Genomic DNA, 124,949 nt, shown 5'->3' on the forward strand with positions numbered 1-124,949 from the left:
AAGGAGGAATACAGTATTTTAATTGGGCCTCCAAATTCCCCAGATCCCATCCGATAGAGCAAATGTGGGACGTTCTGGAACAAGTCCGATGCCTTGACGGGTCAGAGCTGTTTGAGCTGCACATGGGGAACCTGCACAATATTAAGAAGTTGGTTTTAATGTTGTGGCTGATCAGTGTGTAGTGATCCTAGTTTTGATCATTGATTGACTTTGAAGACTTTTTATTATCTTTAAACCAAAATGAAAATTACTTTGAGGGGATTTCATAAGACAAAAACCTCTGAAATTAGGGGTTTGTGGTCTAATGTGTATCTACAGTGCCTATAGAAAGTATTCAAAGTATTGTTTTCCCTTTTATTGCTTTTATAAATGGAATCATGGTCAATATATTTTGGTTTTCTTGACAAACAATTAGCAAGAAATCTTTAATGTCAAAGTGAAAAAACATTTCTATAAAGTAATATCAATTAATTAAAAATATAGAATATAAAATAGGTGATTGCGTAAGTATTCACCCCCTTTAAAGTGACTGACCTAATTCAACAGAGGGCCAGCCAGTTGAGTGCAGTGAATGTGTCTCAAGTGGTTGTAGTATAAAGACACCTGTGTCTGAAGGTCCAGTCGCTGGTTAATCAGAATTCCAGGCTACAATTACACCATGAAAACAAAATAACACTCCAAGCAACTCTGTGAAAAGGTTATTGAAAAGTATAAGTCAGGGGATGGATACAAAAACATTTCCAAGTCACTGAACATCCCCAGGAGTTCAGTTAAATCCATCATTAAGAAATGGAAGGAATATGGCACGTGTAAATATGCCTAGAGCAGGCCGTCCTCACTAACTGAGTGACCGTGTAAGAAGGAGACTGGTGAGGGAAGCCACCAAGACACCTATGACTACTCTGAAGGAGTAAAAAGCTTCAGCAGCTGAGATCCTGCATACAACAACTGCTGCCCGGGTTCTTCACCAGTCAAAGCTTTATGGGAGAGTGGCAAAGAGAAAGCCACTGTTGAAGAAAGTTCATTAAATCTCAACTAGAGTTCAACCAAAGGCATGTGGGAGAATCCAAGGTCAACTGGAAGAAGGTTCTTCGGTCTGATGAGACCAAATTGGAGGTTTTTGGCCATCAGACTAGACACTATGTTAGGCCGACACCAAACACTGCACATCACAACAAACACACCATCCCCACCGTGAAGCATGGTGGTGGCAGCATCATGCTGTGGGGGTGCTTCAAGGCAGCAGGCACTGGAAGGCTTGTAAAGGTAGAAGGTAAAATTAATGCATCAAGATATATGGAAAATCCTTGAGAACAACCAGATTCAGTCTGCAAGAGAGCTACAGCTTGGGAGAAGATTTATTTTCCAGCAAGACAATGACCCGAAGCACGTAGTGAAAGCGACAGAAATGGTTTAAAGACACCAAGGTGAATGTTCTGGAGTGGCAGTGTCAAAGCCCAGGCATCAATCCAATACAGAATTTGTGGCTGGACTTGAAAAGGGCTGTTCACGCCCAATCCCCATGCAATCTGACAGAGCTTGAGCAGTTTTGCAAAGAAAAATTGTAAAGTAAAGTAAAATTGCAGTGTCCTGATGTGCAAGCCAGATTGAGACCTATCCACACAGACTCAGAGTTGTAATTGTGGTCAAAGGTGCATCTACTAAAATAATAAAGAAGAGAGCAAACCGAAGTCATTGCCGTCTGCTGTTGTGTTGGATATACAGTGAGTACACACCCATCACAAATGATCCGCTCGTTTAACACACGATTTAATCACTGCTGACAAAAATCTGACTCAAAGTTCCCAGATGAGGTGATGTTTTAAAGTTTTATTTGTTCTAAGTTTAGTCTTGTTCGCTGACTTCCCTATCCCGGAGGCAGCGACAGGTGACCAAATGAAACACGCTGTTTCCTTGAGACTTGAGAATTTCTCTTGGTTTGAACACTGTTGGAAACATTTGAGATAATGTAAGTACAAGTCAACAAATATATGAAAAATATATAATGCAGAATTTCTACAGTTTATATCTTTTAAGGAGTGTAGAAAGGCCAAAATGCCTCGCTTTCCCAAAAATCTCCCCTCAGACTCTAAACTCAAACAGGTCTCCACAGAGATTGAATTACAAGCGCACACACATACACATTCTGACATATTGTATTTCTCCTGTTTCTGGCCAAGTACATCGATGTAAAATGGACAGTAAAACGTCCTCTCAAGCGTTCATGTGTCGCAGTAAAACATCTGCTCCAGACAGTCAGCCACTCAGCGGCCCGATCGGCACCTAAAAACAGAAATCCTTCTTTGGGGTTGCTTTATGTCTCTCTGGGTTTTCCATGTCTGCGTCGGAGCTCCTTTGTAGCTGTATGAGCTAGGTGCCAAAATCAAAGCCAGGTCCCCCTTCCTACAGGCACCAAGATCTGTCTGTCTGCCTCTCTGTTTTACTGTCTCTCCCCGACTCTAAATCTTCTTTTATCTCTGTTCTTTTCTCAGTGTGTGTGTTGACAAAATAAATCTAATTGTCTGTTAAAATAACTCTTTGAACACAAGCCATGACTTCACCTGCAGTTATGAATACAGATTGGGATTTTTCAGAGATGGAAGATTGACGGGGAAAAATACCAACTTTAAGAGTTAAATGCCCAGCGTCGTCTGCAGCTGTGTTTTGTGTTGACGGGTGGAGGTAGGCTGGAGCTTGGCATCGTTCAGGGTAATGTGCCTCTGAAAAAAAAGAAAAACTATCTCTTCTCCTTGCTTTTCTATCGCTCATGCATGCCGCCATTTGCATGTATATTGCAGACATAGAAATGCATATGGTTGAGAGATTTCTAAACTCCCAAACCACCGCCTATCTTCTTTCTTTTTCTTTCTCTCTCCTTCACTCTGCTCCACATCACCTCATCCGAACCATCTCAGAATCTTTGCAAAATCTCTCAAACGCCATTCGGTCTGATATCTTTTTTCCCCTTTTGTCTGAAATATATTAACAAACTCCTCGTCTCCTCCTCTTCTTTCTTTCCTTTTCTTAATTTCTCTCTCTTTTTCTCTGCAAGTGCAGCTTTTATTGTGAGCCCTGTTCTTGTTTTATTAGCAGTCTAGAAAGCGTGACATTTATATGAACTGCTCTTAGAGTTTCTCTTCCCTATTGTCTATCGATGGAGCTGCAGACCCCTCAGCGCCATGGCTCCACACGGGGTCAGCTCTTGCCCTCTGTCGCCATTCATAATTCTCATATCAGCCAGCAATGAAACTTCATATCTTCATATCAGCGATCCCTGCCTTTTAATAACACGGGAAATTGCTGGTCTAGGTAGCTGCATAAAATGAATATTCTGGATCTACATCAGCTGGATTCATTAAATCAGAGCGAATAAAAGGAGTGGAAAATATCTCGTTAACTATTGTTTTATGAAAATATTAAATCTGTCATTTACAAGTGACAGTCATGTTCCTTTTCTCCGGATACGTTTTGTCTACAGCAAAAATACCTTCATCTGATTTCCTTTGCTATTTCTCATACGCACACAAACACACACTCTCACATGTGATGATGAGCGTACTGGAGCCTCTAATGACCACCGAACATTTCCCCTCCCACTGCTAAGTCTTCTCATGAGAGCAACCTGGAAACTGAATCTCTATGTGTGTGTGTGTGTGTGTGTGTGTGTGTGTGTGTGTGTGTGTGTGTGTGTGTGTGTGTGTGTGTGTGCTGGGCACATGCGCACATGCTGGCATTAACAGACGCAGCTCCGGACTGATCTGTTTAAAGACACACCAGCCTCTCTGATTACCGTCTCCATAGCCAGCCATAAATAATAAGATTTAGCTCAATTAGGATCCTCTTGAGGTGTAAAACAAGTGGAGAGGCTGCAGTTAGCCTCCAGTAATCCACACAGCTCCTGCTCGGCCTGTTAGTGGATTACAACCCCGGGGTCAATGTTTATCCTTTACGTAAACTAGCCGCTGTGTTCAGCAGAATTGAGCGGGGCAGAGCAGACACTTCCTGGCCCGATAGCATCTGATCTCTCAGCTACTTGACGAACAACAGGACACTCCGGCTTCCACCTTCCCCCAACAGCAGTACCATCACCGCCAATGCTCCATCCATCTTCTGGCTCTTATGCTGGATCTCTATCTCTGCTGCTCAGACATGGGGACTGGAAGGGCAATTCAATCTCAGTCATATCTGCTGAGAAATGGTGATGATGCTGCCTCAGCGATATACGATGGGTGGTGGGCCACGGGACACAAGCGTGTAACACCACACAGGAAGTCCCAGGAGGATCATTTAAACACTGATTTTTGGCAGATTATATGCATTCATAAGTAGACTGTTTTAGACTACTTAAGGTGAGCACCCCTTTTTGTCTGAAAAAGCAACCCAATCGTTTCTGCAAAATCACAGATAAGTTAAAGCTTTACGTTGCTTTATGTTGCAGCTTTATGTTTCTTTAGGTCCAATTTTCTATTTCTCTCATGTCGCGATGCTGTTGTTACGGTCTGGTTAGGTTAGGCAGAAAAACCACTTGGTTAGGGGTTAGAAAAACTTCATGGTTTAGATTAAAATACCTGTCCTGAGGTCTCCTTAAAAACACCTGGTTTTGTTACCACAAACACAGTTGGAGATGGCCTGACTTCCCATGAAAAATATTTGGCTATGGTCGCCACAAACATGGCTGGAAATTGTCCCATATTCCAGTAAATCCACACTTGCAAATTCCTTTTACAAACGCGATATGGTACATTGCCTATGACACGTGTAAACCTGGACGTATCTGTGGTTTGCAGAAATGTTTACTGTGAACGTTATACTCTGGCGACTGGGCTGGAAAATGACATTTGGATTATAGTAACGATCCCAGTCTCATCTTTGGAGTTTATAATCAAAAATTCAGAATTAGTAATGCCGAACGAAATTTACAGTGGTGCGAAGATGTTTTAACAGACTGCACGTCCAAATAATATTATTTGAGTGACGGTTCATCTGGATGCCATGCTAAAAATGGCAACAAACTGCAGCTAGCCTGCATTTGAGCTGCAGTTTGTTGTAGTTGTGATCGCTCCAACTGTTACAAGGCTCAGTTGGGAGGTGCAGAGTGGTGTAGACTCCTAATGAAGTTCAAAGTTAATCTGTAAGTTAATAATCAGTAGAGATGCACCAACCCACTGTTGCTCAGTTCTTACTCAATTCCAATACCTTAAAGCAACAAAATGTAACTTCCTTGAGAAAGATGGTTGATAATTGAGCTTTAATCCCAGATCATCAAATACTGACACTTTGGACTGGCAGCTCAGGTCAGACTTTACGTTAATAGAAACATCACTATGGAATCTGGATTGGAGACCTCAGTGCGATGAGCGAATCAATCCAATGAGTGAATTACGTCAGTACTGGCCCCAGATACCGATATTGGATCGGGTGATCACTAACTCTAAAAATCAGCCTATATGTATTGACGTTATTTTCACAGTCCAATGCACCTTGATTGTCCAGCAATGCTCAAAGTCAAATCATCGATGTTTGGTGCCAAGTTGAAATCAGCGTTGCTCCGTTCACTGGCAGAAAATGAGCACATTTCACAAGTCAACTCGACGCACCAGGATATGCAACGGTACTCTGTGCAGTACAGAAAATCCATGTATTCAGACAAAGAAGGAAGGTAATGCAATGAACAAAAGTATCAGATGACTTCTGAGGATGCCACAAGGATGACGTAACTGCAGAGACAGTGTTTTTTAAATGACGAGCACTGAATTTTCATGCACTTACACAAATGGCTTTCCAATCACACTGGTGTGCATCTTTTCAAAATGACTGACAGCTTCAAACCTTTGCAGGTAAAAAGGGTAGAAAACTTCACCTTAGAGGTTTGAACGCACCTCAACCAATATGTGACAAAAACTGTACTTTTGCAGGGGGGTAATGGAATGTCTCCCAGAGAGGTGTGGTCTGTCTGTTGGTCTTTCGGGCTTCCATTTTATGGCGTGTTGGTGAGGCCGACACAGATATGGTTTCACTTGCCTTGGCAGAGCCAGGCCCCGCTGCTGACAGCAGGTTTTATTTGATGTGGACGTCCAGTGTTGGGTTTCAGAGCTGGCTTCAACATATGATCTCCATTATGAGCAGAGGAGGAACGCATGCATGCTGGTGGATGACTGGTGACTCTGGGCAGACAGGAGTAGGGGTGGGGAGGGTGGGGTGGTGGGGGCTGGAAGAAGAGATGGAGGACGGCCAACAGATGGAGAGTGTTGTGGAGGGAGAGGGACATGTAGAAGTAGAGAGACAAATGGATCAGGTGGACGAGGTAAGAGGAGAAGATGAAATGGAAGAATGGATAAGATAAATGAATGGAATTAAAAACAGGATGATGTGGAGGAATTAGTGAGAACAGTGAATGGGGTTTGGTGTAAATACAAACCGGTTTAATAGCCCTGACTCCTTCACAATTAAGCCTGTGTCACACAATACACAAGACTTTATTACATGATTAATTAAAGATAAACAAAGAAAATTAGTTGATTTTTCAACAGATACTTGCTTATTTTTAATTGTTTTTTTTTTTATCATGCAGTGGTTTAGTTTGATTTCAGGGTCTCATATCCGCCACACAACAGACGATGATGACACTAATGAAATGTATATTTTCTTAAAGATATGCAGATTACAGGTTTACATCTGCCCACATGGACATCATATACCATCTGGTCATATATTACATAAAAGGCATGGCTATGACTGCTGTTGGTGTTATTGTTATGTTCTGTATGTTGTACATGTTTTTTGAAAAATATGTAAGCCTATGCATCATACTTCAAGTTGATTTACTCAATTACTGTTTATCACAATTTAATAAAGTCACTTAGTCCATTAATTTGAAGATGTAAACATAGCTTTCATCACAGTAATAGTTACATATGAGAGCAGTTTTGCTTAATGAAAGTAAATTTGTGTTTTTAGCAGAAATAATTCAACCGAGATTAAAAATGAGTCATGTTTTTCATTTTCAACACTCCACTAAACGGCTCCACTGATGCAGGATTCGGCAGTCTTTACAGCATAGGTCTTCACATTTTATAAAAACATAATCTATGACACACACCAGGCCTATACTTAATTTAAATCTCAACATTATCTCACAGAAAACTTTATGAACCACTCACAGTATTAGGAAAAACGAGGAGGCTGCAACACATTCCCTCGCACACAGAAATGAAATGAAAACCATCTCAGGATACAAATTGCTAATCTCATACAGCGTGCATTAGGCTTCATGAAACTTAATTATATGTTGGCACAATCTGCAAACTCATAGCCACTAAGTGCAGCCCTTCAAAAATCTGGAATCATTCAACTAATAGATTCAAGGTGTTAGGTGGTATTTGTTTAAAGCGAGAAGGAATTAATTACACAGAAAGTCTTACATGGCACCTGCTGTGAAAGGTCAAAAAGATAAGTGACTTAACTACCGTTTTGTACAACAAATGTATTAATTCTGTGTGAGGATGTCTAACAAGCCACAGTGCAGAGAAATTATTTAAGAAATGTACAAACACCAGGGGGGGCTGTGTGGTTGCAATAGGGATCGGACGATAAATGATTTTAATGAGGGTCGCGATAAAGAACACAATAAACCCATCGTGTTTCATTTTCATTATCGGGATAATCGTGAATATTCTCACATGAATGACTTAAAAAAGCTGTCTAGCCTGCTGACGTATAGTCCCATATTGGTTTCCTGATTTATTTTGAATTGAGGATCATAATTGAGCTAAGTTAAATCAGATGTGTGTAAATACTACAGATTCCAGACTTCATTTGTACTGGCCGACATTATGACTTATGATTGCTTATTTAAGATATGATTGATTATTTTTCACCAAAAGAAAAGAAGATGTGTGTCCTATCAGTGATGCAATAAAACTCTTTGTTTCCCAGCAAAATCACTTTAATCTTAAAGTGATATCGGCAGCGCAAATTTAGTTTTTATATGAAAGTTTTATGAATATTTTGACATGTGACATGACATTTTTACATTATGCTGTGCCTAGTTCATACAGGAAAGAAGGTCCTGGGTTCAAATCCCAGCTGGGGCCTCTTGCGTGGAGTTTGCATGTTCTCCCCGAGGTCTGCGTGGGATACAAAAACATCCCACAGTACAAAGAAATGCAGGTTTATTGGGGACTCACAGATTATTGAAAAAATAATAAAACCTAAATAAATAGAAATATACAAACACTGCCATGTCATGCATCAAATTACTGTCAAACTCCAGCCAAGTGAAGCGATAACTGACACAAATGGAGATGTGATGACAAAACAGTATCATGATCAGTAACTCTGGCAATCACTTTTGACAATTAGGAATTAAACCTCACACAGCATGACCTTCAGGGTGCTACAATTTCATTGAAACGGCTGGGGGAAAAAAAATTAATTTTACCTCATTATGTGGGCATTGCACTCTAAAACCAGCCTGTTATTATCACAACCTTGCAAATGTAATTCCTCTTTAATGGGAATAAATTGCTTAAATGCTATACAGCCATCTTCCCTTGTGTTGATAATAACTTGGCCTAACTTTAGCACCAGTGTGTTTAATAATTTGACGGAGGAGGGGTGGAAAAAAAATCATATTTATTGGATTTAACTGTTTTGGGGGCTCTCTCTCCGTCAAATTGAGCCTGCACACCATTCTATAATTCCTTCTTATCGGCCAGAGGCTTTAGTTATTTACTTTAAAATGGACTAATTTCTTATTCCAGCGGAGGGGGGACCGGCCGCTGACTTGAACAGCTGCTTCATGACCCAAAAAACTGTCAGTCTTTCCCTGGAATAAATTGTGGACAGTTCCATTCAGCGGCGCGGGGGTGGCCGAATCCGGGAGATACCACGAACCCCGCGTGAAACGTGTCCTCTTTCCGACGCGGCGAAATGAACGCAATCGCGGTAACATTTCAACACTTTCGGGTCTAATTGTGTGACATTCAGTGGCGTTTTGAGCCGGACTGGACGCGCTGTTTTCCATCGCCCACCCCCGCCTCTGAGAGCAGAGATTCGTGTAGGCTCATAGTAGAATCAATTCACAGAGAGGGCAGCTTGAAACCGGCCGCTCATGCCTGTGCGCCTAGTTTGGAGAGAGTGGCGTGTCGGGCAGCTTGGAGTTTAATAGTCCGGGTAGCATCCGTGCTGTATGTACATGTCTGTCTCCCCATGTGTACGTGCATGGCTGTAAAAGACACAGAAAGGGGGAGAAAATGTGCTCGGACTCTTGATTTGACACGTTAAAGCTCCGATTGAATGTTTGTTTGCAGCTTTTATGACGGATGTCGTGTTGAAATAAAGTTAGTGCTCCAACCGTGTCCGCTCTGGTGGATGTTTCCCTCTTTCTCTCTGTGTGTCTGTACGTGTGGAACAAAGCGACTGACAGAAAGAGATGGAGACCAACCCACCAAACTTTCCACCATGTCAAAGCAGATCTGACACAGAATCACATTCATTTTGACACTTGTCACACACAGTTGGCGTGAGTCAGATGGCTGCAAAGTTGACAGGTTTCATGCCTGGCTACCTCTGTGATTTGTCCATGTGCACAAAGAAAAAAAAAAAAAAAACATCAGATCAGGTGTGGCATTTTTTTTTTTAAGGGGCAATATGTCAAATTAATACAAATCAACCGTAACGACAACAGTCATGCCTGTAGGGGTAGGAAACTCATGTTGATTAGCATTGTGGAGTGAAATCGGCAAACTCGTTTATTTCTGTTGTCGATATATAATTGAACATGTTTAACACGATCTATGGGACATGTCTGGTGTGTTTACTTCATGTATATTGCTATGCTAGCGTCTTTGCTATCTTAGACTAGCTGCCAGTTTTGGGTAAACTCATTTCTTTAACGATCAAATCAGGTCTCCAAAACTAACGTTTGTCAAAGTTTTCTTATTAACGAGATATGAAAGCATCAAACGTGTGTTTTCGATAATCCGATGTACACACTTTGGAATAACGCAAATAAAAAATTAAGCTGTTTGTGAGCTAATGTGTGATGGGGTTATTGTAAACAAACATTGTGATTCAGTCTATAGGAGGCAGCATATTACCTAACTGCTGCTAACTGTAGCCGCTGTTAGCTCGTTAGCTCGTTAGCTCAGTTAGCCGTGCAGCTAGCAATACAGAATGGGAGTTCGGAGCACCGGGGGAGTGTTGGTGTTTTTACGCCGCTACCACGGGAGCTTTGGAGCAGGACGAGCTAAGGCTAGCTGGTTAGCATGCTGACTTATATTGCATCCTTATGACAAAACTGTTGGTCCCTCACATGCTGTTGATGATTAAATGTTGTTTTCTTTATGTTTTAACTTAATATTCCTCCTTTAAAGAAAGCATGATGACAATAGACGTCACTGTATCTACTTAAACTATCATTTAACTGTGGCACCTTTAATATTTAATGAACATTTTTTGAAAGGCTAATTTACACAGATCCATGAAGACCATTTCTCTTTCTTCTTTATTAAACTTCTCCTCTCCGGGTCACTTTCTTGCACAGCATACACAGCGCACGGATACATTGCATTTTCATCATTTTCTCTGTGCCTCTTCTCTGAGATGAATTGTTCACAAATATACACTATAATAGACTGTCCAATCAATCCCCCTGATGAACTCTCCATCTTTTTCCCTTAACTGTCTCTGACTGTCGCTCCTCTCTCATTATTCTGTTCATTTCCACAGTCTTACACACACACACACACACACACACACACATATATACACATGCTTCTCTGTGTGTATTCGCCTGTTTGTGTGTGTGTGTGTGTGTGTCAGTGGTGGTGGCTTGTTTAATGCACTGCAGGTTGGCTCCTGCAGCAGGTCTGGCTAGATAAGAGTAGCACACAGCTTTCTGCTGGGAGGGAGGGGGAGAGAGAGAGAGAGAGAGAGAGAGAGAGAGAGAGAGAGGAACATTGCCTCTTCACACACATAAACCATTAAATTGTAATAATGGGGCCACCAACTCTCAAACCTGGATCCATAGCGCCCCCTGTGGGTGATTGAGTGAGTGACAGCCAAAGTGACGGGGGTCCTTGTTTTGCTGGTTGTGCTGTGTTTGTGTGCACCCCACCGCTGAACGAGGCGCTCGTGGCAATTATTTGGGGTCGATTAGCCAGAGGATGCGAAAAGATGACGATCAGCAGGGAGAGAAAAAAGAGAGAGGATGAGGAGAGAGGGAGGAAAAATGTTGTGAAGTTGGTGATTTTGCATGATTTTGCTTCAACATGTTTAAAAATGATCGTTTCTCTAGTGCAATTATATTCCTGAAAGTGTTGAAAGAGCATTTAAATCGTCATACAGAGAAATAAACATCTTTTGATGGCTGGTCCAAACATTCGTTGAGTGGGCTTGTGTTGGAATCATTTTCTGGACTTGTTTGACAGTATTGATATGTGAGATAATGGTTGGAGCCCTGTTTAGAGATAGTTTGGACTGATCCGATCCAATAGGCAAGTCAAGTCAAGTCAAGTCCTTGGTTAAGGCAGGCCTAACAGGGTTTGACCTGTTCATTACACATTTTGTTTTATAATTATTGATATTAAGTGAAATAAATGCTTTCACCCATGTCTGTTTGTCTGTTTGTTGGTTGGTTGGTTGGTTGGTTTGTAGGCAGGATTACACAAAAAATACTTAACTGATTTCCATGAAACTTGGATAGAGAATGGGTCTCAGCCCAGAATAGACCCCATTAACTTTTCGTGTGGATCTGGATTTAGTGACTGATCCAGGACTTTTCTGTAACTTTCTTTAACATAGGGCATTGTGCGACATTTTCGTTATTTTTTAAGGGAATAATGCATGGATATCGATGAATAAAATCAGGCATACTTCTGTTGTTAGTGTCTATGAGTGAGTACAAAAAGGGGACTGTAGGGCCGTGGCAGAGGTGCTCTACTGAGAGCCATTCTGGTTTATTTCTTAGTTTCTTCTTAATCAAAAAAATATTCCCCACACATCACTTTTGAACAGTGAAATACTGCCAGCCAGCCAAAAAAAATAAAGTAAACTGAAAACATAAAATGAACACAGTCAAGTCATTTGAGTCATCACGTCTGAAGTCAAGAGTCTCAAGTGTAGTCAGGGCTCAAGTCGTTTATTTTCTGTCAAGTCAAGTTGCAAGTCATCAAGACAGTGACTCAGGTTGACTCAAGTGCACATCTGTCTGCCTACATTTGTTCAAGTTGTTCAAGACATTAAAGGGGTTGTCATAGCAATTCGCTCTCATATGCCTGTTTGTATGTGAGACTTAGTTAACCCAAGTTCAAATAATTTGCATTTACATTTATACGATTTCCATATATATTTGCACTTTCAGTAAGACGTGTTGTGCAGTTTACACCAGCCTCATGTAACCTCAACCATTATAACAACAAGGACAGTAATAATAATAACAATGATTATAATTACAATCAGTGTTGGAAAAGTATCCGAAAGTCATACTTGAGTAAAAGTAAAGATACCGTGTTAAAATTTTATTTTGGTAAAAGTAAAAGTCACTCGTATGAATAGTATTTACGTAAAAGTTTTAAAGTATGTGATGTTAAATTTACTTAAATATCAAAAGTACATGTAAAAATAAATGAATTCTTTTCTCTTGTTTTTATTTGCCTAAATTTGGCATTGAGGTAATCCAAAAGTGACGGAAAGAAATCAAGTTACATCACTTTAACACTGTGATACTGTGATTACATTACTAACTACATTTTTTAAGAGGTAATTTGTAGCTTTATTGGAGTACATTTTTAAAACGACCCTCCCAACTCTGTTTACATGCATGTACAGGATATAATGTGCACTGTAGGTCTGCCAATTACTGGAACTGGAGCATGTTCCTGATTTTTCAGAATCATCTGATCGTCAAATACTCATGCTTTGGGATTGTAGGACGGGCTGGCGGCCATCCCAGTGCGTCAGTTTTGGATGAGATTCTTATAAATAGGACCTTTAAACCAAGACTTTCTTGATGGTTATCCACACACTGCATTTAAAGCACAGACAGAGCTCGCATCAGCTCATATACATCAGCTCATGTGACTTGCGTGTGTTGTCCTGGCCATAAAATCTCCGTTTTGTCTTGCGTCAACAGAGAGAATCTGATAGTGGGAAGAGTGAGACAACAGGGCTCATTTGCATTCAATGAGTCAACGTGTCAGTACAATCCGTTCCTACTCTTTTTCATTTTTAGCTCTTCCTCCTCCTCCTCCACCACCACCACCACCTCGACGGATCAGTTAGAGAGAGACACACACAGAGGAGACCCTCCCTACCTTCCTCACACACATATCAATGGGAGCCCAGCTGCTGCCGGACTCATTCACATGCAGGCAGAGCGAGAGAAGGCCGGCCCGGTCAAGTCAGTGAAGTGGTACTACAGTGGGCAATTTTTCTCTCTTTACCTAAAGTGTCTGAATGTATGGGAGGAAAAATCAACGCTCCCGCCTGTAGAACTTCCTGTGTTGGTGGGTGAAACGGAAAGAGGCAGATTTAGGCCCACACAGCTCTTGAGGAACTGACGCATGAGAGAAAACAAAAAGTGTGTTTGAACTCAGAGCTGGTCGTCCTTAACTTCCTCATGTGTCGTCACCTGTCCGCACACACACTCTAGGGTTAATGGAGAGTATCATACCCGACCAGCAGCCACACACACACACACACACACACACACACACACACACACACACACACACTCCACACTGCACTTTAAAATTTCCTCCTGCCAAAACATCACAGTGTAACGTAATGTAACACCCGCTTGTAGAGAATCTTCCTCTCTTTGATTATGTGTCAGAGCTGACAACAAGGAGGCATGTTTTGATATTTCCTTCTGTCTGTCTTGTCATTCACACAGCCAGCCAGCATGTTATGCTAATTGGACACATGCACTGGAAGCTCTGGTGTGTTGCCCCCGTCGTGTGCTGTTTGATTATGTATTCATTGTATCTGGTCTGTTTTTGATGCAATGACAGAGAAACCGAAGCAGTTTTTCTGATTTCCTTTCTCGTTTTCTCTTCTCTTTTCTCGAGCGAATCTTGTTTGAGAAGGAGCCTCTTTAAATGAACCTAAATGACCTAATTAAATGTGTGTCAGGTAAGTGCAGATGGAACAATGTCTGGGCACGATAGTGGTGTGCTTTGCAGTAAATCTACTCTTCTGACAAACAACTGAGCCCTGAGCAACCTCAACAACTCACCGTCTAGAGAAAATGGTACAAATAATAGGAGATAATATGCAAATTGTGTGTGTAGTTGATGAGGGTGTTTTCAGCCAAAATGCGTGTGCCAACTTGTAGATTTCCCTAAGTTTTCTCTGAGGCGGGAGGCTGCTTCATTTATTCTCTCAGCAGTCGTCCCAGCAGCAGAAACTCACCTTCACTCGATGCTGCAGCTCTCATCTGTCTGTGTTATTTGTGACCATTTTTCATCCCTTCAGAAACAAACTTTCAGCTAAATGTGTTTTGTGAGTAAATGTCACCCATTATTTTTCTCGGCATTTAGGCCCACCTCAGCTCTTTCTGTAAGCGCGGAGTAGACGACACATGATTTATTTTTCGAATAAACCGAATTAACAGCAGACACTCGGGAGCTGCTGTCGTTTATAGCCACAAAACCTGCTCTTTCTGACGTAAATTGGGGTAAAATAAAATAAAGTCACTCCTCAATGATGCACAAACTTGTATAATTATTAAAGTTATCACTTGAGGTCAGGGGAACTCTAAATAAGGCACATCAGACTTGAGAATTATATAAATGTCACAGGCAGTAAAGCCTGCAAAAAAGTTTCTATCATAGTAGTTTAACAAATACTGAAGCTATGCTGCCACCAAGTGGACAGAAACTTGTATTACACATTTAAGATTAGTTGTTGGGACTTAGTCGTTTGACAATGATAGACAAAAAAAGAAACTGAATGACCTATATTATATGGCCAAAAGTACGTGGACGTGCCTTTGGTTTGGGGCTGTGTGTGAGGCATACCCTCAAAGGTGCACTGTGTAGTTTTGGAAAGGAAATTCAAACACAGAAAGGAAACGTTTGCAAAATGTGCCCCCAAAACTACATAGTGCACCTTTAAAATCCAAAGCATTAATATTATTAATGCTTATTGCACCCAGTGATGTTTTAGACAACAATCTGCTTTCAACTTTGTGGAAGAAGTTCAAGAAAGATCCATTCCTGTTTCAACACGACAATGTCCCTGTGCATAAAGCGAAGTCCATAAAGAAATGCTTTGTCTCAGTTTGATGTGGAGGAACTTGAACTGGCCTGCGCAGAGCCCTGACCTCAACCCCCACCAACACCTTTGGGGCCAATGAGACTGCTGACTGTGAGCCTCAGAGCTTTCTAATCCCAGCAGCCAGTGAACAAACTCTTGTGGAAAGCCATCCCAGAAAAGTGGAAGTTAGTATAGAAGCGCATTAAAGCCCACAGTCACATAAAAGTGTATCTATCAATCAAAAACCTCATGTGTCCCCCGCAGCAGCGAGATGCATACGTTTATTTAGGATGAATACATTTGAAGCATTATGCAAATAACTTCCTTTTCCTCCTCGAGTTTAGAAAGAAGATGGCGGAGGGTGTAAAGGAGTGTTTGAATCTGTGGCTTTTAGATAGTGGGAGTCTGAGGACGGTACCAGATGGCAGAAACTGTTGATGTAAAGGACGGGAACAATCAGACAGGATGGGTTCTGCTTTCTTATTTCACTGTATGTTGTAATGATCCTGCAGAGTTTCCTTCGCAGCGCTGCAGACATTAACTACCTCATTGAGTACATTTATGTGTTTGACCTTGAGAGATAAAAAGAGGAAGTGAGCTCAGACTGAATAAAGGATTGATAACACATTGTCATCAGGGTCCTGTCAATCTGGAACTGAGAGTTTCCTAAGACAAAAGAGATGCTGCTGGGTTTTTTCTTGTACATCATGTTACTATTAAATGTCGGGTATTTTGAATTCTTCAGTGTTCACTTTGATATCCATCCTGCTCTTATTCTGGCAACAATTCCTTCCTTTGTCTTCTTTAGTTTTCACAGCAAACAAGCAAGTTTCACACTAAACACACGCCCATGCAACACACACACACAAATGCACACTCTGACTACCATGTATAATGTGAAATATCTATTTGGCGGGATCCTTTTTTATTATTTTTTCTTCCTTTTAGTTAAAATTAAAAGGGAAAAAAAGGTAACATTTTAATATAACCATCAATGATAAATGGTAAATTGTGGTGGAAAGATTACTGAAGATCTGTACTCAAGTAGGAGCACAGTTACTGAAATATTGTGCAATTACAAGCAAACAATGGGAAGGCCTATTAAAAAAATTAAGTGAAAGTACAATGTATTCTTCTGAAACACTACTCAAGAGTATTAGTTACTTTTTAACCATTGATGTTTGATGCATTATCAATAGCGGCATTCAATCAAAGGGGTTTCTGTTCCTGCAAATCTTCAATCTAAATTACTCCTACTCACTTACTTACTTACTTTTCATTGGCCCGTTTGTGATCAGATAGTAGTTTTGGTTACAAAAATGTAGATGAAAGGTTTGGATATTAAGTCAAATTGTACTCAGTACTCAATTATGATTTTGAAAGTAACTAAGTAGATTACATGGTGTAAAGCATACTATAGTACGAGTAAAATTACAGACTTGAAAAAGTACAAGTACCCCAAAAAATGACTTAATTTCAGTAATTTGAGTAGTTGTAATCTGTTACTTCCTCCCCACTTAAACTTCAGTAAATACTTATTTTACTGTCAACTTAAGTTTAATTAAGAATAAATATCCTGTTTATTAATGATGGTTATTATAAAGTGATATAAAGAAACACATGACTCTGTGATTTATTTACAATGAAAACACTTTATTTCATCATGTTGTAAGTTTCATTTCATTGAAAATAAACAGACCAGTAAAAAGGAAACAATACGGTTTGAAAGTCATATCATATTCCTTATGATACACCGTCAGCTTGAACCAGCACAGATATTGATTGAATGGCTTTTTAATTGACAGTCCTTCGTGTAAATCATGAGGACGTTTGTCATTCATCGTTACACATTCTATTCAAGGTTTACAGTAAATAGTTAACACAAAAAATCACAAGTCTACAGCAGAGGCTTGCCATCGCTGGCATGGCGGGCGGTTAAGGTAAACTATCGAAGCGTCACTTGCATGCACGGTTTATTGTCTACATAGCCTGGATGAAAAGAGAGCGTTACGGCACATCGAAAGCACTGAGAGGAAAACGGAAAAATCTTCTCTAAGACTGTGCAACTCTGCTCGATAACAAAGGTCTATGTTAAAAGCTTTGCATTACACATTGTTACAGAGGTTATCCTTCAGTGTGTGCTCCTAGGACATACAAAATAGTCAGCTATTAGAAAGCACATGGCACATATAACAGCTAAGAACTCTTGAAGGGATATAAGAGCAATAATATGATAATTATAATAATAATAATAATAATAATAATACAGTAATAGGTGCAGTCTTCTCTGTGTGTCTCTTTCAGATCTGTGTTAAGATGTATTTTACATTTGTATGATGAATAAACTGTGCATGGCACTTCAATAACACTATTTAACTCATGTCGATGATGCTGAATAAATAGAGCAGAAAATAAATAATGGTTTCATTACAGCTTTCAATCCAGTTCCAGTTTTGAATCTGTCAGTTTGTTCCCTATAAATGCATGTGTGCTGTTGTTTCACACACACACACACACATATCCAAACATACACAAACACACAGAGGAATAAGGTGACAAAAGACACTATATCAGATTTTTGAGTAAGTAGTACGTCTTTGATTGTTTTCCACCGTGAGGGGAAAACATGATTTTGAATCTCTGGACCGTTTTATGACACAGCTTTTACTAAACAGCTCATAATGCTGATTGTGTAAACAGATCATAAACTGTGAGCTGCAGTATCTGTTTCCTGCAGCGCTCACAGGCCACCTTCCATTCATCTTCCCCTCCTCTCTCTCTCGGTCTTTTTACGCCTTTTTTCTCGCTCTCAGCAACCCATCAATTAATCCAAACTCCCTGCGAGAACGAGGCAAAATTAAATCTAAAATGAATCTCAGTGTTTGTCTTCTCTCGTCCACGCCTGACATGAAATACGACGCGAGAGCTCTCAGCTGTCATCCATCCTCCCTCTCTCCGGCGTGGCTCGGAGACAAGAGCACTGACTTATTATCAATGACAAATGAGCAGGCTGATCATTAAGGAAAAATATTGAGGATGGACTTGAAGAAATGTGGACTGTACAAGTAAATGACGTGCCATCAGACCAACAAGACCAAGCTGGATGTTTCAGTATGGTAATTTGAAATAACAGGAGGGTGCCATGCTCTTAAAAATATGTTTTAAAAAATTCTGGTGACTGATTGAGTCCCTGTGATGTGTTTGTTTCACCCCTTTCACCGCCGGGCCAAGGATTTCAACATGGTTACCCTGGGAAACAAGACAGCAGCTCTCCCCGTGGTCCTCTCTAAACACAGGTTTTGTTGAGGTCAACTTTCACCGGCAGCGGCCCGGCCTCCTGACTCTCCTCTGATTGTTTCACGGTGACAGCGATCACAGGACTCAGGTGGTACGGGTTGACTTTCTGGGCATTATCCAGGAACTCTTTATCTCCGTTGATACTCAGCTGGAAAGACACAAAAAGAAGAAAGACATGAGAAAATACCAGGTTCACTCACAATACTTCACCCCATCTTGTCCTGACTTCTACACTCAGATGAGTGCCCCCCTGGAGCACCCATGTTCGAAAAACATTGTGAAGGTGCCCTCTTGGATGCCCCCTATGGCAGATAAAACATAACAAAGTGCCCTCTAGGTTGCCCTTCCACTGGACAAATTGTGGTGAGGTGCCCTCTCTCCTCTATAAATACGCATATCACGATTTTCGACGTGCTGTTGCCCCCCAGCGTGCATGTGGTGCCCTTTTTATTTTTTCACCCCTGCCCCTCAAACATCCCGAGTCCACCACTCCTTGTGTTACATAAGCTCTTCAATTATCTGCACAATGGGCGGAAAGGAAAAAAATCATTACACGTGCCTTTTCATGCGCGCTCAACAGGAAACTTTTGACCTCTCCATAAAAATTCAACACTACACCCGTGGAGAGGCTCTCCAGCCTGGTCAGTCTTGTGCTGACTCCAAGGAGGAGCAGACAATTTGAGAGACTCCTCCTCATGAGGTATAACCACTACTTTAGTGATAAACAGGTCAGATAAGCTGGACTACTCGACTATGAAACCACAGTTTTGTGAGCGAGCGACCCAACTGAGTCCTCCAAGTGTACGTCGTTCTTATGATAGGGCTGATACACGGGCATAATTAAGGCTACATGTTATATTCTTAACTACCAATTACGTGACGGTGCATCTCAGACGATGTTGTGGAGTAACACAAAAGTAATGGAAAGAGTAGAGTGGCAAACGTCTTTCTGCAGGGAGTAAACAACTAAAATGATGCAATAATTTTCGAGGTAATGATTGATGATATAATTTGTAATGATTTTGTTTCGGAGTAACGACTCCAACACTGGTACTGACAGCTACAGTAATCACACGGCAGTATGTTAGCTGTCGTCTTTATTCTGACTCCCTGGAATCAGTTTAATAGACTTCAAACACGATCAAAGCACATGGATAAAGAATTTTTGTCATTGTTGGTCAGTTCTATTGGTGCACCTTAATCAATTCAAAGATCATAAGCAAACATCATAAAACATGCGTGCTCAGGTCAACAGAACACATCCGTGGACATCAGTGGGCAGACGTCAGCCTCAGTTGCAACTGGATTTCCAGCAAAACAGCCCCTCAAGTGTGCTGCATCACCCCTTGAATTTGTGAGTGAAACTTACTAACTAATTTTTTCCCCTCACATGTGTAGTGTTTACTTCTCCGTGTGTTTACCTGCGTCTTGATGTGCTGCTCTGGTGCGGTGACAAGGCTGGCACAGCTGAGCCACAACATGACCATGATTGACAGGAAGAGACAGGCCGCTAAGATCCACCGCGGAAGGCCTGAACGTCTGGAGAACGAAAGAGTCGAACACAAAAGGAAGGAGATAAGAGTTTGGGGATGAGACTAGAGAGGGGTAGAAATATATAGAGACATTTTACAGGGGAAAAGTTCCCTTCTTTAACTCTTTAATTCACAGCAGGGTAACTCAAGCTCCAGCTCACCTCGACATGCAGCCGAGGAAGTCGTGCTCAGCTGTGGGGTCGTCCGCGTGCTGGACCGGGTGCTTCCCTTTGCCGCCTGCTTTGGATGCTCCCCTCTCGCCATGCCCCCTCACACCTGCAAAACGAGGCAATATTGCAGCAACACACACTGATAAATGTGTGCTTGTGCAGTAGGTGTGTGTCGTGTAAATGTTTCACCATGGGGTCTCTGGGTGTGAGAGTGGACCTGAGGCCAGGGTTTGTCCGCCACGTTGGATCGAGGAGCCTGCAGCTCGGGCAGGGAGTACTCCATATCTGGCTGGCTCTGAGGAGAGACAAACGACAACAAAGTGCGCAATGGTCTTTAGACTTACTGGAAGTTATATTTTGATACCTTTTGTCATATTTAAACAAAGCATGGCTAGCTGTTTCCCCCTTTATTCTAGAGTTTATGCTAAGCTAGGTTAATCACTTCTAGCTTCATACTGAGCCTACAGACATGTGTGAGTGTTTGTAATGTTCTCATCTACCTCTCAGCATGTAAAAGTGTAAAAATCTTATTTCCAGAAACGGCAAACTATTACTTTAACACCACATTCATTTTGAAGGAAAATCAGAATAAAACCTTGTTGATTTTTTACATGTTTGATTAAAAGAAATTGCAGTTCTCATATATAGCAGATATAAATGTAACACCCAGCTGATAGTAACCCAATGTTACATTAAGATCAATGTTAATAATGGACGAGCTGACCTATCTTAAGCACTGACACTTGGTGCTTAAACTCTGGACGCCTCAAATAAGGTTAAACGAAAAATTTCTCTCAAAAACTCTTGTTGTTTGCTCTGCTCCACTGAAAGGTCAGAGGTCAGGATCGGCTAGCGTCTATAGCCTTGGAGCTGGAACGCAGTTAGACTTTCAATCATCCTGTAGCATAACAGGCTTTCATGTTGAAATCAATAAACGTCAGCTCTATATAAAAGCTGCTATAAAAGTTAGAATGCTGCAAAATCGTAAATTTACTCTTTTGTCCAGCGAAAAGAAATGCCTCCTGAATCATAATCTAGCACACTAATGGAAATGATTGTTATATCTCATTTTGATCATTCAGCTTGTTGTATAACTTAATCAAACTTCCTTGAAGCTAACGGTTTCCATCCTTTGTTCTTTCCTGCTCAATGTTCATGCCAATATTTCTCTCTCAGAATCTTTCTCACCCACTCAAATCAGTTTAGTTAAACCTTTTGAACTGGGACTGAACTGAGCTGAAAAATGGCTTTTAAAACAACTGCTCTACACACACACACACACACACACACACACACACACACACACACAGCTTGCTGTCAGTATTTGCACTGTTGTGTGTTTCATTATGTGCGCAGTGTTTCTGGTTCCCCTGGAGAACTCATTAAAAGAGGATTTTGGTTCCCCGCTGCTGACCCAACCCTCCACTACACCAGCAGTTGTAGTCGGTTGTTACAATACTACTGCTGGCCTCAGCAATCACACACACACATACACACATTTTGAGAGGAGTACGGTGCCAGTATTTATCAACTCTGACATTAATGGCTCTATGAACTTTGAAACTTCTTGCTGTGAATTACACTATATCAAAAAATCCTAAATTACTTCTGGTTTCATTCATTCTCATTACTTTACTCAGGAAATGATTGATCCCTTTTCTACTAGATGACAAGCTGACTGTGGAGACATAGCTGGTTAGTTTGCTTCCCAAAACACACTCAATCCTTTGAACATCTTTTGTTAGACAAGATTTTTTTCTCACAAACGGGTTTGCTACCACCAGCGAGCAATGTTTTCTGACAGAGTGCATTAAAACCAGATGCAGCACCGGTGTTAAGGGTTCAGGGAGACGAGGGGAGAGATGTGAGGGGGTTGGCTGTCATTGGCTGCTGACTGAAGGGATCTAACCATCAATGAGTGGAGCCTGATCTGCATCTGTCATGCATTATGAGAGGGAGTGCAAATGGTGCTCTGACTTACAGAGAAAGAAAGAAAGAAAGAAAGAAAGAAAGAAAGAAAGAAAGAAAGAAAGAAAGAAAGACATTTCTCTTATTTGGTTGATTTTGTTGTTTTGTAAAAGAACTTCGACTGACTCAATATTACAAACACTACTTTGGGTCTACAAGGCCTCTTACATATTAGTGTCTACAAACCCTGAGGTGGTTACAAAGTGAATCTGTTCTGCTTTAACTCTAATTAATAATCAAACAAAAAGGCCAGTATGGTCCATCTGGCAAATATTGAGTGTAAACTGGACTAATGGCGTTGAATTCATGAATTAAATCTGAACTTTAATTACAGCACCCCCATGTGGTCAAATAAGGCCACTTTTTATATTTGCATCAGGGCTGAAAAGTCATAGGAAACAGAAAGTGTACAGAAATCAGTGTGAATGTGTGAGGAGGGCCAAAACTGAAACATTATGGTGGGTCCTGGGCGCAAAGCAAGCACCTACCATAATGCACTGTTAAGATGCAAACTATAGCACGATGCAAAGTTCCTTTAGTTGACTGACTTCCTGAGCAGGAAGTGTCACTTGATTATGCTCAGGTAATGAAAAATAATAATCAGAGATCCTACATATTCAAAAACCATTTATAGCTCACAAAAAATAAACAAATTGAACCTTATGGCGGGCCATCTTCGGCTTAAAGGACAAATCTGGTGATATTCTGTATTTATCTTAATGTCAACAAATCTAATAAAAAGAATAAAAACGACAATAGTTTGCTGTTATTTTGTATATCCTTACAGACTAGTTTAATTTTTTATTTCCCCTCATTTTACTGTTTTTACTGCTGTATATCATTCTGCCATGTGCACCGAATGTGCATTAATCCACTGCTGAAAATAGTCCCCAACAAATGCACTATTTACTCCTGTTTGACTAACACTAGCTATAAACTACAGTGCCCAGCTGCTTTAGGAAACCACTGGGCCTTATTTCAAAGTAAAATATATTTTTATAAAAGAAATATATTTGTGACCCTTTGTGTCTTCAGGAGGGACTTGCTGAGAGCAATAGACAAGAAGAAATTGGAGAGAAATTTGTTACCAGCCTTATCATACATGCATACTGTCTGTAATAATCATGTGTAGGTCAGTTAATGTCTCTTGTGCCTGGGTGAGTAAACTAAGCTGAGAAAATACACTGACTGCTTTTTCAGTGCAGCATCATAACTCAAAGTCACGCTTCCTTGTACACTGTTATTCCTCCGGTCCCCTCTGTTCTCTTCTGGGTTTTTGTTTCTTTGAAATTGGTTCGGGCAGAATGACTAATGCAATTGTCAAGAAGAAATCGGGTAGCGACTCCTTTCTCTGTATTCAGCCTTACACCAAGTTCAATTTGTTCCACGGGCCGGCTCGCTAACACAACCACAGCTCAGTCGGAGGAAGTCTTTAATCGACTCACTTGTCCCGAACGCTCTCACACTGTCGCACTATCATGGGCCGATTGGTCAAAATAACAAGGGGGTGGTGAGAAGGGAATGATTGAGGTAAAGGGCTGTGTTTTACCGATATTTCCTCATGATTACAAGTGTTCTTTATTCCTTCCTTCCTGGAGAGTGACTTTAATCTAGCCTTATAATCAAACCTATAACTGCTCCCACTGACTGGCTACTGGCAGCTTTCTGATTGTTTTTGTGACACTTGAGGCATACAACTAGTCATTCTCCCAACTTGACATCACACATGAGGACACAGATGGATGTAGTGTATAGACAGCTCATTACGGCATCCACATAATTTATATTGCAGGCAGGGTCGGTTTGTTTTCCCCCCTCTGCAGTCCCTCAACTTCACTGGACTTTTTCTGTTGTTTCAACATTCAGAGAGTCAATCTGTCAAGTCGGTGGCGGTTTGCCAGCTGCCCACTAAACACAGGCCTGATAGTCTTCTCACAGCCCCGTGGAGCCTGGCTTTCCCTTGCCGCTTCAGCCCGCATGTCACCGCCATAAAGAGCAAACATCCATCACCGAGTCCGAAAGAAAACGCTGGTAATTTCATGTCTTGTGGCTGCTGCAGCTCTATATGAGGTCAGTGTGCACACAGCTTCGTGAATTTCAGCATATAAAAGACTCCTGTGTTAAACAGAAGCCCTTCTGTATGGGTTAGGGTGCGTAAATACTATCATTTCCCATTGAGCCCTTTAATTATGGAGCTAAAAATGTCATCAAAGTCACATTATACAAACGGGAAAACCCCTGACGAGGATGCAGGTTTCTGACCAGATTTTTAAATTCAGAGGATATGGTTGGCTAGTCCGGTGGTTAAACAATCCAGATCTTATTATAGCTTTAATGTATAGGTGGTTTGGCATTAGCAATATGTTCAGAAAGCCCCTTTAAGACCGCACACTTCTGCAAAGGCTGCACATAACTCTAAATTTGCCATTTCAGTGACGGAAAATGTGAAGAAATGTTTAATCTGGATCCAGATCAGCATGGAAATATACACTGAGGGACAGATAAACACTGGAGACTGAAGTAATGGATCATTAGTAGTGAAAATCTTCAACAAACAGACAAACCAACAGGACTTAAATATAACCTCTGTGGTGGCACCAACAATAAGTCTGTCAGCTCCACTCAGTTCAGTCATTTAAAACGCCATAAATAACTCCTGAATATTTATTTGTCGCAGACAGATCTTTATTCTTCAGCGCAGTCCACCACTCTCTTTTAAATCTTGCAGTGTGTTTTCTGTCCTGAGGCAGGTTTACCCTGCCGCTTATCAAAAATGCATGGTGCTGAGGCCGTGTGACATAATTTAAAAGGACATTTATAAACAATTAAAGTCCACACCACCACCACCTCGTCCACACCCTGCTGCGTGCCCTTGCTCACTCAACCTTCACAGATGCACTGGCTCTAAAATGGGCTGTGAGTTGTTTTGGCAGCCAACCAAGCTCTACAGCACCGTATAGCGGAGGATATATTTCACTATGTGAACAGGAAGCAGAGGATGGCTCCACCAATAATCTATAAAGGTCTACGGGGCTGCTTTTAACCTCCAGTTCAAAACATACCAAATGAAAAAGCTTTGTAGATATTACTGTTATCATTTTCCACCGTCATGACTCAGTGGGCCATTACGATATAATGTATGAGGGGAGTTCATTTATGGAGATTTCAGGGTTCATTTATCTGCTGCGAGGCACTTAAAGATCCCACTCTGTTGTCAGTGCAAACATTCAGAATGATGAGGTGAAATTTAGCAGCTAAAATAAAAGAGGCTGATTCATACATCATAGACCAAAAGCATAAGAAATACACGTTTATGTATTCTTGTTTCTCTTTGCATCTGCTCACTGATCAGATTTAGTATGAAGTGTGTTGGATGGAATTAACTTTCAACACAAACAGAACGAGGACTCATTTTGAAACTGAACAAGCTGACTTTGCTGCTGGGTTTTCTGTCCTGTCAGCCTGTTTTCTTGAGTTGTTGGTAATTGAATTTGGGGACAACCCAGATAAGTCCATCTATATCAATTCAGCCACTTGGAACCCCGACTACATAGCTTTTCTTCTATTATACAGACTGCTGCTGCCAGAAACACAAAAACAAATTTGAGAAGTTTTAGGAACAGTGTTCATGTTTAAACACAATCATGCAAACTGTCAATATAGCTCTGAAACTTTTAGGAACAATTAACCATTCATGCAGAAACATACATAATATGTCATCTCTCAGTAAAACTGCTCAGAGTCAGACCTTCTGGGGGAATAAACACCCCGGAAGAAGCTCAGACATTACTTTTCAACTTTTGGGATTAAAAAGTTGATTCATCTTCACTCCTGTTTATCGACCTGACTGCAGCAGCGAAACGTGGAAGTGACCTCCATTGTCTGGTGTTTATGTTCTGTAATGGTGACTATCGACTGCAGCTGGAGGGGAAATGTACTTTACTACACCAACAACATTACAGAGAGAAGAGGGGGAAAGAAAAGAGAGAACCTGAGTCTCTGGTGAGTGCTGAATTTAGTGAGAGTTGAGAAATGTTATCTTACGGCTAAGCAGTAAAGTTATCTGGTAGTTTGGGGTGAGTAGCACAAATAGACACATAAACACATGCCTCACGAGTGGTGAACAACCATCACTGCTGATAAAAATCTATCTGAATTGACTCACAAATGTTCACAGATGAGGTCATGTTTTAGTTTTATTCACGTTAAGTTTAGCCTCGTTTGCTGACTTCTCTTAACCAGAAGTAGCGACCAAAAGAAACACACCGTTACCTTGAGTAAACTTATGGATTTCTCAGGTTTGAAAATTGTTGGTCAGATCGTAGATAAATGCTCTTTGTAATGCAACATCTGCCTGTTCTCTACAAACACTTGGTTAGGTCTTACCTGAAAAACGACAACCTTGCCATCATCAGCCTGCAGGTAGAAGGTCCAGGTGGAGGAGATGAAGCTCTGAGCAGAGCTGACGATGTCATTGCACCAACTGGACACGGCCTCCATCACAGAGGGGGGTTTAGGGCGGAGAGTCATGGCCCTGAGCTGAGGAAGAGAGACAAGACAAGGTATTGACTTTGCGTCAGTATACTTGTGCTCTTCGTAGCAACATTAATATTCAGACATTCTCCTGAGAGAGTTTGGCCCTCATATCTGCTTTTGCAGTGTTTGCGTGTGCAGCCATTGACTGCAGAGCTTTCTCACCTTCCTCCTCTTGATCTCAGGTTCAGAGGGTTGGCTGGCACAGCCGGTGCAGCAGGCCTCCTGCTCCAGCAGCTTGATGTATGCCTCCTGGCAGGCTGGAGAGAGAGAGAGAGAGAGAGAGAGAGAGAGGGAGGGAGAGGGAGAGAGAGGCACAGTTGTGAAGCATGAAAGAAGAAGTGTGATGGTAAGAGAAGAAGAAAAGGTTGAGAGTGCAAATGGAGGAGTGAAGAGAGAAGAAGAACAAAAGCCAGTGGGCACGCAGCACTTCAGTCAGCTGGGTGGGAGACAAGAAGAAATAAATCAGGTGCAGGCTATTTATGTGGGAAGAAAGATAAAGATGCAAGAGAGGTGTATCTGTCGGCCCCTGCGGAGATGATTCACTCCACGTTGCAGTTATTGAAACTGGGGGCGATGGGGCATCTGCTGTCTGGATGGCAAATCACATCATTGATTTCCAATACAGCAGTTCAAACAGGGCGAACAGCCTTAAACACCCAGAAAAATACCCACTGAGCCTGCCAGCTTTTAGGAAACTGCAATATTTAGCAGAGCTGTGTCCAACATCTTAATGTTTAAGAGATGTCGGTCTAGACCACCTCTGAAAACACTAAAACTGTGCACTGACTCTTACACAGTATCGATTGGCTATAAACAACCTTGACTAATGCATGAGTCTACTTTTTGTATGTACACTTTGTTCTATTTCGCTGTTCGTTCATGCACATTTAAAAGTGTATATACTGTATATATAGTAGTTTTCATTTAAAGGTGCAACATGTAAGAATTTTTGTCTAAAACATAACAAAATTAACAGCATGTAAAGAATTTTGAATTTTGGTAGTTCACAGTGAATCTGAGCTAACAACAATGATTATCTTCATTATTGATTGATTCATTGTTTAGTTTATAAAATGTCCATGCTCATCACACCAAACTGACGTCCTCACATTGTTTCATTTTTCCAATCAACAGTCCAAAAACCGTAAGACTCTTCATTTACTGTCATAGAAGACAAATAAAAACAGAAATTTCTTACATTTAAGAAGCTGCAACTAGCGAATGCTTGATATTTTTATTGCTTGAGAAAATACTGAAATTATTAATTGATTATCAAAATAGTTGGCTAATACTTTCTTTTTTGATTGACTGATTGATTTATCGACTTATTGCTGCAGCTGTACAGTGAGTGTATTACAAAGCATTTATGTTGTTGAAGAAAAAGGAAAGTAAAACAAATATTCCGTCCAAGACCTCAGTATATTTACCTTTATGACATTTATGTTCCTGTCTTGTCAAAACGAGACAAATCAAGTAGAAATGACTGAAATAAGAAGTTTCACCTTCACACTAAGAGGATTCACTCCGCTGCCATTCATTTTTACTCAAGACTGAAGCCTCAGTAGCCTAAACAGCAAAACTGTAAGAGGAGCAAACTCACTCTTGCAGTCCTGCAGACAGATTGACACACTGACTCACCTCCCTGACACTCCTCCCTGCTGGTGTTGAAGCCGGCGTTGCCATTGACGAACTGGCAGATGGAGTAGAGGCGACAGCCACGGTGACAGGCGTTCATTATGGAGTCCTAGCAGCCAGACAGACGGACAGACAGACAGAGGGAAGAGAAAAGAGGAGGCAAAATTAGAGACGTCTCCTGCACTCTTGGATAAACTCACCAGATCCTTGTTAGAAAATATGACAGAGATGGTTTAGGGCATCTCTTAATGACACGCTGCAGCTGTTTGTATTACAACCTGTCATAAACAGATGATAAGAAGCTTTCAGAAAACTGGTGATAATAAGACAGGAGCTTAAAACTTGGGCTGGAAGATGAGCTGGTGGGACATGAAGATGCACATTACTGAACTTCCTCTTGTCATAATGCCTCAATTCTTGGGTTTGAAGTGAGGGAACAGCGCCCTCTGATGACCTCTCAGGGAACAGGAGAGACAAAGAGATCCTCTGACCGCGACCATGAACGCTTTATTACATCTTTGTCATCATCCTCACTGCGTTTCCCTGTTTATCCACAGCAGGCACAGATGGCTGTTTATCCCGCACCACGGACCTGTGCCTTGTAGTTGAAAGGCGACTGCTTATTCAACATCTCCAGACAGCCATAAACTCGGTGTTTATGCACAAGTAGCCTCGTTTTCGAGCCCAATGTTCAAAACAGGTGACTGTGACCCGCTCTGCAGCTCTGCTCCTGCTGCCCTGCAGGACGCCCGAACCACACCTGAAGGCGGCAGAGGAGGAGGAGGAAGATGAGGAGGAGGAGGTGGGAGGAAAAACATCCGACAGTGGAGATCTAAAGCACAGAAAACTCCTGGTGTGATTCACAGCCATCATGGATCCAGTCTGGCCTTGTGTCAGCAGAGAGCTGCTGTGTAAACTGTCAACAGAGGGCAGATAATTGCTTCATGGTTCACAATAGTCCCTCACTGGTCCTCCATAGGCTGCGTGCGCTATATGTCTGACCTGGCCGATCTTAATTGCATGATTAAGATTAAGAAATGATCAATTACTGGCGCAGTTTATCGCAAGTACGCCTGGATGCTGCTCACTCCTTGGACGAGTCTTCGGGGCTCAGAAGAAAATGAGCTGCATCCATTTTTCGGCCTAATTATGCGCCGGAGCATCCAAGAAAAGGATGCAGCGGAAAAATCGGAGCGAGCGTCATTACGCACAGACCTAAACACGTCCCCTCTGTCGTTTCTCATGTGAAGACAGATTCCTTTTTGAAGCTGAATATGTTGTGCAAGTCTGAGCATCGTTTCAGGCGCTGAAATGTCGGACAGCAGCGGGATGTAGCTGTCATAATACGCTCTCTGCAGAGGCAGCCTACGCTACAGCGCGCACGCACACGCGCACACACAGAGAGACACACACACACAGGGATAACTTACTTTAGCAGGGCTTTTGTTTTTGATGGTGAGCTGGCATTGCTTTTTGCAGTAATTGATGTCGCCCAGTTGGTTGTCAAACAGATCCGAGGACGCAGCTGCGAGCCCGGCAAGAAGCACCGAGAGCAGGGCCGACCAGCCGCACATCCTGCCGCCGAGCCGGAGCATCTCAAACACAGGAGGAGAGGAGAGGAGAGGAGAGACGAGCTTCGAGCAGCACTGAGCTCCTTTTGTGGCGGCGCTGCTGCTGCTGCTGCTGGAGGAGGTGGTGGTGAAGGTGGTGTGGGTGCTGCTGCTGCTGCTGCCTCAGCCCGGATCCTGTCTGCTCCGCTGCTGCTGCCGCTGCTGCTGCTGCTGCCCGTGGCGTCACACGCATCATCATCATCATCATCACGCACAGCCTGCCTCCCCCCAAACACACACACACACACACAACCTGCAGAGCAGCCTTCACTGCAGTGCACACTGTGGCAGTGATGATGACATTCATAAAAATGTGTTAGAGAGTTGATCAGGGCCGAGCTGCGGGAGGCAGATGTCCCGCACCGAGCGGACAGATGGACCGATTGTTCAAGTATCGACACTTCACAAAACAATCGATGTCACAGCTGATCAGCTTAAGTTAAATATCCTGAGGGCCACAACATGTATCAGCTGAGGGGAGGCAACAAAACAGCTAAAAAAAAAAGAATGATTGTTTGTTTGGTGGTTTATGTGTTATGAATTCAGTAACTTTGCTTATTTAAGTGTTGAAATGATGATAATAATTGAGGAATATTATTCAGTTTGTACGTTTTAATTGTTGAGCTTAAAGGGGCTTAAAGTAGTTTATGGAGAATTCAAACTCAGAATTTTAATATTTACATTATTAATGAGGTAATGACACAAACTCATACATAGTTATCTTTTCCACAACTGAATAAACAAGCTGTTCTCTGAGGAAAATAAAGTCCCCAGAACACTGTTTGAAGCTAGAAATGTGGCAGGGTCCGCCACATATAAACAAAATAAAACAGTATGAAACAGTATTATTTCTGACTAAACTTATTATTGGACTATTTTTTTATATATTTATTTACATGTAAATATATATATATATATATATATATATATATATATATATATATATATATATACACACACACATTTTTTGCAATGATTTCCCGATTGTGGTTATGTTATCTTGTGACAAAAATACTGTATGTAACAGCAGAAGGATATTTTTCAGTTTAACAATAATCATGTCTAAAAAGACATCAGTGCTCTGAAACATTCAACTTCACTAGGAATTTTAATAATTTTAAATTACCCAAATATATTTTTCTGCAATTCTAATCTCTAAAGAAAAAGTTTTCATATTGGACAACATATACACTGACACCGATACATCTGTGATTGGCCAATAGCGTCTGATAATATCGGTCAGGCTCTAATAATTAGAGAAGAGCCAAATAATCAAATAAGAAAAGGATATTAACTTATAAACTGTTGGATGGTTTTAAATATTGTGCGTGAAATTGTATGGAAACTGAGTAAAAGTTTGTAATATATTAGCAAAAAGTAGAAATACTCAAGTGCAAGTACCTAAAGATTGCTACAGACTTAGTTTAGATTCAACCACTTTATCTTATTATAATCTAGAAAGTTATAGTATTTCTATATACTGTATACACTACTGTGTCCTACTTGAGTGAAAGTAAGTAGACAGTGAGTAAAAATATTACTTCAGTAAAGGGGAAAGTTATCCATATGAATAGTACTTGATTAAAAGTCTTAAAGTATCTGATATGAAATGTAACTTAAGTATCAAAAGTAATTTTCTGGCAATAAATGTACTTTAGTGTCAAAATTGAGAGTAAATTATACATAGCCTAAATTTAAATACATGTGTATACTATGGATCTGTTATTCAGTATCTTTTTGATTATTGAAATCAGTGTTTTTTTTGTTTGTTCTTTAAGTCCAATAGTTGAAAAATGAATTGGTTTGGCTCTGATGCAGCGTGTCATCTGTAAAGAAACTAGTAACTAAAGTTATCAAAATGTAGAGGAGTGGATGTATGAAGTGGCAGGAAATGGAAATACACAAGTATACGTAACACAAAATGCATTTAAAGGTGCACTATGTAGTTTTGGAAATTCAAACTCAGAAAGTTAATATTTACAATAGTATAAGGTTATAATACAAACTGAAATATAGTTATTTGATATCTCTACACATAAACAAGCCGTCCTCGAGGCAAATAAAGTCCCCGGATCACAGTTTGAAACTAGAAAGGTGGCAACTTAGTAGGGTCCTGCAAACGTACAAAAGAATGAAAGTGTGTTTTCCTCATTTATTTAGTTCACTCAGTCATGAAAATGGATCAGTGAAGATTAATTAATAACTTCCCTCTTTCTCTTTGTCTCTTCTCTTGAAATGTTTTCTCTCTCTCTCTGTGTGTGTGTGTGTGTGTGTGTGTGTGTGTGTGTTTGTGTGTGTGTGTGTGTGTGTGTGTGACGGGGAGGGGACGTGTTGAGGAGCACTAATGGCTCGTGGCTGTGTGGGAAAACAAAGGAGGAGCAAACAGCGTGAACCTGAGAACAGCAGCAGCAGCAGCAGCAGAGTCAGTCTGGAGTTTAAAAGGAAGCAAACCTCCAGTTTCACTCAGTGTGTTTCACTGAGGAGCCGCTGGAGAGTGAAGCTGCTCCAACAAGGACAAAGACAGAGAGGGAGGACATAAAGCTGACAGAACCATGTTCTCCTTCACGTTTCTCTTCCTCCTTGTTCCACATGTGTTGCTGTCCTCGAGACGTGAGTACCAAACTTTAGTCGACAGACAGATATCCTGCTGTAGGTCTCCACGTTTCTAAAGATCGTGTCAGTGTTTTAGACTGAGCTGCTGTATGGAGGCTGCAAACAAACAAAAACAAATTCACCATATCAAACAGTAGTTTAACTTAATTAAAATCAGCACGAAGGGTGACTCTTCTTCACCTGCCCAGGTGTCATTATCACCCCACCTATAATAATTATACCAGGTAACCACAGCAGGTAGATTTTCAAGTTTAAGCTCCGGTGCTTTTATATACACAGCTAATTTATACAGGGAATCAACAGAGAAAGTGTATTTGGATATAATAACTGAATGGGAATATCTTTTTTGTGTATAATGTAATCAGTTAATAACCTGTCATAGCAAGAAACTGCAAGGTAAATTTATTATCTTTTTTTAAAAACACAAGAGTTTAAAAACAAAACTAGGGTTGAGTCCTTCGTGAAAAAACAGAACAATCTGACATCAACGCAAAAAATTATAAAAACACAAGAGGAGCGAGCAGATTTTTAAGACCGATATCATCATGACATGTTTAAGAAAATCATATCTACAGATCAGCCAATATATATATATATATATATTAAGTATTAACATTTGCAAAAATGAGTGTGTATGTTGTGCTATGTGTAGTGTGTGTACTGTTATGTACTTTTGTTGTACTTTGGGAGAAGCAAAAGGAAAATTTCCCCTGAGGTGGGCAATAAAGTTAATCTAATCTAATCCAATCTAATATAATATAATCTAATATAATATAATATAATATAATATAATATTAGCAAGAAAAAAAAATTAGCTTGTGTATCAGCCAGACTAATTTAGCAGTCTATCTCTAATAACAATGAAGTATTGCTCAAAAGGAACCACTATGTCGAGAAACATAAAGAGGCATAGCTTTCATAGAAGTATGGAAAAATCTCTGATGGATGACAAATATATAAATGAAGCGTAGCGCAAATTCATGCAGGACACGGAGTCATAAGCCCCAGCTGTAGTCAGCTACAGCTACATTGCGCTCCCTGGAGTGACTTAGCATGCTGCTCGTTAATGGTTTTAATCAATGAGGAGAATGTTCCTGAATTAAATATATATGATGGTATGTGTCATTATATCTCTCAACCATAATGCTTATATATGCAGGAAACCTTTGATTAGATTGCACTGTAACCAACTCATGAAATAATATCAATAAAAAACACAAATCATAATTGTAGCATTTTCCACTAAAGTAAATCTAGATGCCGTGACACCACGTTAATGTGAGAGGAATCATTAGATGTGATTGTGTACCTAATGGGGGATTACGCTGAGAACAAGCCTATTAGACATGGTGGTGATGCAGCTGATGAGACAAATTGAAATAAACCGTGTTCATCGGCGCTGTCGCATGAAAGAACTCCAAGACTGAGGAAATGATGTGCGAGGAGCTTTTTGTCATGTGTGATGAAAACAGACACATGTAACGCTGCTCTGGCATGTCGATACAGTTTTCATCACCATCTCTCTGCATCTGTCTTCATGTCAGATGAATCCAGTGAGGCTGGAGACAGCGCAGTAGCACATATGTTGGAAAGCTTGTCCAACCGCCCACCTGGAGCAGGCACGCCTAATAAACCTCCACACATTAACCCTCATATCTGGGTGAAGAAGGAGCCCAGTGGTAACATTCAAACACACTGCAGAGGGTTTCTCAGGGGCATCAATCATAAAGGCAAACCTAAAGTCTAAGAGAGGTCGAGGTATGGAAAAGCATTCAAGGATTTTACCGACAAACCAGGGTGACCTTTCTGACTGATCCCACCGAGGCTCCATAAATCCACTTCATTACCGGGTCATAAATATGTGCAGAGCTCCGGCTCTGTTGTGCTGCAGTGCTGCTGCTGCTGCTGCTGCTGTACTCCTCCTCCTCCTTCTCCTCCTCCTCCTCCTCACACAAACACAAAGTTTTCTTACAGTTGGCAAGAAATGTGGACACACTGCAACGTTTCTTGTTGGAAACAGTGTGTTTAAACGCGTAGAGAGCTTTTGCACACAGCGAGAAAAAATGTATTGAAGAAGCAATGTTTTGGCCAATGACCTTCATCGTGCATGAAAGTAGGGATGCAACAGGAAAAAATCACAGTTTGGCGCTGCATGGTATTACACGGATATTCAAATTCATATTATCAGTCACAATGACCCTTAATGGAATGAAAACAAACAGGTTTTTTGCTCGAACAAACGCTTTAATTTAATTTCACAGAATATTTTCCAGAGGATGCTGCATCAGAGCCAAATTCTTTGCATTTTTATATTAATAAATTGGCAATGGGACACAAAAAACACCAATACCAACAATCAGAAAAATGCAGTGTATTGGCCCTGATAATCAGCCTGGCCAATAATCAGTGTATCCCTATCAGGTATCCTGTGATGAAGAATTTTCACTTACAGAATTCAATGAAGGTGTGACATGAAGAAAAGTAAAGGCACATTGAAATTTTTTTGTGTGTGTCCACCCCCCCAGACGTCGCAGTGATCTCCCCTCAGGATCCCGTCCTGCGTATCGGCTCCAGTCTGACAGCCACCTGCACTCTGAGCCCCGAGCTCGGCCTCGACTCCAGCACGTTGTACTGGACCCTGAACGGGATGCGTCTGTCCAGCAGCACCTACAGCGTGCTGAGCCCCGACACCCTGAGCGTCACCCTTCACAACCTGGACGGCTCCCAGCAGCAGTCTGGCGACAACCTGGTGTGTCATGGAGCTGATGGACACGTCCTGGCCGGTTCGTGTCTCTACGTGGGCAGTAAGTGGAAGCTTCTCTGTCTCCTCAACAGAATTATTATTGTTTCATTATCATTTTTCTCTTCATAAATGTGTGCGTGCTCTCCAGTGCCTCCAGAAAAGCCAGTTAATTTAACATGTTGGTCCCGCAACACGAAGGACTTGAGCTGCAGGTGGAGCCCGGGGGGCCGTGGTGAGACCCACATCCGAACCACTTACACCCTCAAGTACAAATTGAGGTGAGCGCCCCAGACCTGCTGCAGCTCACAGGTGATCACCTCGTCCAACACCGCTCAGGTAGACTAGCAGTAAATGCTTAAGTGCATTAGTTTATCATCTGAGACACATCAGAGGCTGCAGTGTGCCTTATGTAGAAACAGTTAAAGATAATCATTCGGTGTCTCAGAGACAAACGTCAGAGTTTATTTTGGTCGCTGTGTTTCTGTCCAGGTGGTACGGGACAGAGAGAGAGTGTGAAGACGACGTCACAGGGAAGCAGCGGTACTCCTGCCACATCCCCCGCAACCTGGCCCTCTTCACCCCGTATGAGATCTGGGTGGAGGCAGCCAATCAGCTGGGCTCCGCCACCTCTGACATCACCACCCTCGACATCCTCGATGTAGGTGGGTGAATCAAACACAAGTATTACCTTCTCTCTTCTGTCCTGTCCACTCATTTCTTGTCATTTCCTTGTCTTTTTCTTTTTCTTTTCTTCCCTTCATTTATTGTTTCCTTTCCTCACCTGTCCTTTCCTTCCCTTTCCTCTAATTCCTTTCCTTTCCTTTCCTTTCCTTTCCTCTCCTTTCTTAATTTCCTTTCATGTCCCATCCTGCCTTTCCTCTCCTGTCTTTTTCTTTCCTTTCCTTTAGTTTTCCTCTCCTCTCCTCTCCTCTCCTCTCCTCTCCTCTCCTCTCCTCTCCTCTCCTCTCCTCTCCTCTCCTCTCCTCTCCTCTGTTTGACTATTGTTTGTCTGTAGATCTCCTACATATGGCTAACACACGTCTCTGGAGGAGAGGGGATTTATTTTTATGGTTTGTTCCCTTCAACCCGCTGCTGTAACAACATTATAGGTTCAGGCTGAAACTCTCAAAGATAAACTGTTTTGCTGTAAAAGTTAACCGCACTTCAGATGCCTCTCAGGTTAACGAGACCTATAGCAGGTATTCCTTACAATTTCCCCAGTGCTAACCTAATATTGTAGTGTTGTGGCCACATTTTGAAAGCGGTGTTTGTCGTCCGTCCCTGAGCTTCCTCTCCCTCCGTCAATCATTGTATGATGCATTGCACTGCCTCAATAACAGAAACTACAAGCTCACAGAGTATTTTTCCTCTTTGTCTCTTGAGCTGAATGCGACAGCACAAATGAAGTACGTCGGCATCACACAGCAGCCGCAGATGATGTCTGAAGGTTACCAGCAGGAAACTCTTTACAAGACATTTAATAAGCTCCTTTCTTTGCCTCTCGTGCTGTCGTCTCCTTTATCTTTCCCTCCGTCTTCCTCTCCTTCAAAGCACTTGATTTGTTTGCATCCTTTATTGCCGCAGGTAAAATGTTTTGTTTAATACTTACTGATGAAGTACAGACTGAACTTAAACAAAGCCAGTCTGCACAGGAGGAGAACTTTATCTGTCAGCTGAGTTTTTATATATTCAAATGAAAAAAATATATTAAACTGTAAAAAAGAATTTCTGGGAACAACTTTTAGGGGTCCAGACATTTCATGGTAAGTAGGTGGTTATTAACATATTTGAAATTAATCTCACCTAACTCACCTAAAAATTATTGAAAATTACCCCAATATTATTTAATATTAATATTCTGCCATTTTCCAGGCCCTCGGCAGGCCACTTACATGAAGTGAGCCGTGCAGCTTCACTTACAACTAGTTTCTGCATAACTGTAAATAGTAAATTCAAGTAATTCACTCACACACACAGAGTTATTATATGCAGATACTGAAATGATTAGAAATATTAACTTTTTTCCCCTGCATTTCATTTATTTGCTAATATATGCATCTCAAAATGTAAAATAAGTGACAATTTATGGTCGTTTACGGAAGCCCTAAAGGGCCATGCATTCATACATTTTATTTCCTCCGTTTTCCCGTGATAACGAGTTAATTTCATTTGTTTTCTCGAGATCTCGAGTTATTATCTCGAAATAACAGCTGCCGTTTTCCCGAGATAACGGGATAATTTTCTTGAGATCTCGAGATAACGAAACTTTGCTTTCCCGAGTTAACGATCTTGAGAAAACAAAACGATAGTGTAGTATATTAAATCATTGCAGGAAACATCATTCAGTGTATCAATGTCAGATGAGCAGGAGCATATCGATCACCACGTCACATATCTTTTCAATCAAGGCCTGACACAGGCTGAAACAGCATTATGCCTTGCTATTACAGATAATATACACATTAGTGTGCGTAATCTAAAAAGACGGTTAGCAAGGCTTCAGCTATATCGGCAGCGCAATCTAAGTGAGCCTGATGTCGTCGTTAACTACATAGCTGACCAGCTACGAGGTCCCGGGCGTCTCCATGGATACCGGATGATGACTGAGAGACTAACTGACATGCCATGCCACTTGTGTGTGATGGAAATCTCAGGCCTATCATATCACAGTCATTATCTCGAGACCTCGAATTAATTATATCGTTATCTCGGATAAACAAAGTTTCGTTATCTCGAGATCTCGAGAAAATTATCCCGTTATCTCGGGAAAACAAAGTTTCATTATCTCGAGATCTCGAGAAAATTATCCCGTTATCTCGGGAAAACAAAGTTTCATTATCTCGAGATCTCAAGAAAATTATCCCGTTATCTCGAGATCTCAAGAAAATTATCCCGTTATCTCGGGAAAACGACAGTTGTTATTTCGAGATAATAACTTGAGATCTCGAGAAAATTATCCTGTTATCTCGAGATCTCGAGAAAATTATCCCGTTATCTCGGGAAAACAAAGTTTTATTATCTCGAGATCTCGAGAAAATTATCCTGTTATCTCGGGAAAACAAAGTTTCATTATCTCGAGATCTCAAGAAAATTATCCCGTTATCTCGGGAAAACGACAGTTGTTATTTCGAGATAATAACTCGAGATCTCGAGAAAACAAATGAAATTAACTTTGAAAATTATGAAATTATCCCGTGATAATTTGGTTAATTAAAATGGAGGAAATAAAATGCATGAATGCATGGCCCTTTAGGGCTTCCGTAGTCGTTAACTGTAAGTGAATTGAGATTTAGAAGAACTGTTCCACAGTCGGACTGATCTGACCTGCAGAAGTTGAACAGAAACCAGCTGGAAGTTTCCTGGAAATGTCTGTTTTTCAGTATCTGTTTTCATGATGGATTTTACTGACTGGCCTTTTTTTTGTTTTTATTCATTGCATTCAGGAAATTGATGTCCTTTGAGAGAGACTCGCTTGCTTTCCTTCAAATGAGGAACTGAAATTAAGGAATCTTGCACAAAAAACAGAAATAAATAAATAAATAAATAAAGACTAATTTAAACTTGTATGGCAACAGATGGCATCCTCACTGTAAAGAATGATGTTATTTGATGTTTGTCTTCCCTCAGTGTTACAGTGTTCACTGTTGGTTTCATATCTCTCTTAAGCTCAAACCTCTTCGCATTCTGTGTCATTGCCACACAAACTTTACATCTGCTGTACACAACTTTTTAAACACTTGTCCTTGTCCGTGCAGTGACTACAGACCCTCCTGCCAACGTGCAGGTGAGTCGTGTCGGCCACCTCGAGGACCAGCTGACGGTCCGCTGGGCCAGCCCCCCCGAGCTCAAGGACGTCCTGTTCCAGGCCAAATATCAGATACGCTACAGACTGGAGGACAGCACTGAATGGAAGGTGGTCCACACACACACAAACCCGCAGACTAACACGCTTTCTCTGCAGCTATGACACCTCTGAGACAGCTGTGGAAGTATTTGAGGTGCAGCGCTGAAGTTGCTCCTGCTGCAGCTGTCGCCTCTTGCATATAAAGCAAATAACACTTGTGTAAAAGCCTCGACTGGTGCTTTTGAGTCTTTGCTGGCAGATTTTTGAAAGCTGGCTTTGATCCAAATGTGCAGTAGTGGAGCAGTTCAGAGACATCACTCCTTCAAACTGCTTCTTTGAGGTTTTCTGCCCACAGCGTCTTGCTATGTGTTCTCTGCTGTGCAGGTACACACCACATGTCTTTTGATTTCTGGATTCAATATTGAATGAGAGGATTGAGTAAATAATGTGGCTAAGGCCACATTCAATATTAAAGCAAAACAAAGTTTAAAATATTAACAGTAAAGAAAAGATGCTGCAAATATTTCTGTTTAGTTGAAGTAAACAAGAACTGACCCTCTTACTAGTGTTAATTTTGGCAGCCATTTTAGATTTAGTCATAGACTTTTAATTGGTCAAAATGTTTTCTCTTTAAAGGAGCAATGTGTAAGATAAGGTCAACATTTAAGTTTAAACCATTCGCAAAATGAACTAACATCATCGACAGCGTGTGAAGAAACAACAGTGTTAATGTTAAGTCAAAGATGTCTATGTATTGTGTTGTAGAGATGAAGTTAGCATGCTAACCAGCTAGCCCTGGCCTGTTCCTGTCTTGTAATACCACTTTGACAAACTCTAGGGCCGCTAGCACCACAGCTAACTGAGACATTAGCTAATGGTAGCTAACTACAGCTAATGATAGGCTAACGTAGCTTGTTAGCAAATTAGCCACAAGTTGACGTAGCCGACTGCCCAGTAACACTGACTTAACGTTAGCAAATATATATGCTTATTTAATATTAGGACTTAAAGTTGGCTAACTTGTGGTATTAAGAGCAGGGTGGTACGACTTCAAGTCTCCCTTTACTGCATTTCATGGGGTTTCCTTTCCACCGAATTATAAATTAAATGTGTCCATAAATCTCTTTTTTGTGTCGAAGCAATCATGTAGTTGTCATTAACTTTCTATCAGTTTGGGACAGCATCACCTTGGATTCTGGGAATCTGCACACATCAATCGATGACATTGTTGCATTGTTAATATTCTGACAGACGGGCCAGAAAGTTGGGGAATTTTTTAAACATACCAAAATATCAAATGTGTATTTTCCAGTTCATCAACTTCCTGTCTTTGTCATGGAAAAAGTTGACGAACATTTTTCATCCTAGTTTTCGTTAACAGACTTAACACTGCCTCTCACAGGTGGTGGACGACGTAGGCAACCAGACGTCATGTAGGCTGGCAGGCCTCCAGCCCGGGACTGTCTATTTTGTCCAGGTGAGGTGCAATCCAGTGGGCATCTACGGCTCCAGAAAGGCCGGCATCTGGAGTGACTGGAGCCACCCGGCCGCCGCCTCCACACCAAGCAGTGGTGAGTCCTTTGCCATGAGATAGTTTATAGAAGACTGTATGAACAAAGCAGTGCCTGTCTCTTCTGGTCATTCAATACAAAAACCACCACATGTTTAAAAGCAGAACTGTCTGTTCTTTCAATGGCTTTTAAAATGCTTCCCAACTGTCTGTGATGCCCACAAATCTTTCTAATAATCAACCTTTCATCGCCAATTAAAGCCAGAAAAACAACGTCGTTATCCTCGTTTCAACATCCTGAACAAGAAGATCCAAACCGCATGTGACCCAGGAGGAACCAAACATCAATAGGCTACATACCTTGATAGAGATCTCTCAGCAGAGGATTAGAAGGAACTGCAGAGAGCCAGGGGGACATTTGATAGATTTTGGATGTCGGCTTCAAAGATTGATCAAGTTAAAAAGCTGGTTGTCTGTCCGCGGCACACACAGGGCCTATAAAGTTTGAGTGGAAGCAGGTTTGGGAGCAGGAGGAGCAGATAAGGAGTTACATTGGTCGTGTGGTATTTACTCTACAGAGGGGGGAAGTCGTTATCGGGCTCTGTTGTTCGCCATGAAGAAATGATTGTCGCAGAATTTCAGTAGCCTGTCTTCTTCAGAAAGACAAGTGTGGTACATCACCTCCACATTAAAATGAGAAACGTTTCTCTTTGAATCAAAGATGGCTGACCAACCGCCATCCTAACAATACAATTTATATGGACCCTAAGATAACAACACTTGCTTCGGATGTAACTTAGAAGGAGTTGCCCCAAAGGATTACACTGCAGCGGTGACCTGCCAGCTGAGGCGATCTGCTCGACCAATTCCAATGGGACTCATTGACACATCAAAACATGTGAATACCAGAACTCCCCTTTAATCAATTTCGTAATATTAATCCACTCATGATCAGTACTGCTTTCCAGAGAGATTTGGATACTAATAAAAAATAAACAACAATATGATTATTAAAACATGTCAAACGATAAAAACAGCCAAATAGATACATTAGTTAAAAGCAGCTCTATATTTTTTTAAAGTAGTATGAGGGTATCTGTTTTATTAGATTTTTCTCCTTTTTATGGGATTGGAGTTGATTTTCCTTCCTCTGGGAAAACGCTGACTGCACGAATAAGTGCCGAAAACATGTCAATCATATTGATGCTGACACATCACATGGTGAGCATCTACACACCACCTTGTACCAACACTTGTCCCGACTATAACCTTGATGCTGTTCTCTCATCCTCCCTCCCCTCTCCCCTTACCTCTTCCTTTCCTCCCCCACACTCTCTCTTTTGTCTCTCCTCTCCTCCTCACCCCCCCGTCTCCCTCCCTTCCCAGAGCGGCTGCAGAGCGGCTCCTGTGATCCCAAGCCCGGCGAGCAGAACTCCACCCTGCGGCGGGAACTCAAGCAGTTCTTCGGCTGGGTCCGCAAGCACGCGTACGGCTGCAGCGGCATGTCGATCAAACTGTACGACCAGTGGAGGGTGTGGCTGCAGAAAACGCACAGAACGCGCAACCAGGTAGGTAAGCAGAATCTCTCTCTGTCTCTGTCTCTGTCTCTCTTTTCATAATCTCTGCCGAGCCACTCTCACAAACACAAACAGCCACTGCTGCATTGAAGTCCTGAGTTGAATTTCTGACCCTGCCTTTGTTATGCCATGTGGTCAGCATTTTTTTTTTGTTTTTTTCACAAACACAAAGAGGACTGATCTCTCTTGAACTGGCTCTGGGAAGTTTCAGTCCAGACTTTATGATCAGGTAAAATGTGCGGTTTTGCCTTTACTGGCCCAGAAGTGAAGGCATAAAAGTAGATATGCACTCGGATTTTATTACATATTTTAACGATGGAGACGATGACCACATCAAAGAGAGGCGAACATGTAAATGTAATCAACAGCCCGCTGTAAATGTGCTCCTTTTGTGTTTTGTTTTTCTCATGGCGTGAGGAGCCCCCTTCACAAAAATAACTCAGGCCAAATGGCACGCAGAGCCCCGGCATCGTCTGAGCGAGAGCAGCCACATCCTCCTCTGCTTCAGTCCTCGAACTCACAGAAACCTTCACTCCACCTGACTCAATTAGTTCAGCAGTCTCCAGGTTTTTGTGTTTCATAGGGCACACGCTGTCTCCTGAATAATGTCTTTGTTCACAAACTGTGACAGGCTCCCATTGATTACCCTGAGAGGTAAGGAAGCAGGGGGGCAGGAGAGCAATACCTCGAGAATAAGAAAGGGATGATGCAAAGAAAGAGAAGATGGGACGAGATTAATGTGACAGCCAGATGGAGAAATTATCCTGATGATTGTAAATGACATGGTATCTCCTGCTTGAATTATCCCAGTATGAACCATCTGCTTTTGTCTTTTCAGATTCTGCAAGACGATAATTCATAGCAGCGCCGCCCGGCACCACTGTGGTGTTTTAATTCAAGAACAGCATCAAGAAACACTGACAGTTAACTGGCCCCGAGGGTCCCGGCTGTGCGAGAGGTCCAACGCCCTCAGCCTGACTGCAGTGCTTGGTCACAGTCTTGAGTTTAAAGGGCCCGGGTGGAAGATAAGTGAGACAATGCAGCCCTTTTTCTGCCTTTTCCGCTGACTGTTAGATCTGTTTGCACAAATACATAGGCCCTCAGTAACTGCACTTTTATTGTGGGGAAGAAAAGTTATTGTAACAGAATGTACAAAACAACCCCGACCCGCCTGTTCCAGGTTAAGACGTGTTTTGTTGTAAAACTGTGGACTCTGAATGAGATTACAGGGTTATGATTGTTATGTATCTCGACATCCATTACTGTTGGAAATAGTGCTGTGCAGGGCTGCAACTAATGACTGTTTTCTTATATTAGATTACAACGGACACAATTTGTCTTAAAAAAAGAATAAATACGACTCCAAATCCCTCAAAACACACCTCTTTAAAACTGCCTGCAACTTTTAACCCCCTCTTTTGATGTGTCCTTTTACGTGTTTTCTTTTTGTTGGTTTCTTTGTGAAGCGTCTTTTAAGTATTTTGAAGAGCGCTATACAAGTTAAATTTATTATTATAATTAACCCATTCCACATGGTGAGGGTGTCAAGTGTCGCTTTCAGAGGTCCTACAGCAACATCTTTAAACCATCTTGTTAACCTGTTATTTTAAATGTAGACCAACCGAGTACATGTAAGTTTAACAGTAAACAGTAAAGATTGATGAAGGTACATCCAGGTACTAAACTTACTCAACTGTTATTACAGGGTGGAAACAATTGTTTCATCAATAAAATGTCTGAAAAATAGTGAAAAACACAAGTAATCATTTCCTGAATGCTGAGTTGACACCTTCGAATCTTTTGTTTAGTCCGACCAAAATCCAAAAATATTCAATTTATGATGGCATAAATCCAAAGAAGCAAAATAAACTACAACCAATTAATGTTTGGCATTTGGTAACAACAAAGAAATGAAACACTTATCAAACAAAATTGGCAAACGGCAGATCATTTTTCTTTCGATCGGTTAATCTATTGTTTCAGCTTTTGTTCAGTGAAACCGAATAAGCTGTCTGAATGCAGTAATCTCGCACCATACATGCAGTAAAATCAGATAGTCCTGAACTCCAGCAGCGTTGGTTGTGTAGCAGTGATTGAATATCTATAAAACATGGCTCACTACGTGTAACTTGTATATGACCGTCCTGAGTCTGTGTTTGAAGACGCTTTCATACCATTTATATTTTTATAACTGCATATTTAAAGAATGTTTTTTTAATCTAAGTTATATTCTTTTACTGTACCAATAATTCCTCTCACAAATACTGTGTATAATGTATAAAACAGTCAAACTTGTTTCTGAAAGTCTCTTTTATTAAAATATACAGTTCATCGAATAAACAAAGATTGCTGGATGAGCCTCCAAGAATTATTTACACAAGTCTTCACAGCATAAAAAACAAAAGGAAATAAAGATGGTTTCTTGTTTTTTTTTTTTGCTGATGCATACATTAACTCAAACGCATGCCTGCAGATAGAAACACATGAAGCCACAATGCGAAAAGCCCCCTGGGTGGAAGAAGACTGCAGCAGCGAGCAGGGTGGGGCCGCAGGGGGATCAATAAGTGCAGCCCGAGGAGTCCAAGATGGAAGTTGCAGCAGAGTGGAGTTGATCTGTCAGCTCGGCTGTCTGGTGATGTGAGAGGGCGGCTGCAGGTCTCCTGGGAGCCACCTGTCAATCAGACTCCTCAGAGTCATACTTAAAGTCCTGCATGATCTCACTCAGAGCCTCTTTGTTCTTGATGATTCTAGACAAGGATTGAGCCCAGAAAACACAACAAATTAGTGATGACATGACAGTTTTAACAAACAAAGGAAAGTCTGTTAAATTAGGAGGAGGCAGGAAGTTCTGCAGCAGACAGCAGGCTGATAGTGAGTGAGTGGATCGGTCAGCAGGGAGCTCACGCAGTAAACTGAGGGGAGGTAATAGCTGCTCTTACTCGTGCTTGATCTCCTGAATCTTTTCTTGACAGTCTTCGTCCTCCGGGTGATCCTGGGCCCGCTGCCTGGCCAGCTGCAGCTTGGCTGTCTGTTGAGAAGGCACATCAGATAAGAGTTATGCAAACCATTCATCAGTGGAGGATGGAGACGAGACAGACGATGAACTCGAAGATAATAGGAGCTTTATGACGTTACTGGCAGAAAGGAAGTTAAGTAAATGTTATAAAAAGGGAGTGTATTTATATGAAAATTGCTGCATATCACCTCTGAACACCAGATGTGACTTTTCAAGAATGTGGGAAGCACTGAAGCATCAACATTTTAACACCAGGCTCACTCAAAACATGATGAACATCACAGACAGACTGCAGCTTTCATGAAAGCAGGACCATTTGAAAGAATGCATCGTCACTGAATGATTTTAATTTAACTGAAATCAGTGTTTGTTGTGCAGTCGGCACAGAAAAGCCCTGAATAATCTTATCAGCAGCAATGTGGACTTTTTACCTTCATAAATGTTGTTTAAAACATTTATGCTGCCAGAATAAAAAGTCCCTTAGTCCCCAACATAACAGCAGTAAAAACAAACTGTACTTGCACAAAAACTCTGCCTCCCTGTGGTGAAACAGAGGAGCTGCATCAAATGAAATGATATTCATGGTAATTAATATGGGAATAAGTTCAAAACATCAATAGTAAACAAAAGGGATTCTTGTAAAAGGTTATAAACCAATACTGATATTTAGTATTACAGTAAAATAAAACAAAGAAAAAATATTAATTTAACTAATTTGTTTTAATTAATTACTTTTAATTTAATTCTCCAATACACTGGTCATATAAACCGTACATATAACAAAAGAAATTAATCGGAAATTAGGAATATTATTCTCCTTTTAAGGACGATTTGAGTAATTGTGATTTGGACTCGAGTCAACTCAACTCACTGTTGCAACTTGACACAACGTGTCGACTTGAGACACGATGACTCAAATGACTTGTCTAGTTTCATGTTTTCATTAAGTTTTTTGTCGTCTGGCCGTCAGTATTTCACTCTTTAAAAGTGATGGGGAGGAAATATTTGTGATGGAGAATAAATAAAGGTTTATAGATTAATAAAAATGTAAAGTCTTATACATTTTTTTCTTTCCAGTTTCCAGTTTAAGATGTTTGAGTGTGTGTGTATTTATCATTAGTCTGTATCTAAAAATCGGCTGATTATATAAGATATAAGATAAAAATGTATTAATCCCAAAGAAATTTCTTGGCCTACAGATTGCTCAAAATTTCAGCAACATTATAATAAAAAAGCAAAAACACAATAGAGAAATAATTTACAAAGTGTAAAAAGGAGTAAATGCTGACATCAGACAACAAAAAATAAGATAAATTTAGGAAAATAAGTAAATTACAATAAAACAAAAATAGAAAAGGTAGAATATGTAATAATATTGAGAAGTAATAAAAGGTAATAAAGTGTATATCAGGAATACTGCACCTGACAATGTAAAAGTAGTATTTTATTTAATACTGACAAGAGCAAAGTATAACTGCGTATGATATTCAATTTCATATTGCACATTATATTGTAAATACAGTATTATATCACCTTCACCTTCTACTTGTAGGTGAACCAGTGTACGCCCAATTTACTGTTAAATTTATTGTTATAAAAATGTTCCTTATCTTGTAAACTGCAATCTTGTGGCCTCCATCTAAAATTGGTACAGAGAGCGTTTACCTACCAGGTCAAGTTTCTGCTTCTCTTTGCTCTGCAGCTTTTCTATGTGCTCAGAAAGGTCTGGCCTGTCGAAGTCGTGGTGCAGCTTCCCCTTGATCTGCAGCACTTCATTGGAGATGCCAACGAAGGCCTGAGTTATCTCATGGACCAGCTGCCTGTAGTGGTCGAAGTCATAGTGGGGCCCCGTCCTCAAGTAGGCCTCGTGCCCTCTGGAGGCAGCAAAAACATCACCAAGAAATACACGAGCAGAAATGAACGAGGCGTATAATAACATGTCTCTGTGTCTGAAATCAAGAAAATTGATCCCTGAATGAAATAACAGTGACAGTGTAGTAGATTATATCCAAACTTACTCTTCAAAGAGATTATAGGTCTCCACCCGCTCAGACTGAAGGTGATAAAACCTCTGGATCAGGGCTTTAAAGTCTGTAGGGACCTACAAGGAGGAAATCACATTAGACACATTTAATACATAACATCTAGTGAGGGATGATGTATGAGAGATTTAACAGAATATGAATCCTCCCTAGAGGGATTACTACTATTATCATTGCTGTGGTTCAAATCAAACGTGTGAAAAAAATATATTCAGGCTGAATATTATGAAATCTTTGCAAATATAGTGACTTTATTGTGTTTTTGCCTTTGAACGCTTTTTTCCTGTTAGAGCTCTCATAACCTGTGAAGTTGATGTACTGACTTGTCAAGTTGTTATTAGTGTTAATCAAGGGGAAGTAATACAAAGGCTTATTACACGAATAATCTGATTTAACTACAGTAAAGTCTCGGGTACCAGGCAGCTGACTGACTCTGGTTAAAACACCACAACTTCAGCTTTGGTAGCCAAGTTACCATTAGCTTAGCTTAGCTTAGCACGTGTAGAAGTGGCAGTTTTAAGGCTCTCAGACATTAAACTGTTGTATAAAATGTCAGATACTCACCATGATAACCTGCCGGGGAATTGTGTCGCTGAGTTTCAGTAGTTTATATCACAGACATGTCAATATTTTGTGAACACAGGACGTTGTCTCTCGTCAGTGTGTGAATCGGCAGCCTGCACTGCCCTGCTACCCGGAAGTGACGATGCTGCGCTGTGTGCACCGTTGGATTTCAAAATAAAGGTTCTCATGTACCGTAACAACAGACCTCCACTGTTCCTTCTGTAGCCTCCATTGACAAGAGACAGGCTGTCTTGTTTAATGAATGCAGTTCAAACACAACTCTTTGTTTTAACTAAATGTTTGTGACCAGCCTTAGTGCTACATGTGTAATAACACTTCCTGTGTGTGACAGTTTACCAAGATTAACCCAGAGCACCTTGAGTGTTAAAGGAGACATATAATGCTTATTTTCAGGGTCATAATTTCATGTTGGGTTACTACTACAATAAGTTTTCATGCTTTAATGCTCAAAAAAAGCATTATTTTCTCAAACTATTAAGTGCTGCAACACTGTATTTCCCCTCTGTCTGAAACGCTCTGTTTTAGCTCCTGTCTCTTTAAGGCTCCTCCTCCTGAATACCCAGTCGGATCTGATTGGTCAGATCACACACGCCTGACCCAGCACTGCTGACACTAAAAGAGTTGCTGTGCTAAAATCAATTATTACGAGCCAAACTAGGCATAAATTGTGTAACTGTGTGACATGATGACATGACAAGACACAGAATTAAAGTGAGACCACTGACTTTGACCTTTTTAACTTTCAAGATCTTCTAAGAACATGTATAAAACACTGAAGGAAAATAAAAAACAAAAAAGCATAATAGGTCTCCCTATAAAATATAATACAGGTGATTACAGAAACTGTATTCACAATGTAGATAAAGAGTATTGGTCAAAATAAAGCAAATATGAACAAAACTTCTCTTTGTACACAGATCCAAAATCAATATTTTACACATTTGCATGCTTGTAGCTCCTTCAAATGTTTGTTGTTTGTTTGCTGTAGTCATCTACAAATTATAAGGAGCAGAGTAAGGTTTAAATAAGTTCATATAATTGTTCCATAAGGTAAAATGAATGAAGAAGTGAATACTAGGAGTAGACAAATTATCAGCCCTGGCTGATGCAATTTAAGTTCAAGTAAAAAAAAATTTATATATATATATATATATATATATATATATATATATATATATATATATATTCCAACCACAAAAGTCTACATGAAAAAAGAAATGGACAATATATCTGATGGAACATAAAACCATCAGAAAAAAGCATAAAATATTAAAAATAATCAGTGAAATTTCACCAGAAACCTAAGTGCAGTAAAATACCTGAGTATCCAATAAAATGCTGATATATCAGAATAAAAACATATTGTGTAAGAATGAGTAAAAATATGTAAGGTGTGTGTGTTTGCATTAACTAAGGTGTCTGTTAGGTGCTGGCTAGCTGTAAAGCAGTCTGACAACAGGGGGTGGGAGGGTGTTGGTAGTGCTGAGTGCAGTAAACATATGAGTGAAGTCATTTTATTTTTCTTGTTACAACTCGTGTTACTGATGAGGATCACAAACTGGACCTTGCTGCTGATTTATCTTCTGCTTTGGTGACGGTTTTATTTTGAAAAGTGACATAAAGCCTCCAGCAGCTGACTGCCACTGACCAATCAAATGTCTCTCTTACACAATTAGAAACAACACTGATGTGGTAATAAAAATGTACAGACAACAATTTTTGAGAGTGATGTTTTATAAGCACGACATCTTGACGCAAACGCCTCCACAATAACACCTGAGATGTACACAGATTACCTGTTGCTGCCTCTCATTAACTAACACCCCCATCAGCCCCTCCACCGGAGCCTGATCTGTCTGCTTTGTGTTTATGCGATTAGGAAGCATTATTCCAACATGGAGGAAGGGGGTCGTGGAGCTACTACTGTGCAGACGCGGGCACTCCTACGCCTTCAGTCTCCCTCCGCCGCTCATTGGTCCATTCAGCATCTTCAGCACCACGCAGGCTGAACAGCGACACACGGCCGTGCAGCTCTCACCAGATGAGGATGCCGAGCGGCGGACGCTGCCCTCCACGGTGACAGTCACACTTGTTTTCTTTTCTTTTTCTTTCTTTTTTTTTTTTTTTAAAGCCCTGATGCGATCGTTTCACCAGGCTTTACCAGATGTTGACAGTCGGTTTATCTGTCTCTTTCCCTTTTGATCGGAAATCGCCTCCCTGTGTCGTCTAACTCTGCAAGAGGAAGCTGTTTTTTTTCCCTTCTTCTTTTTTTTTTTTTTTATCTCTCTCTCCCATCACAGATGCTCCGACTCCCAGGTTGTGTTGGTTTCACCGGGTTTCCCTCTCGTCGAGTCGACAGGCATGACGGACAGTAACGCCGCCGCTCGGGTTACAGGCAGCGGCAGCATCTCATGTCCAGTGCCGCATCAACAAGCCTCGCCGCCCGACCACCGGGTCCCCCTGCCGGCGCCCCGGTGTCCGCCGGTCCCCCGACGCCTCTTGTGACATGACAGCTCGGGGAAGGAAGAAGAGGATCAAGGGTTACAGGCAAGGGTTCCTGCAGGGATCCTTGAGGAGAGGGCGCACGGAAACGGACAGTGAGGATACAATCATATCAGAAATTCATGTGATACTTTATTAATCCCTGCTGGGTGTTTGTCTTGTGGCTTGGAGCCTCCAGAGGGGTCGGAGCCCGGGACATGAGCAGGGCGGCCGCCTGCTGACACAGAGGGACTGAACCTGGACCCTGGACCCCCCCACCACCCTCCTCACTCAAGCCTTATTGTGATTGTGATCGGGGCCTACAGAGTGGTAGCACCCACCTTTGCCTTACAGCTTCATCTGATGCACGGCCTCATAGTGTTGGTACTGGTCGAGTCCCGGTCAGCAGCGCTGCTCCCCAGGCCTGTCGGGCTCTCTTGGCTGCTCCTGACCATCACCTTCACCTGCACAGCCATGGGCTGCATCCAGAGCATAGCCTGTAACAAGTCGCGCATCAAGCGGGAGAACATCGTGGTGTACGACCTGTCCGCCACCATAGACCACTGCCCGACTGTCATTGAGGAGAACTCGCCCATAGTGCTTCGATACAAGACGCCCTATTTCAAAGCCTCGGCGCGGATTGTGATGCCCCCCATCCCGCGCAATGAGACATGGGTGGTGGGCTGGATCCAGGCGTGCACCCAGATGGAATTTTACAACACCTACGGAGACGTCGGCATGTGAGTTCACACCTCTGTCACCCGCGTCCCCATCCAACCCTTGTGACGTGCTTTCAGATGCAACATTTAAAAAATAAATAAATAAATAAATAAATACAGCGTGCGTGACAGTGCGTGAGGGTTTGGATGCATGCGCGCACACTCTGTACAATAACATGTTCCGCGCTTGTGCATCACGCAGAGGAGCATTTGTGCACGCAGCAGGTTAACTGTGCTTCATTCAGACGCCCACCGACAGATTCTGTTCCTGTGACTTTGGCACCCAAATATAAAAGCTGCTATTAAAAGGAGCTAAACAACAGTTGATGCTCTCACACTCTGAGACATGTCCTCCCCCACCACACACACACACACACACACACATACACGTATGTTATCTGGAGGGCATATGTGAGGGGGTGTTTAATCCTGGAGTGGGTGGGCGTAGGGGTGAGAGGATATGGGGGGCTTAGGGTGGCTTGTCATCAGATTTGGTCATGTAAGCACAACAAATAGATGGAAGAGGGCCACCAGATGACAAAAACTGTTGGGGGCACACAAAGAGATGATGTTAATCCACTGACACACTGAACCACTAGATATCACATGCAGCCGGCTGTTGCAGTCTGACTTCAAGCTCATGTCTGGATGCGATTGTTGAAGCCTTTGTGAGATGATCTTGTTGCTTCTGTTGTTTTCCTGGTAAACAAAAAACACAACTTTTTATGCTTCAGACTTAAAGGAGCATGCCGACAGTCCCTTATCATTTTATCATCCAAGATTGAAAAAAGTGGAAAAGTTGGCACATTTCATCTCCCTGATTTGGCAAAACGACAGCCACAAACAGTAAAATGCAGAGAGAAGCAGCATTTCTACACATTTGGAGTTAAAACTTAGTAGGATAGCTGATAATTAATTGACAAAACAGAGGTATCATTTTCTGTTTATCCACTAATCAATGCACTGTGTGCACTGAGTGAAAGGGATCTCTTTTGATGTCAGGACTAATTATTTTCAATTAACAGCTGACAGACCCAGAAAGTGATTATTGCTCATCCAAGCAGTGCGATCCAACACTTGAGTAATGTGTGAGAATGTACCTGCAGTTTATGTTGGTACAAACTGACTGATTGAGGCTTTAAAAAGCAAACTTAACAGTAGTTGAACACTTTTTTATTATTATTATTATTTCCTCCAAGCAGTGGAAGGATCACCCATAATTGTTCCCCTCGTGGATCTCGTGGATATTGTGCGTTTAAGGGAACACAGTTACCCAGAATTCTCCATTGTTTCCAGTCTCACACTGTCTGTCTCCTCTCAGGTCGAGCTGGGAGCTGCCTCAGCTTCGAGAAGGTCTGGTGAGGGCCATCAGCGACTCAGACGGCGTGAGCTACCCCTGGTACGGAAACACCACAGAAACTGTCACCATAGTGGGCCCCACCGCCAAGCCATCCCGCTTCATCGTCAGCATGAACGACAATTTTTACCCCAGCGTCACCTGGGCTGTGCCGGTCAGTGAATCCAACACGCCCCTACTGACTAACATCAAAAGGGACCAGAGCTTCACAACCTGGCTGGTGGCGCTCAACACCACGTCCAGGGAAAAGATCCTGCTCCACACCATCAAGTGGAGGATGAGGGTCGACATCGCCGTGGATCCGTCCCTGCCTCTGGGCTCCAGGGCCAGGCTGGTGGGCCGGGTGCATCAGGACCAGCCGCGGGTGTTGACCCGCATGGAGCCCATCCCTCCGAACGCCATGGGGAGGCCCAACGCCAACGACGCCCAGGTACTGATGTGGAGGCCGAGGAGAGGACCTCCGCTCGTCGTCATACCGCCCAAGTAGAGTGTTGAGAGCATCGGATTGGCCGTTTGTTACATCACATCAGAGTGCAGCGAAACGGCTGAGGAGACAATCAGACGAAAAAACAAAAAAAGAAGATCTATAATCAGGCCGAGGCTTGAACTGTCATTGGCACAAAACGGAGTCTTTTAGCGTGTAAAATCTTGAGGGGACAACTGCCTTAATTCCCCACCGCTGCCTTTGACGATCCAGAAAGTATGTTGGTCTCTCCTTCAGGTGCTGTTGAGCTGTCCTGGCCTTCACTCCAGCCCAGCACAAATGAGCAAAGCTAACTCTGGTGCTGGGATTTAACTCAAACCTGTACTGTAGCTACTCAGGCCCAGAAAGAAACGATCAAGCCTAAACACAGACCCTGTTTAAAAAGGTTCTTCAGCCTTAATGATGACGTAATACTGGCCTGCTCTGTACTGTGCAGTGAAGTGCTGATGTGTAAGAGTGTAACCAAGGAAAGGTGTTCGTGTTTATGTGTCATGCAGGTCGGACAAGTTTATTCATGACGGACAGAGATAAGTATAATATCAGCTGAGGTGTTGGAGATGGTGTGAGTGTGGGTGTGCAGGCATGTGTGTATGTGTTTGTGTGTTTTCTATAATGGAGCCCCAGGGTTGGGTCCGGGCTTGCTGCTTTGTCACACCAGACTGCCTCACACACAGACACTGACACACACACCAGGGCCCTCATTTGTGACAACAGACAGATTGTCAACATACACGCATCCTCAGAGCTACTTTTCTTTTTTTAACATATCACATAAAAACGTTGAAATCACAGCTTGGATTTGGTGTTGATGCACACGATTTGTGCAGCGAGAAGAATTTTAAATGAAGCCCTGCAGCAGGATTTTTTTTTTTATTTCAAACACAAATGGCCAGTTCATCCAAGCTGCAGAGCTTCTCGCTCCCTGCCTTTTGAAAGCCAGCGATGCCTGTGTTGATGACAGCCTTCTGCAGTAAAAACATGATTTTGTCTTTCCCAAGTCCAATCTGATCGGCTTTGTGAGGCGGAGACGCAAGGTTAATTTATTTTACAAGTTATAAAAGGAGTCTGTCTTCGGTTTGTCCTCTGCAAGTGAAACAATACATATTTATCCAGTCAGTAAATGTTGTTTAAGGACACAGATTGTCGTGAAAGATGATTACATTTACGTAAGAAGATTTAAAGGGTACCTACACCAATTTTACACATTAAAGTGTGTTTAAAGGTCTTGGGGAGTACTGCTACATATGTGAAAAAAGTAGTATAAAGCCTTTTGTGGCTCCAGAGGAAGCAGCTTGTCTACAGTGATGTCACTCAGTCGCATTGTGGGTAATGAAGGAAGCAGAATGCGTGGAATACAAAAGGTGATCTCTCTCATCCTACTGTATCGATTTTGATCCTTTAAACTTTCCACAATGAGTCCAACTTCTTTAAAAGGAGTGCAGTACAGACCAGTGGACGCGTTTTCAAAACCTGGTGCCTACATTACCCACAATGCAACTTTGCCGCTGAGTGACATCACTAGAGGCAATTTTTCAGATTACATGCAGCATCCTCTGGAGCCGCAAAAGGTCTCATGTTCATGTATGCAGCAGTACTCCCCATGACCTGTAAACACACTTTAATATGTAAAATTGTGAAGTTACCCTTTAAAAAAATCAGTTTACCTGCATTACAAAAAAACATAGCTTCTCACTTACTTCTAGCAGGATTAAGTATCTACCAGTGAGATGTCTGGCTCCAAGTTGGAGGTGAAGGAAATATCTTCAGTGATCACAGCTTTGACAAACTGCTTTTAAACACGACAACAGCTCTGTGAGGCTAACTATTGCTTACTAGCAGTATGTACAGCTGAGGCTGATGGGAATATCTTTTTGCAGGTATTTGGTCATAAACCAAAATTTAGACTAGAAGAAAAGTCAGTTAATAGCCAAAGTAACTACGATTCATCCTCTGAGCACCATGGATATCTGAGCCAGATCTCATGACCGCCCATCCAGTAGTCGTTGAGATATTTAACTAAAAAGCGAGAATGTAAACCTCATGGTGGCGTTCGAGGAATTAACGAAATAACTGGCATATACACTAAAACTTCTATGAACAATGAATGTCTGTTCCAGGGATGTTGATGATTATTTTATATTACTGATGATTAACAAATAATCGATTGCTAAAGGCAGCTGACTATCAATTAAAGAAATTCCTTCATAGCTGCACTTTGTCGTTTTGGGGAAGAAATTTTAATCAGAAGAGAAAAATCTTCATTAACTGTTTTTTTTATGCCTAGACAAACTAAATAAACAAACTGACCTTTAAGGACAACAATGTTTCATACTGTTTTACTTTGTTTATATTTGGCGGACCCTGCCACCTTTCTAGCTTCAAACAGTGTTCTGGGGACCTTATTTTCCTCTGAGAACAGCTTGTTTATTCAGTTATTTAAAAAAAAAAAAAATCTGAGTTTGTATAATTACTTCATTAATATTGTAAATATTAAAATTCATAGTTTGAATTTCTTCTCCGAAACTAAATAGTGCCCCTTTAATTGGATTCAAATGGTTTATTGTGACATATTTTAACTTTGTAAAAAGAAACTACAGCTCCTGTAATATTGGATATTGCACTTGGCCATATTGCAATTACAATAATATTTCGATTAATTGTTCAACCCAACCAGGAAGCATCTAGGACACGCTGAAATACATTTCAAAGCATTGACGCATTCAGCTGAAATGACATTTCCTTCACCTACATCACACTGAATGGTTAATCAAAGGGACAGACATCTAAAAACCTGAACTGAAACATCTGCGTGCCTCGATTCTGGTAGAAGCAAAAAAAAAAAAGTGCTTTGTTTGTAATTTGGTGAACTGAACCTTCAAAGATTGGTGCAGTATTTGGTTTACACAGACATACAGACTCTCCTGTGCCATTTTGATCTTTTATAAAATGTGTTTTTATGAAGATTCACGACTGATGAAGGTGAAACACCAGAGTGCAGCTTACAGAACATTTCACAGTCACGTTGAATCTGAAAATGTTGCTTACCCTTTTCCAGGCCGGTCTATAGTACGCTGTGTTTCTGTCGGTGCACACTCAGCGAGCCGGTGAAATAGATCATGCTGAAGTGCTGAGCTGGTCTAGAGGAGACAGAGATGAAGAGAGGCGGAGGATGTAACCACCTTATCTTACCCATGCTGCTCATTACTCCTGGTGCAAACCGAACGAGCCTTCACACGCAAACACACCCACACCTCACTTAGAACGACACTAAAGCCGCGATCATCTGAAGGAGTGTCCTGCCTCATCATATACTGTAGAGGGCGTGGACATTAAATATTTTAACCACATGCTGATTGTAGCCATGACACAGGAGCAGTTAGTGAGGTGAACAACATCTGAGAGCTCACGTTGACAATCAAGGGAAACATCTAGAGCAGCACTTTAAACTGGAGAATCAAAGTAGGTGATCTTTAGGATTGAGGCTTTTATAGGGTGAAACAAAGCGGAAACTTTTTCACATGTTGCCCCGATTAAAATAAAGTGTTAAGAAAAAAAAATACATTCATACTTGACAATGAGGTCACACAGCGTTCAGTCTGTGTGCATCAGGGCCTCAAGTGTCTTTTACAGTAACAGATGTGCCTGAGGACTCGAGGGTGGAGCGCTACACGGCCCTTCATGAGGAGCGTGACTCGTGAATTGTCCTGCTGATTGACTGGAGTCTGATGCAGTTATTTGTTTAACATGACTGGGTAAAAAAAAAAGAAAAAAAAAAAGGTGTTTTACAGTGTTATATTATGAAGGACATGAAACTCTGGCGTGTTACAGTCCTTTCTCTCAGACTGTCTGGCTTTTGCATGCAGTGTTTTTAAACTCATTAAAACAAATGCCAAAAATATCAACGTGTGAATTTATTCATGTAGCTCGCAGTTCTCAGGCGACATGCCAAGTATTAAATTAGACAAGGTCGACGTGTGAATGTGCAAAGATTTATATAGGATCAGACATCAGGGGAGAAGACTGAGATGCCTTTTGACTTCATTTTATCAGTTCTAGGCCTGTAACGACAACGACGTCATCGACTTATACATTACTTTATCAACTTATCGATGTACGTATATGACCTCAATCATTTTTGCTGACCTCGTTGTGTTTACATAAGATTGTCACCAACATTGTAGCCAAGATGATGCAAGAACAACTAACAGGGATTTCTCTACCATTATAAGTATTTCTTCACATTTTATTTATTGTGGTTGTTTTTGTTGTTGTTGTTGTGAGGACTGATTTAATTTATTCAGTATATTCTTTTTTATATTTTTTCACATTCCAATTCCAGTGTCTGAATATTATTTATTGCTCTTTGAAATGGTGTACGTACACTATTATGCTATTAATTATCATGTATCAGTGGCATGAAATGGTTTTCAACTGGCAATAATATAATTTTCCGGAATTATTAGTTCGTCCAACAAAGAGAAAGTTATTGTGACAGGTCGAAAGCAGTCAAAGTTATAAATGTGTGTGTGTTTTAGTGCAGAAAAAATCTGGGAGGAAACACATTGTGAATAAAACACAATAAACACATTCAGAAAATTTCAAGGAAACATGTTTCTTTTTATAAAAGATTCACATATTGGTAATTCAAATAATAAAGTTATTAATTATACCCGCTTTATCCCAAGAAAAAGAAAAATAGTAGTTCCAGGAGAAAAACACCAGTCAAATCATACAATCCATGGTTACTTTGTGTGTAAGTAATGCCTCACAGATGTCTGATGTAATGAGTATATAATAGGGATGCACGATAATATCGGCAGGTCATCGGTATCGACCGATAAAGGCTTTATAGGTGCACTATGCACCTTTTTTACGTGCCTATAAACAAACAGAAACACACCTCTTGATTCAAAGAATAGCAGTTTGCATAGCTAAGGCCGGGCTAGGACTACAGGAGTTTAAGGCCTATTAAATCCTAATTCTCACCTTGGTGCCAGTGTTTGGTGCAGATTATCTGGTAATGTGAGGTTTTAAACCTCAAGATGTACCTGTAAGTCAGATGTTTACATTTTTATGTGTAATCATCAGAGAAAAACGGGTGTGTATTTCTTTTATTTTTGGTGTTGTTCGATCAGAAAGAGCCAATTGGCCGTCTGGAGGTCCAACAGTTCAAGAATATAGTTGAAGTGGCCCTTTAAATCGATATAGCAGCATTAGTTGGAATGAACACACACTGTGACAACGTAGTTTTACAGTTTACGTTTAGAAAAGCATCGTATGTCTGCATCTGAATGTGAATCCCATTTACAGAGAGACTTGATATTCTCTGCAATTAGGTGTAAAAAAAAATACGTACTTATATCGGTATCAGCAACGGCGATCGGCCAAAATGAGTTGGAAAATATCGGCTTAAATTCAAATATCGTGCATCCCTAGTATCAACTATTCAGTCAGTTCAGACTTAGCTGGGCCGCATTCAGTGATTTTTGATAACTTCACCACAAAATTGACAGAATATATCGTTACACGAGCACAGGACATGGATGTTGGTAATCAGTGGCTTTGAAAAGTCATGTAAACTTCCTAATTAATGAATGAATAAGTTAAACAGACAATTCATTGAGAGTTACAGATTACAATTTAAATGGTGCTATCATTTACACCCAAGGTTAACATAATTTCAAGTTGTACAAAATCATCTTCAGCACATAATCAAACCGTCCTGATGATTAACTCTTGTTACAGCCCAGAACAGTATTTCTACACCCAGATTACTGTCAAACATTAACGAACATTAAACTCCACCAGACGCAGACAGACCAGAGTGGTACAGTAAAACAGTTCTGTCACTGAGATGCGCTGTATATGTTATCAAAGACACCCCGGTGACTATATGCTGCCTGGCAACAGAGACCGTTTCCAAAAATAGCTGAATGAAACCCAACATGAGAGCCGTAATTAAGGAGACAATATGAGTTATGGTCACTTCATCTACCACAGTCTGAAGGCTCTAAGTGCATCGAATTGTTCGTTTTTTTGTCCCGATTTCTGCCTCCCAGGCAGCCAGGCCTCTTAAGCTGTGTACAAATCCGCCTCTGCAGCAGACTCTAACCCCAACTGGGGCCTCAAACTAACCTTGATTATTTGCCCGTTATGGCTTGTGGTATTGTACACAGCTTTAGAGTAAACAACTGCTCGGAGGCCTCGTTTCAGGGAGAAAAAAATGGCCTAAAATGTGCTTTCAGAGCTTTATGTGGGACAAGAAGGAGCCTCGATACTGCAGCTCTGACTACATATAACCAATTTTGAAGAACTCCTGCCTGTCTGCGCCTTTAATCCTTTCGTGTATAGGTGTGATTGATGTGGCAGTAACAGTGACTGGCAGTCAAACAGGTTCTTAATCAACACAATCAGTCGGTCCTGTCGAGAATCTCTCTCCACATATGGAGGTGTGGCAGCCAGGATTATCTCTACAGCGGTAGTTATAAACAGTTTCTCTTCTCACTGCTTCTCTTGTCAGCTGAGGCACTTTTGGTGTGTGAGACCCATCGCAGCGTTGTGCTTGCTTTTTGTTTTAACCCTCGGTCCCCGTCTTCTTTTCCCAACCTGCTTACCTCCTCTCTTCCTCTTCCACTGCTCTGTCTCTTCCTTTCTGTGATCACAATATATGATAAAGACCTTTCCCCTTCTTTTCCTCCAGCCCTCTGTCCTCCTTTCCCCCTCCATGTCTTGACGCTTCAACAGGACCTCCTGCTGCTGCTGTAGTGTCAGCCGTGAGAGTCCTATGCCCTGCTGGGGTTGGGGGCCGGCTTCCCTTCGTAGCCGTACAGGAAAGTGGCCGCGATGACCAAAAGGGCCCCCAGGAAGAAAACGCTGTGGATGACAGCAGACAACACCGTCAGCTTGAGAAAATGTGATTATGAGAAAGAAAAACAAAGATTTAGACGGAAGGAGAGGTAGTGACTGATTTCTCTACCCGGTGGGGTCGAAGTCCTGCAGCCAGAAGTAGGATATTAGAGTTGACAGGATGATGGAGAGCGATGTAGCAAAGCCCTTGAGGATGTTGTCTGCATACTTGATGACCGCTGCTATGACCAGACCACCCAGCGCCTGGAGAAACAAACACAGGGACACAGATGTACGAAGGCATGACCTGTACGGGCCGACAGAGAGTCTGATCCACGAAATAAAGAGTCTGTTACCCCAGAGGCTTCATAATATATTTGACAGAAACACATATTAAATCACTGGCAGTGGAGTGAGCGTTACCTGCAGCGCCACGACAGTCCAGGTGATCGTGTTGTATCCCTGGAACATACCCGACTCCTTCACCCTCTCTCCATCGTAGGCCAGCATCCCAAAGAGGCCAAACACCAGGCCGAACATCCCTGAAACACACACAGCTTAATGCTGCTAGACTGTGGATTTCTTTGTGAAAGATTTCCAGCGACAGTCCAAAGGATGTGACTTTATTCACGTTCGAGTGCCTCTTCTCAGTGCCTCTCTCTGCTCCGCTAACAGTGAGTGTCAGTGACTAAACCAGTACAATACAGAAGGTCCACAGAGTCCTTTTAAAATTGAGGTTAAGTGTACGTCTATAACTTCAGTGAACATATCTGAAATAGTCAAATAACACAAAACCACAGACGTTTTGAACAGATAAAACAACAAGCTTAAACGTGTTATTCTGCGAGTTTTAAAGGTGCTTTAAGTCAGATTTTGTTGCCTACATGCTAGCTCTTTCTCCACAGTTCTAATCTTAATGCTAAAGTAAGATAAACTAGCGTTAACGGTCTTCTGGGTTTAGCTTTCTATTTAGTTTACAAACTCAATCTTCTCATCTAACTCTTGGCATAAACCAAAATAGTGAAGTATTCCTTTAATACCTTGCCACAGCATGTAAGCATTCAACTACGGTGTTTTTCTTCCCTACTTTCCTAAAAACGCTGTCACCCACAATTTCATTTCCAACCTACAGCATGTCAATTGTGTTTCCTTTTATTTTAATTGTTGTGCAAACTGCCTATTAAATCTTTCAAGGTGACATCTTTACATTTGTAGTTTTATCAAATCAACATTTCAAAGCACAAACAAATTTGCATCACAATCATATAAAATAGAGACATTTTGCTCATCAAATGGCTTAAAAGACTAGATTATACAAAATTCTTGGTTATTTTTGCTTCATTGCACATTTTCTTCTTTCACTTTCACAACTACGAACAACAAAAACAACAAAATGAACGCGCTGCATTTTCTTCCCTGCTCTTGCTGCAGATCTAGGCTCCAACATTTAATGCAGGTGAAAAAGCTCCAAGCTCACACCAGGAATCACAAGAGACTTAACACATGCCTCACACGCTCCGCGGTAAAAATAAACTAGACAGGAACATTCATCTTAACAGAAACATATCGGAGGTAAAAAGCCCAGCTGGCTCTCTGAGCAGGGAAGAAAGGAAAATGCGCACACACACACACACACACACACACACACACACACAAGCTCGCCTCAGGAACAACGATGCAGGGCCTTTTTCAATCTGTTTTCAACAACTCCTCTCAACATTATTCCTCTGTGGATGGAGGAGTATCGATCGAATGAGACTTCAACATTTCTTTTTCGGTGTATTGAATCATATTTTATATGTAAGAAGAGCTGTTATTGTTTAAGACTGACTGGTTTGAATTGCTGATCCTTGAAAACTGACCTAGCTGGATGTTGCGGACCCAGACGCTCTGTTTGCTCTCCTTTAAGATCTTCTCAAAGTAGACGCCAGCGAACCCACTTGAGCAGCACGCCACCAGAACCGCTGTCACGCCGACAAACTGGGAGCCTGTAGAGAGGGCCTCCTTCTCCGAGGCCGCTGGGGACTCAGAGGGCCACTGCAAACACAAGAGAAACACTTGAATTACGATGAACCGACAAATTGCTTTTGCACATTTATACAGATTAAACAAACAAGATGTAACGTGTTGATTAGTGAGCATTAGAAGTGCTGATAGGTACATTTTGTTATCTTTGGACAGAACCAGGCTAGCTGTTCTCCTCTGTTTCCAGTCTTTATACTAAGCTTACCCTCTGCTAGCTGTAGCCTAATATCTAAAGGTCTCATATTGTAGAAAAGTAAGATTTCCATCTCTTTTTTGATTGATAAGCAGGTCCAGGTGCTGTTGGCTATAATACATGCAATTTCCAGTATAGAAAACATCTAAATATCACAGTTTAAAGCACAAGTTCTCAGTACAAACGTAGGAGGGCAGGCTATCTTAGCAAACTCGCTTATGTTTTGCTTGAGAGATAACATCTCTAATCTGATCTTCAGCGCTCAGCTGAGAGGTGCTTGGTTTGTTTACATGACATAACGGAATGCACAGTTAACGGTTTCAGCGTTGACAGCGAGCGTCTGACATTGTGTCCCATCAGACGCTCGCACGGGGCATTTAAGCCACACTGTCAAAGAGACAGTGACTAAAATGTTCAGAAAGAGGGTGAACAGAGGTGCTGCAGCAATGGGCAGATTGAGAAAAAAATAAAAGTATGGTCCTGAAAATGAAACCTTCAAAAGTACAGATGTGAGAGTGATATCAATTTGCAATAGGAAACAGAATACACAACCAGTGTGTCAATATGAAACAGCTCCTGTGAAAAAACGTTTTGTTTAATGCTCGATGATGCAGGGCACCTGAAATTCGAACAAAGGCATCTTCACAACTTTGCCAAGCTGTGAGAACGCTGCAGAGTTTGAGTTTCTCTGCGTTTTGTGCTGCAGTAAGCAGGAAAATAGATGATGATCTCTGGTTGTACAAAGTGAAAAAAAATATTGTAGCTACTGCAGTTTTTTATGCTTTGGTAAAGATTTGAAAAAGTTAACAACCCTTTGAACAAGATGTTGTTTGCCTTCCACCTCTGATACCTACGCCAAAACAAACCCTGCTGAGTGAGAACTAACAGCACGAACCTTGAAGACGAACAGTGAAAATGAGAAGTTGCATCAATGCAAAACAGGCCAATTATTTCTCAACGGATTCACGCTGGCTTTTTAGCACATTTATATGTTTTTTTGGTGGGTGTCTGCAAACAGAATAGCTGCTATGGGTGTGTCCTCACATGGTTTCATGGATAAACTAATGTCACATTCCTGCACACAAGCTGGTTACACAGCATGGAGTCAATATTTCTATCTGTCTGATCGTTTACAAGGTGTATCCTCTCATCCTCCTCCTCCTCTTCCATTGTGCTTCTGTCTGAGTGCTCAGCCAATATAAAGATCACATCCGGTGTAATACCAACTGACAGGCATTTTCTTTGTTTTGCCAAGAAGGAGGAGGAGGTGATATCAAAACAGTCAACACTTCATCATTCATCAGCACAACCCTCGTAACCACTGGTAGCCAATATTTATTCAATGCTCCAGTTCAGGCCTCATTATGTTGTTTTATTTATTCAACCTTCTCAGAACTCCCACTGAGGTGTCTTTTCTTTATCCGGCCACGGGAGGAAATTAAAGATCACACAATAACCAAAACTAAGAATTTACAATACAAAGCTGAGGAAATGCTTAATCAGACAATTAGACGCCTACAGAATTGGGCACAATCTCTTTCTTCTTACATTTACGAGGCAGTAAAAGATGGATTTTTGGTATGAACCACAGAGAGGATGTTCTGTAGCCTGTTTCTAGAGAAGGTGAACAATGCGTGATTTTGCATTTCTCCAAGCAGTAAACGTGAAGCTGTACTGGACCTGCACGAGAGCCACTCCAGCCATCAGGATCAGCAACGAGAGCCACTGGTAGACGCCCAGCCTGCGACCCAGCATCGACACTGAGAACAGAGCCGTGGTCAGGATCTTCAGCTGGTACGTAACCTAATGGAGACGAAGTGGGAAAACTTTAAATAATCCATGAACGAGCGAGGAGGATGTGCTAATCGAGAAATGTCTCAGAAAGACACATCAGCTCTAGTATGAGTCACACTGTGAGTCAAGCAGATTCACACAGCCTCACACAGCCTCCCAACCCAACCCGCCCTCTGCTGTACCTGGTAGGTGGCTGCATCCAGGTTGGACAAGGCGACGTACAGCAGGTTGTTCTGCAGCGTGTAGATCCCCGAGGGGATCGCCAGCTTCAGCGTTTCTATGGGTTTGTTGGCAATTTCCTGACGCAGGACACTGTTCAGAGCTCGCATGCTGTAACCTGAGGAGTAGAAACAAAACTATTCAGACCACAGTCAGCAGGGCTGCCGCTTAGTCAGATAACAGGTTCCAGGTTTTACAGGTGAAACAGTAAACCTGATTTTAGCATCAGGCATTCGGACAGGTGTGACCTAAAAAAGGGAACACCCTGAAGTAATGTTCTCCATTTCTTTTGTGCTTCAGTTGGACAACATCACCTCGACAAACCTGTTTTCTCAGTGAGGGGAACTTCTCCAACTACTGTATAAGGGCTATTTTTAGTCAGGCAGATATTCATTATTGAACCGCAAGAATTTTTTTTAAACCATAAATGTGTCCGTAGCACTTCCAGTACCAAATGCGGACAATCTTTTTACTTATTCTTTGCTTGGACTGTTTTGGATTTAAATCAGAATTGTACAGATTATGGTCTGTATTTTATTTAAGTTCTTGAGTGGCTGCTTATGTTTGGACAACATTGAACGTGTGAGAGAACTTAATCAAAAAAATGGTTGATATTTCTCAAAGAGCAGAACTGCAATAGCATCAATACCGAAACTCAGATGTTGTATCACCCCCGTTGTAAAAAAAAGCCTTTGCTTTTAGTTTTTCACCACCATTAACCTTGTTATATTTTATTTTATTTCATGCAATATTGGTGCGGCACACATATTTTACTTTTTGTTCGAGAGGATTAAACAATACAATTCTTAACTATTGTAGTCATTGTTGTTTTAAATGGTTTATGAGTATTAGCAGATGTAGCCTATAATCTTTTGGCAACAGAAGCTGCTCAACATCCTCCCAGATCTATATTTGACAAGTAGGAGGTTCAGAATAAGTTGACCATCATCATGGGCATTGATCAGACTGCAGGTACAGCAAAGAAACTTCAGCACTTTTGTCTTCAAACAAAAGGTTTATTTCTACAATATCAAATAATTCATGAAATATAAACTGGAGCACAGAAAAACACACATGTTGTGTGTCTGTTGCATCAATGTAAAGGTGAGAATAGTGAATGAGTGGGTGTGCGGTCGTTAAATAGGGAGTGCTCAGCTGAACTTAAAGTAAACAAGGTGTGACCAAGAGTGAAGAAGAGTTGATGAGCGATCAGGAAGTGAGGTAGGTGTGAAAAAACAAGAGACCATAGGAACCTTTATATATCTTTACAATCCATTCATATTTTGTCATCCTGAGTGTCTGTACTGTAATTTTACCCTGAACATCTGTTGCATGTCTGTCCATCCTGATAGTCTCCTTGAGGTTTCTTTCATTGTGGTTATTTGTGTGTGATTTGCGATATCTGAATGATCATTTCTGCTGCTTTAAAGCTGACTCCAGCTTCTCAAATGTGAAGTTTTGCTGCTTTTCTCTGTTTCATATTGATGTTAATGTTTCATTTTTGTGTTAATATTTTACAGTTTTGGACTGTTGGTTCAACAAAAGCAATCACAAGGCAGTATGAATTTGTGATGGCCATTTATCCTAATTACTGGACACTTTACAGACCTCACACATTTAAATCAATAACAACATGACAGTAAATGGTTGAAGTATCATGAAAATAATGTGTTGGTGATCATCAGGTGTGTTCAGGTGCACTCACTGTGCTCCTTGAAGACGAGCAGCACACAGGTGAGGATCTTCATCACCTCAGCCACCACCACAGCTGAGGAGGCCAGGTACCGCGGGCCCTCGGCCTGCAGGGTGCGGGAGTACCGCATGGTGAGCACCAGGGAGGTGGTCTGGAACACCAGCACGCCCAGAGAGAGGTACTTCAGCCGGGACGAGGCCATGGCCAGTGGTCGGTGGGAGGCTGGACACAGAGAAGGGAGTAAGAGGTCGATGTAGATATACAGTGGAGGCAGTCAGAAGTGTTGTTAGGAGGTTAACACAGACAAAGAAAGAGCTGTTGAGGAGGACTTGCAAAGCAGTTTTTTTACTCACAACACACACACAGGTGAGAGGAGAGGTCGCTGACAGTCGCTCACCTTTCTGCCTTTTCTTCAACAGCAACTTCTCTCACGTAGATATTCGTCTGTACATAAAACAAACCCCTCTTTAGTGTTTAAACCTCGAAGTCTGGTCTGCTCCCAGCTGCTCTCTGTCAGGCAGACAGACCAGGTAGTGGAGGCTCAACCCAGCTGTCAAAACAGCCGCACTTCAAGTCCTGGCGTCCATTGACCCGCACCGGATATCACCCGTCCGCTGAGAGCTGCACATTATCTTATCCGGGTCTTCACAGCGACTGTCCCTTCATTTAGAGCCATCACGGTTTAACTCACCGTCAGAGGAAAGAGTCATTTATACCGAGAAAGTCTACAGGACGAAACAAATCTCATACATGCAGAGTCCGGGATGACTTCCGTGTACAGGCTTCTTCCTCGTGGTGCGTCACGGCTTCCTGCGCGAACCAGCGCCCCCTGCGGGACTGGCAACAAACTGCACCACTCACACTTACTTCAGACTAGTGGAATATAATTACATAATTACACAGATATTTTCACATTTATGGCTAAAGTGACACCTAATGATTATTTTCAATGAAAACAGTTCATTGAACACCCAGTAGGCACAAGCGAAACAAAGCATCTGTTTCAAATAATTCAATGAAAACACTGAAAGATTTAAAGGTTGCAAGACGTAAGCATTTCAATTAAAAACATGTGAAACTTTAAAGTGCAATATGTAATAAATGGCCAGCTGTTGACGTTATATTAAAAAAGGGGGGTGAGCATCTAGTGGTCCACAATGGGAGCTTAGAACAAATTAAATCAAGTGAAATCAGTTTTATTTATATAGTCCAAAAACACAATCACATTGCCTCAGCGGGCTTCACAATCTGTACAGTGAGCGACATCCTCTGTCCTTAGACCCTCGATTCGATTGAGACAAACTTTGCCATATTGGAAAAAAAATCTTTTAATGGGGGAAAAAAGATGGAAGAAACCTCAGGAAGAGCCATAGAGGAGCTCCTTCTCTCAGGACGTACAGACATGCAATAGATGTTGCGTTTACAGAACAGAACGACAAAATCACAGTTTAAAAATGTCAAAGACAGAATGTCTGATACAAGTTAATTATATACAATATATGTGAAGAGTGTGGATCCAGGAGGACGACTGAGCAGGCTGAGGCATTCACTTCACATTCCACTCCAGCGTGGTGACCTGGAAGTGGACAGGCCACAAGATAATTAGCAAAAAAACCCAATTGGTGGCCAATTTTTACATATTGCACCTTTTAATATATTTAACAGCACAAAAAGCCCCAAAGTGTGTTTCTTTCTGGAGTGTTTCTATACATTACTGTAGCAATGTATACATTCTCACGTGTTATTAGTTATTATTATCAATATCCTAACATTGTGCAACCCCGATTCCAAAAAAAGTTGGGTTCTTCTCACTTTGCGTCTTGCAGGCATCAAATTCATGACTATATTCACAGGATTTAAAGGATTTGCACATCACTGCACTCTGTTTACATTTGACCCAGTGTCCCAACATTTTTGGAGTCAGACATTAACAACAGAACCCCGTCTGTGATGTTAACAGTGTTGAATGGGCACGTTTGAACCACTGACCCACACACATTGCTTTAATTTATCACTTCTGGAGGATACAAAATTAAAGGATAGATACTATTGACTTTGGTGATTTGTTATTAACAATAAGATAGTTGATTACTGGTGTCATTTTTCAGTAAACTATACTTATGTTCAGTACTGATTACCACCAGCATTGTGTCTGAACCTGTTGACAAAACACAGTATATTTATTAAAAAAAAAGACACAAGTGCAAAAATCTATGAAGATCTGGGCTTTATTTCAGTAAGCACATTTGGCTGATCATTTGGTTTTCTGCAACAGACAACTTATTTTATCATCAGTTTTAGTTCTACCTTATACAAACATTGTGAACACTACTTCATATGGCATGTATATTATCATAGGCTATTTGGTTAACAGAGAAAAGTACAATAAAAAAAAAACATTTTATATTCACAACATGGAGAAATTGCCTTGCTAATGAACGGGAACTGACGTGCTCAAATTCTTAATAAAAAATGTTGACTGACATCTCGATGTACAGTACTTGTGTTTTGTGAAGAACAGAGAAAACGTAAAGGGAATATGGCTGAAATATGAAATATCTGCAGTAGTAATTCAAACCAAAACAACATTTCTTGGTATCTGATGTGTGTGCTGTCAAAAGTCTTTAATACAACACAAGACTTACTGAAAAGAGGGTAACAACTGACCAAAAGAGTGGACATAATGTACATTTTTGGCAGGAGAAAAAATGAATTTGGTCTTAGAGGCAGTGATGTTCTGTTTTGAAGTGTCAAAAATAATCCAGCGAATGATTGTCTGTGTTTACAGAACAGTAACACAAAGCTATGATCAACATCATCTTTAGGAAAGAAGACAAAAAAAATACTTTATCAAACCTCACTCGCCTCCTGACTTGGTTTATGAATCATGACAATTAAAAAAAAAAGGTGCACAGATACACTGATTGTAGTCAAGCAAAAAGGCAAAACTGGTTAAATGATTTTGGAAAAGAAAATAAAGAGGCGGCTTAGAAAGGTAAAAACATGCACCTCTGTAACATTCAGAATCATTGAAGAAGTGCGAACAGAATTCATATAAAAAAAACATTAAAATGTCAACACATCTTTGCCAAATCGAGCTCAGTAATAACAAGCAGAATGTGCTGTAAGTCTATGTACATTTCATCATACAACATATTAAACTAATGTATGTATTTGCATAAAGTTTGTCAAGCTTCTGAATGAATCCCTCAACAACACATGAATAATAGTGGTGAGACATAACTGCATCTGATTTGGTTTAAATCGACTCTTCTGTGTTTCTGTAACAGTACCTACCTAAAACATGAGTAATACGCTGTGTTCTCATTGCACCAATAGCGTGCAAGTAAAAACTGCATTTATTGAACGTTCTGTGTGTGTTTAAACACTTATAACTCAGGTGTAATCAATGCAGTAAATACATTTAACCCTTAGTAACAAGATGCATCTGTGTGCCTTACTAAATAATCTGTAATTTTCTTGGCGTTTGTCTTTCTAGTCATGCAACAGCATTTTATAAAATTCCCCCTTTAGCACATTAAAAATGCATGAGTAAAAAAACAAAAATGCAACTAGGTAGTTTTGAATTAAAGCATCAACTGAATATGACCCATCATATTAAAAAAAGTAGAGTGAATGGTTTCGACGAGGAGTTAGTATTGACAGGCTTATCACATTAAACAATAAAAATAAGGATAGCATAAAGCAGAGCTAAACAACGTCCTCCAAAATCAGACAATATCAATGCGGAGCGTCCTCTCAGTGTCCATCTCAGCAGTCTGTTTTCTGATGCAATACCAGCTGGCTGCCATCTGCTTGGCACTTCCTTGATGATCCCTCAATAAACAGTTTGTGTCCGGGCGCCAGAGGACGAAAAGAAAAATCTGGACTTGGCCGACAGAGAGCAGAGGAGGCTCAGCTGGGATTGAAGGCACAACATGGAAAACTGATTGTAGCTTGTGACAGATGACTAATTCCACGCTTTTTGGTATTGAGAACTTTTGCTTTCTAGTTGATAATACTCAACAACGTTTTCGAAACTATACACAGTTTTCTTAAGTGCAAAGAGGAGGAGAGAACATAAAAGGGGAGGTGACCGATTACTATGATGAAGAACAATAACAACAAAGACAGTTAACAAGAGAAGTGAGAAACGCATTGTGAGAGTTACTTTGTGTTATTTAACTACGCAGAACCCCAAAGTCAGATTGTTCATGCTTTCCTCGGGCCGGCCTACGCAAACACCTGCATGTTTCCGAGCTGAGGCTGTTGAGAGGCCTGCTGCATCTGCTGCGACTGCTGCTGCAGCTGCACCTGCTCTGGAATGTGTGTGTGGTGTGAAGATGGCAGTGCATGGTGGGGGTTCCCCAGAGGGGTAGGGCTGGTGGTGACGTCAGACCAGTCCGAGTTGGAGTGTGGCGAAGAGGACGACCAAGGGTCTGGGGACTCAGGCGAAGGAGTGAGATACGGGTGCTCGCTGGGTGGGTGGGCAGAGTTGCCGGGGGTGGTGCCCTCTGAGCCGGCGGTGGTGTAACTGTGCTGGGAAGGCGGTGTGGGGTATTTATCCACGGGGCTCTGCATAGGTGGATAGGAGGGCAGCTGCCGAGACTGGCCCTCGATCCCGCTGTGGCCTCCGTGGCTGACGGTGTGGGCGTGCTGCAGGGTGTGGGGGAGCCCGTGCGCCATGCTCATCTGCTCAGGCATCGGGTACATCATACTCTGGGAGCAGTGGAGGTGGCCTGGGCCCTGCTGGGAGTGAGCCTGATTCTGCCCCTGGGACTGTGTGACCTGGACCTGCCCCGGCTGAGGCTGCTTCAGCATGGCCTGGCCTCCTCCGGGTGCCATCATCTGGAATGTGACGATGGGCGGGAGCTGCTCTCTGCTCATTGTGACATTCATGGGGGTCAGCATCGGGCCCTGGCCATGGTGTTGGCCCATGCCAGGGTGAGAACCTCCCATCTGGTGCGGTACGAGGCCGAACATGTGGCTGCTGTAGCCGTGCTTGGTCATGCCCACCCAGCCCTGCTGCTGCCCCAGCATGTGGCTGACGGGGGGCAGCATAGGTCTGGAGGTGGGGCTGCTCAGGAGGGGAGGGGAGTTTGCTGTTGTGGAGACAGCGCCGGACACGTCGCCTGTGTACGAGTGTGGCGATTCCAGGGAGTCGACAGGTGACATGGTGACAGAGCTCTCTGGAAGTCCTCCTGCTGCCTTCACGCCATTCGCGTTCCCTCCTCCTGCACCTCCTCCATTTCCTCCTCCCACTCCAGCACCCACGCTCGGTGCCTCTCCTCCAGCGGGCTTCTTTCTTCTCTTCGCTTTCATGTCTTTAAGCTCTTTAGCTCCCCCACCAACACCTCCCACCTTTGCTCCACCTCCGCCACGCCTGCTCTTCTTCCCCTGCGGCCCGGGGCGCATGCCGATGAAGCCGGCTCCGTTGGCCCCGCACATAACAGAGTTTCCTCCTCCACCCATGTGGTTAGGCCCGTTGTGTGGACTGTGAACCAAGTTGTATTGGTCCAGCAGGCGCACTATGTCATGATGCATACGCTCTTGAGCCGTGTCGCGGGGCAGTCGATCCAGGTGATCGGTGATGTCACGGTTGGAGTAGTGGTCGAGGAGAACTTGAGCTGCCTCGAAGCTGCCTTCTCTAGCTGCGAGGAACAGTGGCGTCTCCTCCTGAAGGAAACACAGAAAATGATTCATATGTGTAATAAAAGGTACTTTTATTTGTACTTTATTTGTATAACTGGAATACCACTGCAAATTCATGATAAGCCAAAAAAAGGAACAGTTTGAAATAGCATAAGCGAAAACACAAGAACCAACCTTATTGTCTTGCATGTCACGGTTAGCTCCATTCTTCAAAAGCACAAGAGTTGCCTCGACATTATTAACTGCAGCTGCCCAGTGCAGAGCAGATTTGCCTAAAACGGTAAGACGGTGAGAAGAGACAAAGAAACACAACCATAAGAACCAGAACAAAAAATTATTAGCTTGTCCTGCTTAATTATTAGCATGATTCCTCATGATTCCTCAATTATTAGCATGATTCCTCATGATTCCTGCCGTTTTAATATACTGTAATTAGAATAACTGTGTACATAACATACTGAAATTAATACACCAGACTTCCATTAAAAGAATAAGACAATAAACAGGTTTGCTGACCATGGTCGTCTACAGCGTTGATGTCAGCGTGGCAGTGGATCAGCTCCTCCACCATCCCCTCCACAGCGAGCCTGGCTGCCAGGATCAGTGGTGTGGTGCCGTCATTCATGCGGGAGTCCAGTTCTGTTGCACGATTCCGGATCAAAATCTGAGAGAAGAACACAGAGACAGATGAGATGTGATGAATACATGACAGACCTTGTTTACAACTACAGTTAAATTAGTGGCTAATAAAAACACTGTTTTGGCCGATCTGTTGTCTCACCTGGAAGACTCCCTGGGCATCAGCCGCCACGGCAGCATGCAGCGGAGTTCTCCCCATGTTGTCGTGCGCGTTGGGATCAGCTCCGGCGTCCAGCAGTCTCTTGGCAGCATCAGCCCTGGCGTAGCGGGCAGCCAAGTGAAGCGCCGTTTCTCCCGTACGGTCAGTCTGAGCCATCAGGGAGGCACCTTGAGAGATCAGGTCTGAAATGACACTCGGTCCTGGTTCGTCTCCTCCGCTCTCCTCCTCCTCTTCTCCGTGCAGGCTGCAGTCGGGGCCTCCACCATTACGCAGCGACGCCAACATCAGTGGGGTGAAGCCATCTGAGGGAGAACTTCATTATTAAACAAATAAATGATAATCAGCCAGCTCTGTACATTAAGAAGTGCATTCTTCTCACCAGGTCCCTTGACGTTAACATCCAAACAGTCAGCGTCCAGGTCGGCCTGTGGGGGAGTGAGGGTGATGTCAGCGGCCTTTCGATGCTGCAGCGTCCACTCCCTTCGGTCAACACCTCCATCCATAGCGATGGGCAGCAAGGGTTTGTCTTCGGTCTATAAAAAGTAGCAGAACTTGAGCAACAACCAAAAACCTTTCCTCATGTTCCACACATTCCCTGCCCAATATAATTTAAACAACTCCCGTCCTTCAGCTTTATTGGGAGCGTTCTTTTTTTTCTTCTTTCTCAGTTCACTTACTCTTGGTTTCTTGGATGGGACCTCGTCGTCCAGCCATCTTTGACTCTGTCCTCCATCAATCATGGCTCCATCCTGGCTCTTGAAATTCCTGATAGGAGAAAAACATGTTTAGACAAGAATGACATTTTGTTCTGCTTATATTTATCCAGGACACAGGATGCATGCTATGTTCCAACTCTGCTTCACATTCAATCAAACACCAGTATTGATCGCTGGGAACTAGCCAGTACAACCACAGCCTTCTACTGATGCAATTGAGCTGTGCCAGGTTTTTAACAAAGATTTCCTTACAGTAGCAGTGATACTTTTTTCACTTTCACTGCCCACATCATCTGACAAACCTTACATTTCAGTCTGATTTTGATTTGTGCACAGTACTTATTATCATGTATGTTTTCCATCCACTCACTTCATGTCAAAGTCATCCTGTCCAACAGGCTCTCTCCTTTTGTCGTTTTTATTGGCCAGGAAGCCATCAGGAAGCCACAGAACACCATGTTTATGCTTCCTCTTGGCTGCTAGCATCCCCAGCACCAGGATAAGGAGAATAATAACCACTGCCAATCCGACCAGGTACGGTAAAACCACTTTAGGCGGAGGATCGCGCGTGTATTCTGGAGGACACAAAGATAAGTCTAAGTACCAGTGGTTTTTTTCTTTGTTTGATTTCAGTTTTTACCTAAAAAAAAAAATCTAGTTAAATTCCACTAACCGATGGGCAACTTACTACTGTTGACAGATACTAGAGGGTACGGCAGTTCAGCCTTAATGTGTGCTGCAGCAATGAAGGACGCAGCCTCGTGAGTGTTGGAGAAACACTGGTCATCAGAGCTCTGGGAACATTCACGGTTATCGATTTCCAGGTGCACCACAGATCTGTGCAGACCAACATATAAAAATAGAAAACAGTTAATGTTACGCAGTTGATTGGTGATTCATTTAAAGCTACCAATTATTTTCTGAGAGCTTGTGAGTATGCCATCATGAACTATCCTTACCCAATAACCTCCCTCTCCCTCTCCAGCTCCCGCTTGTTTCTGCCCCTTTGTCCATGGCGTCCAAAATCCTCCTCCGCCCCATAGTAAGGGAACACCATTGGCTCCTTGTTTTCATCCAGCTTAACCTGCAGGTTAGTGTGCAACAGGGCTCCCAGGGAGCGCAAGAAACCCCTTATGTCTCCAAGCAGCTCCTTAGGCTGCAGCCTGACCACTATAACCAGTGTGCCATTGATCTTATCGGGTGGAGTGTCACCAGAACAGTCCAAGCCGTCCCAGCCACATTCCTCCGTATAGCAGCTCCGGTCACAGATGCCGTTACCGTAGTGGTCTGCGCAGTACCTGTCATACCTGAAAATACACAGTACAAGTGTTTAGTGATTTGCCTTCAAAGCATGTTTGGACTTTGTAGGTAACTGCAAGTGCAATGACAAAATGAAGACAAGGGTCACGTACTTGCAGGGATTTAAGTTCTGACATTCAAAGCCATCAAAGAGGCAACCAGGGTTGTCACACTCCTTATCACAGCGTCCGTTCTTAAAGAGATCCCAGCAGGGGATACTGGCGGTGCAGTTCTCCCATGGCTTCTGCCAGTTGAGTGAGCAGTCTCCTCCGTCCCACTGACATTCATGGTTGTTACACTGATCGTCACACACTCTATCCCCTGAATGCTGCTCACACTGCAGATAGGGGCAGCTTGGAGGGGCTGGTGGGAGTTTGTTCTCACAGTAACGTCCAGTGAAGAGTGGGGGACAGCGGCAGCTGTACGGCTTGGATGGGTCGCAGGTACCTCCATTTTGGCAGGGCCAAGGACATCTCGGTAGATTCTCACAGTGTGCCCCACTGAAGCCTGACTGGCACTGGCAGTACAGGTGGCCGGTTGTGGACACCACGCAGCGCCCACCATTTTGGCATCGTAGCTTTTCACAACTGTAGCCTTCTATGTCGCCACAGTTTAACCCAGTAAAGCCCTATAAAAACACGAAATGTTGCTGAAGTGTGGTAACAATATATTCATTTTTAAAGTAACGCTGGAGTACACATGTGTAGCCAATAAAACTGCAGCTGAAATAAAATTAGACAAACTACTTTAATTAATGTACGTTTAGGATCTCCTACAAATCTGCTGCTAGTCTACTATACCTGAGCCATGGTGTGGCCTTCTGAAGCAAGCATGAGAGTAAAAGAGGGAGCAAGAGGTTAGTAGAGAGACAAACAAGTATTTAGTGAGAAAAGACTGATGTTGTACCATAAGAGCGAAGGAAAGGAAAACTCTGCCACCGGTCATCTTTCATCATCTTCTGAAGTCACTCAGTTTACTTATATACAATTAATTTTCTCACTGTGATCATACAGATCAATGAGATTGATCCATTATTCACTAAGTCTAAAGTGATAATGAAGCATCAGAAACACACTACAGATGAAGTCTGTTGAGGATATTTTTGCACTTTAAGGATCAATGTTTTTATGTAATTCATTTTCTTTTTTTAAAAACATTTAACATAGTTCGTAGTAAATCTGTGTTCATCATTTTCCAAGTTAAAATTCACTGTTTCAAAGTCGAGTCCAGAGGAATGTGTGTTAGTCAATGGATTAATGAGAATATAACTGGAAAAGGGCAGAATACAGAATGATGACAATATATAAAGAAAATGGAGGAACATAACTGATATTGTTTTGTTGTGTGGAAAAATTAAAGCAACAATATGTAACTTTTTCACGTGTACATGGCATGCCAATATGAAAGACTGAAGAGCACAGGACTGTTAATAAAGACCTTGATGTAAATCAATTCAAGTATAACATTACACAGCTTATGAGCAAGTTATGAGTGCATTGAAAAAAAAAAAGCATGTTTGCCTTGAGAAATTATAAGAAAACATTTTTTCCAAAGTGAGCATAAATTCATGAGAAATGAAACCATGTTATCTTATCAAATAAACTTACAGATACACAGGAGCAGGTGTAGCCATGAACTGAGCTCATGTTCATAGAGCAGATGCCACCGTTGTGACACGGCTTCGACAGACACAGATCCACCATGGACTCGCAGTGACGACCTGGAGAAACAAGAAAGTTATACAAAAAGAGGAAAGAATAATGAGCCTCGCTGCTATTCAAACACACAAAATGGCTAAATATTGTGCGGCTGTGTCCATTTGAACAACTATAAACGTACCTGTGTATCCAAGGCGACAGCGACACTGGTAATCGTTGACCAGCTGCACACAGTCGAGGCTGCCGGGAGCATAGCAGGGCGCTGACAGGCACTCGTTGAGATCCCCCTCACAGTGTTCTCCGACGAATCCTGGGGGGCAGGAGCATGTATAGCGGCCCACACCGTCCATGCACTGTCCTCCGTTCAGACAGCGAGGTTCCCAGGAGCCTTGCTTGGGTGCGCAGTCGTCATCGTTCACTTCGCACTGGACTCCTACAGAGCAGAGAACAGACGGATATCATTGAATGTGTCCAGTAAAGTCGTACAATGTTTTCAGGATAGCATTTTTATCAGCTCTGAGACACAATTTCTAGAGGCACCCCAGAGGTAATCATATGAGTATATAAGAATTATATCCAACATTTCTTCCCCACTACGAGATCCACTGGGGGCCGTTTGCTCCAACCAATCATCCACTGTTTCACTTGTTATCTCTTAATCAGTGGAAGAGGTTTAAAGCTGCTTTACAAATGTTTACAGGTAATGTTTTTACCTTCTTCCTCCTGTGTTTGGCAGACTTACCATGTGTTCCAGGTGGGCAGGCGCAAGTGAAGCGGTTGATGAGGTTGATACAGGTTCCTCCATGGAGGCAGGGCTTAGAGTGACATTCATCAACATCGTACTCACAGTTCACCCCCTGATAGCCTGGTTTGCACTGGAGCAATGAGAAGAGAAATACAGGTTAGCTCATCATGTGAAACACGACAGATTTACAACTTACAGACTATGCATGCCTACACCAACACATTCACACACAAACAGCTGAGGATTTACTTACTTTACACTCGTATGTGCCCTGATAGCCCTTGCATGTAGCTCCATTGCGGCAAGGGTTTGACTTGCACTCGTCGACCATCTCATCACAGTAGCTGCCCGTGTATCCTGGCTGGCACTCGCACTTGTGGGAATTACCCACATTGACACACCGCCCGGCGTTCTTACACACACTTTCCATATCCAGACCTACAGTAAAGGAGGCAGGTATAAGAGTTTGAACATATACAGTTACTGCTTATTTAAAGATTCTGTATGATCTTTTCCCCTTATCTGTCCTTCTTCTAATTACAATCAATGTGTTGTCCTTCTTCTAATTACAATCAATGTGTTGTTGCTCGTTGAGATAGCTCACCTGCCCTGGCAGCAAAGTCCTGGCAGGACATGTTGGGTACATCACAGTAAAGTCCCGTCCATCCCATTGTACAGTGGCAGGTCCAGGAGGTGGCTGCTGTCTGAGAGCAGGAGCCGCCATTGTGACAGCGCACCTGGCTGCACAGGTTCACATAGTTCTGCATACAAAGAAGGAAAGGAGAGAGAGTAAGTATTGGCTGCAAATGCTACACAGACACCAGAACGATACCAAATCTAGCCACTTTAATGAGTTCGATACATCAACTTTCTTACTGAGATCGGCAAATTGTCAAGCTTTCTTCAGTGTGTGAACATTCAGCTTTGCATGTGCAGACCATTTCTTCTACTTAAACCAATTTGTAATTATTCTAAATATTTAATTCCATATATCTGAAAATCTGTACAGCATACAACAACCTCTATTCTATATTCTACTCCAGATACTTTAGTTGTTTTAAAAGTTAGTTTACCTGGCAGTTCTGTCCATTGTATCCTACAGGGCAGGTGCAGCGGTAGGTGCCCAGGCCATCAGTGCAGGTGCCTTCGTTCCTACAGGGCTGAGAGTCGCACTCATTCTGCTCGTACTCACAGAACGTCCCATAAAAACCAGGACGGCAACGGCAAGAGAAGGTGTTGATGTCGTCAATGCAAGTCCCATTATTCAGACAAGAGCTGTAGGGAAGTAGATGAAGAGAGAAGTGAATAATTTGCATCTCTGTCTAGAGCAAGAGACATATTTCCATTGTACAGAACAAAACAGTCTTGAAGTTCAACTTATTTTACCCAAATCAGACATTTGTTTCAGAAATAGTCACAGTAATCATCATTCATCAGGTCATTCCAGGAGATACAGGACAAATAATCCAGGAAGGATTCATTGCAGAAGAGCAGAACATTTAAGCATGATAATAAAATGCTGGTTTTAAGGCTCACCTCTCGGTACATTCGAGGATGTTGTGTTCACACAGGATTCCATCAAAGCCCGGTCGGCACTCACACACAAAGCTGTTGACATAGTCCCGGCAGATGGCACCGTTCCTGCAGGGTTGGCTGGCGCACTCGTCTACCTCAGTCTCACAGCGCTCTCCTTCGAAACCTGGGCGGCAGTCGCAGGAGAAGCTCCCAACGTCATCCACACAGGAGCCTCCATTTAGACATGGGTCTACAGAAGGGGAAAGAGAGAGGGAGGAGAGGCTGTCCGTGAACAAACATTTTATGTAAATAGCAGTCAGCGTTATCAGTGAGTAATCCACTAGCAGTCTGGCTTAAACAGATATAGATATTGTGGAAGCACCAAGTTTTTCTTATCATGTACAGGCTTATACCCATGTGTAACTCAACATCTCAGGAGGTTTCAATGCTGCTTTCTACTAGGATATCGCCAGATAAAAATATTACATAGGAGTCGTTATACAGAGATGCAGGAATCACTGGGTGCATATAGCCTTTAATAAAGTGACTGAATTGGTTGAGGTTGAGGTGAAACTCACTGGGTGAGCAGTCGTCGATGTCTGTCTGACAGTTGTGTCCGCTGTATCCCTGCTGACATTTACACGTGTAGCTGCCCTGGCTGTTAATGCAGCGACCGCTATTTTTGCAAGGGTTCTTTTTGCATTCATTCACATCATCACTGCAGCGTGGACCTGCACAATTGTGAACAAACATATTAGTAAAGCATCAAACTAGCAGTGATACATAATAACAGCTATGACTTCGTTCTCAGGCACTCTGTCTCATATCTCACATTAAAACTGCAGCAATTGAATTAACAACTATTAAATTAATCAGAAACTTTTTGATTGATCAGTTTGAGTAACTTTTTAAGAAAATAAAGTTGAAATTCTCAGATTCCAGCTCCTTAAATATGAATATTTTCTGGTTACTTTATTTCTCTATGACAGTAGACTGAACAGATTTGGGTTGTTGTCGCAGCCCTTTATCACATTCTCATAAACTCAGACACACACACATACCTTGCCAACCAGCAGGACACCGACAGGTGTAAGAGGTGTAGTCTGCAGTCGGGCGACACACTCCTCCCCTCTCACATGGATGAGAGGCACAGGGAACCTGTTCCACCTCACAGTGTTTACCTGTTTTGACATGACACACACAGTGAATAATGATGAATGATGAAAACAACAAGTGAATCAAAATCTTTACCAAAATGATATCCAGCTGGCCGCTACAATGACTGCTACAAGTGGATGTTGATGTAATGGAAAAGTGATATCACTAACCTGTGAATGGTGGACTACACTGGCAGCTGTAACTGTTGACCAAGTCTGTACAGATGCCCTGGTTCAGACAGGGTCCGGACGCGCACTCGTCTATGTTCTTCTCACAGCTTACACCTGATCAGAGAGGAGGGGATATTCAAATATTTATTTTAAAATTCAATGCTAGTTAATCTATTGATTGCCATGTAATGCAATGCTGAGTTAATAATAATGACCTCTGAATCCAGGTGGGCACGAACAGGTGTAGCCATTATAGCGGTCCAAACAGCTGCCACCATTTTGGCACGGATTGGACTGGCACTCATTCTTTTCCTGCTCACAGTGTTGTCCCACCCAGCCGGCCTCACACTCACAGCGATACCTTTACACAAGAGAAACACACACACAGGTTTAAATGTGAAATTAGCTGCATGGTAATAATAACAGCAGGTCGTTTCCAGCATCCATTCCACCGGCTGTAGCTTGGATTATTAAAATATATACACGCAGTTCTGCTGATGCTGCAGGTTTCAATGTTTTGCATCTGGAAGAAATTTCCCTACTGCAGGAGGCCTTCACATGAAAAGAGAGTAACATGGGAAAATGATTTGGCTGTCTTCCCAACTGTTACTTCAACTTTTGGATCTTTTAAATTCCCACTAATGCTATATACCTGGTATATGTTAACCCATCTTTAAGCACTGGATCAGATAAGGACAGATGGACCATGGAACATGAGTGGCAATAAAAGGTAACATACCCGTGTTGCTGTTCAATACATTCTCCATGCACACAAGGCTGAGGAGCACAGTGGTCGGTCCCGGAGAGGCACAGAGGGCCATGGGTGGTGGGCGGGCACAAACAGCTGAACCCATTGATCTTGTTCACGCAGGTTCCCCCGCTCATACACGGGTTTGAGTTACACTCGTCGATCTCCACGTCACATTTAACTCCTTTCAGGGAGTAATTCAGATTGGATTAATTGTAACACTTGAGTAATGTCTTGAGTTCAGTTACAGAATCAAAATCTTGGGGTGTATTGCTTTAAATATTTATTCATTTGATCCTGCCTCATTTCTGAAACATTTTACAATGTTATAATGTTGACTTTAATGGGTATCTAGCTAAACATACCTGTATATCCTGGGGTGCACACACATTTGTACTCGTTAATGCCATCCTGGCACTCTCCGTACTCACAGGGGTTGCTGGCACAGTCATCTTCATTGATCTCACAGTTAACCCCTGTGTGGAAGTGGAAAAAACACAATGACAAACTCATATTGAAGAGCAATAGTCAAGTCATGTAGTTTCTCATTTTATCTGGCTGTATAATTTTTCTGAGATTTAAAGATAACAAACCTGGTCACACCCCTTTAGGTTGAAGTGAGTGAGGAGTTGCATCAAATAACTGTTACAAAACGTGGCAGTTAACTAATCCTCCACCAGAGGGAGTAAGACTCCACAAAAAAAGAGACTAAGACTCAAGTATGATATAAAGTCAGAGAACTAACAAGAAAAACATTAGTGGCACAAATGTCAAAGTGGGAGAAAAGCGAGAGGGAGTAAACTTGAAAACTAGACAGAGAGAACGAGGTACATCAGAGGAGGGGAAGTCAGGCCATGAAACCAGACAGTGAGACCTGACAGGGTGACCTGACGCCACTTTTGGTTGAGTGAGGACAGTACAGACTTCAGTACCAGGCCTCAGGGTGGTACAACGTACTGAACTGAGCATGCTAATCCAAAGAGCAACGTGGGGTAGCACCGCTCAACCCAGACTTGTGACTTCTACTCACACAAACATGCGCACACACACGCAGTGTGCCTTATAGTACAGCGAAAGTTATACAGGAAGCTCTACATGTGGGGGATGGAGGACTTTACATTCATTTCAAGCAGTTACCTCCACTCTTAAACTTTTGAAGCTGCCACAAGAATCAATCATGAAAAAAACTATCAGGAATGCGTTAATGTGATCGAGCTGATTATCTAGAATGGCTCAGATTTAGATTCTTTTAAAATAAAATTATACTTCAGTGAAAAAGTATTGGAGGAATGAGAACTCGTAAATGTTTTCTGTTTATAGTTCAGTCTGTATGGTTACTATAGCAACCAGATGTCAAGCAGAGCAGAGCAGAGCTTTGTTTAAAACACTGTAAAACAAGTGGCAGCAACATTTATTTGGAAGAGGAAGTGGCTGAACACCCCTTCTAAGAGGCCACTGAAGAAACCATGGGTGGGAGAGTACTGGCTTGTCAGACAGGTGAGAGACGTCTTACTATACAGGAAATGAATGTTGTACCAACCTGTGGTTCCCGGTGAGCAGTTGCACTGGTAGGCATTGACCAGGTCAATGCAGCGCCCTCGGTTCTGACAGGGGTTGCTGTGGCACTCCTGGACCTGGATATTACAGATGGAGCCTGTGTATCCAGCTTGGCACTCACAGGAGAAGGTGGCGATGCCATCTTTACACAAACCATGGTGGCATGGCTCTGGTACGCAGTCATTGATGTTTTCTTCACAGAGCGGACCAGTGAAGCCTGAGGAACGACATTTCTTCTTAGAAAAATAACAAAGGCTATTGCATCCGATTATTTTCTGGGTCAAATGGGGATAAATGTGAAGCAGTCGACATTTCCCTTGTTTGAATTGTGAAATCGCAGTCCAGCCACTACAAATTAGATTAAGGAAAATGTTGCTTTTAACATATAGTAATTCCCTTTTACCTTCAGCACATTCACAATCATATCCGTTGGGTCGGTCGATACATTTGGCACCATTTAAACAGGGTGTGCTGGAACACTCATCTATGTCTATCTGGCACATTTCACCACTGAAGCCTGAAAACAGAAAACAGAACAACACGATGAACAAACACATTTGTTAAAAGACCATTTTAAAACAGGTAGGTCTTCCTAAGACAACTCCTGTTCACTTGGAGAGAGAATCAATCAGAAAAATATTTAAATGACAAAAAATGGATACCTACCTGCTGGACACTCGCAGACAAAGCGGCTGACCTGGTCCAGACATTTACCCTGGTTTAAACAGGGCGAGCTGCTACACTCGTTCATCTCTATCTCACAATGAGTCCCCGCAAATCCTGCATGCATGACAAGAAACAAGTTTTTTTAATAATTTCTTCTTTTCTCAAAAATTACAAAGAGTTCAATCCCATTTCATTGCCGTTTCTAATAAGTTTCGTTTTAAAACATTAGAAGTATCAGTTGCCTAAGTAGGCTGTCATCAACTCCACCAAAGGAAGTTGTGTTTTTAGTCCTGTTTGCAGAATATATAGAGATAACAAAACAGTGACAGATTTTAATGGTTATAATGAGGCAATGGGCCAAAGAACAAGCGCCATTTTGTGTACATTTGGATCTAGGAAATTTAAAGAGATTTTTTTGAAATTTGTAAATTTGCATATCTTTCCAACATTTTTTATATATTCTCTCGTGAACTACTTCTTCAAATAAAAATAATGGCATATGTATGTGTGAGTGCAAACATTTTTTTCTATTTCTAATAAAACTATTGAGATGAGTGTGTTGCCTTGGTAATTATCCAAACTGTTATCAACTTGACCTTTTCCTGACTGCAGAAGACAACATTTCAAATGCTGCACTATTTTGAAGAGTAACTTCATGAGAAACTGTCTGATTTTTTTTTTTTAAATGTAAGATAATTTCTAAGTCCTCGAGAAATGTATACCGGGCATGCAGATGCAGGTGTAGTCCCCGATGCGATCTAGACATGTGCCATCGTTCTGGCAGGGGCTGGAAGCACACTCGTTGACATCTTGCTCACAGCGTGGCCCAGAGTAACCTCTGACACAGTTACAGGTGAAGGAGCCATCAGTGTTCACACACTGACCACCGTGCTCGCAGGGGTTGGTACCTGATGACGAAGCGGAAAGAGGTGTGGGTAAAAGCAGAACAGATCAGACGCCTGGCACATATACATGTTATGTGTGTGTTCCGCTTTCTCACCAATGCTGCATTCGTCTCTGTCAATGTTGCAGGTGTTGCCTACGTATCCAGGTGGACAGTTGCAGTTGAACATCCCGCTGATGGGGTTGGTGTCACACTGAGAGCCCTCTCGACAGGGGTTACTGATACAGGCGTCGTCTCTATGGCAGAGAAGACCTGAAAAGAAAACCATGTTGACAAGGAATGAGTAAAATGTTTTGAATAAAAAGATCCAAAAACCAAAATGTCCCCCACAGGGTTCTGCTGAGGTCAGAGAAAAGCAAACTGGATGCATATTTGCTGCTGGGGAGAGGTTAATTAAGTTGAGGCTTAATCCAAATCCAAAAATGTGCCAGTAATCAGCAGGAAATTCAAATCTACTGAGGTATAATTAGTGTTTCTGACTGTTTGACATGGATCACATTAAGTGCCTTTTCCTCAACTGTTTTCATTTTTTGCTTTCAGATATTGACAATTTCACAATATCTAACATTATATCTTGTAATGCAGTTATCAACTTTATGCAGTTTAAGCGTTTTGTGTAAAAATATCTGCATGTGGTTTGTCACTACTGGCCTACCCGTCTTTCCGTGGGGGCAAAGACAGACGAATGACGCGACGCGGTCAATGCAGGTGGAGCCGGGGCTGCACGCTGCAGTAGCGCAGTCGTCAATGTTCTCAGAGCAGTCGGCCCCGCTCCAGCCATTGACACACACACACTGATAGCTGCCGATCAGGTTGCTGCAGGTGCCTCCATTCTGGCAAGTGTTTGGCTGTAGGCGACACTCGTTCACGTCTTCTGTGCAGTGCTGGCCTGTGGAGAGGAATGGAGGTGGCCAGGAAGAGGAGGGAAACAATGAAGCAAATTACGTTAATAGTCTATGCAGCATGTTATGCATGCAAATTAAATTAAGCTGTTACCTTGTGGGTTTGGGTAAAAAAAAAACATAAATAAAGACCTACATTTGAGATTTTTTTTAGATGCTTTTAAAACCGTGTTCCAGCTTCACAATGTCCTGATTGGATTAGTGCTATATAAACTCAGACAGGCTCTAGGAAACTGATGTATGACTGTTTGCTTTGTAAACAGAAAGCTTGGGGATGCCAAGTGTGTTAGCACAGACACACCTTGTGTGGCGTATAGGCCTTCATATGGGGAAACAGTACAGAGGAATAATAGGAAGTGTGATATCAAAGCAGACAACATGCAAGTTTTTATCAGTGATCACAGCACAAACATGTACACCTCACTGCTCAAATGGCACACTCAACTGCTCAACTGAAAAACTTAAAAATAGTAAAGCTATTTTACAGTGATATGGCTAGATTGTCAAGAAAGTGAGAAGGTAAAGACACAAACCATCTGCTGTAGATTTCATTGAAAATGTGAAAATGGAATATTCAACAAAAAATACTTCAAACACTGCTTTGTTTTAGACACAGCAGGTTTACAAACTACTTTTAAAAACTGCTTCCAGCAAAATGCATACAAAATATTCCAAAGGCCAAGTTCAGACTGACTTTAGCACTCTCATTTCTTCCAATGAGGCCAGTCCACAGTCGTGGTGGGTGGTCATCCAGCAAAAACTTTAACATGGCTCAACTTCTAACTTCAAACAGCTTGAGGCCGTCCAACAAAACACTCCGGTGCCCAATCAAATAATCAAAAATGTATTTCCTGGTAGATTACTTTGAAATGTGAACAGCTTATTTCTATTTCTTTTTACCTTGCGATCGTTGTCATCGCCCGCTATGAGAACATGTCTACAACTCACAATACTGCTTTTCTAAAGCTTTGTTTCAACATGTTTGTGCCTCATGGCTTTAAGGCCCTGAGGCACACACTGTACATGGCAAACACTGTGCAAGTGCAATAGTGGTCACAGGAACACTTAAACACAATCTTATACACAAATCCCTTACCGGTCCACTCTGGAGGGCACTGGCAGTTGTAGGTGTTTACTCCGTCCATACAGGTTCCTCCATTGGCACACTGATGACCGGGGCAGTCATCTATGTTGTTCTCACAGTTGGTCCCGTTGAAACCTGAAACAAATGAAAGAGAGAGACATTCACTTTATTATTATGTGGCCAGTGGAGAGGACATGCACCCAAATACAACAGCTGTGGTATGATATTCTCTGGTGTAAGTAATATGACATGTCCTGGTAGTGTATAAACAGCAGCTGTATGTGTGTGCGTGTTTGTTGTGTCTACTCTTTAAGTGTAGCAGACTGACAGTGCACTGTGAGTAATACAAAACAGCCAACAGGATCAGACTGTTTGCACCTCAAACAACTTAATGTAACAATACAGAAGCTCAAAGCTACATTGATTTATAGATGAATACTAGTGAGACTGTAACTATTTTTCTCTTCCTACATTCACTCTCCTTCTCTTACATTTCCATTTCAGTCTCTCACCTAGAACCAAACACGGTCCATATCTGTGTTAGTGTAGTATTAGTTTAGTGTTTTTCTGGCTCATTTTCAGCTTTTAAGAAAGAGTAACACAAGTTTAGGCTTTTTAGAATTTGAATCCTCCTACCTGGAAGGCAGTGGCACGAGTAGCTGCTTTCAGAGGTCTGGTGGCAGGTGCCCCCATTCAGGCATGGTGAAGGTGAGCAAGGGATATAAGAGCTTTCACAGTGTCTGCCAGTAAACCCAGGGGCACAGTTACACCTGTAGCAATGACAGAGTCCATTTCATGTAATTCAGTCTTGACATTAAACAACTGTCCAAATAATGACATATTTCACATTTGCTTTTTAAAATCTTGATTCTCACTTGTAAGAGCCAGGGGTGTTGACGCATACTCCTTCATTCTGGCATATAGAGGGTGTGGCAGCACATTCATTTGTGTCATTAAGGCACCGAGGACCTGTGTAGCCAGGTGGACAGGAACATGTGTAGCTACCGCCAGACAGAGAGCTGCACGTTCCACCGTTGGCGCAGGGACTGGATAGACAGCTGTCTTCCTGCTCACACCGCAGCCCTGGAAGTGAAGAGAAAGAAGAGGAGCTGAGCGTTACAGTGCTTTGGCTATCACATATCAATGTGAGCATCTATGTAGAATTATGGTTTAGATACTTGAGGCAAATACATTTGCGGTTATTTAAAACACTTCTTATCACATGTTGTGTTTTATCCTGTGATATTTTTGGGACAAATTGGAGTTGGTTAATGGTTAGCCGTCTCTAAAAAATGTATTTGCATTAATCGCTTGTCTGCGGTCAGTGTATCAAAGTTACACAGACGTCTAAATCTGATATTTTAATAAAAATTTTTTTTCAATTTTTCTAAATGATCCCAACTTTCCATACCTGAGGACTTCATCTCATCAGCATCAGTGAGCCAAATAACCAAGATCTAACAGTGTTGGTGACTGGCTTTCTTGAGGCATGCAGGAAAAACACTAGGTTACACCCATATTTTAGAGTTTCATAAATTTAGTATCAAAAAATTATTGTTCAGGAACCAATACCGAAGTCAGTATCGGTATCAGTACTGTCATCAATCTTTTATTTTCAGTACCCAGCCCTAGATATGCTCCTATCAGTCTAAAAAGCAGGACCAAAAATTAACCTTGGTGGAGATAATAACAGGCTTCTCAAATGGCTTAAAATTACCTGCTTAGAGACAGTGTTGTAAAAACGAATTTTTACAAACAACCAGGAAAAGAGTTACGCTACAACAGACTTTGAATTTGCATGCAGGATGTTTAAAAATAATTTAGTGCTCCGACGATAAACAAAGTCAGCTATCATTTCCCTTTTGGCGAACTCCTGCGAGGTGATAAAACAGTATCTCACCTGTCCATCCTCTGGTACACTCGCACTTGTACTTGTCGAGCGACAGCAGGGTGCAGACACCGTTGTTGGCACAGGGGTTGTTGGGGTAACACGTGGAGTTCTGGGGAGTTTGGCAGTGCTGGCCGGTGTAGCCGAGAGGGCAAGTGCAGGTGGCGCTGCCGGGTACAGGTACTCCAGCTAACATGGACACAGAGCAGTTTCCTCCATTCTGGCAAAAGCCAGGATGACAAGGGTCCTTATGGTGGCAGTACTCTCCCAGGAAGCCGGGTGCACACCTGGATACACACAACAAAACACAGAAATCAGTGATGGAGCATTCAAAGCACACACAAGGACTTAAATCTAATCATCGCTCAATGCAGACAATAAACTGAAAGATGAATTAAGCAAAAAGACAAATAGGTATGTGTGTGTATGTGCTTGACAGAGATGCAAACAAACAAAACAATAGAATGAGTTTCAGTCAGGTGCACGTAATGCACCACATCAAACAACAGCATTGATAGCAGAGAGTACGGCATCTGCACACTTATGGATGGAGGTGTTTGATGTGTGTACGTGTGCCATCATAAACACGCACACATCAAAGAAACAATTGAAACAGCACAGGTAAACATGACTGTCTAATACACATCCTTTCCATTGCTGTACAATGATCAGCACACAATCATATGTGGGAGACTACATCCCTGCATGGGAGTATTAGCAAAACAAGTGGTTGTGAATAGAGAAATTAGTTGTAATTACTCAAACTATTAAACCATATGGTAAATGATTACTGGAAAGTGTTAATTTAGCGCCTTAACCAAAGAGCGATAGGGGCTCTATGTACAGCCTCATTAATGACACACACGCATTTTGACATGCTGTTAAAACCAGACCAGAACCAAACAACGAATCTTAAGATAACAATTACAAACTGTACTGAGCTCTTAGCTGTTAAACACTGTAAGAGAAAAGGGGGAAGTTAGGCTTTGTGGGAGGGTTAAACTGGGGTCAGTGATGGCAAAGAAGAAGCTAAAAAGTGGAAGGATATGAGATGGAGTCATCTGGAAGTTGTTGACTGAAGACTGGCAGAAACTAAAAAACAAGTGGAAAGCACCAGCAATTATTTGTCCTAAGTAACAGATGAAAAATACTCCTGCCAACAGATAAATAATGATTCAGCCGATATAAATTTGTCCACAGTTTAAGAAAGCAACCTTTTTCGAGAACTGTTCTCAAAATCCTGTTACGTGTCTGACTAAAAGACTTATCTATCGTGTTTTGACCACATTTGGGCTACAAACTATTTCTGCGTATGTGTGCCTTTTTTTCCCTCTGCTTATTCATCACCTCTTCCTTTCGATCTCTGCTTGTCTGATGTCAGTAAAGTGATTCAGCTGTATGCCGAGCAGTGGGAAGGAAATTACAATATTACACAATATGTTCACCAGGGATCCTATCAGAGACGTCGATGCCTTCGTCGCTTTCTATTCCTCTGTATTCTTGCAGTCCCTCCCACTTTCACTCACCACTTCTCTGTGTGACAGGGTTTGGTCAGAGGTGTTATTCTGTTACTGAGCAAAAATGGTACTTGACAGGTAATTTCATGTCTATGCTATTTTGATCAGCTGTCTGTTGCACTGCATGTGTGTGTGTATGTGTGTGGCACACGGCAGACACACTGTCTGGGGACTGTGGGCGACAGAGCGACCTGCTGCCTCTTACACAGGCCTCTAAACCGGCCTCCCTGGAGGGGCTCAGGTAACATAATAGGAGAGTAGAGATACAACACACAGTAACTAACGCACATATTCACAGACAGACTACCCTCTTTCATAACCATACAAATGGAAAAAAAAGAAAAAAAAAGATTCTTATTTCACTAATAAGCAGGCCTCTAGGATGTAAAAACATACAAGGGAAGAATCAGAGATCGGAGACATGAGCCATATAAAACTGAGATGAAACAGAGAGGTGAGAATTATCTGAAATCCAGTCTCACACTTACTAAAACGTATTTATTATTGGCCACCCCACCCCAGAGCAGCTTGAAGATATTAGGTTGTGAGCGCATGGGAAAGTAAGAGAGTCATGAATCATGCCAGGCAGAAGTCTCACAGATCAATCACATCTGTGAGACGTGTGACTCATCCAATGTCTTTTCAAATATGACAAACAACATCTGGGACAGACTCCCACTCTGACGAACATATTTGTTTCTCAAATATTAAGTGTATCAAATGCATTGGCATGTGCACAAATCAACAAAAAACAATTAATCAACACCATAAAAATAAGAAAATGTGACTCTTATAGATGTCCATTTGTTTAGACGTGGTGTGACAGAAAGCTTTTTACTAAAGTCAAGTTTAAAGGATAGGTCTGAAAATATATTATCTTATTGACAACAATCCCACTAACAATAGTATGTGAAGCCAAACCCTTGATATCTTATTCCATAAACAACAACAACAGATGCACCATTCACTCTAGTAGACTCAAATCTGCTTAGCTTTTTCCAACATTCAAGTATATATTTGTTGACCAATCTATCAATTCATTATGTGTAGTATTTCATAATATATCTATATTTTTTATGCATATATATTATTTTGAATGCATGTTTTATATTTTATCATGTATCTTTCATTATTAGACCTGCAACAATTAATCAAATAATCAATGTCAACTATTGATAATCGATTCATCGGTTTGAGTAATTTTTAAACAAAAGAGTTTAATTCTCTGATTCCAGGTTATAAATGTGAATATTTTCTGGTTTCTTTAATCCCTATGCCAGTAAATAACATATAATTAGCAGATTAATTGACAATGACAATGAACTTTTACTGCTGTCTGTATAGTCTCTAAATCCTTCTTTTCCTCACAAACATGTTTTGTCAATTGCTTGCACTTTGAATTGCAAGTAATGTGTGTCAGAGGTGCTATATAAAGTGAGTTTGATTATGCCACAAAAAGACCAAAACCACACAGTAACAAAAACATAGAATATTGTGAGCCTTATCTTGTCAATATATATTTTGACTCACTGAAATATTCTCTAAAAATCCTTGTACTCATGGTGTTGGTAAACAGATTAACCAGATGGCAGATTACTGATGTACAATCTTCAAAGAAGAGACAGACTTCTTTCAGATTAGACATGGCCACCCTCCCTCTTCTCCGTCTCCGTCTCTGTATCAGCATGTCTGCAGTGCACACCCCCAAAACACATGCCTATACACAAACACACACACACACACACACACAAAAATACACAAACACAAAGACGTCCCTCCCCACTCTAAACACAAACACAGCTTGGCCATGATATCACAACAAGACGGCCGGCTGTCCTGGGAATTAGGACTGCTCTTTTTTCTCCTGGATGACCTCTACGCCCCCTCTCATGGAGTAATGACATGGCCCTCTGCCCTGTGACATACATCACATTAGCAGGCTGTCTCACAAAGAACACCGTGTCCAGGTTAATGCCAGGTTTACGTTTCACTGGGAACATTTCACACATTTTCACTGTTAAAACTATGTGGAATACGAGACGCGTTTTCAAAGTCAAGTATAGCCACTTCAGTGAGAGAGAGGAAATTTGAAACTTGTGCTTTGTTGTGATGTTCAGCCTGATTACAAGTGCTTTTGAGCTCATCTAAAACAACTTCCTGTTTAGCCTCAATGTGCACGAGAAAGATGTAAAAGGTATCATAGTAATGAGTTGTTACGCAACCCTCCATCGCCATTGAAGAATTATTTCCTATTTTGAAATTTTTGTTAAAACCCCAAAGTGCTGACAGGAAAGATGCATAGTAATCTCTTTTAAATTCAATTGCTGCTATCTAACCCGTGTTGACAGAACCACATGCCATGGCATCAGGAAACGATACCACCCTGTCCTTCAGGTTTCTCTGGCAGATAGAGAGCTCATTATTAGCCTCCGGCTGTACACTCGAGCCCGAGGCAAACAGACAAGGCTGTGCATGATTCGCATTAATGTAAGGGAGTGGTGTCTCGCTGAGGAAGAGATAATCTAACACACAAGTCTGTTGCTGAATACAACACAGCAACACATAAGCAATGCAAATCTTTTGACACGATAGAACTTTTGCACATGAACACCTTTACACAGACAAAGTCAGATGTACTTTCATGAACAACTCAGAAGAGAGAGCTTTCTGCAGCCAAATTCATCTATGGGATTCTTTGTTTTGCTCCACGAGGACTTTTTTTCCTCCTCTTTTCTCCATCCCTCTCTTACTCCGTGCAATTTCCTGCAGCCCTTCTTTCCCTCTCTTTCTCACTCCTCCACCTCTCATTTCTAACCCACTCTCGAGGTGTCAGGTTTCTACAGCTGGTTCACATTAGCGCCCCCATCTCACGCACACCCCTCCCTCTCGTTTTCTCTCTCTCTCTGCACCCCTTCTCTCCTTCGTTCTCTCCCTCCGCCTCCTCCTCTACCTCATGCTGACCTCTGCCTGTCCTGGCTGGCCGTGGGGGCTTCAGAGAGCAGAGAGGGGTGGGTTGATTCTCACTCAGTCATGTAATGTCTCCAACCTCCTTCATTCCTAATTCCTATGTCCCAAGCTCCCCTTCTCTCGCATTCTCCTCCCATCCCCGAACGCTAATTCCCCTTTTCTTTTGTGCTAATTCTCTCCTCCTACCTTTCCACCTTCCTCTCCTAAACCACAACCCCACCACCTCCTCCTCCTGCAGTCACTATTCCAGTCTCAGCGACGCTTAATAACTCCATCATGCTCTCTCCCTGCGGCCATCACAGAGAAACGGTGTGAGAGAGAAAGAAGGGGAGCATAAACCAGCTCACATTTCAATCCCCGGATCATTCCCTGGCTTGGCTAGAGCATAGGTGGCCTATTCAGTGTACTGTAGTCTCGTGTGTGTGCGTACACAGATGTCACAAGTCAGTGCAGAACATGGTACCAGCTTTGCTTTTAGTTTGGTTGCAGAGATAAATCAGGAACTAAGGAATCCACAGCTTACATAGAAATTGTAGCTGCAAGAAGTGAGATGGTAGGGCAGCAAGATTTGCAAAATGTTTTTTGATTATTCGCCTGGAAACAGCAAATGTTGAGATTTTTGCTAGAAAAACGAAAAAACAATTAATCATCTAATTATTGCAGCTCTATTAGATGGTATACTTAATTTAAAAGGACCTGTTGCCGTTCAGACTCTAACTGCAGCTCCCATCTGACCGAGTAATAGTAATCCAGAGAAGAGGACTCAAGTTTTAAAAATGTGATATGATTGGAACAAGTGTCACATTGATATCCATCACGGTATGGCAGGTGTATGCAAAATCCCATAGACAATACTTGTATACTGATGTGAGCTGCATTTGTTACATGGGATCGAACTCTTCATATGTAAACCAAAAACTTTATACAGACATTATACTACTGAGGTGTTACTTACTACAGTCATACCAGAGCCAGACGTGGCACAAACAGGGAAGCACTTTGTCAGGGCCAAAGGTGGAGGCAGTTCAAGGAGCTCCCAAGACAGGTTTGAGTGTGCTTATACATATTTTTTGAACGGGGAAGTACTACAGTGTGTGACCTTATCTGTTCTACCTCAACTCAGGAAATGCTACACTGAATGTTTTGAAATCATTTTGTGCAGGCGGTCCTGTCATTTACTACTGCTACCGTACACAAAAACGATTGGAGCTTCAGTTGACTTGCAGAGGAACTGATACTGCAAGCATTAATATTACAGCTGCCCTGGACACCCAGAGCAAGCTTCAATTCATGTCTCAAGATGGACAAGAATTCAACCAAAACACAGGTAAAGGAGCCAAAAAAAGAAAACAACAGTGATGCACTTGTGGGAAGCTCACTAGTCATTAGCAGGTGGCAACCTGCATGGTAGCATCTGCCCCAAGAAAATGAACATGTCTGTGAAGGGGTGAATGCTGACTTGTGTTGTTAAGCGTTTTGGGTGGTTGGTAAGACTAGACAACATTTCCATTCAACTGCAGTCTCCATTGCCATTTCCAATAACTGTCATAAGTGATCAATCTAAAACAGTATGAGCTAAATACAGACAGATGTGAAAGGAGGTTTCTTAATAACACCACCGCCTCAACCCCAGAACTAAATGAAGGAGCAGCAGCAGTGAGCTTATGGCAGTTTGGGGACGCCCTTGATGAAATTCAGACATCCCAAAGAGGCTATCTGTCCAATCACAGAATGATAGTTATTTTTCTTTGTACTGCCACAGTGTAAATGTAGTGTGTGGATAGGTCTGGCAATGGAAGACCCATTTAGGCCGAGGAGGAGAGGCCTTTTCTACATTGGAAAAATAAAATGCACCTAAACTTAGATGTAAGGGTTCAGTCATGGGTTCTTTTTGAGAGATGGAAACTATGCATCTATAGCTTAATAATGCTTAGTTGCAAAGTAGTTATAATGGGTTGGAGGGGTTTTTTGCCCACTCCCCCACTTCTCAGCAGTTTTTTTCTTTTTCTTTTTCACAAAGATGAGCTAGCAGCAAAAACAGCATCACAGCGGAGGCGGGCCGAGGGAGGTGTGGGAGTGATGTCAATGTTGGAAAGAAAGACGTAAAGGAGGAAAAAAAGAGGAAGCTGAAGAGAGCGCAGTGAGGTGGAAGTAAAAGCAAGAAACATAATGAGAGAGCGAGACATACAGAGAGAAAAGGAAACCAGGCAGTCAGACTGAAAAGCATCAGCGTAGTCTGAATAAAGGAGTCCAGAGCAGGGTGGAGTCCAAACGAGGGACATGTGGTAAAATCTCAGACTGTATTTAAAAACATGTTCAAAAAGACTCATCTGAGTGGCTGTGGTGAACAACACGGGACTCATTTTCTCTCTGAGTGCTTCATCTGCCTGTCGTTCTATGTTGTTCTATCATTATCCTACTTCTGTGGTTGTTTCAAGTGGAGTCTCCAACAATAGGTCTGACTGCCTGTAAAAGTTCCATATCTAGATCTATGTTGAGCATAGTCCACCACTGACTGATTTAGACATTTTTAACAAAAACAAATATCATCTCTTCTGTACTTACAATGTCACTTAATCCCTGAATGACTAGTTTATTGCTGCAGCACCACCCAAGGAGATTTACTCCCTGCTAATTTTTTTTTTTTTTTTTTTTTTCTCTTTGGCATTTATTCTGTGAAATAGCACACAAACAAGAGGGAAATGACAGAACAAGGTACTTTTGCATTGTTTTGATGTATGTCAATAACACCGTTTCCATAAAGCATTTTTATGTGCATTTTGAAGAATATCGCATTAGAAATTTTATGCAAACGACAAAATTAGAAAAAGCTTGCTCTAATTAAAAAAAAACCAACAACTTTTGTGCGCTTGCTTAAGTTAATGCACAAAATGTTTGATGGAAAAAATGCTAGCTAACATACAAGAACATTTACAACTTGCCCTATCAAAAGTAATTCCTGAATACCTCTCTCCATTTTGTCTCCTGGTTTGTTTACTGCTGGACTCCGTTTACTTCACTTGAAATTTTATGGAAACATGGCTATTGATGATTAAATAACAACTGAAAGTTAAGTTGAGCCAAATGAAGATGAAACTCACACTGGTCCGATCATCAGTGCAGTACATCAGTGCATGCCCAGAGTATGTGTGACTTTATGAAAAAAACTGAGGTACTTTTGACCCCACGCCACCTTCAATGTGTGACAGAGAGCCACTTGTCACCTTACTGTATGTGGGTTTATGGTCTGGTTGCTACATTCCCCACTGTTTTGTAAGGCTTCCTCTTTCTGAGGGCCTGTTTGAATCTCTAGGCAGCCTGATGTTTATCTGCATGTTCATTTGTTTGTTTGTTTTTGTGACCCTATCTATGTCATGGTGATCACAGTGACCTGTGACAGCAGGCCATGTTGACCACATCCAATCTAGTGAGTTATCACTACTGCTGAAATCAGTCAATTGACAGAAAATTAACTGTTTTAGTTTTTGATCTTTTTTTTAACTTATCAAGCAAAATGCAAGATATTGCATTATGCTGGTTACAGTATTGATTATCTTTCAGACTGAGTCAAACACAACGAGCAAGCTGAAGACAATACTTTGGGCTATGGTAAATTGTGATTAAATTAAACAAGTTGCTAATCGAAACACTTACTTGATAATTACAACCATCCTTAGTTGCAGCCATGATTGCCACTGATGAACAGCCTGCTTGACTCATCATTTGAGCCCTTCAACACACACACAAAATATCTCCACCTTCCAGATACTGAACCTTACATGTTCAGTGAACTTCAGACCCCACTGTACCACCATGTGAACTCACCCCAGGCTACAGGTGCCCCTGATTCTCTGGAGACACACACACAGACAGAGTACATACACAAACATATAGACAAAGAAACTCTTATCATTGTGGTTCCGGTCTCAACCACATCTACAGTGCTGTTAGCTAGGCTGTGGGAAGAAGATACGTCTTTGGAGAGTATGAGCGGGAAATCACTGCCGAGGGTTCTCCTACTCTAGTGTTTGTTGACTTTAGTTTAGATCATATGCCTCACCAAGTTGTGAGTGTGTGTGTGTGCCAGAGAGCATGGGTGTCTGTCTGCTGTGGAGGAGTAGAGGTGTGACTGATATTTTTTTTTGCCTATCTTACTCCTTTATCTTTGTTTCTTCCTCCCTCTGCCTTGTCTTTATCTTGCAGCGCAGCTGGATTCACGAGATCTCCTGACCATGTGATCTGGAAAAATCCATCCTGCCAGGCTTTAAGCCACGCGCTTGTGGTTGAACCACAGCGTCCTATGAGGAACAACTGGCAGCTACGGGCGTGATTTAGATGTGACGACCATTGAGAGAAGTGATTGTTTGTTTGAAAACAACAATGGCGTCTTCTCAAGAGGTTAGCGTAGCTGCTATAGCATCAGTTACATCAGAACTGGAGAGTATATTTCATGGAATGAAGAGCACAAAATGGCACTGAAGCGTTTCCTAAATGGAAAATGTTTTTTCTTGACTGGCTTCAGTAAGAGTTCGATTTTCTCCTCCTGTGGATCTGATTGGTTGAAGTTAGCCTGTGATAGACAGTAATAGACGGATGGTTCGTCCAAACACCTGCCAATTCAACTTTGAAAGTGCCAGCCCTTTTTCACACAGTTTTTAAGGAAGGCTTCCCAGATGTTTTTTTGTGCAATAAACCACCTGGCATATCAGGTTAGTCCACTCTGCTAACCTACCCAAAGGCATAAGAGTGCGAGGAGAGAGGGCTTTTTGTGAGTTAACAATTCGACAGAAAGTGGTTAAGACCGATGGACAACAGCAGCCAGAGCAAAATCTTCAACAATGCTCTGCAAACACAAAGAAAGAGATGGGAGATGGAGCAGGTATGGCTATAATAAAGGCAAAAATTATGAAGACCTCAACAATAACAGGGTTGTGGAAAAGGGATTAAGAGGCCTGGTGAGTTGTGTCCAGAGGCATCTAAAACCCCGAAGCCGAGGGAGGGACAGAGGCCTGGATGGATGAGTGACAGTTTGATGAAGGAGGCGTAGCAAGAGGGAAATTACACTCCTCTCTCTGCTCTGCTTCTCCCTCATCTCCCCCCCCCCCCCCCCCCCCCCCCCCGTTCACTGCTCTCTCATCATTAGTAAGGAGTTGTGCTCCGAGCTATTCCTCCTCAAATTACCTGAAAAAAAGACATCCTCTTTACTTTTGGCCCTTTCTCTTCTTCTGTCTGCCCTGCAGGCAAATTCTACCTGTCAGATCAAACAAGCAGCAGGTCTGCACAACACAGTAACTCTGTCCCCTCATGCTTAAGAAAACCTTCTTCTTTTTTTTTTTTAATAAATACAAAAGGCATGACAGTGACTGCAAGAAAAAAAAAGAGTGAGAAAAAAAGAGGCATTGTTGGTGAGGGAGAGTTAATCAGTTTGCACCATGGCCCAACAGCAGACAAAGAGATCTTGTTCTGGGGAGAAAATAGAGCTCGGACAACCTAACGTGTGTAGCCTCACTCCAGATTGCACTGCTCAGGTAATAACTCAGTGAGTCAGACTCCATGTTAGTGTCAGGAGTCCTCTGTGGCCCACAAACAAGACCATTGTTTCTGCAGTCTTATCCGATAACTCATCAGAAAGTATTCATGAATCTCCTCAGCAATGATGTAAGTCACAAACACCTAGCAAGCAAACTTGTGACTTGCACAAATTCACACGGAGTCACACTCGCAATACACACCTTTCTCACACCCTGATGACTTGCAGTGTCACCGGTTAGACGGCTTCTCTGTACCCTGCCCTGCTCGTCGACCTCTCCCATGCACTTTAATTCTCTTTAGCAACATTATTTGTGTCTGAAATGAGACACCGAGCACAAATTTTTTAAGTATTTTCAAATATGTTTTTTCTACAAATGCCATTGTTTAAGTCTAAGCTACTTACATGTATCTAAGCACACATCTATCAAAAGTATCCCTTTTTTCTTTGTTTTTTCATTTCCCTTGTCCTTTTCTGTCTCTCTTAAATGAAAAATGTAGCAAGGCAAAGTGAAAAAGTCTCTTAAAGGGAATTTAAAGATGTAAAACAGAGACTTAGGTCCTTCTGTGTTTTCCAGATTTTCCAGGATGTATGGGAACTCCGCAGAGGAGACACTGGAGGCAAGTTGATGAATGACAACATGCAAGACGCTCAGTCTGTTGCCAATCATAACACAGCCTTGTCTCTGCTGTGGATCTGTTTCATTACAGATATCAAACAGAAACACTACAGTCACTCACTTGTAAAAATGTATGAACATTATTTTTTCTGTTATTACATAAACTGAGAAAAGTTAATAAGGTGATGACATTTGCTTTCCGTTCTCAGCACTAAAAAAAGATTGTAATTGTAAACTAGGGATACCTTCCAATGACTTGGCACAGTTACCCAAAGCGGTAGCCCTTAAGTGATATAAGCCTGTCATATTAATTGTCTGTTTAATTACAGTTACTCCCAGTCCGACCCCAGACGTGATCCATGTGACGTAATTAGGCTGGTCCGAGCCAAACGTCCAAAGTGACTGTTTACTCACAGCCGGCAGCCTTTAATACACTGCGGAGACTAATAAACACATAATTTGATTTTTACACAATGAGCCTTTTGACCAGCAGCACAGTGCAGATGCGACCAGACAGAGGCAAGTGCTGCTATTTGTGTGCACATGTGTGTGTGTATCAGAGTGTGCATGTGTTCATGTTTGCTTGTGGACGGCAGGAAAAACTGACTGACTGGTTAATCAGTCTAACAGTAGGCCTGCGCTCTGTCAGCTGACTCTTCTAAACTAAGAGCCTCCTCTCTGTGTGTCCTCCGGGCAAGAGGCCTTTTTTTATCATCAACATCATCATTTAATTCTGAGAAAAATACAGACTCAATGGTCACAAATGGAGACAGCTTGGCTGAGCAAAAGCTAGACTAAATACAAGTGAAATCTTATAACTCCAGACTTCTTATAAGTGAAAAATTTATAGTTCGCTTGGACAAAAAATAAACACAAAATTGTCATGTGTCATGCATTTCACTGCTGCAAATGATTTGAATGTTGATTCAGAGACATACGCCAATAAGTATCGGCATAAATCCCTGTTCTGCTGGTACTGTATGCCTGTCTGCCCACATTAAGAACACACGCTCTGATGTTGGCTGTGATCTTTTGATCTGAGCCTGTTGTTTGAAAATCATCTAACCAAGACAATTCAATTGTGTTTCCTCCACCTGAGAAACATTTCCAAAATTAAAAGCTGCCTATCTTGAGCTGTCCTTGACAAGGTCAACCCAGCCTGTTTTCATCACGTCTTTATTACTGGCCTAACGTGCACAGCCATCACCCACACCATACTAGTTCATGATGCAGCTGCCACACTTATCTGAAGGGCAGTCCACATAACTATAAGGATAACAACATCCTTACTCATGAATGATAATGTTCTGTAAACATTGGTGCCAAGCAAGCCCTACCCGGTCCAGATGTGAAGGCAGTTTGAGAGGGTGGATACTGATGACCTGTGACTGAAGGATATGGTTTTCCGAAATTCTTCCCAGATGGGTGTTGGGAGAATCCATCACTCTGTTACAAGAGTTGCCATCTTTTGAAGACTAATTTTATTTACAGGTTACTTTTGTATGAGTCAAAATCAATTATCTTGGCGATGGTCAAAGAGGACATGAGCAAAGACAAAAAAACAGCAACATGCTGCAAATACTGTTGTGCAGCATGTTGCCAGTAAAATGACTTGTTAAAGTGTTTTTGCAGCGTAATGTACATTATATAAGTGTTTATTTACGTGTATAAATTACCAAGACTGTTATTGGAGTAGACGATCATTTGATTCAGTCCAATAACTCTCTGACCTTCAATTAGATAGAGAGAAAGTCAAACACTGATTAAGGAATGTTGATTTCTCCATCCCTATTTACAGAAGTAGCAAAGTGTTGAAATTCCTAAAGCTCTGGGAACAGACACACGCTCTGATTCACATCACATTTGGTGAAATATGATCAGGTTCATGAACCAGCTATGGTGTGTTTTCTTTGGGAATTTGGCTCGGGAGTGGCGACGCAATTATAAAGATAGCTCAGTCTTAATTACAAACTAGGCTAAGCTGTCAAAAAGTGGAAGGCATAGATCAAACAGGCCACTGCTCTCCTTTACACTGCAGCACTTTTCCTCAATGGTCTGATTGCACCACCGGTAGTAGAAGAGACTCCCTTGCAGGTTATTTCAAGTTTCCACAACAACATGGCGTGGGCCCAGAACCACAACATGTGTGGTAAGAGTGATATCCCTACTTGTCATCCCTACTTTTGATTCAATCGACCAAGTTTCAGATAGTTTTTTCCTCATCAAATACACTTAATAGGTAACTTTCTCAAGTAATAAAAATGTCTTGTCACCGTCTTGACATCCCTAAGCAACAACAAATCAGCAGTAAAATATGTTGGCAACACTAAAAGCTATCAATTCTATAGCAACAAGAGAGTAAGTAACAAAACCCACGAAATGTCCTAAATAACATCTTGGAGGTGGAAGTGTGTGTGTTGGTATTGTTCCCAGTACTGGTGTACTTTGTCAGACAGAGCATTCTTTTATTCCCTCTTCCGTGCCTCAGTAAAACCTCATGGTCCCGTGGACAGGCTGGGGTTGATCTAAAAACCCTATTTCTGTACTGGCTTTCACATCCAACAATCCTCTTATGAGCCATTTCTATTGCCGTGTTCTCATTTTTGTTAGCAGTGCTGTGGTGACAGCCTGAGATAAACTGAGAAGCCTTCGTGTTTGGCAACAGACCCAGCAAGTCAATCTTACCTGCAGTATTCGGTGCCGTTGCTAAAGGTCAGACACGTCGCGTTGTTAACACAAGGCGCCTTATCATCCATACACTGCAGAGCTGCAAGAAACAAAAGAACAGTTAGACAGGGGACAATCAGAGAGGCACTTTATTTGCAACGTGTCTAGTATGAATATTGGCAATATTTTAAATAAGTGTAACCAGCTCATTACATATGGCAATGGTATTGTTATCAAAGCTAATGAATCCATTCAACACATATTCAAAAATGTTTCTCCTCACATACTGTAACACATGTAGGAATGTAGAGACAATCTTTATGCTAAGAACAGTAAGAAGTTGTGGTAATTTCAGGAATCAGTCTCCCCTGTGGTGGCTGCTAAAAATTGCGAAAAACAGGAAAGCCCCTCTCTCAAGCCAGTGTTTAGGTTCTCCGTTCTGGGCTGATGTAGAAATATGGCGGTGCAACATGGCAACTCCGTCAAAGAGGTCCTGCTACCTCTGTAGAAATAAAGAGCTCATTCTAAGGTAAAGAAAACATGACGATTCTTAGCTTCAAGTTATTATACACCAGAGTGGTGGACCCCCACAGTACGAACATTACCACCACAGGTGGATAAAATGGGGAATTGAACATTATAATCTAGATAACAAAACAAAACACAAAGAAGCATAACACCTAGTGTGAAGAAGTAGCCCCTAAATCACAATCAATTAAACAAGACGATCAATATTAAGCACTGCAAACCACTTACAACAAAACAACCAAAACTAAGACCAGCAGGGACACATGTAGAACAAATACCAGAATTTACCTGCTGCCACCACTGCTACAAAACAATTAGAGAGTAAACACTGTACACTAATGAAAAACATAATTATGAATACTACATTCTTCTTCTGCCCCTAAAAAAACCTTTTTAGTACACAGTGTCCGCCATGTCTTGCTTTGACTTGATGTGTCTAGACACAGACACCATGATGATGACGTCCTCCTGCATCATGTGCCACAAACTTATTATGTTTATGTATATCAAAGACACAATCAGTTTAAATGAATTGACACTACTCAAAACTCATTCAGGGTTTACCCCAGATAATTAGTTAGCAGAGGTGGCAATATCCCCCTCACAGACACTCCCCACCCCTCTGAGGCAACTCCTCCACATAGTCTACAAGTTTCTCCTCCTTTCAGAGATAATGCAGAAGGCTTGCCACCTATCCAGCCTATGAAGAGCCAGCCTGAAATCAGCCAGTGGTCACAGGGCAGCCGGATGAGTTGGCAGACAGAAATGAGCCTATATGAAGACAACAAAGCCCAACTATCTCCCCACCAATGAAACACTCATAACCAGACACATAAGCTATTGTGTGGCCTTAAAGCCACCAGAGACACGCGGCTCAAGTGGTCTTCACGCACACCATGCTGGCCCAACATGCCAAACAACAGTGTGGTGTTGTTAGTCTTTATTTATCAATATGATATGGTAGGCAAATGAAATACTCCACTGTTAAGTGTGTGTGATTAATCAAGAAGAATTATTAGCAGTAGTTGCACAAATTCTGCAGCATTAAGATTTTGTTACATTTATAGTCTCACATGTTTAAGTCATTATGTGAGGTACCCCGACACTACAGAACAGAGCTCTCTTTACAAAACTGAGGGTAGGTCAGATGATTTCAAAGAAACGCCAACAATGTCTTCACAAAACAGTCATTGCATTACAGGAAGTGCGCTCAGAAATGGTGTTACTTCCTGCCCCTAGATTAATCACAGTGTCACTCAAGTCGAGGAGTTCTTGCGGAAGACACACTTAATAACCCTACTTGATATGCTTTTGCAGTGTAAAAAGTGGGACACACATTGTTCAGTGTCCAGTCTCTGAGCTGGCTTGGTCAGAGCATGGGCAGACTAATGCTTTAGGGTCGGGTTGACAGACATAGTCCATTAGACATGGGGATACCATACATAAACCGCTGTGAAATTCATAATCCCAACAAGCACGCACATGGAGCATGCCTCCAAGTGCACAACTGCACAGACATCCACTGAAATAAAGTATGAGTTGATAGCAGACTACAGCTGCAGTACAAGAAACCACAGAAAAAATACTGAGCTATTCTGGGACTATTTCTGTACTGAGCAGACATACAGTATGCACACTGGCTGCGAGTCAACACATGAAAATCCTACACATACACTAAAACAGCGCAGAGAGCTGAAAATCCACACATATGTGGTTAGATGTACAACACATTCACTTTTGGTTCTGATCAAGCTTAAATGGAAATTTAATGCAAAATCTTGTATAATCAGCTTTTGAATAAAATCAGAAAAGGACGACATATGTGATAAAATCTGAGCAACACACTGTAGGGTATGGCCTGTGTGGCACAGATACCATCAGCGAGCAGACAATTGCAAAATAAGCAAAGAGAGGGTGAGGGGTAAGGGAGAGCTGGGAAGACCAATGCATAAGAGACAAGAAGTGAAAGAATGAAGGCAAGAGAGCAGAGAGGGGGAAAAAGCTGCTCTCATCCCTCGACTGGTTTGACGAGCTTCCCATGCACGCTGTCGCAATGCCAGACGCAATGATCTTACCAGATTTGGAACAGCCTGCCTCCTATTACGCCATTTTAACACACAAATACACACACCAATCACCCAGTGATTTACAGGTCAGCAATTCCCTGACTGAAAGTTTGGAAAAGCTTTCAGCAATCTGTCTCTCTGAAGAAAAATAAACAAAATGTTCACACACATTCAAATGAATCATGCATTGTGATCCAGATTCATATCACCAGCGTTGTATCCTCTCTACCTGGCTGTTCTCACACTTCACTATCAATGAAGCATGGACTGGAAAATTTCCCAGGAATGACAGCCTTGATAAGACCTAATCAACAAAGTCAACAGAGCTGAGAAGAAACAAAGAAGTGACTGAATTATGACAATTATTCCTTATTAAAACATCCCTTTTCTTACTCACTGGCACTGTGTGTGTGTGTGTGTGTGTGTGTGTGTGTGTGTGTGTGTGTGTGTGAGAGCACAGGTTATTGCGGGGGTGTTAAAGTAGAGAACAAAAGCAGGTGATTTATGGTGTCTGCAGTCTGGTGGGACTGGGAGGAGAGCTGTGTGTGATCCCTGCTGATGGAAGCTGTATCTGTGACGATGTTATTATGCAGAGAGTGAAAACAGAGAATCTACATATACACAGATGTCAAAGCATGTTTCTTTTTTGAATACGATGAAAACTACAGTGTTCCAGTGTCAGTATGTAGACGAGCACGGGGGAAAACTTTTACTTTGATGCTGCATGGAAAATGAGCAAGAGAGGTCAACGTAGCAAGAGCAGCAGGTATGTTTCTATCCACCTGTTTTTTATGTACATTTTTTAAAAAGCTGAACGAAAACAAAAAATTTGGGGGGAAAAAGTCGGCATATACATGAAGAAAAGAAGATCTCAATGTCATGGTACCTCCTTCAGCTTATTCCACCATAGAAGCTTTAAAGTCCAACTGAAGTTACATTTAGTCACTCAATGTATTCAAAAATAATCACAACATATTTATGAAATGTATTGTATGTATTATAGACAGTGTGCTTTTAGTGGTAATTAAGATTAATGACCAGACCAGAGTTTAACCGGTCTCAAGTGACATTTGCAGGTATGTTTACATGCCCTTTAATTTGCTGCAGCTGAGGAGCTGATTACCTATCTAGCCTGCAAACTAACATTAACTTTTCCTTCGTAAGCGTTTGTTTAGTCGCTCTTTCAACAAGCGAAGGTGCAGGACAACGTGTTAATTCATCCTAGACAAGAAAGAGAACGCTGCCGTTACCGATTTAGACAAAATTTGATTGTGTGGATACCCAACTAAAACTAGGGGGCGCCATAAAGAAACCAAATAATCTATTACAGAGATTTACAGAGCAGACACGTAGCAGACAAAAAAATAATTGCAGTTTAGACCTTGAAGGTGTGAATTACAGGAAATAGCCAGAATTCAAAGGTAACTCCAAACCTATAGGGGGCAGCATAAATGCTTACTGCTGTTCACTATACTGGATTTGCTACTCTTTGCTGTAGCTATTTTTGGCTGGAGCGACTAGCAAGTAGCTCAGTTAGCTGCGGAGCTAAGTAGCCCTATTAGTTGAGGGAGTCTGCCCACACTGCAACATCGGAAGAACGGTGGGGTCAATGCGGGCAGCAAGGCTTAGTCAACCAGCCTCCCAGTGAACATGGCTCATGGACTCTTTTGATAATGTTCATTTTTTCAGTGTTTTAAAGTAAAATTCTGACTGTATTTAAAAAGTTGCCCCTTTAATTATCATACATCCACTCTACCAGAAAGCCCCAAAATAGGGATAAGACCAGAGGTGGCAGGGGTGAATGTAACCACAAAGTCACCTGTTCCTGATTCTAGACAGGAACCCTTGTTGCATGTCAGCCCCACACTATCATCACACTCGCTGACCACATCAACACAGGCAACACATGGATCAGAGGTGAGTTAATTAAAAAATGAGAGAAAATGCCTGTGCACGCTTAGGTGGGAAGCAGAAGTGAAATGCCATGATTACATGATAACATTGCGAGACACTGTCTAGTTTTCAGTGTTTTTTGCATATTGAGAAAAGGCAAGCCTGTCATCGTTTGTGACACAGCTGGCTTGCATTATCATCATCAATGTAACTGAGAATGACACTAGTTAGTCTGTCAAAGTTTAAAAGCAGAAGTAAGTGTTCCCACAGAGTGTCTCGCAATGTGAAAACCTGGAAAACATCACAGGATGTATGTGATTTTCTCTTGAATATCATTACAAAACCACTTGTGAAAAAATCCAGATGTGAATTAAATTTTGAAAATACAGTTCACAGTTAAAACTTTGTGCAGCTGTTTTAACCATACTAGTGGCATTTCTTTGGCGATGGCAGTGCCAGTCTGTCAGTCAGTTGATCGGTCCAGCACTTTAGTCCAGACTGATAATACCTGGACAATTATTAAATGGACTGGCATTACATGTGCCACAAGCAGGTCAATCTCCTCCCCTAATTGGTTAAATATCTCAACCTCTACTTAATGACTTGGCCCAAAAATTCACATTCATGAGTCCCAGATAGAAATATCCCACTGAATTCGGTGATATCCTGACTTCCTCTAGCCTCACCAGCAGGTTTATATTTTAGGTTTATTTTGTCTTGGGAAATTTGGTACAGACATTTGTCGTCAGAAGAGGAAACTTTGGTCCGTTGTGCTTTTTAAGTAGGGCCATCACAAGATCCAACTTTCAGTTTGTCCAATAAGACAGAATATCTGCGAAACTAATCCATCAGCCTCAGCCACACATTAAGTGCAGTGCTGATAATCAAATGTTAGCACACTAACACGCTATACTAAGATGGCAAACATTGTCTGCCAAACATTAACATGCTCACATTATCATTCACATCACTTTAGCATGCTGACTCAAAGCACCACAGCTTTTTCTAAATACAGCCTCACAGAAACAACAAAAGCAACCCTTGTGCGTAATCAGCAGCTAGTTTGTTTTTTTTCTCCATTTAACTTTTCACTTTCAATTACTAGAAGCATTTACTGAGCTGTCCCCACTGCAAGTGAATCTTGGTTTTTGTAAACTGCGGTGAACTGCAGCAACCACAACTACTTTTAGAGACATGGTAACACAAATTCCAGGTTAAAATAAGTTTATACCGAAGTCCTCGTTCTAAATCTGGTTACTTGTCTGTGAGAATCTATAAAAACTGAAAACACTAAGATATGCAAGTGAACAGAACAGAAAGTAGAAATCACTGCCTTTAATGGCGTAGACAGAAAAAAAAGTTAAAGGGGGGAGCCGAGATGCTCAGCTGGCAATACGCTGGTTCCTCCCTGAGCACTCGCCACTGCTTTGTCACAGACACCGCAGCGGGTCCCTAGAGGGATCCAGCCATGTCATGAGAAGAAAGAAACACTGTCAAAGAGGGAGAAAGCGGGAGGGAGAGAGATAGACGGGCTTTGAGCTAATAGCTGAGGATTGAGATGAGGAAGTAATTACGAAACTACAGACAAAGACTGCACACGAATGGGTGTCCCTGAGCCCTGGCACACATCCATACAGCGGAGGGCAGGAAGTTGTTCGCGCTGAGTGAGGAAGTAACCCCATTTCCTGGAATTGCTGCACAAGCCTCTCGATCCAGCAGGCCAAGCAGTCGTCATGGTAACTTGCAATAAAATACCCTTAGCTCAGCATGGAAGGAGGGAGACGAGGCTCAAACTAAACACTATTACCCTGAGGGAAGCTTTACTGGCCCACACAAACAGCAGAGGAACCAAGCAGACGAACCAAGCAGGGGCTTTAAGGGCTGTAGTCTCGCAGGTCAGCTTCAGTTTAGAGGATGGTGACATACTGTAAGACACAGATCACTGACAACAGATGCAGCAGAAGCATGTGATTACTAGGGATGTCCCGAGCTCATCTCCTGGATAGGGTTAGGGTTAGAACCACACATAAGCATAAAGGATATAAAGCTGCCAGTAGTTTTAGTTGTTAAAAAATATATAAAAAATGGGGGACAAAAGTCTTGAGCTATAATTACCGGCCAACCTCCCAACTGAGACGGTCGCCTTGCTGTTGTAATTGCTTGGAAATGCTGGGAGAGTTTCATCTAAATCTGAGCGCTGGCCTGTTGGCTCAGTATGTGTGTCTGCGTATGTGTTGGAGGAAGAAAGAGACAGACAGACAGAAACATGGAGAGCAAGCCAGACAGGGCCAACGTGGGGACTTTCCCTTGCTCATTCTTATCTTAACTTCTTTCTGATTCAAAACTTTTCTATTATGATTAGAAAAACAACTGGACTAGACTATTCAGTGACATTTACATAGTTTTTAGATGATTTAAACTGTGGTCTTTTCAGCACAACTTTAATTACTGGAGCCTGTGAAAGACTGTCCATACGTTTATTCATATAAAAACATGTAAATTACATACATATCTGGTGATATGTTATATTCGATCATATTCTACTCAATGAGAGGGGTAATCATGGGCAATTTTACTAATTATCCCAGTATTATCTTGATGTTTTTTGATATTATCAAAATTAATATTATCAAAAACACATAGCACAAAGTCAGAATGTATTTAAGTTCTCATGCTGTGATAGATTTTGGTAAAATTTGACTCGTTAGCTGTGATGAACAACAATGACCAATGACAACAATGAATCAAACAATGAAATATCATGTCTCAATATGAGATTTTTTTTTCTCATACTGAGAAACATGGGTGGTTAACCATTACAAATTATTCCACTGGTATAGTTTGGCCGAACATAAAGACTTCTCTCCCCTTGTATTTTATTATACAAGCTTTTCCTTGTTAATCAGAGCAGAAGTTTAAATACAAAAGGTTAATTAGTGAGTGACAAAAAGTGGGAAACAACTATAGCCTGACCAGGGCTGATGTCTTTCCATTGACAATCTTTATTGTTAAACTCTGTGTTTTAACCACAGATCCTGTGTCTAGGGTTGCAGCGATACACCCGGCTACAAAACTGATGGCTATCATTCTATGTACTTTTGCTTATCCAAGGTATTGAATTCTATTGTGTCGATGTTATTTAAAATGTATATATTTCAAGATTTTCAAGGTCTGTCAGTAGCTAACATTCTGTGAAATTATAATAAAGCATTTTGTCCAACCAAAAAACTCTTCTGTTTTCATTCCTTTAAGGGTATAACTGTGATAATAATAATCATAATGTAATACTATATATCGTCATACTGTTAAATCGTGATAGTTTCTGAGATGGTTATCTTACCATGAAAATCTCATACCATTGCAACCCTATCGGTGTCACGCCTAAATTCATTAAGCAAAGGTAACCCAACAATATTCCCCACACAGACTTTACTTCGGCTGGCTGGCCAGGTATATAAACAGCCGCCAAAGTATATTTTGAGAACCATTTTAGTACTTTATACTTTTTTCAAAACTTTTTTTTTTTAAAAAACGTCCAAGAGAAAGACGCCAATTGCGATCGATTAACTAGTGGACAATCTGCCCTTGCTCTTCCCCTCCCATCTACTGTCAATCATACATGCTTTGCAGAGAGAGAGAGACACTCTCTGGTATTACATCCCTCCTGTTATCGCACTGATTGTGATGATTTGCTGTAATTATCATCACTGCAAGAAAAAGTTTCAATTCAAATTTGCAAATATTAGTTTTTAAATCTAAAGATTTTCAAATTAATTCAAATCAACATCCATGTCTTGTAATAAGACTGATTATACACCACATATTACAACCGGTTGTTAAACATAGGACTATGTAATTACTGCGACCCATTACAAAGCGGTTTCCCTCCTCCTCCTCCTCGATGTGCCCTGCCTCTTGGTTCATTGCTCCTTGCACCCTGCCTGAATGTCTCCAGGATTACGGGGCTGTGTTGGCCAAGGAATGCAGGCAGCAGTAATTCCCTGTTAATTTGCTAACCTGTTCAACAGTGCAGACACAACGCTCTGTAATCCTCTCGACCTTCACAGCCACAAACACCACCTCCTATAGTAACAGTGCATGTGGTTCACGCAGGGCATGCACCTAGCTTCATTCACATTTTGACTGGTATTTATTTAATGCCTGAGGATCAAAGTCACACAGAGCAAGTGGGCGATCGGGCATTGGCGCTGTATTAGCACGGTGAAGCTAAATCATAACAGATCCATGCCTTTGACTTTCACCTTGTCTGCTATGCATTTCAACTTCAAGACCTTAATCACCGTAGGTCTATAAGTTTACGTCTATTCTAAGCCACCATGGCTGCAGAGGCACACACACATGCACTGTGCGTGTGCATGGAAATACAGACACATGCATCTGGAGCACAGCCCGACTGACTTGTACAGTTCTACACATTATTTACTTCTCTCTCCTACAACCAACAAGTATTGGACCAAAACAGATGTGGAGGCCTGGCTTTTTAACTACACTATCAATCAAAAGGGTGGAGAGGGCTGAACTGAATCTAACCTGAAACATGAACACACTGAAGCAATGTGGGGGAGAAGAGATGAGATAAAGAAATCAAAGAGAAAGCTTCAAGGGTGTCACAGAGAAGATGTTTTAAGCCACATTAACACCACAGCCACAAGGCAGTGGGCAGAGCTGGTGGTCAGTTAATAATGCAGTGTTGTGGGCAGCTCAATAAATATCTTTGTCTTCTGAGCACAGGGCGAAGCATGGCGTAGATAAATCACATTTCACACCAGACAGGCTCCAGCTTGGGTCAGATGCAAGTAAACCATGGGCGGCACAATTGCCAGCCTTTGTCGGTTTGCATCCACAACGCAATACATACACACACGCAAATAGATACACACACGCATGTCAGCTGTCTGCTGTTTGCACTGGGCAAATATATGCAACCATCCACATGCCCACACCATTGGGGTAGCACTATGTCGTGTGCCACAAAGATGGCACCTACGCTTCCTCAAGAATCAGAATGACATTCAGCTGGACTGTAGCACAGTATGAACTCTGTTCCTGCATCAACACAGAGAGGTTTCATTGACCTTTACAGGCATTAAACATATGATTTAATGATATGTAAGCACTTATTCTCTTTGGAAGAAGTCAGACACTTTAGAACTGTCTTAAGCATGTTTTCAGCTAAATTAGAAAAGAGAAGAAGTCGACGACCATGAAGGTATTAATTCAATATATATTATGTAATGTACAGTGCCAAAAAGTCATCCATGTTTTCACCGTTCACTGTGCAGCCCGTTTGCCTCTTCTGAACTTGTTCTGTATGTGATTCTCCCCTGGTGCTTGTATACTGGGACAATGGCAGTAGTCCAGTTAAATGGCCTAATCGAGCTATAACCTTGGCTCGACTGAAGTGTGCATGGAAACGTACTGACTGAGCAAAAACAAAAGACAGGCAGTATCATCTACTGCAGACAATAGTATCTGGCTGATTAGTACTGGGACATATGCTATGCCTCATTTTCACTGTCTCAGGAATAGCATGCTTGGCTGCTGCATGCAAAGTTGTGATTATAATAAATGTTTCAACTGCACCTTCACAGTGGGGGGTCATTGGTGCTGCCAACAATATTGTGCTCCTGTTTAGAGTAAGGTAAAACTGTTCCTCCCCAACTGAGCTGCAACACACTGAATTGATTGGCTTTGCATGTGTGAACAGACAAATGACAGGGTACAAAGCGTCATTTTTACATTTTTAATGTTCAGCAGATTGCAGCTCTTTTGTGATCCACCCTCATGTACTATATTGGAGCTGTATGTGTGAAGTCAAGATACCGCTAATGCTGACTCAGTTTAAAGTTTTTAAAAAAACTGGTCCAGACTGCAAGGTACAGACATTTTCACAAGTTTTGTTAGCATGTTGCAAACAAGAAATAGTAAACGAAAAAACAAAAAACCCACAGTGAACTGGTTAAAAAAAAAAACTGCAGGCTAAAGGCGCCTTTTGCAGCATGGGTAAACCTCAACCTTTCCACACATCATTAAGGTAAACAACACCTTCTTTAATGCCATCCTGTCTTATAGAAAACTACTTGTTCCTTGCACACATCACAACTGTGATCACAGCTGCTCGTGGAGGACTACCCTAACCCTTACAACGCAGTAGGGTTGAGCGATGGCTGACATCAACTTCTGACCCCCGTACCATCATAATATAAAAATTTAAAAGGTGCCCCACCAGATAGCGCAAACAAGTAGTGTGGCCCCTCAGTGTTGCCGTAAGGCAAGAGTTGTTGCCATTTGTGACATGTAGTAGAGACAATAAAGAGAAGATTGTTACTGCTCACTGCACTAACCTTGTGTATCCATGTCTCTTTTATTATGTTCTTATTAAACAAGCTCAGTTAGGTGAATCCAAGACACTCAGTTACATTGGTGGCAGGAGTGTTTCTTTCCTGCACGTCGCTGTTAATGTATTTCTTTCATTCGCACCGTTGTTATTTGCGTTAGCTTCATCAGTACAGCTAGTGTGAGTGGTAAACTAATGCCTTACAGAAACTCTGAGGGGACACACTACCTCAAATATAGAAACACGTAGTGACACCCGGCCCCAACCTGGGGCACCCGCTTGTTTGCACCCGCTAAATGCTGGTAAGATATGCTGGTAGGTTTGCTTCACTCACCAGCCAACAAAAATAATGGTAATTTATTAAGTGGCGGGTTCAAGTTTTAACATTCACTACTAGTAATTTAATTTTGCACTTGACTATTTGGTAAGTTGAGCATGAGCTGTAAAAAGTACGGGTGAGGATGGAGAGAGGAGGGAAAAGAAACTCAAGGTGCACAAAGTGTGTGCATGTGTGTGTGTGAGAGAGAGTGTGTGTGTGTGAGAGAGAGAAAGGCTGAACAGAGAGGGAGGAATGTCAAACACCAACAACATTCCACTGCCTCTCCTTGCACTGCCTGCAGCACTTTTACATTGTCTTTTCTCCTTTTGTGTAACTTCTCTGTTCACAAGTCACCTATAGTCCATGAAAAAACTTATGAAAGAATAGCAGGGCGCCATGTATCAACTCTGAGCTAAAAAGGCAAGAAAAAACATGTGAGATTAAATCAATTTCACTGCATGGCCACCCTTATGTCTGGCATGGCTAAATAGACTACAGGCGAGAGGATATGTCTTATTTCTCAGGGCAGCAAACCAATATAGCTGGAAAAAAGCATTGGGAATGATGTTTTATGCTGAGAAACATAAATCAACGAATGAGGTCAGATCAATCAAATCAGATCAATGAATAAGTGGCAGTCAAACATCTTTTCACATGTGCTTTTCTATATTTTAGCATATTTTGTTTTATCTCAAGCGTAAGCTCTTTGTACACAACACTAAAAGAAAAACACAAAACAAATGAGAACGAGCTAAGTGAAATCAATAATGTTGGTGATTTTTGGAAATTACCCTGATCTTTCTAGGCCTCTAGCAGGCAATCTGGTGGTCTACTTGACCTTTAGCAGTCAATGCTCTTCTTCTCTTTCAGGTGCCATTTGGTAGTGTTACCCACAGTGCCCCAAAGTACCTTTACTACTTCTGCAGTTTCTATGAAACAACATTTCATCCTTCACTGTGAGCTGACCCCTGACCTCAAGTCCTATTTTAGGACCTGTTATTAAACTCTAATTAGTGCTTAATTAAAGACAGATGCACCAGAAGGTAAACCAGTCATCCCTATGTATGCTGTGTTAAATACACGTACACACTGCTAACATTTTCATGACAACTGTAGACAATAGGTGCCTGATTTGAGTAATTAAGATTTTTTCCAATCTAATCTAGGTAATTTCTCACAAATGGGGCTGCACGCTAAATAAAAATCGTATTGCTATTAATTTAACAGATACAACCTTTGTATAACATTCACAATTAGTGGAAAGGATGATTTTTGCATCACAATTTTTGATTTCACTGAAAAAAATATTAAAATCCTGATGATGTGACATTTGTTGGGGTCTGAACCAAACGAACATGTTTTCTTACCTCTGGTGAACAAGATTTGTAGGTCAGGGCCTCTGAGCAGCACTACAGTACTTCATTAAAATGCAGCTTTGTCACACATTTTACTTTTAACTAAAAAAAAAACTAAAAAAAACTGCAGCTTCTTGCGATTTGGATAATGCGATTGCAGCAACATTACGATTAAATGTGCAGCCCTAATCACAAACAATTTCTCAATCTTTACACCAATTCCCCTCTTAGTATTTCACATTTTAGAGCGTTTAAAGAGTGTGACCCAAACCTCTGAACTGCAGGGTGGTCAAAAACCTGCAACCAGCAGTTTTATACAAGGGTAGGGTCTTGCGAAAGGGAAAAATAAGTTTGCTTCCTATTAAAACTCTTTAACCATAACTATTCTGGTGGATGTTTGGCCAGAAAATGCACATTTTATCCATCCCTTCATCATTCTCAGCTCTCTTAATTCAGCAGGGCAGTCTTAACATAGTTAAGTGTCCATTTTGAATTCTTTCTCTTGCTCTCTCGCTGTTCAACATCTGGGCAGCGGTGCGACCAAGCTCTAATAGTGGTGGGCCATGATATCCATATTAAATTAATCTATTAGTCTAAGTGAATTACACACAGGTGGAGGTTGTGTTCAGTTTTAGTGGACTTATGGAGGTGTGCAGTCGATTATTGCATTTTAAAACTATGTGGAGATTATCCAGAAGTTTCTTACTAGTATAAATTCAACAACACTGATAACACAGACATAAAAATACAGCATAATAACATGAGTAAATGTGAGTGTACCAGTGACACCCTCAGCCTCTATATGGATGTTACAGTGATATCAAAACTAACGTTAGCTAGCTATGTTTGGGTAAAAAAAAAAAATACCACATCAGTTTCTGTCTAAACGCAGCAAGAAACGAAACAATAACCATAAACGTGGGTTAAATATTCTTTCTATCCGGCTAAAGTCACTTGTAAGAAGAGGGTGTTGCTTTTTTTTCAGGTAACCTTTTCAAAGCCACACACCTAGCTAAGTCAGACACAAGTGTACAGACGGTGTGTGTGCGTGTGTGTGTAGAGAGAGAGAGAAGATGCGGAGGCACCAAAACGTGACAAGTTATGAATTATCAAGGGAAAAGACGTAGCTTTTGTAATGATAACAAACTTACCCAGGGAGAGGTGAATGAAGCAGAAGACAAAGACTAGTGATTTGCCCGAGGAGAAACCGGGGATCTGCTCCATATTTTCTGTAAAATCCACATAAGGTCGCCAAACCGAAGTGAAGTTGTCTCCCGGGACGGTTACTTCTCAAAAGGTCTCGCTGGAAATGAGTCACACACAAACTGAACTACGTGTAGCGCCAAGTTACAATAACACATTAATTATTTTTCTTTTTCTTCTTCTTTTTTTTACACGTGTCCTACAAGCTGCTCCGTTCAAAGCGATTAAAATACAACATAATTGAAGTCGTAGTAGAGACACACGGCGGTGAAAAAGTCCTCAGCCCTGTACGCTCACCACTCACTGAAGTCACTGCGAGCGCAGACGCAAAAAACATATCCTTCCGCTGAAGTCAGCGGGGATCTATCGTGCGACTGAAAAGATGGTTAAGAGCTTGTAAATAAAGCTTCTATCTACTTTACATTTGTTTGTGGCCGCGTAAAAAAATAAACATCCCTCAATACATTCGTTAGTTTTGCCCTAGACATAACTTTTAAACACCCCAGGAGTTAAAGTTTTCTTTCTCTGTGTCGCCGCGGCGGAGGAATTTTTTTTCTCATTTTTCTACTTCTCGGAGCCTGGTATGACTCAAAATTAACCCTTCAATGATGGTTTTTTTTTTTGCTTCTTCTTTCTCCTGCCATGAACTGCACGTTTTTTCGCGATATTTAACACCCACTCTTTACTCTTTTTTTCTCGTTTCCATATAGCCAGACTGTGTGCCAGGGCTCAGGTACACAGCGTCAAGTTTACAGGTAGTATATGAGCATGAGAAGGACTTTGTAGAGGGAGACAAGAAGGAGGGTAAACAACATCCACCCATACATACATTTCGTTTGTCCAAATCATTAGTACTTTGCATGTTTTCTTTAATGAAGAACCATACCATGCTAATGTGTGCCATGTAAATCAAGGCACGTTTCCCCTGCTTCAGTTAGTCAATCAGTGTTGATGCAGTGTGTTTACCTGCAGGTTTAAGTGTAGTCACCACTTTCCCAGGTGCATTACTCATGCAATCCATGAGGTAAATGTAGCTGTAAGAATATTTTGCTGTGGAGATCTTAAATGTCATTAATATATTAGAAAAATGCAGTTTTCTTAAGTGACAAATTACAGTGATCTCATTTTTTTCCAAAACAAAAACATTACCACATCTAGCAAAAGGATCATTGTAGTTTTTTTTTTTTTTTTTTTTAAATCTTTTTTGTTATCATTAGAGCTGAATATATTAGTCAATTAATTGATTAGTCAAACATTAACAGTTTGGATGACTTATTAGCAATTTAAGTAATTTTTTAAGCAAAACTGTCAAACATTCTTTGGTTTCTCTTTTTATATTATTGTAATTGAATATCGCTGTTTTGTTTTATACTGCTGTGAAAAAACAAGGCAATTAAAGACATCAACTTGTGCTCTGGAAAATTATAGCAGGCAGTTTTCTCAAATTTCTTGATTAAGAGAAAACTGTAATGGCACTCAGTAGAGCGCAATCTTTACCAAGGCCCAAATGTCCTCTTTTGCACTCATTTACCAGCCACCTATATACGCCTTATTTTTTTCATGATTGCAATGCATTATTCCCTGAAAAAAAGCTGTAAATGCCCTATATCAAAAAAAAAATTCTGGATCCGCACCAAAAACGAACAGGGTCTGTTCTGGGCTGAGACCCATCCTCCATCCAAGTTTCGTGGAAATCCATCCAGTAGTTTTTGTCTAATCCTGCTGACAAACCAACCAACAAGCAGACATGGATGAAAACATAACCTCCTTGGCGGAGGTAATAATCATCCGATTAATCAATAAAGTTGCAGCCCCAGTGTTCATACAGTTTAGGTTTAATGCTGAGGTTATCAGTATATGACACATTGTCCTTGTTGTTTACCAGAAGAAAAGTATAAGCACACATTTGTTCATCCTTTTTTAATCACATCATTGGTTTATTTTTCTGGAGAGCAAAGTCAGCTTCAGCACAAGCATCTAAACCACAATGCTGCCCTTTAAACTCCCTCATTCATGCACAGATAGACACTCACTCTATCTTTATAAACTGTTAGTGACCACAGTAATCCCAAACTAATTATCCCTTATCAGCCCGAGTGATCCAGGTGTAAATCACTGGCTCATCACAACAACAAGACCATGTCTCATCCCAGTGATTTGTTTGTCTTTACACCCCGTTAGAGAAACACTGCCGAGCCTCCTGCTGCTGCGACCGGCCCTCTGTCCTCAATTCAACCCTGCTGAAAAGCCTGGAAATGGGGGGAGCAAATTGATCTCCTCAGGGGTCCGTACTGACAGTGCTTTTGTTGCTGTGGCCAATGTCATGCTCTTGCTCTCCATGCGTAGTTGGGTGTCAGGTGCTGGCACCACAACAAACGCCGGTCAGGCATTTGGTCAGATGCTGTTTTTGTTGATAAAACACGTCTTGTGTTTGCTTATTCTTCTTATCTATCACCAAAACATATAAATCCAGTGACACAGATGTGCCGCTTTCTGTGCTATCCCTGCCTTTTTGTCACATGACTGTAAAGTTATTATTCAATTCTGGATTTGTCCTACTACACTTTGATAATCTCACATTTCACAGTAATGGCAGTGGTCATGTGAGCCAGCAGTAATGTGATATAAATCACATCAGAGTATCGCTTCGTCTTCAGCACTGTTTTCCTAATGATGTCACTCCAGATGTGGGCTTCTATAGTTTGGGGAAACATGGGGTGAGAAAGGGTGTGGATCCGCCTCGTGAGCAGAAAACGCTGATTAGTTCCTCTTTGCTAGTGCGCAGATGAAAGACTTCTACCACAGAAGTCTAGCACAGTTTCAAAGAAGAAAAAATAAAGCATCTGGAAGCAAAGTGTTGGGAAAGCTCAGTCTCACTGATGCTTTAAATCCCTTTGAACCATGTTTGTATTAAATGCTCTCCAACTTGAGATCTCTTGTTTCAGACGACAAAACATCCCAAGTTTCCCAGATAACAAAAGTAGATTACATAACAGTTTCAGTACACATTGAAAATCAATTTTATTGGCAGTCAGCAAACTGTTGAAAGGAAATTAATAGGTGTATCAGGAGTATTTTGTACTTCAGGTCTACCACAGAGTAATAAAACGCAGCCTGGATCAGAGCCATCGACCTTTGCCATGCTGGTGGGGGCACCACTTTCATCACCGTTGAGGCTCTTCACACTGATTTGGAGTTCATCAGTCAGGGTGACTCCAGCTGTCTGCCAGTAGATTTATACTGCAGAACACGGTGTTCACAGGGCAGATAGTAATGAGTGATTACACTCGAGACAGTGTGTGAGTTCTTGTGCACCCCCCTTAACCATAAACACGCCTTCTTTCCCCAACGTGATAGCCATGGGAAACCAAATCAGCGCCTGTCATTTAAGAAGTCACCCGGCCTTTACGTTCTAGGATGGCAGTATGAAGTGTATATATGATGCCGTTCTAAAATTAGTAGTTGCGAGGACTGAGGCAACTGATTTGCCAGCATAAACTGTTGTGCATAACTGAAGCAGATCTTGTTCACCAGTTCTGGATGCTTCTATGACACTTTATTCTTGTAATTACACTTTTTGCACCAGTGCACCGTGTATGTATGCTTCACTGGGATCAGGTTTTTTGTGTTGACGCATTCACTAACCTCAAGCATCGGGTGTGAAGTTTTGATGCCCTCTGTGCCCTCGTCAGGACTTCTGCACATGTTGTGCCGGAAGCATCGTCTGTCTAATGTCGTCTTTACTGTGTAAGCAGATCTGGGGGACAGGAAGCTAAAGGGGGTATATTTAGGGTTGATTATCACCTCCTTTCTCACTGTCCTGTTTTGACTGCAGCCCAAGCTCTGTAACAGGCTAAAAGACCTGTGGATATATTAAGGGACGGTTTGAATTAAATGGTGTTGCTCCTGCTCTGTGGTCATGAGAATGTAAGACTTAAGAGCATATCAGATCAGTCGAGTTTCAGATCTCCTTGTCACAAGCGGGGAAAGTTTAGCCACTAGAGTGGGGTCATCAAGATGAGAAGCCACATGGTGTCTACTTTACAGAGCAGATACAAGGCTATCCAAGTATTTAATCGCAGTAAATCATTTTCCTGTGTGAACTCGAGGTTATATGAGCCAAATGTCAACAGCGGGGCAGATAATGCGCACATAAATTCAAGAAGTATACAAATCAGCACTAAATCAATGTAATCATTTACTCGGTTGGACAAAGAGAGTAAACATACCTGCGCAAGTTTTTTTTTACTAGCCTGTGTTTTATTGTAAAATATACAGCTGCAGAATGGTCGTAGATCAGAAGTGTCATTTCATAGTGTAATCATTGCATGTAATCTGAACTGATTTACTGTGACCTTACAGTCCATTAACATTACGCTGAGGTTGTCATTCGAGGCTGTATTATTTGATTGATCGTAAGGCTGATGGATCACTTTGTAAACACCAATCGCTTAGCCAACAGCGTCACGTTGCAGACCAGATGTAAAACAAGGACGCATTTTGCAGCTTCCTTGATGAAAGCGGGGGTTTTGTGTGTCTGGTCCATGTGAGAAACCAAGATAGCATGTGTGATTGAACATGTGCGTCATGACGTTCCACAGTGGTTAAAGGTGAGAGTCAGTGAGCACGAGGGCCCGATGTGACCAAGCGTGATGTGGGCAGAGACCTCACCTTAGGGGGGTCCCTGACTAGGAGACAGGGGGAGTTGGCAGAGAGGTGATGAAACAGGTGATGAAGGAAAGGTGTGAGGAGGAGGAGGAGGAGGAGGGATGTGTGCATGTGAACACATCCTGTAAGGTGACCTGGTGCTCTGGCAGGGCCAGGTGGACAGGAATGTGCTGTTGTGTGTGGATGGGATCCTCCCTTGAGCGCCCCTGCCTGCCCACCGTCACCCCACACTAGCAGGCTATTTATATTGCACTGTGGGAAAATAACAGCCACAGCAGTGTCATCTGGGTTCTGTAAGGTTTATACTCTCCACCCACACACACACACACACACACACACATACATAACACCACCACATTTCCCAGATCCCTCAGTCGCAAACAACTTGAGGACAAATTAAATCATATGGCATATAAGCCTTATGCATGGGCATTATCACTCTGTACTCCTAATTATCCTTAAGCCACCCTAAAACAGGATTCAGCTGTATTCACTACACAATCATTGATTTGACTTTGATTTATCGTATGTATTTATTTATGCAAGTTGCTAAGCCAGAAACACAAGGCAAGACCACAGTTTATAGGGCCTTCAAGTAATACTGGGGCTGATGAGGACAGGATTTTAAATAAATACATGGACGTTCATTCATGCATGAAAAATTCTGATTTGCAGAGAACAAACATTCTTCAGTCGTCTGAAACCGTGCCTTTAGGCCGAATATGGTTCCACATTCTGTTGTAGGGAGCAAATATGGAGCTAAAAATAAAATAAAGTTGTAAATTAATAGATATTGAGGAGTGAAAACACGCTGCAAGTCAAAAAGATTAAACGCTTGACGCAGCCCAAAAAAATGTTGCCACAAAAGACCAATTTAAATCGCATTTTGAGTTATCTCTATAGTTTGGTGTTAGTTGAGGCTGACTCATCTAATCCATAGTTCAGTAAGGAGATCACAGATAGTATGATGAATGTAATTTAAAGTGGGGAAACTTTTGACCAAATTTTGGCCACAGCACCTTTGCATTTGGTGAGATTAACCCAAAATGACCATATGACTCTTGTGTGACCTAAACCTTAATTATTTTGCAACCACAAGCCTTGAACATTGTTTTTATGGTGAAAAAAAACCTAAAAACTAAAAACAACCTAGATTGGACACTTGTGGTTGTTGTTAACCGCTTTAAGGGTGGAGGTATGTTTGAATGGTGGGACTTGGTGGGACCTGAGGTTAACACCATGACCTCCTGCCAACTCCCACCCAAGGTCGCCTCAATCGTTCGCTACACATACGTAATGGGACCAACATTTGAGTACAGATATATGCACACGAATGAACTTGTGTGTGCATGGACTGCAACACATAAACACCCACAAATACTGACACGCACATTTAGACCCTCTGTCATCATGGTCTGGTCCCTGAGGCCCAAGGGTGCTATAGGTCAAAGTAATCTGCCACAGTCCACAATGTTTACCCCATGGACGGGATGGGAATACTAGGGACATGATAGATGATAGTCAAAGATCTTAAAACACAGGGTGATTGGTTTAGTTTTATTTTGTCATTAAAGAAGATATATGTAACCAAAGCTGTAGCCATGGAGTCAACAGACCCCTCTATCAAAATGTAAATTTTACATGCTTTAATGCTCAAAAAAGTCAGTTTCCTCATTCTGTCCAGTGCTGCAGCAGTGTATTCCTCCCCCAGTCTGTTCTGATTGGTCAGCTCACATACGCCTGAGCCAGCCCTGCTAACAACAACTGACCAGCTGTGCCAAATCAATTCTTACGTGCCAAACTACCTGCTGGGCATAAATTATACAAATGATGCACATTTAGAGGAAGGAAACAGAGAGACAGAACAGTGTTTGATAGTGATTGTACCTGCCCACAGCAGTCGAGCAACAGCTTCTGCTGGGGAACAACAACACCTCTTGGACAAACCACATGCAGAACTGCAGTAAACTTTAATACTATAACTGGTAGTAATAATGGCAATTTGTTTGGTTGTGAATATAATTACATTTGCTAATGCTTATTTCAGACAGTGGTGTGTGATTGTCTTTTGTAGCATAGCATTTCTTATGCATATTTGAATGTAGGGGGTGATGTGCCCCCCTGACATATATTATGAATATGGCCCTGTATATAACACACTTACCCAAATCCAATGAAACATGGACATGTAAGGAACAAATTCTCCACCTGTTTTTAGTCCAACATCATCCGGTGATCGATCTGTACAACATCTCTCCCTGGTCGAGCCTCTTCCAGTAATCATTTTGCATTTTCTCCATGCTCAATTCATAACATGTGTGCAGAGAATGTTTTTCTCTGCATATTTGTGTGTTTCACTCACACACTGGAAGTTGTAGAGAGTGTAAAGTGAGTGTGCTCGGCATATCTTCCAGGGTTAATTGTATCATAAATTCACAAGCTGCTAAAAGACAGGCATGGCTGGAATTCACACTTGAGCCCTCGCTTTCTCACAGACACAACTCAGCATTGTGTGTGTGTGTGTGTGTGTGTGTGTGTGTGTCTGTGTGTCAGATATCACACTATTAATAAACCAACAATGTTATCTGCTTGAAGAAATGGAGAGATAAATAGGTAACGCTGGCAAGTGAGAGAAAAGAATTTAGCCCTGACTGTTCAATACATTTAAATATTAATCTGGGACATTCCCAGAACTTCAATAACTACAGTTAAATATATCACAGGTGTGATGTGACCCAGACATTGACTCATGGCTCTGTTCAAAGCCAGTGTGACATACTTAAATGTGTGTGAATGTCTCTTGTTCCTCCTCTTTCTTATTTTCTCTTGCATTTCTCTCTTCCCACTCTATATCCTGTTTTTGTGTGTGGCATTGTCTTCTTACACACCTAAAAGGCAACTCTAGCGCCCAGTATGAGACATGGGTATATATAAGCAGTCCTGGGAAAAAAGGATCATTTATAACATCAGTTTTATGACAGAGTTAAAGGTCTGCTCTTCTTTAAATAGACTCGTGCAGTATTATGACGGCAAGGTGTGAGGGGTCATCATTGGTCTACGATGATGTGATAAAGAGTACATGAAGTGCGGAGCAGGTCCAGGCCCGCAGAAAACACTCCACACTGACCCCCCCTGTGAGAAGTTCCCAGTTCCCAGGACCCGGTGTGTACGTTTGGGGGGCAATAACTCACCAGGTCCCTTGACTTCCTCTTTCGGCCTTCTGCGTTTTATGACCCCTCTCCTCTGCCATACAGCTGCTGTCTCCGCAGCTTCCCTTTGCTGTGATTGGATTAGAGGGAAGAGGATGAAGGAGAAGAGACAGGGGAACCAGCTGGGATGAGGTGGGAAGCAGGCTTGATATGAGATGGAACAGGTTTTTAGCGTGGACAGTAGAGATGACAAGATTCCCAACAACTTCCCTTAGGCCACACCCCACTCTGCCTTCCCACCAAACTATAACATGTATAGTGGGAAATCAGTGGTTTGATAATCACATTGAATTACTGGTTGTTTTTTTATTATGTATTTAGGGATTCAGAGGTTCTTTACCTTTTTAAAGCCCTGTTCTTTCTCTTGTAATCAAAAGCCTCCACACTTAAATCGCTGGGCCAAAAATTGACCATATTTGGGTCATTGTGGCACCAACTCAACAAGGATGGCAGTGTTAGTCAGTTGATCTATCAGCCTGAAATATCTCAACTATTGGATATATTGACATTAAATTTAGTGCTCTAGCGATCCTCTGACTTTTTCTCTAGTGTCCTTGAAAAGTGATTTAAAAAGCCGTGACGTCATCACAATGTAAAGTCTATGGGCTGAAACTGTTCGTGGCCAGTGATTTGAATTGCAATTGTCTTTACCTTTGGTGTCTCATTCTATTTTTAAATCTCTGGAAGAGAGATCCACTAGTAATGTTTTCTAAATAAACTAAGGTTGCCAACTGTTATGATCTCTTTCTAAAGTTACACTGATTGTTTATAATAAGCATATCCTATATAGTTTTGAATTTTATGTGCACAGTGTTCTGTGCATTTACAGTTTTAGGGTGAAACTTCTGCTTGAACAACCCATTGTACTAGGTGAGATTAACCTAGTATTGCATTTGTGCAATACTGATCAAAAGTGGGTTAACATCAGCTTTTAACTAATTGATTTTGAAAGTGTCTTTTTATCTTTTCTTCTCTGTGACATCCTGTCACAGATTGATCTACTCGGGGGAGTAGATAGGGTTGTCAAAGCGCAGTGAGTCAGACTTCTCACAAACAAGTCTACAGTGTCGCCTCCCATTAATGACATCATATCTGTACTGAAGTTCAGTGGGCACACTGTGGAACCATCAATGAATTTGCATCTGAGCAAGTCATCTGCTCGTGTCGAAGTGACTGAAACTCTCTTGCCATGTGTGAATTTGCATGCTCGACTGTTCTGCTGACTATGAGACAAAGTGGCTGAGGGTGAAGGTGAAGGTCAAGGTCACGTTGTTTTAATGTCCTGTTTCTTTAAGATTACACAAGACTAAGAAGAAGCTGAGTGTGGGTGTACAATCCTGTGGTTGTTTTTGTATCTGTGACAGGAAATTTAATCAAGATAGGGTAATATGAGCAACAACCACGTTTTTTTTGTTGTTGAAAACTGATAGACGCGTAGACGGCACTTCAACCTTTCTAATCGTCTAGGTTTGTGAGCGAGTCTGTGTGTGCTTGAATCGGGCTGTGTGTGTTTAGTACATGCGCCGTATTCTTGACCCCTGATCACACAAAGTATTTTAATCCAATCAGCTTCGTTTTCACATGACTGTCACACACTCGCTGCTGCTATGGTAACCTGCAGAGGAAGGAGAGAAAGTGGCGAAGTGAGAGAGGCCAGGCGTGTTGTCCTCTCTTTAATCACTGTGACATTTACACACACACTCATGGATTTTACACTCAGGTTTCTCTTCCTTGTTTCTGACTACACAAAGATTTTGTAAGAACAAGAAATCTGTCAGTGTTTAAAGTAGATACATGCAGGAAATTCAAGGGTTCTTACCGTTCTGTGTTTGGAAAGTCAACTTTAAAAGTATAAATGTAGAGAGTGCAGTGTCACACAGGATTACAGAAGCACAAACAACTATAACAAGAAAGTATATATATAGGAAAGTGTGCAAGAAGCATCTCCTCAGGTTGAAAGTTATTAAGAGGAACAAGATCACAAAGAAAGATAACTTTTATCATAACTGAGACCAAACTCACGAGTAACTGCTTCCCTTGAGAGGTGAAAAGGTTAGCCTGTGCCCTGTGGTTTTGTTTTTGGCATGCTACCCTCTGCTGCTTCTCATTTTTTCTCTGACATTTCCTGTTCTATATCAAGCTGAAGAATCAGACTGCTGCTCTGTAAAGTACTAGTACTTCTAAAAACTTCTCTTCTTTCTCCTACCCCCAAAGGCTGCAGCCTATATTTTTCAATCTTTGAAAAACTAACCTACGATTTGGAGCTCTGCTAGCAGGAGGCAGCTGTCAGCAGCAGAAGTTGCAAGTCAGGGAGATTTTTGAGCCTCATTTTCTCAACTGTATCATTTCAACAGTGAGGAAAGCACTCTACCTGCTGGTCAAAAGTGGGATCACTGGGCTTGAAATAGCATGAGGGTAAAGTTTAAGTATTCCTGGAAAATACTTAAAGACACGGTAGCTGTGGAGGTGACACCAACTGCCAGAAAGTCTTTCCACTGAAACCTTATGTAGATGTGAAAGAACATATTTTCATCAAAACCATCATATCAGTCAAAATAATATGATAATACCATACCCGAGAGTGCCCACTGAGTCACTTCTGAGTTTCCCTCTCAGAAGTTTGGGTTGACTGTATGTTTCTCCCCATTTTAATTATAAAGACTAATTTTCCTGGAAACCTTTTGCATTTTACTAAGACGGTAACAGGAAAACCTGTCTTTAAGGTTAACTCTCACGCTCGCACATCCTCGAACATCCACTGTACCTACATTTTATATATGATATATTTTATAGTTTATATTGTTTTTATGTTTTTTTTTCTAAATCACACACGTACCTA

The 124,949-nt window shown here is 41.7% G+C and overlaps 6 protein-coding genes across 8 annotated transcripts; 2 read left to right on the forward strand and 4 right to left on the reverse strand.

Moving 5' to 3' along the window:
- Positions 1-18,547: 18,547 nt before the first annotated feature.
- On the reverse strand, positions 18,548-29,994 carry tmem59l (transmembrane protein 59-like). The gene is made up of 8 exons (XM_073477233.1): positions 29,830-29,994; positions 28,403-28,508; positions 26,927-27,021; positions 26,615-26,767; positions 20,450-20,555; positions 20,252-20,366; positions 19,980-20,097; positions 18,548-18,706 (listed from the first exon to the last, which is right to left on the reverse strand). The coding sequence occupies exons 1-8, from the start codon at positions 29,992-29,994 to the stop codon at positions 18,548-18,550; spliced, it is 1,017 nt and encodes a 338-aa protein (XP_073333334.1).
- Positions 29,995-32,561: 2,567 nt separating this feature from the next.
- On the forward strand, positions 32,562-42,338 carry crlf1b (cytokine receptor-like factor 1b). The gene is made up of 7 exons (XM_073476430.1): positions 32,562-32,619; positions 35,148-35,426; positions 35,514-35,643; positions 35,855-36,027; positions 39,121-39,278; positions 40,612-40,780; positions 42,106-42,338. The coding sequence occupies exons 1-7, from the start codon at positions 32,562-32,564 to the stop codon at positions 42,336-42,338; spliced, it is 1,200 nt and encodes a 399-aa protein (XP_073332531.1).
- Positions 42,339-44,588: 2,250 nt separating this feature from the next.
- On the reverse strand, positions 44,589-48,040 carry rex1bd (required for excision 1-B domain containing). Its single transcript, XM_073476586.1, has 5 exons — positions 47,919-48,040; positions 47,331-47,413; positions 46,982-47,186; positions 45,236-45,324; positions 44,589-45,043 (listed from the first exon to the last, which is right to left on the reverse strand). The coding sequence occupies exons 1-5, from the start codon at positions 47,919-47,921 to the stop codon at positions 44,971-44,973; spliced, it is 453 nt and encodes a 150-aa protein (XP_073332687.1). The 5' UTR covers positions 47,922-48,040; the 3' UTR covers positions 44,589-44,970.
- Positions 48,041-50,783: 2,743 nt separating this feature from the next.
- On the forward strand, positions 50,784-52,983 carry fam78bb (family with sequence similarity 78 member Bb). The gene is made up of 2 exons (XM_073477163.1): positions 50,784-51,160; positions 52,461-52,983. The coding sequence occupies exons 1-2, from the start codon at positions 50,784-50,786 to the stop codon at positions 52,981-52,983; spliced, it is 900 nt and encodes a 299-aa protein (XP_073333264.1).
- Positions 52,984-57,576: 4,593 nt separating this feature from the next.
- slc35a3a (solute carrier family 35 member A3a) lies at positions 57,577-66,529 on the reverse strand. 2 transcript variants are annotated; one of them, XM_073476239.1, is made up of 8 exons: positions 66,148-66,529; positions 65,763-65,972; positions 64,021-64,175; positions 63,725-63,847; positions 61,689-61,863; positions 60,250-60,368; positions 59,957-60,090; positions 57,577-59,853 (listed from the first exon to the last, which is right to left on the reverse strand). In XM_073476239.1, exons 2-8 carry the CDS (start codon positions 65,950-65,952, stop codon positions 59,763-59,765), a joined length of 987 nt encoding a protein of 328 aa, XP_073332340.1. In that variant the 5' UTR covers positions 65,953-65,972; positions 66,148-66,529; the 3' UTR covers positions 57,577-59,762. The 2 variants fall into 2 exon arrangements, with proteins under 2 accessions (XP_073332340.1, XP_073332341.1); XM_073476240.1 differs by having other exon boundaries at positions 66,104-66,170.
- Positions 66,530-67,962: 1,433 nt separating this feature from the next.
- On the reverse strand, positions 67,963-114,501 carry notch2 (notch receptor 2). Of its 2 annotated transcripts, none has more exons than XM_073476117.1 (35): positions 114,182-114,501; positions 100,530-100,611; positions 87,224-87,498; positions 86,199-86,406; positions 85,960-86,093; positions 85,336-85,458; positions 83,993-84,226; positions 83,434-83,589; positions 83,156-83,341; positions 82,434-82,547; positions 82,171-82,284; positions 81,751-81,984; positions 80,576-80,686; positions 80,202-80,394; positions 79,678-79,823; positions 79,463-79,576; positions 79,196-79,315; positions 78,713-78,865; positions 78,156-78,384; positions 77,693-77,894; positions 77,224-77,380; positions 76,873-77,057; positions 76,617-76,749; positions 76,056-76,307; positions 75,824-75,936; positions 74,330-74,844; positions 73,877-74,224; positions 73,606-73,754; positions 73,288-73,492; positions 72,879-72,966; positions 72,581-72,734; positions 72,184-72,503; positions 71,919-72,066; positions 71,577-71,674; positions 67,963-71,426 (listed from the first exon to the last, which is right to left on the reverse strand). In XM_073476117.1, the coding sequence occupies exons 1-35, from the start codon at positions 114,252-114,254 to the stop codon at positions 69,984-69,986; spliced, it is 7,509 nt and encodes a 2,502-aa protein (XP_073332218.1). In that variant the 5' UTR covers positions 114,255-114,501; the 3' UTR covers positions 67,963-69,983. The 2 variants fall into 2 exon arrangements, with proteins under 2 accessions (XP_073332218.1, XP_073332217.1); XM_073476116.1 differs by having other exon boundaries at positions 73,591-73,754.
- Positions 114,502-124,949: the final 10,448 nt, after the last annotated feature.

The sequence above is a fragment of the Pagrus major genome, chromosome 11 (genome assembly GCF_040436345.1).
Source record: "Pagrus major chromosome 11, Pma_NU_1.0".
Classification (NCBI taxonomy): Eukaryota; Metazoa; Chordata; class Actinopteri; order Spariformes; family Sparidae; genus Pagrus; species Pagrus major.

Coding starts and splice junctions, on each gene's coding strand:
- fam78bb (XM_073477163.1), top strand. CDS start 50,784: ATGCACGGCCTCATAGTGTTGGTACTGGTCGAGTCCCGGTCAGCAGCG. Junction 51,161..52,460: donor ACCTACGGAGACGTCGGCAT/GTGAGTTCACAC, acceptor GTCTCCTCTCAG/GTCGAGCTGGGAGCTGCCTC.
- rex1bd (XM_073476586.1), bottom strand. Junction 47,187..47,330: donor ACCTATAATCTCTTTGAAGA/GTAAGTTTGGAT, acceptor TGCTGCCTCCAG/AGGGCACGAGGCCTACTTGA. Junction 45,044..45,235: donor ATTCAGGAGATCAAGCACGA/GTAAGAGCAGCT, acceptor ATCCTTGTCTAG/AATCATCAAGAACAAAGAGG.
- tmem59l (XM_073477233.1), bottom strand. CDS start 29,994: ATGCTCCGGCTCGGCGGCAGGATGTGCGGCTGGTCGGCCCTGCTCTCG. Junction 27,022..28,402: donor CAGGGAGGAGTGTCAGGGAG/GTGAGTCAGTGT, acceptor CTCTCTCTCCAG/CCTGCCAGGAGGCATACATC. Junction 20,556..26,614: donor GCAAGGTTGTCGTTTTTCAG/GTAAGACCTAAC, acceptor GTCTCTCCTCAG/AGCCAGCCAGATATGGAGTA.
- notch2 (XM_073476116.1), bottom strand. CDS start 114,254: ATGGAGCAGATCCCCGGTTTCTCCTCGGGCAAATCACTAGTCTTTGTC. Junction 76,308..76,616: donor CTGCCCACCTGGAACACATG/GTAAGTCTGCCA, acceptor TCTGCTCTGTAG/GAGTCCAGTGCGAAGTGAAC. Junction 72,967..73,287: donor CAGGATGACTTTGACATGAA/GTGAGTGGATGG, acceptor TTCTCCTATCAG/GAATTTCAAGAGCCAGGATG.
- crlf1b (XM_073476430.1), top strand. CDS start 32,562: ATGTTCTCCTTCACGTTTCTCTTCCTCCTTGTTCCACATGTGTTGCTG. Junction 35,427..35,513: donor TTCGTGTCTCTACGTGGGCA/GTAAGTGGAAGC, acceptor CGTGCTCTCCAG/TGCCTCCAGAAAAGCCAGTT. Junction 40,781..42,105: donor CGCCTCCACACCAAGCAGTG/GTGAGTCCTTTG, acceptor CTCCCTTCCCAG/AGCGGCTGCAGAGCGGCTCC.
- slc35a3a (XM_073476239.1), bottom strand. CDS start 65,952: ATGGCCTCGTCCCGGCTGAAGTACCTCTCTCTGGGCGTGCTGGTGTTC. Junction 63,848..64,020: donor TGGATGCAGCCACCTACCAG/GTACAGCAGAGG, acceptor CGTCTCCATTAG/GTTACGTACCAGCTGAAGAT. Junction 59,854..59,956: donor CAGGACTTCGACCCCACCGG/GTAGAGAAATCA, acceptor TGTCATCCACAG/CGTTTTCTTCCTGGGGGCCC.